At 39.5% G+C, this 144179-nt stretch overlaps 3 protein-coding genes across 6 annotated transcripts in view; 1 reads left to right on the top strand and 2 right to left on the bottom strand.

Moving 5' to 3' along the window:
- The window catches only part of LOC133241755 (tripartite motif-containing protein 77-like), a 9160-nt gene extending 38 nt beyond the window's left edge, over window positions 1-9122 (bottom strand). Inside the window, exons 1-5 of the mRNA XM_061407686.1 lie at window positions 8712-9122; window positions 7367-7462; window positions 2894-2916; window positions 2087-2184; window positions 1-798 (exon numbers count right to left, since the gene is read on the bottom strand). The exon at window positions 1-798 is cut by the window's left edge and continues 38 nt beyond it. Coding sequence (XP_061263670.1) covers window positions 305-798; window positions 2087-2184; window positions 2894-2916; window positions 7367-7462; window positions 8712-9122 — 1122 coding nt within the window. The 3' untranslated portion in view covers window positions 1-304. The remainder of the gene's footprint in view (window positions 799-2086; window positions 2185-2893; window positions 2917-7366; window positions 7463-8711) is intronic.
- A 53595-nt stretch (window positions 9123-62717) lies between these two features.
- NAALAD2 (N-acetylated alpha-linked acidic dipeptidase 2) lies at window positions 62718-113942 on the top strand. Of its 4 annotated transcripts, XM_061405998.1 has the most exons (20): window positions 62718-62833; window positions 63894-64005; window positions 72541-72727; window positions 74503-74604; window positions 75579-75704; window positions 79331-79517; window positions 84192-84285; window positions 85421-85519; window positions 90169-90254; window positions 90679-90798; window positions 90903-90985; window positions 94412-94475; window positions 95884-95951; window positions 96557-96648; window positions 99510-99600; window positions 101888-102152; window positions 104567-104648; window positions 105847-105939; window positions 112557-112757; window positions 112864-113940. In XM_061405998.1, exons 1-19 carry the CDS (start codon window positions 62752-62754, stop codon window positions 112744-112746), a joined length of 2223 nt encoding a protein of 740 aa, XP_061261982.1. In that variant the 5' UTR covers window positions 62718-62751; the 3' UTR covers window positions 112747-112757; window positions 112864-113940. The 4 variants fall into 4 exon arrangements, with proteins under 4 accessions (XP_061261982.1, XP_061261981.1, XP_061261984.1 ...); XM_061405997.1 differs by having other exon boundaries at window positions 112557-113939; XM_061406001.1 differs by having other exon boundaries at window positions 62749-62829; window positions 112557-113942.
- A 21618-nt stretch (window positions 113943-135560) lies between these two features.
- The window catches only part of CHORDC1 (cysteine and histidine rich domain containing 1), a 24483-nt gene continuing 15864 nt past the window's right edge, over window positions 135561-144179 (bottom strand). The window contains exons 7-11 of the mRNA XM_061405996.1: window positions 144057-144127; window positions 142839-142944; window positions 140986-141105; window positions 140284-140346; window positions 135561-140001 (exon numbers count right to left, since the gene is read on the bottom strand). Of these exons, the coding sequence (XP_061261980.1) occupies window positions 139855-140001; window positions 140284-140346; window positions 140986-141105; window positions 142839-142944; window positions 144057-144127 (507 nt within the window). The 3' untranslated portion in view covers window positions 135561-139854. The remainder of the gene's footprint in view (window positions 140002-140283; window positions 140347-140985; window positions 141106-142838; window positions 142945-144056; window positions 144128-144179) is intronic.

Genomic DNA, 144179 nt, shown 5'->3' with positions numbered 1-144179 from the left:
TTCCACACCCGTGTGTTCTTTCATCTCTAGTAAGTTCAGATGGCAGATGAAAAGTGCCTATATCCTACCCCAAAAAATGAATGTGATTGCTTTTATTTAAATAAAATACAAAAGACAAATGGACATCATTAACACTACCACCACTTTAAGAAATAATGCAGCCATTGTAAGTCCTAAAGGTAAAATGAAGTTAAACACAGTGAAGTTATAATTGATTTTCCCCATTCTAGAAGTCACCAGGATAGGAGCCCCCTCAGCTACTAGAATTCCCAAAACCTTGGTTAGGTTTGTGACCTGTTCCTGATCATTTGGGTCCACACCAAATGAAAGGTCTGAGAGGGAAAGAGAAAGATCGTGAGAGGAAATTACAAATGAGGGAACCTCTGGCAACATTAATAAAGCTTATCATACCACATTCATAATCTAGAAACACCCCTATGTAGCCCTGGGGTCTTTGAATATAGTGGGGTAAGAATGGGAAGGTAGAAAAGAGACTGAAATGGCCATCCTTACTGACACAGAGAAGTAGAAAAATGTCCTCAGAGTTGAGCAGCATATCATTCCTGCTTGTCCAGGACTCCTTGCAGAGCCCTATAACCCAGTCACCGGAGTTTCCCACATCCACCTCCCAGTAGTGCTTGCCAGCGGTGAAGGTCTGAGCACCCCATGTAGGCGTGTTCTCTGGACATGCTGCGTCCCAAGGCACATCTCGATCGACAGGACCGCATTGCAGACGTCTCAGGGCTTCAATCAGAGGCACGCAACCGTTTCTTATTTTCCCATCCAACGTAATATACACTTCAGGAAAATGAAAGCAATGAAGTCAGAGAACAGCGTTTCAAGTTCTGAAGAACATATAACTGCAGTGGTGTTGTGACAAATGTGTAGCAACCAAATCTCTGAAATGAAGCCAAACTGATTTGTTTCATTTGCTGGGAATGTTTCAACCCACCATGACTGGTTTCAAGGCGCCAGTCCTTTAATAATTGCTCCTAAAGTTCTGGAACTTGTAACAATTAGCTCCCACAAGTGTGGCAGTACTGGCTCGTTCCAGAATACCCTTTAATCACAGATGTTAGACACCCTGTGTTACCACACCCTTTTATACAGAGTGTGTCACTGGAAATACATAGAAAGAACAGGAAGGGCTTCTTATCTATCTAAAGAGCCAGGAAATCCCTAATTATACAACTGGAGGAAGGAAAACTTTGAGAATACATAAAGATATAGGATGTCCGACTCTGGCTTATTTTCACTACCTCACCAAAAATTTGGGAGTCCGTTCATAGATGTCAAGAAAATAGCAAAATGGCCCTTAAGTCATCTCATTAATCAATCATCACAAAATAAAAAAATAATCATAATAAATATATATTATATTTTATATGACATTGTTATTTTTAGTCCTAAACAGGGATCACATTGCCTAGGATATAAGGGTTTAACATTTAAAGAAGTAAAAATAAAATAAACCAAATATCTATATGTGCTCTTTTTTTGCAGTGATTTCTCTCAGAATTTCTAACGGAGTCACTGCTAAATCAGAATCCAACTCATCCCATCTCAGTCCAGCTTCTCCTTTGTCCGCTGGGCTCACCGTCAGTTGCATTTGTCTCAGGGAGTCCTCTACACAATGAATTATGGATTGTTTTCAAGCTTTTTGACAGTCTTGTGATTTTTCATATACAAGCATTACCTTTAATATTCAGGTAAACATTTAAATAACAGCATTAAGGTGATTCTAAGAGTCTCAATATCCAGATATAATCTAAATATCCACAGCTAACTACAAGATGAAATACACTGAATGGATATGCATTTTTATAAGTCAAAGTGTTCTTTTTATTATTAACTCACTGCAAGTAGCTAAATAAAAAACTATGTGTCATATTTGATTATTTTTGACAGCCTTCAGTTAACTTTTCTGACTGATAATTAGCAATAAAATAAGTTAAAAGGGTTTGCATATGTTCTCTACAAAGAACAGACAGAGCGGTGAAGAGATATCATCAATGTGTTATCTATTCATGTAGTTTCCTATGTGATTTCCAATGTGATTGCCTTCACGCAGAGTGCTGCCTCTCACCTCGGAAGCTGTTAAGCCTTTCCAGCATCCCAGTGATGGTCCATGTACTGAGCTGTGGGTCCAAAGGCTGGGGAATATACAGCTGCATTAACTGACTCCTGTAAAGAGAAAGGCCCACTTACTAATAGGCCCAAAGGTATCATTAGCAACCCACTGATGATGCTTCAACAGAATCCTCATAATTACCTTTAAAGGGTATGAATTTAACTGCTCAGATGGATGAACACTGCAGTTGCTATGATATTTTACAATCTACTTCCTTGCTCTTGGCATATCAAACCTAGTAGAATGTGCCGCCGCAATCAAAACTGTGTTTCCTTCCTTCTAGCTTCCCTAGAGGATCCACACAGCAATTCACATCTAATTCCTGAAATCTAATAGGCGGAAAATTGTTGGAACTTATCATTTAATACATATGAAAGCTCAGCACTATTGTATGTTCTTTCTTTATGAATTCTACCTCACTCCTTTTCTCAGCATCCTTCTACCTACTGTTTCTCTGAGCTTATCTGCCTTTCCCATGGATGACCAGGAATAATCCTTGGATAACTAGGATTTGGAAATTAGGGGCAGGAAAAATCGTCATCTCTTTGCAACTTCTACAGAAAGCCTTGCAATAGAAACTGCGCTCCTCTCCACCATACGGTCACCAAAGGGTAGACTATATAAAACCTGGCAGACTATTAGAGAAGGAAGGAATAAATACAGAGAGAAAGATACTTCGTATTGAAAGGGAGGGTTCATCTTAGCAGAAATAGCCTGATCACTGTCACAATTATCATGATTTGAATAGAGGAGCAAACTTACCTTTTCATTGCGTCTTCCACACCCTGTAAAGAAAAAGAGAGGAAGGCTTAGTTTTCAGCACAAACTCTCCTCTTAAGTCTAGTTTCAGGATATGAGATTATACTGAAAAATTCATTATTTCCAGTTTTCTTCCTTAGATTAAAATCATTTGTCATTTCCCTTCTCCTTATAAATATGAAATCCAATCTCACATTTACATTAACTGACAAGATCATAATCTTAATAAAATTGAAAGTCAAACGTTCTTAGGGTGCATGAATGACTGTTCTTTGTCCTGATATACAAAAGTATTCACAGGGGTTTCCCCAAAGTTCTTTGGTGTGTGGACTCCAAATCTGCTGCTGCTGCTGCTGCTGCTAAGTTGCTTCAGACGTGTCCGACTCTGTGCGACCCCATAGATGGCAGCCCACTAGGCTCCTCTGTCCCTGGGATTCTCCAGGCAAGAATACTGGAGTGGGTTGCCATTTCCTTCTCCAAAGCATGAAAGTGAAAAGTGAAAGCGAAGTCACTCAGTCATGCCCGACTCTTAGCAACACCATGGACTGCAGCCTACCAGGCTCCTCCATCCATGGGATTTTCCAGGCAAGAGTACTGGAGTGGGGTGCCATTGCCTTCTCTGAATCTAGAACTTCAAAATAGAAAGGATGAATGCATCCTATGGTTACACATGTTACACATATTATCAAGTGCAAATATAAAGTTAACTTATCTGTTCAACACAGTCATCCCTCATTATATGAAGGGAATTCATTCTAAGAACCCCCTTGGATACTAAAATCCATCGGGTGTTCAAATTTTTATATACAATGGCACAGTATATCTGTATAATATACACACATTTTCCTGTATACTTTAAGCATCTCTAGATTACTTAAAGGCTTCCCAGGTGGCTCAGTGGTAAAAAGTGCACCTGCCCAGCTGGAGACAAGGGTTAGATCTCTGAGTTGAAGATCCCCTGGGGAAAGAAATAGCAACCCACTCCAGGATTCTCCAGGAGATAGTGAAAGACAGGGAAGCCTGGCGTGCTGCCATCCACAGGGTTGCAAAGAGTCAGATACAACTTAACAACTGAACAATGAACAACCAGTATTCTTGCCTGAAAAGTCGCATGTACGGAGAAGCCAGGCAGGCTATATATGGGGTCGCAAAGAGTTGGACACGACTTAGTGACTAAATAACAAGATTACTTATAAGATCTAATATAATGTAAATTCTATGTAAATCATTGTCAGCATTGGCAAATTGAAGTTTTTCTTTTTTGAAATTTCTGAATTTTCTTAAAAAATATTTTCCATTGGTGGTTTGTTGAGTCCCTAGATGCAAAACCTGTAGAGAGTTGGAAGGGCAACTGTATGGTAGAAGGATATAAGAAGGTTTGGGAGATTTTTTTTTTTCTGGCTCTGTTACTTGAATCTTGCCACATAGCCCTCCTTCTTCCATAGAAGGCAAAACTGATGTTTTGTCTCCAGGTTATACTGGAGGAACAAAACCTACCATCACAGAGGTAGAAGAGTCAGAATCTGGACTTTGGAGTCAGAAAAATAACGGAAGTCAAAGAAGATATAATGTCAAATGATACAAGTGTTTTCCAAGCAGGTTGGTGTTCTGCAGCCAACATCCGTCCTTAGTCCTTACCTGGAGCATGTCCACATCTGCTTTAAGGCACATTTCCTTCAGTTCCTCATATATTTTTCTCAGGAGTTTCCCCATATGAATCATTCTGGCTACATTTCTATTGAGTCGCTGAAAAATAACTGCGCCTTCAATTGCCAACATCTCTAAATGTTTTTGCTTTTCTTCCTGGAGATACTGACACACTTTAGGGTATTCAGCTCGTATCATCACCAGTCGTAGATTTATAAAACCCTGCAGTGACATTGGATGAATTAGATCATGTATTTAGATGGGATTTTATTCTTCCCTTATTATCTGTTGTCTATGTGTTGTATATAGAATGCTTGTCTTCGTTCATTTGGACTACTAACAAAAGTACTAAAGACTGAGTGCTTATTAATAACCGAAATACTTCTCACTGTTCAGTAAGGTAAGAAATACAAAATTAGTGCCAGCAGGTTTGGTGTACAGTGAGAGCCCACCTCTTAAATAGGCATCTTTTTTTTTTTTTTTTTTTTTGCTTAATAATAATTAAAATATACTCCACTTTACAAAGCACATTCACATACTTGGTTTTCATTTTTTACCATATGCATGTATTTTTTTGTTGAAGTATTATTGATTTTCAATATTGTGTTAGTTTCAGATATACTGTAAAGTGATTCAGTTATCCATATACATGTGTATAGCTAATTCTTTTTTCCAAATCTTTTTCACTATAGGTTATTACAAGATACTGATTATAGTTCCCTGCTGAGTGCTGAAGAGTTGATGCTTTTGAATTGTGGTGTTGGAGAAGACTCTTGAGAGTCCCTTGGACAGCAAGGAGATCCAACCAGGCAATCCTGAAGGAAATCATCTCTGAATATTCATTGGAAGGGCTGATGCTGAAGCTCCAATAATTTGATCATCTAATACAAAGAGCCAACTCATTAGAAAAGACCCTGATGCTGGGAAAGATTGAAGGTGGAAGGAGAAAGGGACGGTGGGATGAGATGGATGTGAGTTTGAGCAAGTTCTGGGAGTTGGTGATGGACAGGGAAGCCTGGTGTGCTGCAGTCTGTGGGGTCGCAAAGAGTTGGACACAACTGAGCAACTGAACTGAACTGATAGCTCCCTGTGCTATAAAGTAGGTCCTTGTTGTTTATCTATTTTTATGTAGAATAGTGTATATATGTTAATCCTAAATTCCTAATTTATCCCTCCCCTCACCTTCCCCTTTGATAACCATAGGCTTGTTTTCTGTGACTATTGGCCTATTTCTGATCTGTAAATAAGTGTAATTGTATCATTCTTTTAGATTCCACACATGATATCATATGATATTTGCCTTTCTCTGATTACTTCCCTTGGTATGATAATCTCTAGGTCCATTCATGCTACTGCAAAGGGCATTATTTCATTCTTTTTATGGCTGAGCAGTACTTCATTGTATAAATATACTACATTTTCTTCATCAACTCATCTGTCAACGAACATTTAGGTTTCTTCTATGCCTTGGCTAAATAGCCATCCTCTGGTTTTGTCCTCACATGGCAGAAGGGGCAAGTCTCTACTAAGCTTCTTTTTTTTTAGGGCTTCTTTTATAAGAATCCCATTAATAAGGATTCTTTCCTAATGACCTAATCACTTTCCAAAGGCCAAACCTCCTAACACTATCATTTTGGGGGTTAGAATTTCAACATTTGAACTGTGGGGGACCCAGACTTTCAGACCATAGCTTCTGTCTTCTGTGCTCCAGAAGGATGTGTTCTCAGAGACCTTCTGGCTCACTCCCTTTGATCCTTTTAGATCTCTACCCAGATGTAACCTTCATGATGGGTATTCTCTGGCCAGCATACATCCCCCAAACCTGTACTATTTATATATATCCCTGCTTTAATTTTCTTCCAAGAACTTTACAAATGTGATGTATTATAAATGTTATTCTTCTTTATTTGTTGTATGACTTCTTTTACAAGATTATATCCTACTGAAGTCATTGATTTGTTTCTTTTTGTCCATTTCCATATCTCTCTGTGGACCTATAACAGTGAGCAACATATCACATGCCCTCCTATGAAAGAATGGTTCATTAGGAAAACCATCTTAAATGATCAGGGTAATTTTGTTATTGTCCTGCAGTATTTTTACAGCACTATGTACAGATTTCTCTTTAATGAAATATTCTGTAATATAGCCTGCTGATGTATCTTCTTTAGAAGTCATTGAGTTCTTTGAAAATGAAAATGTAGTTCAACTTCTTTAGTTTCAGGCTCTCCATTCATAAATGTGAACCAATGAATAATAAAACCCCAAATCCTTAGCTAGGCATCTTGCCATGGCTATAATTACATTGCCAGCCATATCTCTCACTGCCTGCCTCGTACCATATGTACTAATTAATAGGAGCTATCTACATGCCCCAAATAATTCTATGATTTTTTCTCATATTTAGCTTTCTTGTCCCTTAGATCTCTGTGTTATGAATTTACAGGTTCTACTAAAACATTAGCTTCAGGGTGATTTTTATTTTTTTGAGAAGCTTTACATTCAAAGTTTATTAAACTCCTACAGAACTGTTTTTTTACCTTCATCCGAGTGACCCTTGCATTTTGTTTTGTGATACTGCATTTTCTTGTCTCTACTGAAGTATTAGTGGTAGATATTGCTTTATCAAGATAATCAGGAAAAATCTTTTATTTACCTATTGGGGTCATTCAACATGAAATCCTACATTGAAGGTCATGTTTTTCCATATGCAGCTCTCTTTGATCACCCTCTCAGGGGACATTATGATTTAATTCAAGTTCTTCCACTGTAAGTTACCAGGTTATTTGTTCCAAACTGGCTCTAAGGGATTCAGGGTCTGCGGCTTACCTCCCATGCTCTGAGTGTGTTGGTCACTTTTTTTATATTTCGTTGATTTTCCTGTTTCTTTTTCCAAATAGACTTCATTTGCATCAGAAGGTGCTCCTGCAAAATAACTATTATTTGTAGCACTAGAATAGCAAAGTTAGTACATTTCAGATATTTTAAAGAAGATATAAGGGGATGAACATGGGACAAACAGTAAAAAGAGCAGATATGTCAGTAATTTTCCTTTGGAATACTATCTCCTAAATCTGGGGAGATCAAACAAAGATGGAATGTCTAAATTTGAAAAAATGTAATCCATTATCTGAGGAATCTAGCATTGAATTTATAATAACCTGGTCAGTTTTCAGAAGTGAATCTTGCTTTTGTTTCTGGGTTTGGTTTTTTTTTTTTTTTTTTTTTCATGTTACACATTTTTTTAAGTCAACATGAACAAATTCCTAGAAAGACACAAATTACCAAAATTAACTCAAGAAGAAATGGAAAATGTGAACAGGCCTGTATGTAGTAGAGAGAGTGAATCGATAATGAAAAATTTTCCAACAATGAGAAGCCAAGAACCAGATGGTTTCACTGATGAAATGCACCAATCATTTAAAGAAGAATCAATACTAATCTTTCTCCAACTCTTCTAAAATAATGGAAGAGGAAGGAATACCTTTTAATTCATTCTGTGAGGTCTCTTGCTTTATATTTAATTGTGAAATATTAGCCCTCAGTTTTCCTGTGGCACTGTTAGAAAATGTTGGCCAGTGTTTCTAAATCTGCTATAATTAGAACAGGACCATTATAATCATGTTTGTGGTAGCCAATGACTTTTACTGAAACTAGATATTTATCTTCCACACTGTGTGCACGCTTAGTGGCTCAGTTGTATCTGACTCTCTGCGACGCCATGGACTGTAGCCCACCAGGTTCCTCTGTCCATGGGATTCTCCGGGCAAGAATATTAGATTGGGTAGCTATTCCCTTCTCCAGGGGATCTTCCTGACCCAGGGATCAACCCCACGTCTCCTGTATTGCAGGCAGATTCTTAACTGTCTGAGCCACCAGGGAAGCCCATCTACCACATTACTTCTGAAGTACCAGCATCCTAATCCTCATCAATTTCATCATCATTCCTCTCTTTCAGCTCAACAGAATTTAAACATCAGGAAAGCAAGGATGATATCTAGTTTCTTCACTGCTTTATCTCTAGATTTCAGAATAGTGCCTGGCACATGGTGTTCAAAAATTGTATTTGTTAATAGCATAAAGTGATAATGGTTGTTAACCAATGTATTTTCCTCAGTGCCTATCAGATACAGGGTCTTCCACATTTTAAAGTTCAGTCAGAGATATTACTTACCCTGTAGTGCTCTGCAACCTGCATTACTGAATAGTGTTCATGAGTGGCATGCCCTGTGGAACGAGAGCAGAACAAGCACAGCAGGCTCTTGTCAGCTTCACAGAAGTAGAGCTTTATCACTTGGTGTGTCCTACACATCTGCTTGGCAGAGCCAGGTAACTGGCAGATAACTGAGTTTCCGGTGGAACGAATATGTTTCTTAGCAAGAATAGTGCTTTTGAGGTCCATTTTTGGAGATGCCGCCTTGCACACAGGACAGCAAGTAACTGTTGGGGCATCTTCCCACAAGAGACAGAGGCAGGGAGTACAGAATCGGTGCCCACACCTAATGGTGGCAGGGTCTGTGAACGTGTCCTTGCAGATGGAGCAGATGATCTCAGTGGGGAGACACTGTGCGGAAGCAGATGCCATGTTTCTAAGAAAACAAAAGGAAAGGACTTTCTTGACTTTCAGCATGTGAGCTGAGCTTAAGCTTTCTCTCGCCAATACACATATGTCCTATAGGAGGACAGCCCATGTTTTGAGGATGGTGAAGAAAAGAGAGTCCTATAGACCAGTAAAATGTGTTATTATTTTCCACCATTGGCCTCCAGCACTACTTCTCAGTTCCCTATTAGAAATCCAGTATTTTCCACATATATTATCTCTTTTTCAAAGACAAAGAATCAGAGGTTCTGGGATCATTCATAGGCAGCTAATCACATTGTGTCCGAAACTATCACAATTTTCCCCTTTTTTACTCGCTCTGATTGGTTAACACAAGGTATTTGTTCAAATCCTGGCCAATGAAATAAGACGCTAAAATTCCTAGGACAATTCTAGAAAAAATTTTCTTGTTCCAGAAGAGATGCACAGAATTAACGGATGGCTTTTTCTGTTTCTGGTCATTTTCCAGATATAATGCCCACTTGCATAGCCATTTTGTGATCACAGAATGAGTTGGCCTGAGGAGAAAAGCCAATAGTCTAAGGATAACAAAAACAGAAAGAAATGGTTTTTAACAATGGCATTGAACAATAGTTAACTAATTCTGAAGAAGCCAATTCCCAACTAAATTAACACAAATCTCTAGACTTAAAATCCTAGCAGAAGAAAGTTTGTGTTTACCACCACATACAAAAAGAACTTTGCACAGGATCTACTGCCATATACATGTCGGGGGTTCAACAAAAATCATGCAGCATATCATAAGGCAAGAAAAATTTAGTCTAAACAGACAAAGCAGTCATCAAAACCAGACTTAGATATAAAACAGATATTAGAACTATTAAGATAACTAAGATAGTAACGATGACCCTATATGCAAGACAGCAAAAGAGACGCAGATGTAAAGACCAGACTTTTGGACTCTGTGGGAGAAAGCGAGGGTGGGATGATTTGAGAGAATAGCATTGAAACATGCATATTATCATATGTGAAACAGATCACCAGTCCAGGTTCTATGCATGAGACAGGGTGCTCAGGGCTGGTGCACTGGGATGACCCTGAGGGGTGGGATGAGGAGGGAGGTGGGAGGGGGTTCAGGATGGGGAACACATGTACACCCATGGCTGACTCATGTCAATGTATGGCAAAAACCCTACAATACTGTAAAGTAATTAGCTTTCAGTTAAAATAAATTAATTAATTTAAATAATAATAACTATGATTAGTATGTTAAAGACTTTTATTAAAAAGATGTTGACAACATGCAAGATAGGTAATTTCAGGAAACAGATGAAAAGTATAAGATAAGCAGATAGGCTAGATATAACATATGCAGAGAATTTTATGTTTGGGTTCAGAAGTAGGTACAAGTAAGAAAATTACCAGTGAGCATGGGAGTATGTCAGTGTAAAATACAAAAACTAAACACAAAAAGGAAAAACAAAGAGTAAAAAATTACAACAGAACAGAGCATCAAAGAGCAGTAAGACAACATTAAATGTTGTTTAACATCGTTTAACATCTGTGTGATTAGATTTCCAGAAAGAAAATGAAGATATAATAGGGCAAAGTGAAGTGAAAGTCACTTAGTCATGTCCAACTCTTTGCAGGCCCATGGACTATACAGTCCATGGAATTCTCCAGGCCAGAATACTGGAGTGGGTAGCCTTTCCCTTTCTCCAGGGAATCTTCCCAACTCAGGGATCGAACCCAAGTCTCCCACACTGCAGGCAGATTCTTTACCAGCTGAGCCACCAGGGAAACCCAACAGGGCAAAAGAAGCATTTAAAGAAATAATTTTAGAGGCTCTTCCAAAATTAGTGACAGACAGCATAAAAGAGATCTGTGATATTCAGAGAATATCAGACAGAAAAATACGAAACGAATAAGCAAACAAAAACACAACTAGGCAAGTTATATTAAAACTAAATAAAAACAAATAACAAAGAGAAATTCTTTCTTTCCTTCTTTCTTTTTACAAAGATAAATTCATTAAGGGAGTCACAGAAATAGGAAAAATAAAGATTATGCACAGAAAAATAAAGATAAAAATTAGAGCAGAAACCATGCAGACAAGAAAACAATTAAGTGACATCTTTAGATTGCTGAAAGAAAACAACTGTTCACCCAAAATTCTCATATCTAGTGAAAATATACTTCAAAAGTAAAATATTAGAATTTTTCAAAAAGAAGAAAGAAAACTTGAGGGAATTCAGTTTCATCAGGTCTAATCTATAAGAAAGAGATAAAGAAGCTCTTCATTTAGAAGCATATGGTGTGCTAAGAAGAAAATTGATCTACTCACAAAAAATAAGTGATACTGGAAATTGAATAAAGGCAAAACATAAGCTCTTATATTTTTCTTTAACTCACTATTTTTTTTAATTTTTTTTTTAAACTTTACAATATTGTATTGGTTTTGCCATATATCAACTATTTAAAGCAATAGCTTAACAATGAACCATGTGTTTATGAAACTTATGACAAAAATGACACAAGAAATAGAAAAGAGGAATTGGAAATATTCTAAGGATTTTACATTAAATGAAAAGCAATATAGTATTACTGAAAGTGGACAAAGATTATTTAAAGAGGTATATTTTGAACGGGGCTTCCCTGGTGGCTGAGTGGTAAAGAAACCGTCTGCAATGCAGGAGATGCAGGTTTGATCCTTGGGTCAGGAAAATTCCCTGAAGAAAGAAATGGCAACCCGTTCCATATTCTTGCCTGGGAAATTGCATGGACAGAGGAGCCCGGCAGGCTACAGTCCTTGGGGTCGCAAAAGAGTCGGACGCGAGCTAGTGACTAAACAACAAGAACATTTTAAGCTAACTATGTATATTCATAGATGATAAAGCTATGAGTGTAGAAAATCCCAAAGAATCTTGTCGGGAGCTGCGGTAGGCATTACTGACAAAATGGAGGCATGGCCCCAGACCCCTCTCCTCATTCCGCAGGCACGGATCCCGGGATGAAGGAGTTAGGCCTTGTAATTCTGACTTGTCTTTTCTTCTCCTCAGCTGAGTTGACTGAAAAGGAATATTAAGGTGCTTATTGTTCTTGAGAGGAGCGTAAGAAGGCACAAAAGCCTTCTGTAGCTGTGCTCAGAAAATAATTCATAAAGTTAATCACTGACATTTGTTCAAGGACTTTTACAAAAGAGTGTTCCAGGATGAGCACAGAGGCCATAGCTTGAGGCCATGGGAGGGATTGCTATCTGAAGCTTATTTGTGAGGAGAATGTTTATGACAAAGGAGTTTACTGAATTTAGGGCTTAGAAATAATTAAAACAGAAGTTAAAGATTTAAGGAATGTTGTAAAGTTAGCATATTTTACTATAGCTTATAGAAGTTAGGAATTTTTAGAGACGCTATAGCTAGAAGCCTTTTTAAGAGACAGTGAGCTCAGGATGTTAGGGGCAAACAGGATTTAGGAAGATAAGTAGTAAACTGAGGAATGTAGCATGAGTTACAATGTAATCACAAGTTAACTACAGGACACATTAGAAGAGGTAGATAATAGATGATAAGGCTGATTCCCAGAGAATCACTAAAGCAGGAACTCTGTTTGAAGAGCAACAATGATTTATGGAGATAATAAATCTGGGAGAGGAGGAACTGAAAATGTCAAACCTCTGGCCCAGTGTTTTTGTAAAAATATAAAAGAGAATCTTAAACTTGGAATAAACAGGCAGTCCACAGAAAAATGAGAGGCTGTCTCATTGCAGACACTGTCCATCTCTTCAGGTTGAATCCCTGGCTGCTGGAGTTGGACTCTGGCAGAATCTAATATAAAACATCCTGGAAGTAATAAGCAAATTTAGCAAGGTCAGAAAACAAAGGGCCAATATATAAAAATTGATTTTAATGCCACACACCTGTATGAAAATTTTGTATTTGAATTTCTTTAAACTTCACATTTATAATAACTTCAAATAATGAGTTAGTCAAATGCAATAAGTTCTAGAGATTTGATAAAAAAAAAAATTGTACCTATAGTTAGTGATATTGTATTGTATCATTAAAAATGTGTTAAATGGGTAGATCTCATGTTAAGTGTTCTTATACTACAACTTAAAAAAAAGGGCAAAGGAAACTTTTGCAGGTAATATATTGATATGTTCATTATCTTGGTTTTGATGGAGGATTTGTAAGTGTATACATGTATCAAAAGATTGTCAAATTGTACATTTTAAGTATGCAGAATTTATTTTTTGTCAATTATGTCTGAACACAATTATTAAATTTTAAGAAAATGAAGGTGGCGCAAGTGGTAAAGAACGTGCCTGCCAATGCGGGAGACATAAAAGATGCAGGTTCAATCCCTGGGTCAGGAAGATCCCCTAGAGGAGCGCATGGCAACCTATTTTAGTATTTTTGCCTGGAGAATCCCATAGTCAGAGAAGCCTGGGGGGCTACATCTGTAGGGTCACAAAGAGTTGGACACAAGTAAAGTGACTTGGCATATGTGCATGCCAAAAAAATGAAATAACTAGTTATAATTTTAATAAAATATCAATGGAAGAAAAGAAGATCTAGATAAATGGAGAATTATGTTTATACACTGGACAATTTAATACTGTTAAAATGGCAATCTTCTTCTATATGATATATAAATTTAACATAATCTCTGATAAAACTCTAGAAAAATTTTATAGGTATATACAAACTGGTTTTGAAATGTATTATGGCATACCAAACAAGTAGAATAGCCAAAACAATCCTAAGAAATAAAATCAGAATACTCACATTACTTGATTTTAAAAGTTAGTAGAATTCTATAGTACTAAAAACACACAGTATTGGGAAAAGGAAAGACATACTGATTATTAGAATGAAACTGAAAGTAGAGACCTGCAAAGATATAGTCAGCTGATTTTTTTTTTTTTTTTTAACAAGTTTTTAACTGTAGCCAGTATTCTTGGGCTTCCGTTTTGGCTCAGCTGGTAAAGAATCTGCCTACAATATGGGAGACCTGGGTTCGATCCCTGGGTTGCGAAGATCCCCTGGAGAAGGGAAAGGCTAACCACTCCAGTATTCTGGCCTGGAGAACTCCATGGTATAGTCCATGGGGTCGCAAAGAGTTGGACACGACTGAGAGACTTTCACTTTAACTTTCATCAGCACTTCACTGGAGAAAGAATAGCCTTTATCCAGATAAAACACCAAAAGCACAATCCATGAAAGAAATTAACACACTAGGCTCCTCTGTCCAGGGAATTCTCCAGGCAAGCATACTGGAGAGTGGGTTGCTATTCCCTTCTCCTGGGGATCTTCCTGATCCAGGGATCAAACCTGGGTCTCCTGTATTGCAGGCAGATTCTATTTCACTCCAAAGTATTTATCCAAATGAACTGAAAAGACTGACAAGACAAGATAAGACTTCTCTGGATCCACAAAGATTACAGAGATATCTCACTCTTCCTATTAAACCTGGAGCTGCTATGTAAACACAGTAGAAGTTTCTCCCCTAAGAGTCAATAGGGAGCCCTTCAGATTCTCTCCTGGCTTCCTTAATCCTCAGCAAAACCTAACCATGAAGACATTGGGTCTAACTGAGAATTAAGGGACTGTATCCCAAAGAAGCTGGCAGAATTATCCAGTGTGCACTGGCAGAGATTGTGAGAGTTCCCTTAGGACTAGATTTTGAAATACTTGATCAAAGGGCTGGGACATAAAACAGGATAAGAGAGAGTTTACTGGATGGGGACACTTCCTCAGGATACAGAATATAATAGTTTGACAAGGACATTAGAAGATGGGGCACATTTGATGCTTGCAGGCTCCTACAACCCTAGGAAAATGATGGCCCATGCTTAACAATGAAATGCAAGAACTGCTGTGTAAGATGGGACTGGACAGGATTCAAAAGCCAAAGGGCATTTTCATGTTAAAGTGAATATGTTATGAAATCAGAAGATCAATCACAGCATTGTGTTTATCAATAAAGCCAAGAGGATACACTATCCACCAAGATTATCACAAATGTGCTGCCGAGAGAGAGATAGCATCAGAATGCAGTTCAATGGTAGCTGTCCTCTCCAGGATTAGGACAGTGATAAAGAGTGTTTAGATAGCTTGGCTACTGATCTCAATCAGATGATAGGATGTTTAACTACCAGGTGCCAGCAGACTGAATCTGTGTAATGACTAGCAAGGGTTGAGCAGGAACCAAGATGACTTGACCCACATGGAATTGCAGAGATAGTTAATAAAATGAATAGCACCCCCAGGGGCAGAATAGATACAAGAGAAGCCAATAATACTGCTGTAAGATATGAACAGAAGAAGGCAAGAAAGTATTATCAAGAGGCAGAGGGGTTTTTTCTCTAGTTAATGATCCTTCTTGCCAGACTTTCCTTATTTTCAGACGTAGAGCTCCTTGATTGATAAGGTGACCACATCCCTTGGAATAAGTTCTCTGTGACATCATGAAAAGTATCTACTGTAGAGATTACCCAATCCTTATCCAAAGGGACCTATGGTCAATAACCAAAATGACTTAGGAAAATGACTTAGGAAAATGCATTCAGTTTGACTTCAAACAAGGTAGGAGTTTTAATTGACACTTGAAGACCTGAAGCATAATCCTCATCTCATGTTAGACTAAAAACAAATGAGAATCACTTAACAAAAGCAGCTCTGGAAGACTCCTGAGCATCCTGAGTCTCTTGGGTCTATAGACTCACCTAATAGCATTCTCTTGGAAGCTGAATATGTACTGGACACAAAAGACCTCACTCACAAGTCTGGCAGATGACACTGTCTGGGTTACCTCTGCTGGGGCTGCTGCCCAGAATATCTTCACCTAATCACTCATGTAGCTTCATGGGCTTCCTCACAGCCTGGTAATTAGTTTCCTAGTTATTTCCATCCCAATATTGTCAGGAGGAATTGTGCAACACAGCGTATCTCACCTGTTATGGTCATAACCCTACCCAGATTCAAAGGGATGGAACACTTTGAATTGTGAGCAGTTTTGAAGTTACACTGTAGGAAAAGAATGGGAAATGGGATATTGTTCAATCTCTTTGGGGATGAGGAGGAGAGGAATAAATCTTGCTATATCTGCTCTTCCTGATAAGTTGACCTCAGGGATCTGGATCCAGAGAGTGAAGGCCCTGGATTCAATGAGTCTTTTATAGATCTACCTTTCAAGCTCCAGATGTCTATTAAATGGTTCTCTAGCTCTCTGGAAATTTGGTACAATAAATATTTTTTATGTGAAAGGGCCCTTTAAGGGTTTGGTGTCAACTGGACAATCACTCTGAATACAACATAATAAAAGGCATATTGATACAGATATGCACAATTCTGAATGGGAGAGATGTTCGTTTCCTCACAGGGCACCAGGAACAGACTTGATAATTCCAGGCCAATGGAGTGAAGAAGGTCAGAACCTCTCTTCAGCAGGAAGCCCCTTCTGATGTCTCCATATTTCACTGAAAAGTCTCATCAATATAGGTCTTGGGGCTTCCCTGGGAGCTTAGTGGTAAAAGAACCTGCCTGTCAATGTGGAAGACACATGTTCAATCTCTGGCCCAAGAAGATCCCACACGCCGAGGAGCAACTAAGGCCAGGTGCCACAACTGTGGAAGCTGGGCTCTGGACCTGGGGAACAGCAACTCCTGAGCCCACGCGCTGAAACTACTGGAGCTCATGCTCAGCAGCAAAGGAAGCCACCACTCTAAGAAGCCATGCACTATAATGAAGACACAGCACAGACAGAAATAAGTAAATAAAATGATAAAAAATAAAAAGGCAGGCCTTGTGGACTTGTGTCCATGTGCGTCTTCCTGAGGAGAGGGTAGCATATCCAGCCTGTAGTAGACAGATGTTCAAAATCCGTAGCTAAGCCATCCCCTAGACCTTACCACTAAGTGTGGCCTGCAGAGCTTGAAACGTGGCCCCATCTTTAGAAACTGCTCTGTTTGCACAGTCTCTGTGCCTCCAATACTCTGAAGGACAGTCAGGCGAGTTCTTCTGACCTCCCACTCTTCTGGACTCTGGAAATTTCTGATGCGGTCTCTGAGACATGGCATCTCTTTGCTAACATCTAGTGTCTGTACTGTCATTCTGCTGTGAAGGAATAGGCCCCGTCCTTGCCACACAGTTTTGAGTGTTCCTGTGTGTATCTCTACTCTGGGCCTACTGAATCAGGATGTCTGACAAAGCCACCCTGAAATCCTTTCCCTTCTCCTTCATTCTCTGTCTGGCCCAGATCTCAGCACAAAGCCATATTCTAGGACTCTGCTCTTTCTGTTTGCTTTCGTAACATAAGGTGTGTTGATCATCAAAATATCCCAGAATGAAGAGTCAGGGCTGCCAGTTCTTACCTAAGAACCAGCAATAAATATATAGGATCCTAAAGAGGAGGTGTGGAGAAGGCAATGGCACCCTACTCCAGTACTTATGCCTAGAAAATCCCATGGAAGGAGGAGCCTGGTAGGCTGCAGTCCATGGGGTCGCTAGAGTCATACATGACTGAGCGACTTCATTTTCACTTTTCACTTTCATGCATTGGAGAAGGAAATGGCAACCTGCTCCAGTGTTCTTGCCTGGAGTATCCCAGGGACAGGGGAGCCTGGTGGGCTGCCGTCTATGGGGTCGCATAGAGTCAGACACGACTGAAGCGACTTAGCAGCAGCAGCAGCAAAGAGGAGGTGGCAAAAGGTGAAGCTTTCCAGAATGTTCAGTCTTTTTCCTATGATGTGACTTCAAGAAACTGGAGTGAAGTTTCTCTTGTTTTGACTGATTCCACAAACGTGAGGAGGTCGTGACTTACAGGACAAGGATTTGGCGTATTATATCATAGGAAGAGAGGAAGAAGAAAGTAACGTCCAAAGGATCAGAGATGAGAGGGAAACAAGAGATACCAGGAGTAGAGAGGCACTTAGAGAAAGCAGTATGAAAAAAGAAAAGAAATGTAATTGTAGAGAAAATTGGATAACAGGGCTACGTGACCTTGTGGGCAGTTATAGAGAAAAAGAAGTTCAAACAGTGCCTGGTCCAAAGTAAACTACCCTTGCTTTAATTGATGAACCCAAGAGAAAGATAACTCTTGGGCAATATCAGCAAAATTGTAGAGAATATGAGATACTGATAAAGGAGGCAACAGGCAAAATTTTCTGCACATTTCAAAACTATTCTTGGTGGTTAATGTTTAGTTGCTGAGTTGCGTCCAACTCTTTTGTGACGCCATGGGCTATAGCCCACCAGACTCCTCTGTCCACGGGATTTCGCAGGCAAGAATACTGGAGTGGGTAGCCATTTCCTTCTCCAATTCTTGGTGGTAGAAAACTCCCATTTCAAGAAGTTGGCATGAAGCTTCTGCAGTTTAACACCCAAAGTGAAAAAGACATTGGAGACCACTATGGTCTGTGGATAAGAGTACAGATCCTGAAGCTAAATTGCTGAGTTAGACCCGTTGTTCTCTAGACCCTGCCATCTTGAGACGATTCTGTATCTCCACTTGCAAAACAAACCAGGTACCTATTTGAAAGAGGGATAATTGGATCAGCATCTTGTAGAAGAGTTAATTTCTACTAATTATCAAGTAAAAATGACAACAAAAGAGAAAGGGAGCTCAGTCACGAGAAAGACAACAATGTAAGAATTGGAAGAAAAGTAGAGAGTCTTAAGGAAAAGCTAATAAAAATAAAGCAAAGAGAGAAAAGAAAAAACAAATTTGAGATGGTAGTTGATGAAAGGAAAACACCCTCGTCAAAAGGTAGCTGAGTTCAGGAAAAGCATTTAAAAGATTTTTGAAACTTTTAAAATTTATTATAGAAGAATGATGTAGGAAAACATATATCTATGTTTATAATCCAGGTTGGGGATTTCATTTGTTTTCCAAACTCAGGGTTCTAAGTTCCCTGTATTCAGGGACAATTGATGGACCATGGGTCTTATCAAACAAAAGGAAAGTTGAATTCTGATTGTGGGCTGAGTTGGGTCTTTGGGGAAAAAGAGGATCTTGTGCTATACTTGGTCACTCAATCGTGTCCAACTCTGTGAGCCCATGGACTATAGCCCACCAGGCTATTATTCTCCAGAGACAAGATTCCCCTCAAAGATGACAAAATCTTTTGGAAAAGTGGGAATATCAGACTTTCTTTTCTACCCTTCTCATGTGAATTTGTGCCTGCCACCAAACACTAACATTCAAGAGTTTTTCAAAAATGCAGAGATTGCTGTGATTTGTGAAATACATTTTAAAACATTATTTAATCCCTAGAATATGTGCTTGGGTGTTCATTGGAAGGACTGATGTTGAAGCTGAAACTCCAATACTTTGGCCACCTGATGCAAAGAGCTGACTCATTTGAAAAGACCCTTATGCTGGGAAAGATTGAAGGCAGGAAGAGAAAGGGATGACAGAAGATGAGATGGTTGGATGGCATCACCGACTCAATGGACATGAGTTTGGGTGGACTCTGGGAGTTGATGATGGACAGGGAGGCCTGACATGCTGCGGTTCATGGGGTGGCAAAGAGTGGGACACGACTGAGTGACTGAACTGAAATGATATGTGCTCAGAATTTTTCCCAAAAAGGATATCAACCCTATAACTGATTTCACACCATGAGGATCTTTTCTATTTATCTTCCCCTCAATCCTTATTTCAATATTTATGAAAGCAACCTTACCAGTCCATCTCAATAAATTTTGCTGGCTAATTTTTTTTAATAAAACTTTCTCCAGTGAAACACAAAATTAAAATAAAGAAAATACTCATACCAAAAATATTAACAAATATTAACAAAATCACTAATAGATGCTAATTATGTATTATGAGTTAAAGTAGTTTATTTTTGTTATTTGGTACTTTACAAATTTGCAAGTAGCAAAAATATTAGTGCAAGACTGTGTTAGGAAAGAGGATGTAGATGGCTGTCTCTGCAGTATCCACAGACCTTGGAATGAACTGTAATAAAGCTTCCTTTAATGGAAGCAAACTCAGAACCACCAAGGCATCCAGAAGGGAGTCTCCAGGTGCAGAGAGCAGCTCTCACCACAACTCCACTTCTTTGAAGATTTTCTGGATAACCCTCGAGGGGACCACAGGTGGGGTTTTTCCACATAATATGGTCCTGGTTTCATTTTTATTCAAACAAGGGTCAGAAAGGAGGCTGGAACTTTGATTACAGGCTTTCTTAAAGGCTCAATTAAAACTACAAGGAAAGACAAACACTAACCAAAAGCAAGGCAATCTTGTTTTATACAACTCACATTTCTCACCTTTCAGTTGGTGCTTCTTCTCAAGGAACCTCTGTGGCCTGATTTTGTTTGTCCCCAACACCAGAGACTGATTCTCTGTCTTTGCCCGCTGTCCACATTCAGGAAGGTGAGGAGATGAGAGAGAGCAAAAGAAGCTCCCCTTCCCAGCTGTGCTGTTTCCCTTCTTAAAAGGGATGCTAGGCCCATTTGATGTTAATTGTCAAGGCTGACGTAGCCTAGTAGGTACATCAGAATCACCTGCAGGGCTTGGTAGACCACAGGCTGCTAGGCTTCAGCCACAACGATTCTTGATTCAGTAGGTCTGGGGTCACAGAGTTTGCACGTCTAGTGAGAGGCGAGTTTGCATATCTAATGAGAGGCGAGTTTGCATAGCTCACAAGGTGCTGTTTCCTGGACCATAATTTGAGAATCTCCGACTGAGACTATGTCTATTACAGGTGATACTTTTAGGTTGTACAGGAAGGATAGTTTAAAAAGAATCTTATTGCCAAGCACAGGCTGGAAGCACACTGTGACCTTGCTGCTGCTGCTGACCTTGCTACTATCGCCTTTTATAGTCTGTGGTGGAAAGCATAAAGTGGCCGAAAATGCTGGCTCTTTCTCCCATATAGCTACAGGGCCTTGAGAGGAATGCAGGAGTACCACCATGCATCCTTAGCTTGCAGGGCCCAGAAAATCTAGCAACAAGGTACAGGCCTCTCGTCCAGGGGCCCAGGCAGCCCCACCTCTGGATCATTCCTTTCCCTATCCCAACTTCACAGGAAATATGTCCTTATTACATCAGTTCTCAAAGTGTGTTTTTGAGAATTGTGGGAGTCTGTGAGGTCAAAATTATATTTAAAATAATATTTAGAGAATATTTGTCCTGTGGCCTAGATGGCTTTATAAATGTTATTTTATAAATTATTTTATAAAATTATTTAGTAAATAAATATTTAATTATTTTTAGGTTTAATTTCTAATATGGTGTGTGTGTGTGTGTGTGTGTGTGTGTGTGTTAGTCTCTGTTGTGTCTGACTCTTTGCAACCCCATGGACTGTAGCCCACCAGGCTCCTCTGTTCATGGAATTTTCCAGGCGAGAATACTGGAGTGGGTTGCTATTCCCTTCTCCAGGGGATATGGCATATTCTGATGTTAAAAAAAAAAAAAAAAAAAAAAAGCCCAGTTAACAAAAAGCTTGTGGGACTGTACAATAATTTATTAGTTTAACTGAGGTGCAATGTATATACCATAAAATCCACCCACCTAATATGTACAGTTTAATGACTTCTAATAAATGTTTGTTAAGTTTATTTTATTCAACCATCATCACGTCCACTTCTAGTATACATCTGTCTTTCCAAAAGATCCCTCCTGATCTATCACAGTCAGTCCCTACTCCTATCCTCAGCTCCATGCAACCAGATACCTTTCTGTCTCTCTAGTTTTATTTTTTTAGAATCATCACATGTATGAAATCATATTACACATAGTTGCCGGGGCCCGGCCCCAGCTGATCCAGGGTATTCGAAGGAGAGACGGCGTAGGCGACCTATTTATTTGTTTATTTATCAAAGATGGAAAGAATAATAGAATGAGGATAGCTCAGTAGGAAAATTCAGTGGAGAAAAGAAGCTGAGTAGCTTGGTTTACGCGGAAAATCAATATAACCCGTGACACCGGGTTAGCTCTGACCACGGAGGCCGCAGGTGCCCTCTCAAATAGCGGAAGGTGCCCCACCTTAGACATCTTCTAGAGTGGGTCTTAGAAGCCCAGGCAAATAAATGGTCACAGAGGATATCCACGCTCCAGATGGAGACTCAGCTGGAAATTGAGGGGAAGAATGACATGGGGAGACCAAGCTTTGGTGAGCAAGGCCCGTAGCTTTATTTTCAACAGGGGTTTTTATATCCTAAGTTATACATAGAGGATAATAGGGGATGCAAAGTCAGCAGTCTTTGATCCTTATCAAAAACCAGGGTTTCTATCCTGCAAATTTATCGTATACAAATGGTTTAGGTGATTTACATCATCTTCTGGCCAGAAGGCCTATTAACATTTTATGACTCTTGACAAAGACTTATCAACAAAGACTTATTTTCTCTAAGAGTAATTATTTTAAGGTTTGGCGCCATCTTCCGAAGATAAAATTACATTCCTATAGGGCGGGTGTGTAATGGGTTTACAACAAAGGAAAAAATTTATTACCTTAAGGGTCTAAAGTTACTAACACCAAAGCCACTACTTATTTTTTCTACATACCAACTATATTAATTAATACACATTCAAGGATACAATACAGGGGATGTGGAAACTTGGCAGCAAGCATTGGCTCATCAATGAAATCTTTTACTAGTTTTATTCCGACGGTTTCTAACTCTCTGAGAGGTTCTAAGCTATTTGAATATCTTCAGCTTCCTGTGCCCCTCGAGGCTGGGAGACTGTAAACAATTGTATGCATAGCTGTAGGAGTCCGGGTAAACTTGTCAGGCGAGTTAGAGAGCCATCTGAGGGGTTTGGATTTAAACACTCCTAGTTGCCCAGGAACTATATTAATTGGAGCTGTAAGTTAACTCTTTGACAGAGAGAGCGAGATGGTGGTGGGCAACAGCCCCCAGTGAAGTCAGAGGTGAGAGCACAAAGCAATAAAGTAGGCAGACTCTGGTTTGTTGGGGGTAGATGCTCGAGAATATCCGGGGGACTCCCGAGGCTCGATCCCGCCTTTGCATATGCCGAGCCTCCTTCCTCATGACCTTTGTCACGAGTGAAATGTCTCTCGCTGGCTCCCGGCACATAGTCCTTTGTGTCTGGCCCCCTTCACTTAACAAAATATTTTGAGTTTATTATGCCTTTTTCGTCAATGTAGTTTATTCCATTTTAGCTGAATAGCATTGCATTTTATGAATATATTGTAATTTACATAATTATCCATTAAATAATGGGCATTTGGATTATTGTGAGTTTTTATTTAATATGAATAACACTGCTATGAAATTTCATGTGTCTTTCATTTATTGTGGGTAGATATTGATGTGTGGAAGTGCTGAGTTACTTGTTTTATATATTTAATCATTTAAGAGTCTGTAAAACTGTTGTTCAGGATAGCTGGACCATTTTGTTTATTTTTGGACCATTTTATTTTGTTACCAGCTATTTACAAGAGTTCTAATTCCTCCACATTCTCACCAGCATTTAGTATTGTTTGCCTTCATTATTTAAGCCATTTCACTTTTTACCGTATAGTGGTATCTCATCGTAGTTTTAATATGCACATGTATTACTAATAACTAAGGATGTTGAGCATCATTTTATGTATGCTAGACTAGATGTCTGTTTCCCTCAAAACTCATATGTTAAAGCCTAATCAGGTTTACATGGTGGCACAGACAGTAAAGAATCTGCCTGCAATGAAGGAGACCTGGATTCAATCCCTGGGCTGGGAAGATCCCCTGGAGAAGGGAATGGCTATCCACTCCAGTATCTTGCCTGGAGAATTCCCAGGACAGAGGAGGCTAACAGGCTAATCAACATTGTAATAATGTTTGGAGGTAGGACTTCTGGAGATGACTAGGTTATAAGGGTGAAGCCATCATGAATAGAATTAGAGTCCTATTAGAGAGAGCACCCTTACTCACTCTAACCTGTGAGGGCACCAGGAGACACGGAACCAGGAGGCAGGCCTTCAGCAGACGGCACATCTGCCAGCATATTGACCTTTGACTTTTCAGCCTCTAGAACTATGAGATATAAGTTTCTGGGGCTTAAAAGCCATCCAGTCTATGGTATTTTTGTCCTAGAAGCTAGAACAGACAAAGGCAAGGTCCTTATTTGCCATGGAGATATTAATACTTTCTTTGGTGAAGTGTCTACTCAAGTCTTCTAGTTCGTACCATGGTTTTCTTTGGATTATTGGTCTTATTGAATTGTAAGTGCTCTTTTGGATGCAAAACCCTTAGCTGATACATGTTTCACAAAATTTTTTCTTTCAATCTATAGCTTATCTTTTAATTTTGTTAAATATCTCATTTGAAGAATGAAAATTTTAATGTTGATGAATACAATCTAGCAGCTTTTTATTTTGTTTCATTTTGGTGCCATGTGCAAGAAATCTTTGTTAACACGAGGTCACTAATTTTTCTTTTTTATAAATACAATTAGATCAATGATCCACTTTTAGTTAAATTTTTATATGGTATAATGTGAGGATGAGGTTCATTTTGCATATAGTCTCAGTGTTTAAGCTCTATTTGTGGAAAATATTTGTCCTTTCCATTTTTTTATTTATCTTGGTATCTTTGTTGAAAATTAATTGACCATGGTGTTATCTATTTCTGGATTCTAACTCTGCTTCATTGTTGTACATATTTATATATTTCACTTTATGCTAACACCACATTCTGTGTTCATTATAGTCTTCATTACAGTAAATGTACTATACATTTTTAAGCTGGGTAATGTAAATCTTCTAACTTTGTTATTTTTGAAAAATATTTTGAGTACATTAGGACTTTTGTATTCCACAATGATTTTAATAATTTATTAACATATCATTTTTACAGAGTCCAGAGAACCCAGAATCCCTGACCTAATTGAATTTTCCTACAAATGATGAGACCAATTATAGGAATTTAACAAGTGAGCACACACTTGCAATTAAATGATTTTTTACTTCTTTCCTTTAAAAATTAAAAAAGGAATTTAGTTTAACTGTCAGCAGGCTTAAGACTTTCCTAAGCAGATTTATATGCTTAGTTAGTAAAGTGAAAGTGAAGTCGCTCAGTCGTGTCCGACTCTTCGAGACCCCATGGACTGCAGCATACCAGGCTCCTCCGTCCATGGGATTTTCCAGGCAAGAGTTCTGAAGTGGGTTGCCATTTCCTTCTCCTAAATCAAATGCTACATAACCTAGCCAGGCCTAATACCATGGCCCCAGCCCTTGCCCCCGGCAATGGTTCACACCCTGAAGAGTTGGCTTCTCTCTGGATCCTAAACAAATCTACCTCTTATCCCTTTGTCTCTCAATGAATTTTTGCAATGAGACATCAGAGTCTGAGTTTCATTAGTTTTGGCCGGGCTTGAGTCCCAGGAGAGAGCTGAAGGACAGGAGGAAAAAGCAGTGGGAAAAACGTGCCAAGGAATCCCCTTCATAGCCCACTGGAAAATTTGCTAAATATCTGACCAGTGCTTGCAGTTTCATTGGTCTGATCCTTGGCACAGAGAAAGGACAGAAGAACCCCCGCCGGCTTGTGTAACAGCTACTGGGGCTCAGCAGATAGCACCCTTGGGACATGCTGAGGAGTAGCCTCTCCAGAGTCCCTCAATTGTGCCCCTGCTGCCCGCCTGTTCGCGGGAGGTTCGAGGAAACAAGAAACGAGAGATTGTAAAGGTCCCTCCAGCCATAGGAGCGAGGACCTCTTACCTTAACCGGAGGTCTTCTGGAATCTGAGACTGGGCCGCGTGAGCTTTCTGCTGAGTTCATTTTTTGCTGTCCCGGTTTCCAGCACGATGGGCCTTCCCTTGCACTGGGTTTCTTCACATTCTGCTTCTAGTGCGGGAGCTTCGCTGAGCTGGGCTCCTGCTGTGATTGGCCTCTTCCATGCGGAGGTTGTTTCGGCCAGGTTAAACCTGAGTCACAGCACCATAGATGTCACGCGAGTGTATGTTCCTCGGTTCTTTGTCTCGTCACAACAAAGATTTGGAACGACGGACGTTAAAGCCCTCAGCACATCACAGCTCTCGGGTCTTGGACAAATCGTGTTATAGCTCCTAGGCAAATCAGTGTTACAGCTCTATTTTATTTAGAAGATAACAGGAGAGAGAGAGTTAAAACTTATGTAATTACTTTCACTTAACTCTGAACTATAGATTTTTACATTATTGTTTTGACATTTACAAATTTATATGTTTTCTTTAATTTTGATATCTAGAGAAAAGTTCTAGGTTTTGTGTGGTTTTGTATTTAGCACTGAAACCTAAAAGTTAATTGTTAAATGAGGAACAGTTAAACCAAATAAAATTATAAATGTTCTATAATTCTCATTTGGGCCTTGACATTTGAAGGGAGAAGTACAGTTCAATAGAAAGCATTCATTCTCCTGCACAAGATCCTATATATATCAGTATGTATATATATGTGTGTGTATATATATATATATATATACACTGAATAATCTATATATCAGTCATAAGAAGACTACGGTGGGATGCATCTGTGGAGGAGCTCCTTGGCTTGTCACATTTTATTTCTAACTCACACCATCAGCCATGGACACCTAGGCAGCACTTAGAAAGTGGCCATACTCAAAGTACTAGAGAACAAAGGTCTTTTCCCTTTTAGCTCTTTCTCTTTTCATTGTATATTCTTATACTTCTTCCCCAAGTCTTTTTGTGCAGCAGAGACATTACTTTGCCAACAAAGGTCCATCTAGTCAAAGCTATGGTTTTTCCAGTAGTCACGTATGGATATGAGAGTTGGACTATAAAGAAAAGTAAGCACCGAAGAATTGATGCTTTTGAACTGTGGTGTTGGAGAAGACTCTTGAGAGTCCCTTGGACTGCAAGGAAATCAAACCAGTCCATCCTAAAAGAGATCAGTCCTGGGTGTTCATTGGAAGAACTGATGCTGGAGCTGAAACTCCAGTACTTTGGCCACCTCATGCGAAGAGTTGACTCATTGGAAAAGACCCTGATGCTAGAAAAGATTGAAGGCAGCAGGAGAAGGGGACGACAGAGGATGAGGTGGTTGATGGCATCACTGATTCAATGGAAGTGAGTTTGAGCAAACTTCAGGAGTTGGTGATGGACAGGGAGGCCTGATGTGTTGCCATCCATGGGATCACAGAGTCGGACACGACTGAGTGGCTGAATTGACCTGAACTGAGCTTCTTAAGAGAGTAGCCAGTTTTTGGTCTACTTCTTTGTATTTAAGACAGAACTTGGTGAGGTTTGGCAGAAGATAGGCTGGAGTGGAGGGTGACACTTTTGGAAAAGTGCAAATGTGGCATATGAAACTGAACATCAATTTCAATTCAGAATAGGCAATATTCCACTTATATTGTTAAGGAGATTTAATTATACAAGGGACATATCCCAAGTGGGTTTGTGATCTTCTCATGAATTTCCTCTCTTTCTCCTCAGAAATATGTAATAACACATACACACTTCCAAAAATAATTCACCTGCTGGTCTTGAGAATGAAGAAGTTTGAGCTCTTACTGAAATGTCTGCATAACTGGGATCTTACAAGTGGCCCAAAGACCTAAAGATAAAGTCTAATGGCCAAGACCAGTGCTCTGAAGAAGACATTATAAAGTCATTAGTATACGAGGAGAATAATCTTCCACCCAATGACAACCACTTGTTCAAGTCTACCCAGTCATTGAGGGAATGGGGGGAAAATAGCTTTAAATTTTTTTTCTGAACAACTGTGCAAACTTAAATACTTACTTATAACTTGAGAAAGTTTTGCTCTTTGACAGAATTAGTCCTGGAAGCTTAAAAATATGTTAAAAATCACTCCAGAACCAAAACACACAAGAAACATTAGACTTGAATAGAGAGCAAGTAGGGAAAGGGATGGTGGAAGTGACGTCCAGATGGAGGAAGCAGCATGTTCAAAATTCAAAGTGCAACCCTCAGAATAGGAGAAAATATTTGCAAGTGAAGCAACTGACAAAGGATTAATCTCTGAAATATACAAGCAGCTCATGCAGCTCAATATCAAAGAAATGAACAATCCAGTCAAATAATGGGCAGATACAAAAATGGCCGAGGAGTAGGTGGACATGGAGTATGTCTGTCTCCACGGATACATCAGGAATACAGCTTAGACACAAAAGGGCACGCAGAACACCAGCTGAGAGCAGACAGGAGGACCTGACCAGTGGAAAAGAATATATAGAACACACAAAACTTAGTAGGATGAAGGAACTAGGGGGAAAACAGGAGTGTTAGTAGGACTAGACCTGCCCTCAGCAGGTGGGGGCATTTCAATGCAGGGGTCCAAATCCCCACATCGGGGCAATTGTCTGAGTCAGAGGAGAAACATTTAAGTATGAGAGTGAAACAGGTGATCTGTGGCAGCCTAAATGGAATGAGAATCAGACATATGGCTGCTTGCCACAGCCATACAGTCAGTTCAGTTCAGTCACTGTCGTGTCCGACTCTTTGCGACCCCATAGACTGCAGCATGCCAGGCCTCCCTGTCCATCACCAACTCCTGGAGTTTACTCAAACTCATGTCCATTGAGTCACTGATGCCATCCAACCATCTCATCCTCTGTCGTCCCCTTCTGCTGCCTTCAATCTTTCCCAGAATCAGGGTCTTTTCAAATGTGTCCATTCTTCTCACCAGGTGGCCAAAGTATTGGAGTTTCAGCTTTGATATAAGTCCTTCCAATGAATATTCAGGACTGATTTCCTTCAGGATAGACTGGGTGGATCTCCTTGCAGTACAAGGGACTCTCAAGAGTCTTCTCCAACACTACAGTTCAAAAGCATCAATTCTTCAGTGCTCAGTTTTCTTTATAATCCAACTTTCATATCCATACATGACTACTGGAAAAACCATAGCCTTGACTAGATGGACCTGTGTGGGCAAAGTAATGTCTCTGCTTTTTAATATGCTGTCATATTATATGTTGGTCATAACTTTTCTTCCAAGGAGCAAGTGTCTTTTAATTTCATGGCTGCAGTCACCATCTGCAGTGATTTTGGAGCCCCAAACAGTGTCACTATTTCCACTGTTTCCCCATCTATTTGCCATGAAGTGATGAGACCAGATGTCATGATCTTAGTTTTCTGAATGTTAAGTTTTAAGCTAATTTTTTCACTCTCCTCTTTCACTTTCATCAAGAGTCTCTTTAGTTCTTCTTCACTTTCTGCCATAAGGGTGGTGTCATCTGTATATCTGACATTATTGATATTTCTCCCAGCAATCTCGATTCCAGTTTGTGCTCCATCAAGCCTAGAATTTCTCATGATATACTCTGCATATAAGTTAAATAAGCAGGGTGACAATATACAGCCTTAACATACTCCTTTTCCTATTTGGAACCAGTCTGTTGTTCCATGTCCAGTTCTAACTGTTGCTTCCTGACCTGCATACAGATTCCTCAAGAGGCAGGTCAGGTGGTCTGGTATTCCTATCTCTTTCAGAATTTTCCACAGTTTATTGTGATCCACACAGTCAAAGGCTTTGGCATAGTCAGTAAAGCAGAAATAGATATTTTTCTAGAACTGTCTTGTGTGTGGGTTTTTGTTTTTTTGTTGTTTTTTTTTTTTTATGATCCTACAGATGTTGACAATTTGATCTGTGGTTCCTCTGCCTTTTCTAAAACCAGCTTGAACATCTGGAAGTTCACGGTTCACGTACTGTTGAAGACTGACTTGGATAATTTTGAGCATTACTTTACTAGCGTGTGCTCCTGCTGCTGCTGCTAAGTCACTTCAGTCGTGCTTGACTCTTCGTGACCCCATGGACTGCAGCCTACCAGGTTCCTCCGTCCATGGGATTTTCCAGGAAAGAGTACTAGAGTAGGGTTCCATCGCCTTCTCCGACTAGCATGTGAGATGAGTGCAATTATGCAGTCATTTGAGCATTCTTTGGCACTGCCTTTCTGACTGGAATGAAAACTAACCTTTTCCAGTCCTGTAGCCACTGCTGAGTTTTCCAAATTTGCTGGTGTATTGAGTGTAGCACTTTCACAGCATCATCTTTTAGGATTTGAAATAGCTCAACTGGAATTTCATCACCTCCACTAGTTTTGTTCTTTGTGATGCTTCCTAAGGCCCACTTGACTTCGCATTCCAGGATGTCTGGCTCTAGGTGAATGATCATACCATTGTGATTATCTGGGTCCTGAAGATTTTTTTTTTTTTTTTGTATAGTTCTTCTGTGTATTCTTGCCACCTCTTCTTGCCATACATAGAGCAGGCAGGAACTCTGGTCCTCTGGAAGGCGCAGTGACTGGGAGCTGAAGTTTGGGGTTATGGAAAAATCCCAGGGCATGGGCTGCTGTTGACTGTGGAGACATGGGTTGAGGGGATGTGAGGGAGGAGATCGTGGTGGGAAATGCCTGTGGAGGAAAGCCAGGAACCATGGAAGCAAGGTGATAATGTGAGTCATGCATGGGGGCGGGGGAGGGGGCGCAGGGGTGGAGCCATCACCATAGCCTCTCTCTCTTCACATGCCAGCATAGGCAGCAGAACAATAGACAGGCTGGCCCATCAAATGCCTGATGCACCAATCTACAGAATAGGACCCCAGCCAGGGGAGCCCCTCTATGTGCCTGACACAGCAAACAACAGAGAAGGACCCCAAGCAAGGGGCCCTCTAAGTGACTGAATGGGCGGAGCTATGGAGAAAGACTGGCCAAAGAGGCCTTCTAATCACCAGCTACAAGAGGCTGGAAAAAAGACTCTGATCAGGCCACAACTCCTGTGGTGGAGGCAGTCCATGTCCCTGCACACTTGGTGTCACCAGGGTCCCTGCAAGCCAAGCAGCTGTGCCAACTTCATGCTCAACCCTCAGTGGAGCAGAGCTACCACAGGCAAAAAAAAAAAAAAAAAAAACTCTTGTGTCTATGCGCTCAGGGTTGTTTCTCTCATGTCCAACTCTTTGCAACCCTGTAGACTGTGGCTTGGCAGCCTTCTTTGTCGGGGGGGTTCTCCAGGCAAGAATACTGGAGTGTATTGGCCAATACTGGTTGCCACACTCTTATAGAGCACTGTATTTCCTGCTGCCCTAGCCTCCAATTCCCCTGAGTACCTGGTGCTGCCAGAACCCCTGGGACCCAAGCAGCTGCACTACCTCCACACCTGGCCCTCACAGGAACAAACCCAAGTCCTCCAGGGCAGCCTCAGGAGCAAACCCCAGTGGAAGACCCATATGCAGAGGTGAAAATAAAACCACAATTGAAGCCCAGGGGCAGTGTGGCTAAGGAAGAAGACCCAAAACCCTCCCACCAGCTGTACAAGCTGCAGATTAAATACACATGATCAACTAGGCAGACTCTGTGTCTATGGAATATATAAAAGGCCTTTGAGAGTTCCCACAAAAGAAAATGAACTACTTCAGATAGCTTTGGACATTGGAGGCAAGAACACACAGGGGTAGGACCAGATTAGACTCTGACCTGCCCCCACAGCAGGTCCAGAGATCAGCACAGTGTTGGAAGGCATCCTAGGGAGGTGAGGTGGGCTGTGACTCCCAGCGAGGGAAAGGGTGCTTACAGCAGCGACTCAAGAAAAACATTTATTATTCTTATTTTTTTACTTATTCTGTAGATTCTTTTGTATTTTTTTTTTCCTTTCTCTTCCCCTCACCCCCACTCTGTTGTAGTTGTCTATATTTTTGACACTAAGAAATCCAGTTAAGATTTTTTGCTTTTTTTTTTTTAGTCATATTTTTTTATTGTTGTTATAAACCTCTGCCTCTATGTTGGGCTTTTGCAGTTCTGTTGAGTTTTCCCCCATATTTTTTTTTTTAATTTTTCTCATTTTTAATTTTTAAAACCTATTATTATTTTTTCTACATTTATTCCTTTGTTTTCTTTTCCTACTGTTCTTTTCTCCTTGGAGTTAATCTTTATATATATAAATCTTCTTCATCTATCTCTATTTAACTTTGCATATCTATTCTTTCTTTCTTTTCTTTCTCCCCTTTACTCTCAACATATTTGTTAGTTTTATTTTCATTGCCTTATTCCCCAATTGGCACGTGCTTTAGTTTTGTTTTCCAGTTTGTGTTTTAGTTAATTTTGTTCTGGTGGGTATAATTTTTGGTTTCCTTTGTTCACTAGGTCAATCTATTGTACTTTATTTTTGTTGAACTGGTTTGATTTTGATTATGGGTATATATGTATATGTCTATATTCAGTCACATTTTTTATTGTTGTTATACACCTCTGCCTTTATGTTGGGCTTTTGCAGTACTGTGGAGTTTTCCTTTTATTTCCTTTTTTTTTTTCTTCTGTTTTGTTTTCTTTCTTATAATTTTAATTTTTTAAACCTATTATATTTTTCTACATTTATTCCTTTGTTTGCCTTTCCTACTGTTCTTTTCCCTTTGCAGTTAAACTTTAACATATATAAATCTTCTTTATCTACATCCATTTGTTACATATCTATTCTTTCCTTCTTTTCTTTCTTTCCTTTCCTCTCAACATATCTGTTAGTCTTGTTTTCATTGCTTTATTCCCCACTTGCTTTAGTTCTGTTTTCCAGTTTGTGCTTAGGTTAGTTTTGTTCTTAACTGGTAAGTATAATTTTTGGTTTCCTTTGTTTGCTGGGTCAATCTACTGTACTTTATTTTAGTTGGACTATTTTGACTTTGCTTATGGGTGTATATGTGTATAATCCATTATTTTAATTATTATTTTGTAACTGCCATTTGCTTGGGGTTCATCTTTGGTTTCTTGTTCTTGGGTATTTGTTTTAATCTCACTTAATGCCATAACAAACCACTTGTGAAACCTTCGTTCCTGACCAGAGATCAAGCCCTGAGCCTTTGGAGTGGGAGCACTGACTCCAAGACCCTAGACTACCAGAGAACTAACCCTCAGATCAGATCAGATCAGATCAGTCACTCAGTCGTGTCTGACTCTTTGCAACCCCATGAATCTCAGCACATCAGGCCTCCCTGTCCATCACCAACTCCCAGAGTTCACTCAGACTCACGTCCATCGAGTCAGTGATGCCATCCAGCCATCTCATCCTCTGTCTTCCCCTTCTCCTCCTGCCCCCAATCCCTCCCAGCATCAGAGTCTTTTCCAGTGAGTCAACTCTTCAGGCTGAGCGCTGAAGAATTGATGCTTTTGAACTGTGGTGTTGGAGAAGACTCTTGAGAATGCCTTGGACTGCAAGGAGATCCAACCAGTCCATTCTGAAGGAGATCAGCCCTGGGATTTCTTTGGAAGGAATGATGCTAAAGCTGAAACTCCAGTACTTTGGCCACCTCATGTGAAGAACTAACCCTAGGGAGTACCCAATAGTGAGAACCCACACAAAGGAAACCACTTGAATACAGAACCCAGCATCACCCAACCACAAGTACCACCCTGTGCAGGATGCCTAATCTAAACAACAAACAAAACAAAAATGCAAACCCAATCATCAGCAGGCAGAATTACAAACCCCACTCAGCCTTGCCCATCAGAGGAAAAACAAACAAGCAAACAAAAACTCAGCACAAATCTCACCCTATATGAAGCTCACACCAACCACTGGACCAATCTTAGGAGGGCAGAAACCAAAAGGAAGCATTCAATTTTCTTCAAAGAAATATTTCAACTTTCCTTGAAGCCTGGGAAAAGGAGACCTCAAACACAATAACTTATAAAAAAATAATGAAAAGGCAGAGAAATACTACACAAATGAAGGAACAAACTAGAAACACAGAACTCCAAATAAATGAAGAGGAAATAGGCAAACTACCTGAAAAAGAATTCAGAATAATGATAGTAAAGATAATCAAAAACCCCGAAAACAAAATGGAGAAAATGTGAGAATCAATTAACAAAGACCTAGAAGAATTAAAGAATAAACATACAAAACAAACAACACAATTACAAGAAATAAAAATCCTCTAGAAGGAATCAATAGCAGAATATATGAAGCAGAAGAACAAATCAGTGAGCTGGAAGATAAATGGTGGAACTAACTCTGGAGAGCAGAATAAAGTAAAAAGAATGAAAAAAACTGAGGACAGTCTCACAGACCTCTGGGACAATATCAAATGCACCAACATTTGAATCATAGGGGTCCCAGAAGAAGAAGAGAAAATTAAAGGGTCTGAAAAAAATTTTGAAGAGATTATAGTTGAAAATTTCCCCAACATGGAAAAGGAAATAGTCAGTCAAGTCAAAGAGGCACAGAGAGTCCCATACAGGATAAACCCAAGGAGAAACACATCAAGACACATACTAATCAAACTAACAAAGATTAAACACAAAGAAAGAATATTAAAAGCAGCAAGGGAGCAGCAACAAGTAACATGCAAGTGAAACCCCATATGCTTAACAGCTGATCTTTAAGCAGAAACTCTGCAGGACAGAAGGGAATGGCAGGATATATTTAAAGTACTGAAAGGGAAAAATCTATAACCAAGATTACTGTACACAGCAAGGATCACATTCAAAATTGATGGAGAACTAAGATGCTTTTCAGACAAGCAAAAATTAAGAGAATTCAGTACCACCATATGAGCTTTACAACAAATGTTAAAGGGACTTATATAGTCAAGAAATACAAGAGAAGAAAAAAGATCTACAAAATCAACCCAAAATAATTAAGAAAATGGCAATAGGAACATATATATCAATAATTACTTTAAATGTAAATAAATGACATGCTCCAACCTAAAGACACAGACTGGCTGAATGGATACAAAAACAAGACCCATATACATGCTGTCTACAAGAAATCCACTTCAGACCTAAAGACACATATAGTTTGAAAGTGAGAGGATGGAAAAACATATTCCATGCAAACAGGAAGCAAAAGAAAGCTGGACCAGCAATCCTCATATCAGATGAAATAGACCCTAAAATACGGAAGATTATAAGAGATAAGGAAAGACACTACATAATGATCAAGGGATCAATCCAAGAGGAAGAGATAGCAATGGTACATATCTATGCCCCAACATAGGAGCACCCCATTATATAAGACAAAAACTAACAGACATAAAAGGAGAAATTAATAGTAACACAATAATAGGAGGAGACTTTAACACCCACTCACACTAATGGACAGATCATCAAAATGGAAATTAATAAGGAAACACAAGTCTTCAATAATACATTAGATGAAATGGGTCTCATTCATATCTTCAGGACATTCCCTCCAAATGCAGAAGAATACACCTTCTTCTCAAGTCACATGGAACATTCTCCAGCATAGACCACATCTTGGGTCACAAATCAAACTTCAGTAAATTAAAAAAAAAAATGGAAATCGTATCAAGCATCTTCTCTGACCACAATGCTATGGACTAGATATCAATTACAAGAAAAAAAAACCATAAGAAACACAAATACATGGAGATTAAACAACACGTTTCTAAATAACCAACAGGTTCCTGAAGAAATAAAAAGGGAAATCAAACAATTTCTAGAAACAAATGACAATGAAAACATGACAACTCAAACCTATGGGATGCAGCAAAAAGTTTACAGCAATACAATCCTACCTCAAGAAACAAGAAAAACATCGAATAGACAATGTAACTTTACATCTAAAGCAACTGGAAAGAGAAGAACAAAAAAACCCCAAAATTAGTAGAAGAAAAGAAATCATAAAGATCTGAGCAGAAAAAAATTAAAAAAAATGAAAGAAACAGTAGTAAAGATTAATAAAACTAACAGCTGGTTCTTTGAGAAGATAAACAAAATTGACAAACCCTTAGCCAGACTCATCAAGAACAAAACAGAGAAGAATCAAATCAACAAAATTAGAAATGAAAAAGAAGAGGTTACAACAGACAATGCAGAAATACAAAGGGTTATAAGAGACTATTATGAACAACTATATGGCAATAAAATGGATAACCTGGAAGAAATGGACAGATTCTTAGAAAAGTTCTATCTTCTAAGACTGAGCCAGGAAGAAATAGAAATTATGAACAACCCAATTGCAAGCACTGAAATTGAAGCTGTGATCAAAAATCTCCCCCCAAAAAAAGCCCAGGACTAGATGGCTTCACAGGAGAATTCTATCAAACATTTAAAGAAGAGCTAATGCCTATCATTCTAAAACTCTTTCAAAAAACTGCAGAGGAAGGAACACTTCAAAATTCATTCTACGAGGCCGCCATCACCCTGATACCAAAACCAGACAAAGACAACACACAGAAAAGAAAACTACAGGCCAATATCACTGATGAACAAAGATGCAAAAATCCTCAACAAAATTTTAGCAAAAAGAATTCAGCAACACATCAAAAAGCTCATACACTATGATCAAGTTTGGTTTATTCCAGGGATGCAAGGATTCTTCAATATATGCAAATCAATCAATGTGATACACCATATTAACAAACTGAAAGATAAAAACCATATGGTCATCTCAACAGATAAAGAAAAAACCTTTGACAAAATTCAGCACCCATTAATGATTAAAACTCTTCAAAAAATGGGCATAGAGGGAACCTACCTCAACATAGTAAAGGCCATATATGTTAAGCCTACAGCAAACATTATTCTCAATGGTGAAAACCTGAATGCATTCCCTCTAAGACCAGGAGCAAAAAAAGGTGTCCACTTTTGCCACCATTATTCAACATAGTTCTGGATGTCCTAGCTACAGCAGCCAGAGCAGAAAAAGAAATAAAATCAATCCAGATACGGAAAAAAGAAGTAAAGCTCTCACTGTTTGCAGATGACATGATACTGTACATAGAAAACCCTAAAGATAGTATCAGAAAATTACAAGAGCTAATCAGTGAATTTAGCAAAGTGGCAGGATACAAAATCAATACACAGAAATAGCTTGCATTTCTATATACTCACAATGAAAAATCGGAAAGAGAAATTAAGAAATAAATCCCATTCACCATTGCAACAAAAAGAATTAAATATCTAGGAATAAACTTACCTAAGGAGACAAAAGAACTGTACACAGAAAATTTATAAGACACTGATGAAATAAATCAAAGATGACATGAACAGATGAACAGATATTCCATGTTCCTAGGTAGGAAGAATCAATATTGTGAAAATGACTATGCCACCAAATGCAATCTACAGATTCAATGTGACCCCTAACAAATTACCAGTGGCATTTTTCACAGAACTAGAACAAAACATTTCACAATTCATATGGAAGCACAAAAGACCTCGAATACCCAAAGCAGTCTCAAGAAAGAAGACTGGAGCTGGAGGAATCAACCTTCCTGACTTCAGGTTATACTACTAAGCTACAGTCATCTGGACAGTATGGTGCTGGCACAAAAACAGAAATATAGACCAATGGAACAAGATAGAAAGCCCAGAAATATACCCATGCCCCTATGGGTACCTTATTTTTGACAAAGGAGGCAAGAATATACAATGCGGCAAAGACAGCCTCTTCAATAAATGGTGCTGGGGAAACTGGACAGCTCCATGTAAAAGATTGAAATTAGAACACTTCTTAACACCATAAACAAAGATAAACTCAACATGAATTAAAGACCTAAATGGAAGCTCAGAAACAATAAAACTCTTAGAGGAAAACATAGGCAGAACACTTGATGACACAAATCAAAGCAAGATCCTCTATGACCCACCTCCTAGAGTAACAGAAATAAAAAGTAAACAGGTGGGACCTGATTAAACTTAAAAGCTTTTGCACAGCAAAGGAAACTAGAAGCAAGGTGAAAAGACAACCCTCAGAATGGGAGAAAATAATAGCAAATGAAACAACTGACAACAGATTAATTTCCAAAATATACAAGCAGCTCATACAACTCCATGCCAGAAAAACAAACAACCCAATCAAAAAGTGAGAAAAGACCTTAACAGACATTTCTCCAAAGAAAACCTACAGATGGCTAACAAACACATGAAAAGATGCTCAACACTACTCGTTATTAGAGAAATGCAGATCAAAACTACAATGAGATATCATCTCACACCAGTCAGAATGGCCAACATCAAAAAGTCAACAAACAATAAATGCTGGAGAGGGTGTGGGGAAAAGGGAACCCTCTTGCACTATTGGTGGGAATGTAAATTGATACAGCCACTATGGAAGACAGTGTGGAGATTCCTTTAAAAACTAGGAATAAAACCACCATATGACCCAGCAATCCCACTCCTAGGCATATACCCTGAGGAAACCAAAATTGAAAGAGACACAAGTATCCCATTGTTCATCACAGCTCTATTTACAATAGCTAGAGCATGGAAGCAACCTAGATGTCCATTGACAGATGAATGGATAATGAAGTTGTGGTACATATACACAATGGAATATTACTCAGCCATAAAAAAGAAGGCATTTGAGTCAGTTCTGATGAGGTGGATGAACCTAGAACCTATTATACAGAGTGAATTAAGGCAGAAAGAGAAAGATAAATATTATATTCTAACACATATATATACGGAATCCAGAAAACTGGTACTGAAGAATTTATTTACAGGGCAACAGTGGAGAAACACACAGAGAGAATAGACTTATGGACCTGGGGAGAGGGGAAGAGAGGGTAAGATGTATGGAAAGAGTAACATGGAAACTTACATTACCATATGTAAAATAGATAGCCAACGGGAATTTGCTGTATGGCTCAGGAAACTCAAACAGGGGCTCTGTATCAACCTAGAGTGGTGGGGTGGGGAGGGAGATGGGAGGGAGGTTCAAAAGGGAGGGGATATATGTATACCTATGGCTGATTCATGTTGAAGTTTGACAGAAAACCGCAAAATTCTGTAAAGCAATATCCTTCAATAAAAAATAAATGCCCAAAAGACCTGAATAGACATTTCTCCAAAGAAGACATACAGATGTCCAACAAACACATAAAAGGATGCTCAACATCACTAATTATTAGAGAAATGCAAATCAAAACTACAATGAGGTATCACCTCACACTGATCAAAATGGCCATCATCACAAAATCTATGCGCAATAAATGCTGGAGCGGGTGTGGAGAAAAGGGAACTCTCTTACACTGTTAGCAGGAATGTAAATTATTACAGCCACTATGGAGAACAGTATGAAAGCTCCTTAAAAAACTAAAAATAGAACCAACATATCACCCAGCAATGCCACACCTATACTTAGAGAAAACCAGCTGTTGCTCAGTCACTCAGTCATGTCTTTCTTGACTCTTTGCAACCCCACGGACTACAGCACGCCAGGCTTCCCTGTCCTTTACTATCTCTCAGAGTTTGTTCAAACTCATGTCCGTAGAGTTGGTGATGCCATCCAACCATCTCATCCTCTGTTGTCCCCTTTTCCTCCTGCCTTCAATCTTTCTCTTCATAAGGGTCTTTTCCAATGAGTCAGTTCTTCACATCAGGTGGCCAAAGTATTGGAGCTTCAGCTTTAGCCTCAGTCCTTCCAATGAATATTCAGGACTGATTTCCTTTTAGGTTGACTGGTTTGATCTCCTTGCTGTCCAAGGGACCCTCAAAGGTCTTCTCCAGCACCACAGCTGGAAAATATCAATTTTTAGGGCCCAGCTTTCTTTAAGGTCAAAGTCGCTTCAGCTGTGTCCGACTCTGTGCCACCCCATAGAGGGCAGCCCATTAGGCTCCTCTGTCCCTGGGATTCTCCAGGCAAGAATACTGGAGTGGGTTGCCATTTCCTTCTCCAACGCATGAAAGTGAAAAGTCAAAGTGAAATCCCTCAGTCGTGCCCAACTCTTAGCAACTCCATGGACTGCAGCCTACCAGGCTCCTCCATCCATGGGATTTTCCAGGCAAGAGTACTGGAGTGGGTTGCCGTTGCCTTCTCCCATCGCTTTGACTAGACAGCCCCAATTCGCCCTGCAACAGAAGGCCATTTGCACAAGAACTCTCTGACTTTCAAAAATCTGTAGAGAGAGGAGGAGTGGTATATTTGCTGGCCAACTTCACAGGCTGAGTAAAATTTAAAAACAACAACAACAAAAGAAGAGCCAGGAGAGGACCTTGGAGCTCATCTCTCACCAAGGCAGAAAATGAGGGACCGATAGAGAGCCAGGGAGAGGAATGGGCAGGCAGACAGGTGGCCATAGCTTTGAGCTTCGGGTGACCCTACCTGGCTCGGTGGATCTTCATTGGGGGAAGGAAGGGTCTTCCCAGCCCAGCCGTCCAGGGACCCTTCCTGGACGTTGAATGTTGAAGTTAGTGATGGCATAGAAAAAAATGAGTGTGCTGATACTGATTGCCGTCTGGTATCCAAAAGCAAGGGCTTCCCGGGTGGCACTGGTGGTAGAGAACCCACTTGCCAATGCAGAAGACGTAAGAGATGTGGGTTCGATCCCTGGGTTGGGAAGATCCCCTGGAGGAGGGCATGGCAACCCACTCCAATGTATTCTTGCCTGGAGAATCCCATGGACAAAGGAGCCTGGTGGGCTACAGAGTTGAGTCGGACACAATGAAGACTCAGCACAGCACACACATCTGAAAACCAACCTGGGATCTATCTAAGGACCTAACTCAAACACAACTCAGGGTGGGTGTATGTTAAAAACAAAACCAAAATTCACAGCTCAAAGGCCTAACTAGGGTCAACACCTCGCCAACCTTTCCTCAGGATTTCTCAGGCTTGGTAAAATGGACGGCCAAGAAGCACCAGCTCCCTCAGATCCTCATCCATTCCAGGTAATTATGAATTTCTCTTAATGGTAATGACAACACATCCGATTTTATATGAAAATGCATTCCAAAGGATTTCTCGTCAGTCTGGGACCTTTGGGCATTTAATTCTGGGTACTGGGAGGAGGCGGAGAAGGCAATGACACCCCACTCCAGTATTCTTGCCTGGAAAATCTCATGGATGGAGGAGCCTGGAAGGCTGCAGTCCATGGGGTCGCTAAGAGTCAGACATGACTGAGCGACTTCACTTTCACTTTTCACTTTCATGCATTGGAGAAGGAAATGGCAACCCCCTCCAGTGTTCTTGTCTGGAGAATCCCAGGGATGTGGGACCCTAGTGGGCTGCCGTCTATGGGGTCGCACAGAGTCGGACACGACTGAAGTGACTTAGCAGCAGTAGCAGTAACTGGGAAGAGGATAGACGAATGAACAGACAAAGAGAAGTAGACAGACAATTTTCCCTCAAGAAACATTTTTCATGCAAGTTTTCATACAAGGGAGAAAAGTACTGATTCAGTTGTGTCCTACTGTTTAAGACCCCATGGACTATATCCCGCCAGGATCCTCTGTCCATGGGATTCTCCGGGCAAGAATACTGGAATGGGTCGCCATTTCCTCCTCCAGGGGATCTTCCTAACCCTGGAACCGAACCTGGATCTCTTATGTCTACCTACATGGGCAGGTGAGTTCTCTGCTACTAGTACCACCTGGGAAGCCACCTCTCAGTCACAGAGAAAATAATAAATTGACCAAACAGGAAAAGGAAAACAGACTGCTTGTCCAAGATATGGGGTTCAGGAGCCAGGGCAATGTGGCTTCTGACATTACTGGCATCTTCCCGGGAGCTGCTCAACTATGTTAAAATACATCTCGAGGGCTGGAATTTTCACCTCCTTGGCAAAGTGCTGCAGCTCTCACAAAGACAGGGTGGGAGAGAGAATGGAACGAGAAGAAAACATAATAGGAAAGGAGAAAAGAAACAAAAACTATGGAGACACAACAAAAATATCCACCCTTTCTCACAAGTCTTCACAGATTCTGCAGCAGTTAGCGGGAAACCTTTCTCCCACTTACCTGTTAGACGAGGTTCAAAATTTCTCTTCTCTTTACTTCTATTAATTTATTCCTCTATAGTTAATATCCTCATTTTAACTTTTTTTTAATAAAAAAAAACTTTTTTAACTTTTTCAAAAATTTTATATTATACACTCTAAATCTGTGCAGTTTTACTGTATGTTAATTATCTGTATGTTAATTAATTTTATCAATAAAATTGTTTTCAAAAGCCACAAACAGAAGTCCGGGTCTGCATGGGCAGCTGGGGACTCATCCAGGAGCCCCCTGCCACATCACGGGGAATTTGGCGCCCCTGCTGATCAGGGTGTGGTCCCTGGTCCGGCTTCTAATGACAGGAAGAAATCAAGCCAGGAACCCTGGCAGGACAGTGAGAAGCCTGAGGTTCACATCCTGTCTGCTCCGGCATCAGCACCAGACCCTCAGCTCTGTCTCCTCAGCTTGGACAAGTGGTGTTGCTGTTGTTCAGTTGCTAAGTCATGTCCACCTCTGCAACCCTAAGGACTGCAGCATGCCAGGCTCCCCTGTCCTTCACCATCTCCCGGAGTTTGCCTAAACTCATCTCCATCCAGTCGGTGACGCCATCCAGCCATCTCATCCTCTGTTGCCCCCTTCTCCTCCTGCCATCAATCTTTCCCAGCCTCAGGATCTTTTCTAATGAGTTGGCTCTTCATATCAGATGGCCAAAATATTGGAGCTTCAGCATCAGTCCTTCCAATGAATATGCAGGATTGGTTTTCTTTAGGATGGACTGGTTTGATCTCCTTGCTGCCCAAGGGACTCTCAAGAGTCTTCTCCAGAGCCATAGTTTGAAAGCATCAGTTCTTCGGCACTGAGCCTTCTTTACAGTCCAACTCTCCATTCATATGCGACTACTGGAAAAATCATAGCTTTGACTAGATGGACCTTTTTCAGCAAAGTAATGTGTCTGCTTGTTAATACGCTGTCTAGGTTGGTCATAGCTTTCCTTTCAAGGAGCAAGCATCTTTTAATTCGTGGTTGCAGTCACCATCTGCAGTGATTTTGGAGCCCAAGAATAGTATACAGCTAGAAAACATGAGTAAAATACAAACAACAACAGAAGAATTACAAGAGAATGATTTTATTCAAAAAAGGAAACTATTTAGAAAGTACAATTCTATTTGATTAACTTTTAAAAAACCTGCAAACTGAGGAAACATCGTATTAAAATAATTTAGAAAACAAAAATAGTCAAACAATACTAAAACATACAGCCTACAATGGGCATTGTTGAGAGTGTGAAAGAAGAGATATAAATAGCAAAACTCACACACAGGTGCCTTCAAAAGTACTTTAAAGGTCTAGTTCTTGGATTTCCCTTGTAGCCCGGTGGATGGGTATCCACTTTGCCTCGCGGGGGACCAGGGCGGGGGACCAGGGTGGGGGACACCGGTTCAGTCTTCCACCTGCTGAGGAGCAACTAAGCCTGTGCACAACTGCTGACCCTGCTCTGTAGGGCCCTACAGTCACAGAACTGAGCCCGCAGGCTGCACCACCCGCTACCAGCAGGCCTGGAGCCTGTCCTTAACAGGAGGGGCTCCAAAACAAGAAGCCCACACACAGAAGCCACACCTGGAGAAAGTCCAGGCACAACAGCGATGAAGCCTACTTTTATAGAGAAGAAATTTGGAAATGAAAAAAATAAAAAGGCAAATCAACTTTTTAAAAATATTTGTTCATTTTTGCACTAAAGAATCCACCTGCAATGCAGGAGACCCCGGTTCCATTCCTGGATCGGGAAGATCCGCTGGAGAAGGGAAAGGGTACTCACTCCAGAATTCTTGGGCTTCCCTTGTGACTCAGCTGGTAAAGAATCTGCCTGTAATGTGGGAGACCTGGGTTCGGTCCCTCACCCCAGTATTCTGGCGTAGAGAATTCCATGGGCTGTATATCCATGGGATTGCAAAGAGTGGAACACGACCGACCGACTTTCGCTTCCCTTCCCTTCCCTTCACTGATGCACTGGGTCTTGGTTGCTGCGCACAGGCTTTCTCTCCTTGTGACAGGCGGGGGTTGCTCTCCTTGCAGCGCCTGCGGCTCATTGCGCGGGCGTTTCTCCGTGCGGAGCACAGGCTCTAGAGGTCTCAGGCATCAGTAAGTGCAGCAGGCGGGCTCGGACTCTGCAGTCTGGATCACGGGCTTAGGTCCCGCGTAGCACGCGGGATCTTCCGGTACCGGGGATGGAACGTGTGTCCCCCACATTAGCAGGCGGATTCTTAACCACTGGATCACCGGGAAGTCTTGGGAAATCAACTTTTAAAAGACTTTTAATGGTTCAAAAATGCAGAATAGAGAAAAATCAACTTCTAAGACATCTGAAGTTTTCCACATTAGAAATAAAATTATATAAAATTATTATTACTTTAAGTTTGTAAATATTTGCAAATTTGATATGGAGGAATTTGCAAAATTGTCAGGTAACATTTTTTGACTTAAATTGGACAGATTTGAGTAACTCAGAAATCTCTCGCCTGTACTTTTCTTCTGTATATTATTGGATATGTATGAGTGTGTGTTTTGTGCAATTTCCTCTGATTAAAAATAGACTGAGTTGGAAGTGAATTGCTTTATCTCTTCAATATGAATAAAGTTGCACTTCTCTTAAACTCCTGTTTAGAGTTTGTCACACAGGCTTTGTGAATAAGGCAGATTGGGATTCCATCAAATTCAAGGCTTGAGCCCTTGACAATAATTTTCCTTATCCAGAGGTCATTCCATAGAAGCATGCTATCTGTTGCTCACTAGAAGAGCAAAAACCACTGAATTCCTGTAAGTTGATATCTTCTTCTAAACACAGGATTTCAAAAATTCAACAAAAAACTTTACTGGCAGTTCAGTGGTTAAGGCCCTGTGCTTCCACTCCAGGGGACACACGTTCATCCCAAGCCAAGGGAACTAAGATCCCCTCATGCTGTCATGGGGGCAACAACAACAAAATCAACAAAAAGAATACATTGAGAAGAATGAACCCTCACATTACATGAATTTTGAACAGTTTACTAAACTATATTCTTACAGGACAAATGCTAGTAAGTACAAATCCCTATCTACTAGGGTGTTAGTAGAAAAAAACCTTAGTTCAGAGTGTCTCTAGTACTGTCTTGTCTTCGGAGAGTCTTGTTTAGGCCCTCTTTCTTTCTTTTTTAACAAAGGCTTTATTAAAAAGCTGTATTTATTTGGCTGCACCGGGTCTTAGTTGCTGCGTGCAGGATCTTTAGTTGCAGCATGCGATCTTAGTTGCAGCATGTCTTGTCTTACATGTGGGATCTAGTTCCCTGACCAAGGGAACAAGTAGTCTTAGCTACGGGACCATCAGGGAAGCCCTTCTCTTCCTTTGCTTATCCTCAGATTCTGATCTGCTTCTGTGTCCTATGACATGTGCATCCTAAACTGGAGATAACGAAGTATCAGAGCTGATACACTAACTGCAGAGATGACTATAACAGAAACTTCACTTAAAACTATTTGATTGGATTTGAAAGACTTACAAACATACAAAAAGTTGCAATCTAATGCAACAATTATTTCTTTTTTCCAGAATCATTGAAGAGTAAGCTGTGGACCCCATTACCTTTGAATACTATAGCATATATATCCTACAAATAAGGATGTTCTCCTACATAACAATACAATACAACCATCAAAATCAGACGCAGTGATGCATTACTGTCATTTTAGTTGAGCTCCATCAAGAGTTGCCCATTATCCCAATAATGTCCTTTATAACAAAAGCATTCGATTCAGAATCTCAAGCTGCATTTATTTGCCATGTGTCTTTTGTTCCTTTATTTTGTAACAGCTCCTCAGTCTTAGCTTTCATGCCCTTGATACTTTTGATGATGAAAGACTGGACTTTTTTTTTCTTTTTTTGGCCACACCATTGGGCATGAGGGATCTTAGTTCCTTGGCCAGATATCAAAACCGTGCCCCCTGCATTAAGAGCTCAGAGTTTTAACCACTGAACCACCAGGCAAACACCATGGTTGGATATTCTGTAGAATATCTCTTAAAGTAATTTAGTCTGTTTCCTCAGGATTAGAAATAAGTTATGCATCTTTGACCAGAAAAATCACAAAAGTGATACTGTTTTTATTGCGTTCTACCTAATGTTGCGTGATTTTGATGGTGGACCCTCTGTTGATAATGATCAGGGATTCCCAGCTTTTTGGCACCAGGGACCAGTCTCAGAGAAGACAATTTTTCCATGGACCCTGGGGGAAGAGGGGCTGGAGACGGTTCAGGTGACGATGGGAGTGATGGGGAGCAGTGGTGAGCCACAGATAAAACTTCACTCCCTCTCTGGCTGCTCACCTTTTGCTGTATGGCCCAGTCCCTAACAGTTATATCACTTATTTAAGGTGGTGTCTGCCAGCTTGTCTCACATGAAAGTTGCTTTTTCCCACCTAGGGAGTTCCCTGGTGGCCTAGTGTTTAGATTTCAGGTTTTCACTGACAGGGCTCAATCCCTGGTAGGGTAACAGAGATCCTAAAAGCCTTTTGGCAGAACCAAAAAAATAAAAAGTTACTTTTCCCCTTTTAAATATATTTATGCCTAGGTTCTTGGAACGTATGCAAAAAGCATATTCCTCATCAAACATTAAATCTATGCATTTATATCATTTCAATTTATTAATTCACTTATAACTGTTTGGACTCATGATTTCCAGTTCTATTCAGTAAGTTATAATTAGCTACAAGTATTATTTTTTCTTGTTAGTCTGTCCCAGGTTTGATCAATAGCATCCCTTCAAGATGTCCTCCTCCCTGTCCTTTTGATGTGTGTCCATTATCATTCTTTTTTTTCAAAATATTTATCTATTTGCTTGGCTGCATCAGGTCTTAGTTGCAGCATGTGGGATCTCTGCTGAGAGAGGAATCTTTCGCTGTGAGGCAGGGATTCTCCAGTTGTGGCTCTATGGCTCACCGATTTAGCTGACCCATGGCATGTGGGATCCTCCTGGACCAAGGATCAAACCTGTGTCCCCTTCATTGGCAGGCAGATTCTTATCCACTGTATCACCAGGGAAGTCCACAAAGCAAATTTTAAAGTAGAAGGTAAACAGGAATCACCTCACTCTAAACTCTGTATTTTTATATCAGTTTTAAATTTGATTTCCTCAAAACTAATAACATAAGGAAAGGTATAACATTTAGGAGAGTTGATTGGCCATGAAGGTTGAGTTTTTCTCCTTGATTATATTTTGCTCATCTCTCATCTGGACTTCTGCAATAGCCCCCATATAACTGTTGTTCCTGCACCAACACTCATCTCTCATCTGGACTTCTGCAATAGCCTATGGGGTCTATTACCTGAGGCCCTAAAACTACTTTATGGGGGCTGCTATATGGGGGCTATTACCTAAGGCCCTAAAACTACTTTATTTAGTTTTAGGGCCTTTGCAAGTAGGTTTAATTGCCACTCTAAGGAGTCTGAATTTTGTTTTTAAGTTTCATGAGAAAGCTTTGAAAGATTTTAATGATAACCTGATCTGACTGACTCTGTAGAGTCTTCTTCGTAAAGTAGCAAAAGAGTGTTGGTGCAGGAACAACAGTTATATGGGGGCTATTGCAGAAGTCCAGATGAGAATAAGCAGCAAACGATACAATCATAGGGCAGCAATGTCCAAAGAGAGCTTGTGCTGAATAATGATGTCAGAGCAAAGGCCCATCCTTCTTCTCTGATGAGTACCTATGAGGCCATTCCTACTTCTCATGAAGTAGGGGTGGAGTGGTGTCTCTTCAGGCCAATAAATTGCAAGGTCAAAATCTTTCTTTCCTAAGCAATACCAAAAACGCAACATACTGATGTTAGGATACTGGTTTTACAGTATTCTTGCTTACCACACAAAAAAGACAACAGCAATTTCAGAATTATGGCCCTGGGATCTAGCTATCTTCTAAGTTGATGTTTTTTAATACTTTTGAAGAAAAACTTGTAACAATGTACAGTTGGCTATAATCATCCTTCAATATTTTTTTAACACATTCAAAGTCCATCTTTACTTTGTTATTTAGTTTTAGGGCCTTTTATCGTATTTTCAATATGGAAGCTACACTAAAATATTTTGATCCAGCTTAAAGGAATTTTTTTAATTTTCAGTGTTAGTTGGATATTTATTTTTGCTGTGGAAGGACAACCTGTGTTTTAAGAAATGGGATAGATGGACTGTTAAAATTTTGGTCTTTCTGAAAGCCAGAAAGTATTCACTGAACATTATTTCATGTCCCCTTGGACCTGTGGCTCTTCCCTTGATCTTACTACTATGAGCTTTCATGTAGAATGCCTTTTTTTCTCATAGTAAGGCTATTCATGAATAAGTTAAAGAGGTTTTCAGATGATTGAGTGGTGAAGTTATTGGAGACTCTGGTTCAAACATAGAAAGAGGGTGAAAGAGATCAAGGCTTATTCAGGTCCGACTCTTTGTGACCCCATGGACTGTAGTCCGCCAGGCTCCTCTGTCCATGGGATTCTCCAGGCAAGAATACTGGAGTAGGTTGCCATGCCCTTCTCCAGGGGAGCTTCCTAACCTAGGGATTGAACCTGTATCCTGTGTCTCCTGCACTGCAGGCAGATTCTTTACCCACTGAGCCATTGGGGAAGTATTAATAGTAGTATTATTAAAAGTAATAATAATAGTGCCTGACAGCCTTTCTCAGGGTGGTCTGAGATTTAGAGAGCAGAGAATAAGCACTATATCATCAATACTGTCAATGCTGTTTAGAAAAATATCGAGTTGATCTTTATTAAGGATAGGGCTTGCAGAATATGAATTATACTGCAATTATTATAAATTGTCCTTGGTCACTCTAGCTGGTCAAGAAGTATCAGTTCACTGGAGGAAAAACATGAAATAATTTTAGCTTTTCCAATTATAAAATTGTTGACTACCCCCTTTTCTGCTGTTTTGTCTGGTTAGCAAACCTTGGGCAGTACTGTGGAAGAAGGCAAGGGATGCTCTTAGCCTCCGGCCATTGACCAACGCCTTCATCCGTAGGCCTAGGCCATGCTACACTAGCACTGGGAGAGCACAGTACCACAGGCCCCGCTTTGGGATTGCCTGGACCTTTGTGATGCTGCAGTCTCTGTTGATGTGGTTGTTTCCTGGTCTCTCTGCATGTGGTCCATGTATGTTTCCTTAGTGTTTTCTTCCCTTAAAGGGAGGCAAGATCCAAAAGCTAGATCAAGTAGGTTTAATTGCCACTCTAAGGGGTCTGAATTTTGTTTTTAAGTTTCATGAGAAAGCTTTGAAGGATTTTAATGATAACCCGATCTGATTGACTCTGTAGAGTCTTCTTCATAAAGTAGCAAAAAGTGTTGGTACAGGAACAACAGTTATATGGGAGCTATTGCAGAAGTCCAGATGAGAGATGACTATGGCTGGGATTAGACAAATACTAGTGAAGCAGCTGATTCATGATATATTTTGATTGCAGAACCCATAGAACCTAGTGGTGGATTTGGAAAAAGGTGTGAAAGAAGAGTATGCCAGAGGTATGCCATGATTTGGGGCCAGAGGTATGCCAAAAATCTATAAGACAGCCATTAAAACAACTGCAGAAAGCTGGGAGAGAACTGTGGTGTTCACTTGGGGACAAGGATGTGAATAATCAGCAAACGATACAATCACAGGGCAGCAACGTCCAAAGAGAGCTTGTGCTGAATAATGATGTCAGAGCAAAGGCCCATCCTTCTTCTCTGATGAGTACCTACGAGGCCATTCCTACTTCCCATGAAGTGAATTTTTTTATGGTTTTATGACAACGGGTGTCATCAAGTAAAAACAGATATCTGGTAAAATGGAATAGAGAAAGTGCTGTTAGAAGGAAGATCAAACGTCTAGAGAGCTTTGTTCATGATGTAAAGATACTGAAGCCACACAGGGACTGAGGATGTAAGTGAGGACAGAGGATGAGCATGTTGGAAGAAAAATCATGAGGGGTCCTCTGATCCTAGCACTGTTATGTGAATGCTTCCATAGAAAATAGGCTAAGGTGCATGTTAATGATAAGGAATGAGAAAAGGAAAGCATGGCTTAAAGGCCAAATAATATAACTTACCAGTGTGAGGATTCCACCTGGAATGTTAGCATTGTGGTACACACACTCTCTACTGACAGGATGGCGTGGGTGGTGGTCCGCTCTGTTTTACACTTTAACTTGGGTCTTTTCTGGTTTCTGCATTTACTGCTAAGTACAGTAATTGTGACATCAGGAGGAAATCATCCAATCGTGGTTTTCTGCTTTTCTTTTTAAATTTCTTCTCACTTATTTATATGAATCTTTTATACTTTTCATACTATATTCTTGTCTCACTTCTTACCCATTCTACAGGTTATGGTATACTGTACAAAATATTAGCATTCTCAAATTTTACTTTAAGTTTTAATCTACTTTAGGGCAGTTTTTTGACCCAGAATTTTAGAAATTATCAATAGGAATACATCTCTTATCAAGAATCTCAGCCATTGTGACATCAACTTACCACATTTTTAGAAAGGGAATGTTGCTATCTGGATGACCAGATTAACATATCACCCTGTGATGTCATCATATGGGCTCAATAAAGGACAGAAATAGTATGGACCTAACAGAAGCAGAAGATATTAAGAAAAGGTGGCAAGAACACACAGAAAAACTCTACAAAAAAAAAAAAGATATTCACAGCCCAGATAATCACCATGGTGCAATCACTCACCTAGAGCCAGACAACCTGGAATGTGAAGTCAAGTGGGCCTTAGGAAGCATCACTATGAACAAAGCTAGTGGAGGTGATGGAATTCTAGAGAGCTCTTTCAAATCCTGGAAGATGATGCTGTGAAAGTGCTGCACTAAGTATGCCAGCAAATTTGGAAAACTCAGCAGTGGCCACAGGACTGGAAAAGGTCAGTTTTCATTCGAATCCCAAAGAAAGGCAATGCCAAATAATGTTCAAACTACTGCACAATTGCACTCATCTCACATGCTAGCAAAGTAATGCTCAAAATTCTCCAAGCCAGGCTTCAACAATACATGAACCATGAACTTCGAGATGTTGAAGTTGGATTAGAAAAGGCAAAGGAACCAGAGATGAAATTGTCAACATCTGCTGGATCATCGAAAAAGCAAGAGAGTTCCAGAATAACATCTATTTCTGCTTTATTGATTATGCCAAAGCCTTTGACTGTGTGGATTACAACAAACTGTGGAAAATTCTGAAAGAGATGGGAATACCAGACCACCTGACTTGCCTCTTGAGAAATCTGTATGCAGGTCAGGAAGCAACAGTTAGAACTGGACAAGGAACAGACTGGTTCCAAATAAGAAAAGAACAGACTGGTTCGTCAAGGCTGTATATTGTCACCCTGCTTATTTAACTTCTATGCAGAGTACATGATGAGAAACGCTGGGCTGGAAGAAGCACAAGCTGGAATCAAGATTGCCAGGAGAAATATCAATCATCTCAGATATGCAGATGACACCACCCTTATGGCAGAAAGTGAAGAAGAACTAAAGAACTTCTTGATGAAAGTGAAAGATGAGAGTGAAAAAGTTGGCTTAAATCTCAATATTCAGAAAACTAAGATCATGGCATCCAGTCCCATCACTTCATGGCCAATAGATGGAGAAACAGTGACAGACTTTATTTTTCTGGGCTCCAAAATCACGGCAGATGGTGACTGCAGCTGTGAAATTAAAAGATGCTTACTCTTTGGAAGGAAAGTTATGACCAACCTAGACAGCATATTAAAAAGCCGAGACATTACTTTGCGAAGAAAGGTCTGTCTAGTTAAGGCTATGGTCTTTCCAGTAGTCATGTATGAATGTATAAAATATATATGTATATGAATATAAAGAAAGCTGAGCACTGAAGATTTGATGCTTTTGAACTGTGGTGTTGGAGAAGACTCTTGAGAGTCCCTTGGAATGCAAGGAGATCCAACCAGTCCATCCTAAAGGAAATCAGTCCTGAATATTCATTAAAGGACTGATGCTGAAGCTGAAGCTCCAATACTTTGGCCACCTGATGAGAAGAACTGACTCATTGGAAAAAACCCTGATGCTGAGAAAGATTGAAGGTGGGAGGAGAAGGGGACAATGCAGGGTGAGATGGTTGGATAGCATCACTGACTCAACGGACATGAGTTTGAGTAAACTTCGGAAGTTGGTGATGGACAGGGAGGCCTGGTGTGCTACAGTCCATGGGGTTGTAAAGAGTCAGAGACACGATTCATCGAACTGAACGGATATTTGTACAGTGAGCATCTTGGTGATCCCTCTTTTATGAAAGATAAAGCAACATCTTCAGATAAAACATATAATTTGATGCTAAAAATTATTTATTTTCTATAGAATCCTAATTATTGGCATGTTTCTTAAGAAATTTACGTATAGTGTTTTATTAATACACAAGTCACACTTTTTCAAACCTTGCTGTGACCCATTTGATGGGATTTGGACTTTGAAGTTACAAGATTACCTCTTCTAGGTTGATAGAAGAGGAGGAAAAATATTATATAGGAACAATTTACAGGTAGCTCAAGTGGTAAAAAATCCACCTGCCGAAGTAAGAGACACAGGCAGGAGACACAGGTTCAATCCCTGGGTTGAGAAGATACCCTTAAGAAGGAAATGGCGACCCACTCCAGTATTCTTGCCTGGGAAATCCCATGGACAGAGGAGGCTGGCCAGCCATAGTCCATGGGGTTACAAACAGCTGGACATGACTGAGAACACAGGAGTAATTAAACTTTATGAATGAAAAAGATACTGAGTTCTGCCTTGTTAGAGCCCCTGAATACTGAGCAGAACAAATGTGATAATGGTTTTACTGAGAGATTGATTTTTCAATATTTAAAATTTTCTATATTTTTTTCTCCATTTTTTAGCTGCAGGAAAGACCAAAAGGGGTTAGCATACACCAACAGTGTTGCTTTGTTAAGTGTGCTTTGTAAGAAGCAAATATCATCTAAGTTGCTAATAATTAGAAACGGTGATAGAAACATTCTTTTATATGCTTAATTAAGAAGATGGAATAATGAATCTCTATCTATATTTTAGAAAAGGCCAAAGCCCTGCTGAACTAGATAACTGGACTTTATACAATGAATTGCCAAGATAAAGCAGGCAGATGCCACCACTTAAGGCATCGACAACCTTCATATTTAAGGTAACACTGCTCCTTCTTAGAACTTTTTATGTTTAATTACGTATTCAATATTTGCCTTCTCACTGTTGTAGGCTTTCTAAAGGCAAGGACCATATTTAGAATTTTCACAATATCTGAAATGCTGTAGGCTCATCAAATGAGTGAATAATCTAATTTTAATTTGGGAAGATTAATTAAATTGGGAAACTGTTAATTAACACACTGATCTCTTTTATTAGTCAACATTTAATTAGCTATAAAAATTGGGATATGAGTAGGAAAAAACAATTTTCACAAATAACCTAGTAATTTTTTTTCTTAAAAATGAGAAAACCAAACAAAATTTAATAACATGTATATATGGGAGAGGGCTTCCCAGGGGGCTCAGTGGTAAAGAATCTGCCTGCTAATGCAGGAGATGCAGGAGACGCATGATATTTTCGTGCAAATATTTCGTGCAACCCAGGGGTTGCAAAGATCCCCTGGAAGACGAAATGGCAACTCACTCCAGTATTCTTGCCTGTAGAATCCCATGGACAGAGGAGCCTGGTGGTCTAGTCCATGGGGTTGCAAAGAGTCAGACACACCTAAGCAGCCTAGCTAACATGCATAGATAAGAGAGACCCAGAGGAATTCAGTAACTCCCCAAAATGGTCAAAACCCTCACCTTGAATACCATCCTTAGCTAAAGCCATTGGGGGCAGTGGTTTGGGGATCTCAGAGTTGGGGAGGGGGGAAGGCCACTCACATGGAGATAGAAAGCAAAAGATTAGTAAAAAAAAAAAAAAAAATGTAGGGCAGAGACAATGGGATATAGAGAGGAATTTTAACAGCCTCTCCCTGTCTACCATACCAAGGAGTTCATCCTATGGTTATCTATGGTGATGGCTGCATTCCTGGGTCAGCTCCTCTGTTTACATTCTTTTAGGAAGTTAGGGGAAGATCAAAGCTTATTCCTGAGCCTTTGGGGGCCTTGATATTCATCTAGAAATAGTGTAGGGGTCAATGTGAAAGTCAAAGTGAAGTTGCTCAGTCGTGTCCGACTCTTAGCGACCCCATGGACTGCAGCCTACCAAGGTCCTCCATCCATGGGATTTTCCAGGCAAGAGTACTGGAATGTGTTGCCATTTCCTTCTTCATAAGTGGCAAATTTTGCTCTCCTACAGTCCTACCTTCGAAGTATTTTTAAAGACATTTCATAGTCCAGAAGTCGATAGATTGCTTTATCTCACTGAGTCAGTTTCTTAGTTTTGACAATAAAGTCATGTCAGTTACTCATTTCAGGAAGCACTGACAATAAAGTCATGTCAGTTACTCATTTCAGGAAGCACTGATGCAAGCAGGCTCTTAAAGTTAGGCCTATAGGATATAGGCAATCAAGTATTTAATAAGATGCATTTCTATGGAGACAAAAGTAAAACAAGGTTTAGTGATTAGCGGGAGGTGGTTTAGTGATTAGTGGGAGGTGGTTTAGTCACTCAGTCATGTTCAACTCTTACAACCCCATGGACTGTACCCCGCCAGGTTCCTCTGCCCATGGGATTCTCCAGGCAAAAATACTGGAGTCGGTTGCCATTTTCTTCTCCAGGGTATCTTCCCTACCCAGGAATCAAACCCGGGTCTCCTGCATTGTAGGCAGATTCTTTACCGACTGCACTGTGAGGGAATGATTGGAGCAAATTATAAACTCAATATGAGTCTTGAGAGTTTCTACTTGAGAAGATTTGGACAGGGAAGCCTGGCATGCTGCAGTCCATACAGTCGCAAAAAGCTGGACATGACTGAGTAACTGAACAACAACAAAAGCAAGGCGAATAGGCAGCTCACGCTCAGAAACACCAAATTCCCCATTTATCTGGGGAAGAAGTTTGTATGGATAACATTTGCGGTGAGGGCTACAGGTGTGTGGCTTTGTGCTGATGGGTTGGTGGTGAGGTAACAGGGTGGGCTGCAGAAATCTGGCCCTCGGCCAGAAGTTGCCAACCTCCACCAGGGTGGGGGTCTCAGAGGAATGTAAAGGTATTGTTATGTATATAACATAGGTTCCAGGAGTTACCATCCTCCACCTGGGTGGGGGTCTCAGAAGAATGTAAAGGTATTGTTATGTGTATAACATAGGTTCCAGGAGTTACCATCCTCCACCTGGGTGAGGGTCTCAGAAGAATGTAAAGGTATTGTTATGTGTATAACATAGGTTCCAGGAGTTTCCATCCTCCACCTGGGTGAGGGTCTCAGAAGAATGTAAATGTATTGTTATGTATATAACATGGGTTCCAGGAGTTACCCTCCTCCACCCAGGTGGGGGTCTCATAAGAATGTAAAGGTATTGTTATGTGTATAACATAGGTTCCAGGAGTTACCATCCTCCACCTGGGTGAGGGTCTCAGAAGAATGTAAAGGTATTGTTATGTGTATAACATAGGTTCCAGGAGTTTCCATCCTCCACCTGGGTGAGGGTCTCAGAAGAATGTAAAGGTATTGTTATGTGTATAACATAGTTTCCAGGAGTTTCCATCCTCCACCTGGGTGAGGGTCTCAGAAGAATGTAAAGGTATTGTTATGTGTATAACATAGGTTCCAGGAGTTTCCATCCTCCACCTGGGTGAGGGTCTCAGAAGAATGTAAAGGTATTGTTATGTGTATAACATAGGTTCCAGGAGTTTCCATCCTCCACCTGGGTGAGGGTCTCAGAAGAATGTAAATGTATTGTTATGTATATAACATAGGTTCCAGGAGTTACCCTCCTCCACCCAGGTGGGGGTCTCAGAAGAATGTAAAGGTATTGTTATGTACATAACATAGGTTCCAGAGGAACCAGGAACCTACCCCAAGGCAGCACTGTTGTTTCTAGACTGTCCTCCCTTGTTTCTGTATTCCCTCCCTTCCTTAGATTGCTGTTGTTCAGTCCTTGAGTTTTAGACTCTTTGCAACCCCCTGGACTGCAGCACGCCAGGCTTCCCTGTTCTCCACTATCTCCCAGAGCTTGTTCAAACTCATGTCCATCAAGTCGGTGATGCCATCCAACCATCTCATCCTCTGTCGTCCCCTTCTCCTCCTGCCCTCAATCTTTCCCAGCATGATGGTCTTTCCCAATGAGTCTGCTTTTTGCATCAGATGGCCAAAGTATTGGAGCCAACAGTTTGAACCTGCCCTTTGGAACTCAGGGAAGGTCACAGAGGCTGAATGAAACCGACTTCCTACAAATAAGAAATGGGGGCTACAGAAAGGGTTTGTACCCCGAAGCCCCACAGCATCCTGCTCTGTTTCATAACAGGAGATATACTATCCTTTTAATGTTCTACTCAGTGGACACCTTTGCTCTGACAGCAAAACTGCTTTGGATAGGAGGAATCCAGTCATGAATTGCTAAAGATTGCCTCAAGAATAAAAAAGGGTGGATTCAGGCATCCTGATTACAAGGAAGGCTGTTTTGCAAACCTTGATATCATTTTTTTATGCTATGCTAAGTCACTTCAGTCATGTCCGACTCTGTGAGACCCCATAGACGGCAGCCCACCAGGCTCCCCCGTCCCTGGGATTCTCCAGGCAAGAACACTGGAGTGGGTTGCCATTTCCTTCTCCAATGCATGAAAGTGAAAAGTGAAAGTGAAGTCGCTCAGTCGTGTCCAACTCCTAGCGACCCCAAGGACTGCAGCCTACCCGGCTCCTCCGTCCATGGGATTTTCCAGGGAAGAGTACTGGAGTGGGGTGCCATTGCCTTCTCCGTTTAAAGAGATAAGCTAGGGTAAACAGGACTGGAGGGAGAGGTTAGGGAGGATGACAAAAAACTAGCATCAGTTAGGGTGCAAGGCACTTTCAGTGGTTAATCTTATTAATTTGAACCTATAACATTCTTGACAACCCACTCTGGCATTCTTGCCTGGGAAATCCCTTGGACAGAGGAGCCTAACAGGCTACAGCCCATGGGGTCATGAAAGAGCCAGACAGGATTTAGCAACTAAACAGCAACATTCTAGTGAGATGGGGGACACCCGCAGTTGCAGAAGAAGAAACTGACAGTTACAAACATTTGGAGACTTGTTCTGGTAAAGGAAAAGAAAAGAAAATCCCACCAGTTTCCATGTCGTATGTGGTTAAGAAACTGATGTGTTAAAATTACTTGAAAATTGCTAGTTTGTGCAGAATGTGAATATCAACTAAGGCCTCAATATAGATGAAAGTAAAAGTGAAAGTCGCTCAGTCATGTTCGACTCTTTGAGCCCCTAAGAACTGTAGTCCATGGAATTCTCCAGGCCAGAATACTGGAGTGGGTAGCCTTTTCCTGCTCCAGGGGATCTTCCCAACCCTGGGATCGAAACCAGGCCTCCCACATTACAGGTGGATCTTTACCAGTTGAACCGCAGATCAGATCAGTCGCTCAGTCATGTCCGACTCTTTGCGACCCCATGAATCGCAGCACGCCAGGCCTCCCTATCCATCACCAACTCCCGGAGTTCACTCAGACTCACGTCCATTGAGTCAGTGATGCCATCCAGCCATCTTATCCTCTGTCGTCCCCTTCTCCTCTTGCCCTGTGAAAAGAAGAGAAGCAAAAAGCAAAGGAGAAAAGGAAAGATATAAACATCTGAATGCAGAGTTCCAAAGAATAGCAAGAAGAGATAAGAAAGGCTTCTTAAGCGATCAATGCAAAGAAATAGAGGAAAACAACAGAATGGGAAAGACTAGAGATCTCTTCAAGAAAATCAGAGCTACCAAGGGAACATTTCATGCAAAGATGAGCTCGATAAAGGACAGAAATGGTATGGACCTAACAGAAGCAGAAGATATTAAGAAGAGATGGCAAGAATACACAGAAGAACTGTACAAAAAATATCTTCACGACCCAGATAATCACGATGGTGTGATCATTGACCTAGAGCCAGACATCCTGGAAAGCATCACTACGAACAAAGCTAGTGGAGGTGATGGAATTCCAGCTGAGCTATTTCAAATCCTGAAAGATGATACTGTGAAAGTGCTGCACTCAATATGCCAGCAAATTTGGAAAACTGAGCAGTGGCCACAGGACTGGAAAAGTTGAACTGCAAGGGAAGCCCAAAAAGGCATTCTGCATGAAAGCCTATAGGAGTGAGAGTGCCTAGTTGTGTGTGACTCTTTGTCACTCTTTGGACTGTAGCCTGCCAGGTTCCTCTGTCCATGGGATTTTTCAGGGAAGTATACTGGTTGTTACTCCTGCTAAGTCGCTTCAGTCGTGTCTGACTCTGTGCGACCCCATAGATGGCAGCCCACCAGGCTCCCCCATCCCTGGGATTCTCCAGGCAAGAACACTGGAGTGGATTGCCATTGCCTTCTCCAATGCATGAAAGTGAAAAGTGAAAGTGAAGTCGCTCAGTTGTGTCCGACTCTTTGTGACCCCATGGACTGCAGCCCACCAGGCTCCTCCATCCATGGGATTTTCCAGGCAAGAGTACTGGAGTGGGGTGCCATCACCTACTCTGAAGTATACTGGAGTGGGTTGCAATTCCCTTCTCCAGGGGAGCTTCCTGACCCAGGGACTGAACCTGTATATCCTGTGTCTCCAACATTGCAGGCAGATTCTTTATCCACTGAGCCATCGGGAAGATAACAGATAAATGTTATCAAAATGGAAAATACGAATACCAAACAAAGCACATCATAGTCAATTAGCCTATAAGGAAAAAAATAGTAGGAATTTTATTTTTGTTTAAATTTACCTCATCCTTGGACTGTAGCCTACCAGGCTTCTCCATCCATGGGATTCTCCAGGCAAGAACACTGGAGTGGGTTACCATTTCCTTCTCCAGGGGATTTTCCAAACCCAGGGATCGAAACTGTGTCTCCTACATTGGAGGCAGACGCTTTAATCTCTGAGCCACCAGGGAAACCCAAATTAAAATTTTAAAAAATGTTTATTTTTCTGAATGTGTTACCATATACACGTTAGTACATTTCAGTTCAGTCACTCAGTCGTGTCCGACTCTTTGCGACCCCATGAATCACAGCACGTCAGGCCTCCTTGTCCATCACCAACTCCCAGAGTTCACTCAAACTCACATCCATCAAGTCAGTGATGCCATCCAGCCATCTCATCCTCTGTCGTCCCCTTCTCCTCCTGTCCCCAATCACTCCCAGCATCAGAGTCTTTTCCAATGAGTCAACTCTTCACATGAGGTGGTCAAAGTACTGGAGTTTCAGCTAGAGCATCATTCCTTCCAAAGAAATCCCAGGGCTGATCTCCTTCAGAATGGACTGGTTGGATCTCCTTGCAGTCCAAGGGACTCTCAAGAGTCTTCTCCAACACCACAGTTCAAAAGTATCAATTCTTCGGCGCTCAGCCTTCTCCACAGTCCAACTCTCACATCCATACATGACCACAGGAAAAACCATAGCCTTGACTAGATGGATCTTTGTTGGCAAAGTGATGTCTCTGCTTTTGAATATGCTATCTAGGTTGGACATAACTTTCTTTCCAAGGAGTAAGCGTCTTTTAATTTCATGGCTGCAGTCACCATCTGCAGTGATTTTGCAGCCCAGAAAAATAAAGTCTGACACTGTTTCCACTGTTTCCCCATCTATTTGCCATGAAGTGAGGGGACCGGATGCCATGATCTTCGTTTTCTGAATGTTGAGCTTTCAGCCAACTTTTTCACTCTCCTCTTTCGCTTTCATCAAGAAGTTCTTTAGTTCTTCTTCACTTTCTGCCGTAAGGGTGGTGTCATCTGCATATCTGAGATGATTGATATTTCTCCTGGCAATCTTGATTCCAGCTTGTGTTTCTTCCAGTCCAGCATTTCTCATGATGTATTCTGCATATAAGTTAAATAAGCAGGGTGATAATATACAGCCTTGACGTACTCCTTTTCCTATTTGGAACCAGTCTGTTGTTCCATGTCCAGTTCTAACTGTTGCTTCCTGACCTGCATACAAAATTCTCAAGAGGCAGATCAGGTGGTCTGGTATTCCCATCTCTTTCAGAATTTTCCACAGTTTATTGTGATCCGCACAGTCAAAGGCTTTGGCATAGTCAATAAAGCAGAAATAGATGTTATTCTGGAACTCTCTTGCTTTTTCCATGATCCAGCAGATGTTGGCAATTTGATCTCTGGTTCCTCTGCCTTTTCTAAAACCAGCTTGAACATCAGGAAGTTCACGGTTCACATATTGCTGAAGCCTGGCTTGGAGAATTTTGAGCATTACTTTACTAGCATGCGAGATGAGTGCAATTGTGCGGTAGTTTGAGCATTCTTTGGCATTGCCTTTCTTTGGGATTGGAATGAAAAGTGACCTTTTCCAGTCCTGTAGCCACTGCTGAGTTTTCCAGATTTGCTGGCATATTGAGTGCAGCACTTTCACAGCATCATCTTCCAGGATTTGAAAGAGCTCTCTAGAATTCCATCACCTCCACTAGCTTTGTTCATAGTGATGCTTCCTAAGGCCCACTTGACTTCACATTCCAGGATGTCTGGCTCTAGATGAGTGATCACAACATTGTGATTGTCTGGGTCATGAAGATCTTTTTTGTACAGTTCTTCTGTGTATTCTTGTAAGATGTGATTGGTGTTGCACATAAGATGGTAGGTGTTGCAAGTAAGATTGTAGGTGTTGCACGAGGGCATCAGAGGGGAGACACACTCAAACCATACTCACAGAAAACTAGTCAATCTAATCACACTAGGACCACAGCCTTGTCTAAGTCAATGAAACTAAGCCATGCCTGTGGGGCAACCCAAGACGGGCGAGTCATGGTGGAGAGATCTGACAGAATCTGGTCCACTGGAGAAGGGAATGGCAAACCATTTCAGTATTCTTGCCTTGAGAACCCCATGAACAGTATGAAAAGGTAAAATGATAGGATACTGAAAGAGGAACTCCCCAGGTCATTAGGGGCCCAATATGCTACTGGAGATTAGTGGAGAAATAACTGCAGAAAGAATGAAGGGCTGGAGCCAAAGCAAAAACAATACCCAGCTGTGGATGTGACTGGTGATAGAAGCAAGGTCTGATGCTGTAAAGAGCAATATTGCATAGGAACCTGGAATGTCAGGTCCATGAATCAAGGCAAATTGGAAGTGGTCAAACAAGAGATGGCACGAGTCAATGTTAACATTCTAGGAATCAGTGAACTAAAATGGACTGGAATGGGTGAATTTAACTCAGATGACCATTATATCTACTACTGTGGGCAGGAATCCCTCGGAAGAAATGGAGTAGCCATCATGGTCAACAAAAGAGTCCAAAATGCAGTACTTGGATGCAATCTCAAAAACGACAGAATGATCTCTGTTCGTTTCCAAAGCAAACCATTCAATATCACAGTAATCCAAGTCTATGCCCCATCCAGTAATGCTGAAGAAGCTGAAGTTGAATGGTTCTATGAAGACGTACAAGACCTTTTAGAACTAACACCCAAAAAAGATGTCCTTTTCATTACAGGGGACTGGAATGCAAAAGTAGGAAGTCAAGAAACACCTGGAGTAACAGGCAAATTTGGCCTTGGAATACCGAATGAAGCAGGGCAAAGACTAATAGAGTTTTGCCAAGAAAATGCACTGGTCATAGCAAACACCCTCTTCCAACAACACAAGAGAAGACTCTACCCATGGACATCACCAGATGGTCAACACCGAAATCAGATTAATTATATTCTTTGCAGCCAAAGATGGAGAAGCTCTATAGAGTCAACAAAAACAAGACCAGGAGCTGACTGTGGCTCAGATCATGAACTCCTTATTGCCAAATTCAGACTGAAATTGAAGAAAGTAGGGAAAACCACTAGACCATTCAGGTATGATCTAAATCAAATCCCTTATGATTATACAGTGGAAGTGAGAAATAGATTTAAGGGCCTAGATCTGATAGATAGAGTGCCTGATGAACTATGGAATGAGGTTCGTGACATTATTCAGGAGACAGGGATCAAGACCATCCCCATGGAAAAGAAATGCAAAAAAGCAAAATGGCTGCCTGGGGAGGCCTTACAAATAGCTGTGAAAAGAAGAGAAGTGAAAAGCAAGGGAGAAAAGGAAAGATATAAGCATCTGACTGCAGAGTTCCAAAGAATAGCAAGAAGAGATAAGAAAGCCTTCTTCAGCAATCAATGCAAAGAAATAGAGGAAAACAACAGAATGGGAAAGACTAGAGATCTCTTCAAGAAAATTAGAGATACCAAGGGGACATTTCATGCAAAGATGAGCTTGATAAAGGACAGAAATGGTATGGACCTAACAGAAGCAGAAGATATTAAGAAGAGATGGCAAGAATACACAGAAGAACTGTACAAAAAAGATCTTCACGACCCAGACAATCACGATGGTGTGATCACTCATGTTAGTACAGTGGTGCCTATATACAATATTCGAATGAATAAATATAAAATATAAACATTAAAAAAAAAAAAGAAATTGTTGCGTTATCACGGAGCAGGCAGAACCAGAGATGCTTCCCAAGCGTGAGCAGTTAGAAATTAGATTTCGGCAGGGGGTAATCAACAGGGAAGACAGAGCTGTGGTTAAATATTATTGACTGCGGAAATTTGGCAGTTCCTGGAAAGATGTTGGTAAGTAGAGTTTATTAGGGGCATTTTTCAGGGGCCTGCCCGCGAACGCAGACTTTGCCCGGGGTGGACAAGGTGGACGGAGCCTGCCACCAAGAAGCATGTCTCCTCCCCCGGCAGGGTCGTCTCTGCCTCGTCGAGGCCTCCGGGCGACCGCAGGGACCGGCAGCTCGGGGCCGGCGTCCCTCCGCCTTCGGAGCCGCGCAGAGGCTGGCGGGGCCCTGAGGACCCGCCCAGGGGACCGCGCTGGGCGGCCGCCTCGGGGGCCCGCGCGCGCCCGGCCGCGCGCCGCCGGCTCGCCCGCGCTCCCGCGGCGCGCCCCGGCGTCCGGCCCCTCCCGCTGCAGTCCGAGGAAGCCATGGCCACCAGCGGGCGCCGACCGTACCTGTGGATATTCCTGGCCGCAGCGCTGGCGTCCTTCCTGGCTGGATTTACGGTGGGTAAGTGTGCTGACCGCTGCCCCGGGCTCCAGGCGCCCCTCCACTCTGCGGCCTGCGTGGAGAGAAGAACGACAGCCTGCGGGAACGGCCGCGGCGCCGCGTCCCAGCCCGACTGGAAGCCGAACGCGATGCATTCCGGCATGCCGAGCTCGGGGCTTCCCTGGTGGCTCAGCGGATAAAGAATCCGCCTGCAATTCAGGAGATCCCATTTGATTCCTGGGTCGGGAAGATCCTCTGGAGAAGGGATAAGCTACCCACTCCAGTAATCTTGGGCTTCCCTGGTGGCTCAGCTGGTAAGGAATCCGCCTGCAATGCAGGAGACCGGTTCCATCCCTGGGTTGGGAAGATCTGCTGGAGAAGGGATAGGCTACCCACTCCAGGATTCTTGGGCTTCCCTGGTGGCTCAGACGGTAAGGAATCCACCTGCATGTGGGAGACCTGGGTTCGATCCCTGGGTTGGGAAGATCCCCTTTAGCAGGGAACGGCTACCCACTCCAGGTTACTGGCCTGGAGAACTCCATGGACTGGACAGTCTATGGGGTCTCAAAGAGTCGGACACGACTGAGAGCCTTTCGCTTACTCAGGTTACTGTTAAGAGCCGTTGTAAAGAAAATTTAGAGTTGCCATTATTCGCAGGGGTCAAAGAGATTGTTTCGTTTCCAAGAGTCGAAACTTGTAACTGCCCTTCTGTGATCATTTATTGCAAAAATCTCTGGGGAATCCTCCCCGTGTGTCAGCCGCTGCGCTGTGAAGCAGACCTCCTTGGGAGAACAAGAAAGATAGAGGCGTGCTCTAATACATAACACGAGGAAAATGACAAGATTCTCTCTTATCTAAAACTCCTTTAACCAACTCAGAATTACACAGCGGAATTTGAAGGTTTTCTGCATTTAGTTTGAATTCTTTGCACCGCCGCCGGTGATCTGTTTCTCTGCTGAGGGCTCTTTGTGTTGTTGCTGTTTTTTGACTTTTGGGGTGGGGGGACTTTTAGTTTTTATAAAAGTCAAAAGCACTTATTGTGTATGTAATATGCATATGTCCCCACCCCCACCCCCCACAGGTTGGCTTAGTAAGCCCCTCAAAGATACGGCCACTTCAGCAGACAGTCACCAGAATTTAAGGTGGAAACTGATATCTGAGATGAAAGCTGATAATATAAAATCATTTCTTCGGTAAGTTTGTTTTGAATAAGTGATCTTAAAAATAAGAATTTTGACACAATGCAGAGTGAAAACTGTTTGAAAACTGATTATATTGATGTGGGTAACCTTTGTGTGAAATGATATAATATCATATTAATTCCTGGTAGTTTAAATGTCCCTTTATACCACTCTTAGAGTAAAATCTATTTGAATGATGCCGAAGTCTTTCTTCCCTGACTTCATGTGCAAAAAAAGTCTTTGGTTTCTTTATTAAGAGATGTTCCAACTTCATGCACTTTGAAGGGCAGCTGAACGTTACTCTCTGTTCCCCAGGCCTGGGTCTAATCAGGGAATTTATTTAAATGTCACATTCTATCAGGAAGACTCAGATGGTGGTAAACTTTGATTTAGAGAGAAAGAGATTAAAGTTTCAGATTCCGTTCACCAAAGATTAAACCTTTGTCCCATCTACAAACTTAAGGAACATAAAGAGCACAGAAAGAAAGCAGAAGGATCAGTGCAAAACCCCCAGTGTCTTAGCAAGAGAAAGAATGACATTCAGGGGAGTGATTATGAAGTTCTTGAAGACAGCTATTGTGACATTTATTTCACTAAAGAAAAAAAAAAAAAAACAGTTTTATTGAGGTATAAGAAAATTAGAGACACCAAGGGAACATTTCAAGCAAAGATGGGCTCGATAAAGGACAGAAATGGTATGGACCTGACAGAAGCAGAAGATATTAAGAAGAGATGGCAAGAATACACAGAAGAACTATACAAAAAATATCTTCACGACCCAGATAATCACGATGGTGTGATCACTCATCTGGAGCCAGACATCCTGGAATATGAAGTCAAGTGGGCGTTAGGAAGCATCACTACAAAGCTAGTGGAGGTGATGGAATTTCAGTTGAGCTATTTCAGATACTAAAAGATGATGCTGTGAAAGTGCTGTACGCAATATGCCAGCAAATTTAGAAGACTCAGCAGTGGCCACAGGACTGGAAAAGATCAGTTTTCATTCCAATCCCAAGGAAAGGCAATGCCAAAGAATGCTCAAACTACCGCACAATTGTACTCATCTCACACGCTAGTAAAGTAATGCTCAAAATTCTCCAAGCCAGGCTTCAGTAATATGTGAACTGTGAACTTCCAGATGTTCAAGCTAACTTTAGAAAAGGTAGAGGAACCAGAGATCAAATTGCCAACATCTGCTGGATCATGGAAAAAGCAAGAGAGTTCCAGAATAACATCTATTTCTGCTTTATTGACTATGCCAAAGCCTTTGACTGTGTGGATCACAATAAACTGTGGAGAATTCTGAAAGAGATGGGAATATCAGACCACCTGACCTGCCTCTTGAGAAATCTGTATGCAGGTCAGGAAGTAACAGTTAGAACTGGACATGGAACAATAGACTGATTCCTAATAGGAAAAGGAGTACGTCAAGGCTGTATATTATCACCCTGCTTATTTAACTTATATGCAGAGTACATCATGAGAAACGCTGGACTGGATGAAGCACAAGCTGGAATCAAGATTGCCAGGAGAAATATCAATCATCTCAGATATGCAGATGACACCACCCTTATGGCAGAAAGTGAAGAAGAACTGAAGAGCCTCTTGATGAAAGTGAAAGAAGAGAGTGAAAAAGTTGGCTTAAAACTGAACATTCAAAAAACTAAGATCATGGCATCCAGTCCCCTCACTTCATGGCAAGTAGATGGGGAAACAGTGGAAACAGTGGCTGACTTTATTTTGGGGGCTCCAAAATCATTGCAGGTGGTGACTGCAGCCATGAAACTAAAAGATGCTTACTCCTTGAAAGGAAAGTTATGACCAACCTAGACAGCATATTAAAAAGCAGAGACATTACTTTGCCAACAAAGATCCATCTAGTCAAGGCTATGGTTTTTCCAGTAGTCATGTATGGATATGAGAGTTGGACTATAAAGAAAGCTGAGTGCTGAAGAATTGATACTTATGAACTGTGGTGTTGGAGAAGACTCTTGAGAGTCCCTTGGACTGCAAGGAGAGCCAACCAGTCCATTCTAAAGGAAATCAGTCCGGAATATTCATTGGAAGGGCTGATGCTGAAGCTGAAACTCCAATACTTTGGCTACCTGATGCAAAGAGCTGACTCATTTGAAAAGACTCTTATGCTGGGAAAGGGTGAGAGCAGGAGAAGAAGGGGATGACAGAGGATGAGATGGTTGGATGATATCACCAACTCAATGGACATGAGTTTAGGTAAACTCCAGGAGTTGGTGATGGACAGGGAGGCCTGGCATGCTGTTGTCCATGGGGTCTCAAAGAGTTGGACACAACTGAGCGACTGAACTGAACTGAGCTGAATTTCCATAGAATATACGGCATCCATATAAAGCTTATAATTTGAGATTGTTGACATATGAATAATACTCAGCCAACCTCCTCCTCAATCAAAAGACAGAAAAATTATATCATGGCTTTGCAGTTTATTCCTCCTTCACTCTCTATGGATTCCTTTTTATTGTCTAATATTTTATTTAAATAGAATCATACAATATGTGCTCTTTTATGTCTTTCACTCAGCATTATGAATGATTTTGGAATTCAGCCAGGTTGTTGATTGTATCTGTGGAGTACATTGCTTTTTATTGTTGAGTATTATTCTGTTGTATCAGAGAAGGCAATGGCACCCCACTCCAGTACACTTGCCTGGAAAATCCCAGGGGCAGAGGAGCCTGATAGGCTGCAGTCCATGGGGTCTCGAAGAGTCGGACGTGACTGAGCAACTTCACTCTCGCTCTTCCCTTTCATGCACTGGAGAAGGCAATGGCAACCCACTCCAGTGTTCTTGCCTGGAGAATCCCAGGGACGGGGGAGCCTGGTGGGCTGCCGTCTATGGGGTCTCACAGAGTCGGACATGACTGAAGCGACTTAGCAGCAGCAGCATTCTGTTGTATGGATGGATCAATTCAGTTCAGTCGCTCACTTGTGTCCAACACTGTGACCCTATGGACTGCTGCACGCCAGGCCTCCCTGTCCATCAACAACTCCTGGAGTCTACTCAAACTCATGTCCATCGAGTCAGTGATACCATCCAGCCATCTCATCCTCCGTCGTCCCCTTCTCCTCCTGCCCCCAATCCCTCCCAGCATCAGAGTCTTTTCCAATGAGTCAACTTTTCAAATCAGGTGGCCAAAGTATTGGAGTTTCAGCTTCAACATCAGTCCTTCCAATGAACACACAGGACTGATCTCCTTTAGAATGGACTGGTTGGATCTCCTTGCAGTCCAAGGGACTCTCAAGAGTCTTCTCCAACACCACAGTTCAAAAGCATCAATTCTTCGGTGCTCAGCTTCCTTCACAGTCCAACTCTCACATCCATACATGACTACTGGAAAAATCATAGCCTTGACTAGACGGACCTTTGTTGGCAAAGTAATGTCTCTGCTTTTGAATATACTATCTAGGTTGGTCATAACTTTTCTTCCAAGGAGTAAGCGTCTTTTAATTTCATAGCTGCAATCACCATCTTCAGTGATTTTGGAGCCCAAAAAAATAAAGTCAGCCACTGTTTCCACTGTTTCCCCATCTATTTGCCATGAAGTGAGGGGACCGGATGCCATGATCTTCGTTTTCTGAATGTTGAGCTTTAAGCCAATTTTTTTACTCTCCTTTTTCACTTGCAACAAGAGGCTTTTTAGTTCCTCTTCACTTTCTGCCACAAGGGTGGTGTCATCTGCATATCTGAGGTGATTGATATTTCTCCAGGCAATCTTGATTCCAGCTTGTGCTTCTTCCAGTCCAGCGTTTCTCATGATGTACTCTGCATATACGTTAAATAAGCAGGGTGACAATATACAGCCTTGACTTACTCCTTTTCCTATTTGGAACAAGTCTGTTGTTTCATGTCCAGTTCTAACTGTTGCTTCCTGACTTGCATATAGGTTTCTCAAGATGCAGGTGAAGTTGTCTGGTATTCTCATCTCTTTCAGAATTTTCCACAGTTTTTTGTGATCCACACAGTTAAAGGCTTTGGCATAGTCAATAAAGCAGAAATGGGCTTTATATAGGGCAGGAATTTAAAATTTTGATAAAGTCCAGTTTTTGTCTTTTGTTTCATACTTTTGTGTTCTATCTAATTTAGCCTATGAGAAGTTGTGAAGATTATTTTTGAAGTTTTATGATTGTAGCTTGTGTATTTAGGTCAGTGGTCCACTTCAAGGTAATTTTTATGTTTAGTTTGATATGAGTTGATGATTTTCTAAATACAAATATGTAATTATTCTTACAAGATTTTTTAAAAAACTTTCCTTTCCCTTTTGAATAGCTTTGATAGATTTGACTAAAATCACTTGACCATAATGGCTTGTTTTTGGATATTATATTTTCTTCTGTCATTGTGTCACTCAGTCATGTCTGACTCTTTCCAACCCACGTACTACAGCACACCATGCTTCCCTGTCCTTCACTATCTCCTGGAGTTTGCTCAGACTTGTGTCCATTGAGTCGATTATGCCATCCAACCATTTTATCCTCTGTCACCCACTTCTCCTCCTGCCTTCAATCTTTTCCAGCATCACGGTCTTTTCCAATGAGTCGGCTCTTTGCATTAGGTGGCCAAAATATTGTAGCTTCAGCTTCAGCATCAGTCCTTCCAGTGGATATTCAGGGTTGATTTCCTTTAAGATTTCCTTTTAGTCTTGCTGTCCAAGGGGCTCTCAAGAGTCTTCTCCAGCACCACAGTCTGAAAGCATCAATTCTTCATTGTCAGCCTTCTTTATGGTCCAACTCTCATGTTGGTACATGACTGCAAAAACCACAGCTTGGGCTACATGGACCTTTGTCAGCAAAATATTTTCTTCTGTTGATCTATTAATCTCAGTACCATGTTGTCTTGTTTGGTATAGCTTAATAGTAAGTTGAGTAAAATGAGATAGAGTTAATCCTACATATTTTGCTTTTTAAAAATTGCTTTGACTATTTTATTTGCATTTTCAAATAAATTTTTTTTTAATTTTATTTTTAAACTTTACATAATTGTATTAGTTTTGCCAAATATCAAAATGAATCCATCACAGGTATACATGTGCTCCCCATCCTGAACCCTCCTCCCTCCTCCCTCCCCATACCATCCCTCTGGGTCGTCCCAGTGCACTAGCCCCAAGCATCCAGTATTGTGCATTGAACCTGGACTGGCATCAAATAAATTTTAAAATCAACTTCTCAATTCCTACCAAAGAAAAAAATACCTGCTGGAACTTTGATTAAAATTGCATTGAATTTGTGAACCAATTAGAAAGAGTAATTTAATCTCTTCATTCATTGTAGGGATGTACTGTGTGTTAGTCGCTCAGTCGTGTCCAGCTCTTTGTGACCTTGTGGACTGTGGTCCAGTCCCTGCTAGGCTCCTTTGTCTATGAAATCCTCCAAGCAAGAATACTGGAGTGGGTTGCCAATTCCTTCCCCTGGCGAGCTTCCCAATCCAGGGATCAAACCCAGGTCTCCTGCTTTGCAGGTGGATTCTTTACTATCTGAGCAAACAGGAAAGCCTTAGGGATGCACTACAGTTTACTCAGTAGATCCACCTGCCAATGCAGGAGACATAAGGGAAGCGGGTTCATTCTCTGGGTCAGGAAGATCCTCTGGAGGACGAAATAGCAACCCATTCCAGTATTCTTGCCTGGAAAATTCCATGGTCAGAGGAACCTGGTGGGCTGCAGTCCACCGGCTTGCAAAGAGTTGGACACAACGGAGCAAGCACACACACACGTGCATATGACCGTATTATGACTGATAAAACAGGAGAAAAATTTAGTTGAGATCCACTACAAAGTTTTCCCCTGTTAAAAGAAACACAAAAGAGGAAATAACTTCTCCTGAACATTGTAGCCTGAATATGTGATGTGTGGAGCTGCAATGCCTATCTTGGGACCATAAGGAGAAATTCAGTAAAGTTGTTCCCTGATGCTTTTTTTTTTTTTTTTTTGCACTTCTTTCATTTTGGTGGGTTGATGAAAAGGTGGGAGGCAAACCTTAATGATTAATCCTTCACCTTAAATGAAGGGAATATACTTACCTTACCCTCCCCCCCATTATAAGAATATTATTTACTCACTAAAGGAAATAAAACAATAATGAATTATGTGAAGTAAAATTTTAAATATCCCCAAGCCCTGGTGGTTTTCTTGTGCACGCAAAAACTTCTGTCTACAAACACATTAATACTTCTTTAAAAAAGTTAGTTTATTTTGTTTGATTGCATCGGGTCTCAGTTGCAGCCCACAGGCTCTTTTTGTGGCATGGGGGCTTCTCTAGTTGGGGTGTGTGGGCTTAGTTGCCCCGTGGCATGTGGGATCTTAGTTCCCTGACCAGGAATCAAACCGGCATTACTGCATTGCAAAGTGGATTCTTTTTAGTTTTCTTGGCTTTCCCTTCATGGGTCTCTCTATTTAAGACCTTTGTTTTGGATTGTCAGCATCTGGCTTGGCCCTTTGAGGCTTCCTATCAGGAATGCTTTAAGTCAAAATGCACGTGTGGGAAGGTGGATTATTAATCACTGGACTAAAAGGGAAGTCCTGATACTTCCCTCCGCCCCCAAATATTGTATGGTATTAAATGTCAGTAACTTGCAGCTTTGATTTAATGATAATAGATGTGGAAAGCTTCACAGAAAAGAAAATGATTGAAGTATCGTAATGAATAGTTAATAGCTTACAGCTGGGGAATGTAAATAACTAGGAGTGGTGTACAGGGATATTTACGTAAGTAGGATGATACTTTTGTCTAAGAGAAGATCTTGTGCAGAGGCTAAAAAGGGTGGTGATTTTAGGAGACCAATTAGCATATTAAATGATAAGAGTGAAGAAGTTTATAAGGTGAGTGGTAAGAAATGAACCTGGAAAGTGGATCAGATTAAAAAAAGGGTCCAAATGCTATGTCCAATGTGAACTTTATCATGCAGAATATAAGGAGCCATAGAAGGATTTTAAGCAGTTGATTAGTATGATCAGATGAATGATTTAATTCCACAATGGATCTTCTGGACCCAGGAATCAAACCCAGGTCTCCTGCATTGCAGGCAGATTCTTTACCAACTGAGCTATGAGTGAAGCCCTACTAAATTATAAGCAACTTATTTAACTGCTCTCTGTTAATGTATTTGCAAAATGCAGATAATGGAAAAAGGGTGGTTAGGATTAAATCAGAAAGCCCATGTGAAATACCTCATCGGGTTACTGGCATATAGTAAGTTTTCAGTAAGTACTGATTTTGCTTTACTCTCTGTCTTTTTTGGTTGTTCTATGATTGACTAAAACACCAGTGTATAGAAGTATAATTGGGCTACTTACGGAGGGAGGGGGTTTGGGAAACTTTTAAAATATTTACCTCAAGCAAAGTGAATTTCATTTGAAACTATGTTTCTGAAGTTACTTAACTGTTGCAAATCATTTAGACTCAGAACCAAGAGATCATTGCCCAAACTCAGTTCAGCAAATCTGAATTATGTAATTCCTGGATAACAGGCAAGTACTGAGCATTTGGAAATATAAACATAAAGATGCATGAACTTGAACTTCAATGGGATAAATAAACAACTGTATACAGTAGGGTGAAAACAGTGCCAAAAGTGCAGGCTAGCACAGCTGCCCGGCTGGTGTCTGGCAAACATGATGATCTTAGTTTGAGAATATCTTTACTTCCTGATAAGCAGCAAGAAGTTAGCACCGGTGGCGTAGGGATGTGCCATCCTTCCCTCATGTTTGCTCATCCCCGAATCCCTGCTGACTGTGTTCAGCACCAGATGTGTTCTTTTCTGAGGAAGCACTGTCCGGACCAGCTCAACAACAAACTGACCCGAGGGAGCAGAGCCACAGAAGAATAAGGAAAAAGAAGACTCAGAAATGAAGTGGGGATCAGGAGGCTGATGCCATTCGCAGGCAAAAGCCCAGATCCTAACCCTTGCAGGCCTTTTATTGTTAACTTCTCCTTCCTTGCTTGTGCTCTAGAGATATCTGTTCTTTAGTCTCAGATGTCAAACCTTCAGGCCTTTCATGCTTCTGTTTAGCCCTTCGGCTAGTGACTCCCTTTCTCAGCAACCCCCTCAAGGCTCTGGTGACTGGTTTTCCATCAGTCACATCAGTACTTCAGCATCTTGTTTTCAAGATATCTTTCCATGTTGTACATTTTACTGCTCCCAGCCCTTCACCTGGGGGTGATATAAGAATATATATAAGATATAAGAAAATATATATATTATATATATATATATATATATATAAGAATATATATAAGATATAAGAAAATAAGAAAGTCATTCTTATTTTTCAAAGAACACCTGTTAATTATAGTACAGGCCTGTGCATAGCATATTCCCTACAAGCACATGTGAAAACTGCAGTTACACACAAATATTTAAAAACTGGCATATCTAGAAATCCCTAGCTGTGTTTTTTATATCTTGGTTATAGAAATGATACTTAACATCTAAAATATGAGTTATGCATCTAGAAGAGTTCTTAGAACATTTTCTGAATATAGTCTTTGAATCCCACTTTAATTTTATTTTCATTTCAGTTCGTTTACAAAGCTACCTCATCTGGCAGGAACGGAACAAAATTTATTGCTTGCCAAGAAAATCCAAAACCAGTGGAAGAAGTTTGGACTGGATTCAGCTGAGTTGGTGCACTATGATGTTCTCCTGTCTTACCCTAATGAGACAAATGCCAACTACATATCAGTCACGGATGAACATGGAATTGAGGTGACTGATTTACAATATTGTATTAGTTTCAGGTGTACAGCAAAGTGATTCTGTTTTATGTAAATTTTTTTCAGATTATTTCCCATTATAGATTATTATAAGTTATTGAATATTGTTCCCTGTGTTACATAGTAAAACTTCGTTACTTCCCTACTTAATGTATCTGTTAATATCTGTTAATGTATCTGTTAGTGTATCTGTTAATCCTATAGTGCATGCTAAGTTGGTTCAGCTGTGTCTGACTCTTTTTGACCCCATGGATCATACCCTGGGAGGATACTCTGGCCATGGGATTCTCCAGGCAAGAACACTGGAGTGGGTTGCCATTTCCTCCTTCAGGGGATCTTCCCGACCCAGGGATTGAACCCAAGTCTCTTATGTCTCCTGCCTTGGCAGGAGGTTCTTCACCACTACCACCACTTGGGAAGCCCCAGAATACTGGAGGAGGTCTCCATTTCATTCTTAAGGGGATCCTCCCAACCCAGGGATCGAACCTGTGTCTCCTGCCTAAGTCTCTTGCGTTGTCAGGTAGATTCTTTACCACTTGAGCCACCTGGGAATTGTTAATCCTATACTCCTATTTTATTCCTTCCCCCATTACTTCCCTGGTGGCTCAGATGGTAAAGAATCTGCTTGCAACACGGGAGACCTGGGTTCGATCCCTGGGTTAGGAAGATTCCCTGGAGGAGGGCGTGGCAACCCACTCCAGTGTTCTTATCTGAAGAATCCCATGGACAGAGGAGCTTGGCGGGTTACAGTCCATGGGGTCACAAATAGTTGGACACGACTGAGCACAGCACATCCCTTTCTTCTTTAGTAATGATAAGCTATTTTCTATGTCTGTAAACCTTTCTCTTTTGTATATAGATGGATCCATGTTATTTTTTAGATTCCAAATAAAAGTGATGTATTTGTGTCTCTGACTTACTTCACTTAGTATGATATTCTCTAGGTCTACCCCTCTTGCTTGCAAATGGCAATATTTAATATGCTTTTATGGCTGAGTAACATTGCATTGTATATGTAAACCAAATCTTATTAAACCAGTTGTCTGTTAATGGGCACGTGGCTTGTTTCCATGTCTTAGCTATTGCAAATAGTGCTGTTTCAAATATTTGGGTGCATGTACCTTTTCAAATCAGAGCTTTTGTCATTTCTGTATATATGCCCACAAGTAGAATTGCTAGATCATACAGTAGCTCTATTTTTAGTTTTTTAAGGCGCCTCCATACTGTTAGGTCGGAGAAGGCAATGGCACTCCACTCCAGTATGCTTGCCTGGAAAATCCCCTGGATGGAGGAGCCTGGTGGGCTGTAGTCCATGGGGTTGCTAAGAGTCGGACACGACTGAGCGACTTCCCTTTCACTTTTCACTTTCATGCATTGGAGAAGGAAATGGCAACCCACTCCAGTGTTCTTGCCTGGAGAATCCCAGGGACGGGGAGCCTGGTGGGCTTCCGTCTACGAGGTCGCAGAGTCGGACACGACTGAAGTGACGTAGCAGCAGCAGTAGCAGCACACTGTTAGGATAGTGGCTGTACCAATTTACACTCCCACTAATGGCACAGGAGGGTTCCTTTTTCTCTACGCCTTTTCTGGCATTTGTTTTACATTTCTCTGATGCTTAGCGATGTTGAGCATCTTTTCATGTGCCTGTTCACCATCTGTATGTCTTCTTTAAAGAAATATCCATTTAGGCCTTTTGCCCACAAAATGTATTATTCTTTAATAGCAATCTGAAATGTTTCTAACTTTATGTGTTTCAATTCTTGCTAGATTTTCAATACATCATACATTGAGCCACCACCAGTTGGATATGAGAATGTTAAGAATATTGTACCACCCTATAATGCCTTTTCACCTGCGGGCGTGCCAGAGGTAAAATAAAAGACATTCAGTTCTTTAAGCCTTTATTTAAAAATATCTATGTAAAGGAATAAAACCAAGAAAACTAGGTGGATCATACATGTTAATTCATACTTTAAGACTCCATCCTCTACATAACCTCCCTAAAAACAATTTTTAGAAAAGAAATACTTGAGAACCAGACCCTGATAAGCACATGCCATTCTTTGAAATAACTCAGAAACTGCTGCACATGTCTTAATTCAGTAAGGGCAGTAGATAGTTTTCAAACTTTTTTCCTTTGTCCATTGTCTGACTTTGTTATAGATTTGTAGATCTGAATTGATAAATCATACCACAGAAATTCTAATAATAACTCCACCCATAAATACCATGGTTGGAAATAATGTAGCTACTTTTATTTATAGTATTCCCCATACTCAGTGTACACTAGTAATTTCTTCAAACATTTAAACACTGTTTAAATATTTTACATATTATCTCTCTTTTTTTTTTAACTTTCAGGATACTGAAATATTTTAAAAGACTTCTCCAGAATTAGCATGGGTGTGTTTATTAAGCCCAAGACAAGAAAGATAACTTTTTATTATGATGCAGTATTATGGAGCAAGGAGAAGGCAATGGCACCCCACTCCAGTACTTTTGCCTGGAAAATCCCATGGATGGAGGAGCCTGGTGGGCTGCAGTCCATGGGGTCGCTAGAGTCGGACATGACTGAGCAACTTGACTTTCACTTTTCACTTTCATGCATTGGAGAAGGAAATGGCAGCCCACTCCAGTGTTCTTGCCTGGAGAATCCCAGGGATGGGGAAGCCTGGTGGGCTGCCGTCTATGGGGTCGCACAGAGTCGGACACGACTGAAGCGACTTAGCAGCAGCAGCAGCAGCAGCAGCAGCATTATGGAGCAAACTTCTATTTTGGTTTTCTCTTTAGCAGTGTTTTGTATTTTTGCTGTTGTTGTTTGTTTTTATTTTTATTTCCAACAGGGGGAGCTTATATATGTGAACTACGCTCGTACTGAAGACTTTTTCAGACTAGAAAGAGAGATGAACATCAACTGCACTGGAAAGATTGTTATTGCCAGATACGGGAGAATCTTCAGAGGAAACAAAGTACTTTGTTATTTGCTTTTCTAAAGGGAAAAATAATATATAACCAGTAAATATAAATGATTTACATCATTTGCATTATGGTTTCCAAAAATTGCCATTGGTTGGTTTAGTCACTGAGCAGTGTCCGACTCTGTGTAACCCCTATGGACTGCAGCCTTCCAGGCTCCTCTGTCCATGGGATTCTCCAGGCAGGAATACTGGAGCGGGTTGCCATTTCCTTCTCCAAAATTGCCATATATATATATTTATAAATTTGTTATTTTCATGGTTGCACAGAAAAATCCTGGGGTTTTATGTGTTTGCTTGTCTTTTGTCATTGTTGTTTTTGCTACCTCGTCTATCTGGAAAGGGAAATTATTCTTCTTAGTTTTACTACCAAAGCTATGTTGTTTTTTTATTAAAATGATGAAATTTTATATAAACTAAAAAATGAAAATTCATATATTACTCAATTCATTCATTGCCCAGATGTAATCAATTCTTAATAGGTCTTTTCAGGCCTAATTTTGTGAAATATGAATGTCTTCATATACTCATTTTACGTAATTTCTTCTTTTTTCTTAACAAAGAGGGCATCAGATACTACATATTGTATAAATTTATTTTTTCACTCAATAATAACTCAGAGGTCAGCACATTGAGAGTTATATAATAAGATGGTTAAGAGTATAGGGTGCTAGATCTGTGTAACCTGGCTTCTTGTCTGGTGCGGGTTCCCTATGCTCTAGATCTTTTCCTGTGAGCAAGTTACTTAACCTCTCTGTGCCAGTATCTCTTCTTACGTGAAATAGAAATGCTAATAATAACATTAATCTCCTAGAATCCACAGTAGGATTTATCAACCTTACATTTGAAAGCATTTAGGATAGTTACAAGTACTGAGTAATTTCTTGTAACTGCTTATTAAGTAAAACTTCATTTTGTAAAACTCTTTGTTTGGCTGTACTGAGTTTTAGTTGCAGCACACAGGATCTCTAGTCATGGTGCTTGAGCTCATAACCAGCATGTGGGATCTAGTTCCCTGACCAGGGATCACGCCTGGGCTCCCTGCATTGGGAGCTCCAAGTCTTGGCCACTGGACCATTAGGGAAGTTCCTCCCTCATCATTGTAGATGGCTATGTAATATTTTACAGAATTATTAAGCAATTTATTTAACTATTCCACTTGTCTTAAATTTGTTACTGTTACAAATATTTATATTGTGAGCATCATTGTCCATATGTACTTGAACATTTGTATGAGGATTTTGGTAATATAGATTCACTCCTAGAAGCTGAATGGCTAAATCATAGTGTACAGTTGAATCAAATCTATGGCAACATAGATTTGAACTGTGTGAGTCCACTTGTTCAGGGGTATTTTCAATGGTTAATAATAGTATTATACAGTTACTACATGGGCTTCCCAGGTGGCACAGCGGCCTGCTAATGCAGGAGACACACAGGAGGTATGGGTTCAGTCTCTGGGTCAAAATCTCCTGGAGTAGAAAAGGGCAACCAACTCCAGTATTCTTGCCTAAAAAGTCCCATGGACAAAGGAGCTTGGCAGGCTGCGGTCCATAGGGTTGCAAAGAGTTGAACAGGAATGGGGAACTATGCACATATTCAGTTTCTACAAGGTCAGAGGTTGGTTGAAACCACAGATGCAGACAAACGGAGAATACAGAGGGCCAAGCCTAAGTTATTCTTGGATTAACCCTGCATTGTTCAAGGATCAGTTGTACATTATTTCAAAAGTTTGATGGGCATCATAGATTTGTACTTCAAAAAAGTTGTATCAGATTTTACTTTTTCTAATCTTTGTCTGAATACTGGGAAGTGTTTTAGCTGATTGATGGTTATCTATCTTTCATTATACTACTTCTGGTAATCAAGAATTCAGTATCTTACAGGATACATTTTCCTATTTGTGGTCAGTTTGAATTGTTAGAAAAATATTTAAAAAAACACTGGGCGATGTTTCAGACACTAAGTTCTGGGTAGCTTTTCTTCTTTTCTTTCTCTTCTCTCCTGCCCTGGCTCTCTGCAGTGAGATGATGGAGTGTTAACCATTGGACCACCAGGGACTTCACCTGTGTAAAATTTTAAATTAGCTTTCTTAGCTCCACAGACATTTACATCATCTTAAGTGTGTGGTCTGGAGGAAGCACAAGATGGAGTCAAGATTGCCGGGAGAAATATCAATAACCTCAGATATGCAGATGACACCACCTTTATGGCAGAAAGTGAAGAAGAACTAAAGAGCCTCTTGAGGAAAATGAAAGAGGAGAGTGAAAAAGTTGGCTTAAAGCTCAACATTCAGAAAACGAAGATCATGGCATCCAGTCCCATCACTTCATGGCAAATAGATGGGGAAACAGTGGCTGACTTTATTTTTCTGGGCTCCAAAATCACTGCAGATGGTGATTGCAGCCATGAAATTAAAAGACGCTTACTCCTTGGAAGGAAAGTTATGACCAAGCTAGATAGCATATTGAAAAGCAGAGACATTACTTTTCCAACCAAGGTCCGTCTAGTCAAGGCTGTGGTTTTTCCAGTGGTCATGTATGGATGTGAGAGTTGGACTATAAAGAAAGCTGAGCACAGAAGAATTGATGCTTTTGAACTGTGGTGTTGAATAAGGCTCTTGAGAGTCCCTTGGACTGCAAGGAGATCCAACCAGTCCATCTTAAAGGAGATCAATCCTGGGTGTTCATTGGTAGAACTGATGTTGAAGCTGAAACTCCAATACTTTGGCCACCTGATGTGAAGAGCTGACTCATTTGAAAAGACCCTGATGCTGGGAAAGATTGAGGGCAGGAGAAGAAGGGGACAACAGAGGATGAGATGGTTGGGTGGCATCACCAACTCGATGGACATGGGTTTGGGCGGACTCCGGGAGTTGGTGATGGACAGGGAGGCCTGGCGTGCTGCAGTTTATGGGGTCGCAAAGAGTCAGACACGACTGAGCGACTGAACTGAACTGAAGTCTGTTTTTCTAAATGTTGGAGAGTATGCATGCTCATTCGCCTTGGTCATGTCCAACTCTTTGTGATCCAATGGACTGTAGCCCAGCAAGCTTCTCTGTCCATGGGAGTTTCCAGGTAAGAATACTGGAGTGGGTTGCCATGCTCTCCTCCAGGGGATCTTCCCAACCCAGAAATAGAACCCACATCTGTGTTGCCTCCATTGCAGGCAGATTCTTTATCATTGAGCCACCTGGGAAGCCCCAAACACTGCGGGATAGATAGTTAAAGTGAGTTAGACAAGGTCCTTGTTCTCAAAAAATAGTAGTAGAGAAGAAAGATGTTTAACAGTTATTTTACAATGCTTTGATCCATCTTGTAATATAGTCATATATAAAACATGGAAGATGTGTAGAAAAGAGAGACATTAATTTTGCAGTTTTAGGTATACTAGGAATGCTTCACAGAAAAGGTAATAACTTGTTTGGAGTTATGTTGAATAAATGTGAGTTGTTAAGTCTACCTGGGCAGAAATCGTATTGAAGCCTAAAAGAACTGATTGTTACCAGTGTGATAATAAAAGTGCGTAAGTTTCCTTATGTTATTAAATTGGTTTTATCTTACAAGGATAAGTCAGTCTTTTGCCATTTCTACATTATGGATTGCTTATTGCCCCTGCAGGTTAAAAATGCCATGTTGGCAGGAGCCAAGGGAATCATCTTGTACTCAGATCCAGCTGACTACTCTGCTCCTGGGGTGCAGCCATATCCCAAAGGGTGGAACCTTCCTGGAACTGTAGCCCAGAGAGGGAATGTGTTAAACCTGGACGGTGCTGGTGACCCCCTCACTCCAGGCTATCCAGCTAAAGGTAATAGATGAGCCTGTTATGGCCCACTCATTTTTGCAAAAATATTACTTGTCCTTACAGAAGGTGTAAAAGTAAGCATCTATAGAATACCATTAAAATTGTGCACAATTGTATTTTGGATTGCTACTGCTAGGAATTTAAAAGAATTTCCCTTTTATTATTTCAGCTTTAAGTTTCCATGAGGTGTGGACGTGGAGGGGGTAGTAGACAGTTCAGTTCCCTTCTGCCTTTAGTAGAGGTTGAAGAACACATGTCCAGAGTAATACTATTCTTACCAAACTAGAACTTAGGGTTTCTGAACTGTGTAATGATTTTATATTTCTACAGATCACATATTTTTATTTTTGAAAATATCAATGAGTTTTTTTTGTGTTATTTAATATGTAAAATGTGAAAGGTTTTCACATTTGTGTAACCATATCCACAATCAAGATAATGAACGTGTCCATTACCCTGAAAAGTTTCATCTCATCTTTTTGTGATGCCTTCCTCTCAACCCCACTCCCTCCCTGCCAATCCCTAGGAACCATTGATTTGCCTTCTGTCTAGTGTAATAATTTTGAGCTTCAGCTATGTTGATGTCTGTGTCAATATTTCAGTTCTTTTTGTCGTGGTTGTTGAATGGTATTCCATTGAGTGGATACTCTACAATTTGTTTGTTTACTTTTTCTTGGGAATTTAGATTGCTTTAAGTTTTGGAGATATTACGCATAAAACTTCTACGAACAGTTGTATGCAAGTCTTTATATGTATATATACTTTTGTCTCTCTTGAGTAAATGAATAGAAATGGCTTGGCTGGATAACATGATAGATGATTTTCAGATTGTTTCCAAAGTGCTTGTACCATTTTGCATTCTAGCAGCAGTGTGTGAGTGTTCCATTTGCTGCATCCTTGCCAGCACTTAGTATGGTTGATCTTTTTAACTTTACATTCTAATCGATACGAAAGTCTCCAGGTTACAATTCTTTTTTAAAGTTTTGGTAGCTATTCTGGTTCCTTCCCATGTGAATTTTAGAACTGGCTTATCAATTTCTACCAAAAAGTCTCCTGGGAGGTTGATTGAGGTTGAATTAAACCTATAAGTCAGTTTTGGGAAAATTGATATTTTAAAATATGGGATCTTCTGAGCCATAAACATGGTACAGCTCTCAATTTACTTAGGTATCTGTAACTTTCTCTCAGCCCATTTGTTGTTTCACTGTACAGACCATGTGTATCTTTTTTCACATTTATCCATAATAATTTCATAGTGTTATTCTTTTTTTAATTACATTTTAAATTTCGATTTCCAGTTGACCGTTGTTAGTAAACGGAAATGTTGTTTCTAGAGGAAACATACTGATCTTGTGTATTGATCTTGTATTCTGTAAACTTATCAATAATTAGTTCTGCTAGGTTTTTTTGGATTCCATCAGCTTTTGTATAGGTGATCATGTCATATGCACATAAAGAGAGTTTTCTTTCTTTGTTTCTGTTCTGGATGCCTTTTCTTTTTCTTTCCTTATTGTAGTGTCTGGTACTTCTAGAACATTGCTGTAAAAAGTTGTTAGAGCAGATATCCTTGCCATGTTCCTGCCCCCAAAAACTGTCCCTGTCTTTCTCTGTTAAGTAGGATCTTAGCCATAGGGTTTTGTTTTTTTTTCTTTCAGATTTTATAGATTCTTTTAAATCTGATAAAGATTGAGGAAGTTCACTTCTATCTTAAAGTGCTATGAATTTTTATCTTAGCACATTTTTCTCATTTGACTAGCAATGTGTAGTGAATGTTGTCAGATTCTTTTACTGTACCTAATAAAATGATCTTAAATTGTTCTTATCTATGTTTTTCTTCAATTATACATATTGATTTGGGGGGGGGGGTGCACCCCGTGAAGCTTACTGGGTGTTCTCGAATAAGGTATTAAAGGCAGGCCATGCTTGTAAAGACAGAATCCTAATCACTAGGCTACCAGGAAATTCCCCAGATTGATTTTTGAGTGTTAAACCAAAACAACCTGGGATAAACTCTAATGGAACATTCTTTTTTTTTTTTTTTAAATTATTTATGACTACAGTCTTCATGGCTGTGTGCAGGCTTTCTCTAGTTGCAGTGAGCGGGGGGTTCTCTCAAGTTGCAGTGCACAAGCTTCATACTGCAGCGCCTTCTCGTTGCAGAGCACAGACTCTAGGTGCACAAGATTTAGCAATCACGGCACTCAGGCTCAGTAGTGGTGACACAGGGGTGTAGCTGCAGCATTTGCGAACTTCCTGGACCAGGCACCGAACCCTTGCTGCTGCACTGGCAGGTGGATTCTTAACCACTGGACCGCCAGGGAAGTCCTCATTGTATTATTCTTCTATGTAATACTGGTATATTACTGGAATTGTGCTAACAATTTTGCTAAGAATCTGTCTTTAATAATAACGGATATTCTCCTATCAATTTACTTTCTTGTAATATCTCTGTCTCATTTTGGTAGTAGTAACATTGACTTCATGGAATGAATTAAAAATTACTTCATCTTCTTCATTTTTCTGCAAGTGTTTATGTAGAATGAGTTTGATTTTATCTGTAAACGTGGCTCAGTGGTAAAGAATCCACCTACTAATGTAAGAGATGCCAGAGATGCAGGTTTGATTCCTGGGTCAGGAAGATCCCCTGGAGGAGGAGATGGCAACCCACTCCAGTATTCTTGCCTGGAGAATCCCATGGAGAGAGAAGCCTGGTGGGCTTAGTCCATGGGGTTGCAAAGAGTCAGATGTGACTGAGCAACTGAGTGTGACATGGCATGATGTAGAATCCTTCAGTGAATTGATATGGGCCTGGTATTTTGTTGGTAGGAATGTTTTTAATTGCAAATTAAATTTCTTCAGTAGGTATATGGCTGTTTACGTTATGTATTTAATCTTGACTGAGATTTGCTAGTTTAAGATTTTGTCCATTTCATCCAAGTTGTTAAATTTATGGGCATATAGTTCTTTGTAATATTCTTCCTTTCTTCTCTCTCTTTCTTTTCTCCAGGTACTGGAGTGCTATTCTCTTCTTTATTTCTGATATTGATGGTTTATATCTCTTTTCTTTTCTTGATTTGTCTTGCAAGGGATTTATCAATTTTGTTAATCCACTCAGAGAACCAGCTTTGGATTTCGTTGATAATTTCTATCATTTGTCTGTTTTCTATTTCTAACATTTCTGCTCTGGACTTTAGTAGGATATATCCTTTCTTCTGCTCATTTTTGCTTCATTTGCTCTTATTTTTTCAGTTTCTTAAAGTAGAATTTGATGTAACTTGTTTGAAACCTCTCTTTTTTCTAAGATAATTGTTTTCATGCTCTAGAAAATTCTATTTTGGCTGAAACCACAAGTCTCAATTAGAATTTAAGCCTGACAATACTTTTCATCTTCCTTTAAGGAGAATATTGTTATTATTTGAGTAAGAAATTTTCACTTATTCGCAATACCACTTAGTTCAGTCACTCAGTTGTGTCTGACTCTTTGCAACTCCATGGACTGTAGCACACCAGGTTTCCCTGTCCATCATCAATCCGGAGTTTACTCAAATTCATGTCCGTCAAGTCAGTGATGCCATCCAACCATCTCATCCTCTGTCCTCCCCTTCTCCCTCTGCCTTCAGTCTTTCCCAGCATCAGGGTCTTTCTCAATGAGTCAGTTCTTTGCATCAGGTGGCCAAAGTATTGGTGCTCCAGCTTCAGCATCAGTCCTTCCAATGAATATTCAGGACTGATTTCCTTTAGGATGGACTGGTTGGATCTCCTTGCAGATCAAGGGATTCTCAAGAGTCTTCTCCAAAACTACAATTCAAGAGCATCAATTCTTCGGTGCTCAGCTTTCTTTATAATCCAACTCTCACATCCATATTTGTCCACCAGAAAAACCATAGCCTTGACTAGATGGACCTTTGTTGGCAAAGAAATGTCTCTGCTTTTCAATATGCTGTCTAGGTTGGTCATAACTTTCCTTCCAAGGAGTAAGCGTCTTTTAATTTCACGGCTGCAGTCACCATCTGCAGTGATTTTGGAGCCCCCCAAAATAAAAGCCACTGTTTCCACTATTTCCCCATCTATTTGCCAAGAAGTGATGGGACAGAATGCCATGATCTTAGTTTTCTGAATGTTGAGCTTTAAGCCAAATTTTTGACTCTCCTCTTTCACTTTCATCAAGAGGCTCTTTAGTTCCTCTTCATTTCTGCCATAAGGGTGGTGTCATCTACATATCTGAGGTTATTGATATTTCTCCCAGCAATCTTGATTCCAGCTTGTGCTTCATCCAGCCCAGCATTTTGCATTTCCTTCAGTTCTTATTTTACAGTTCTTTCTAGTTTCAGAATCTGGGACACATTTTCCAGGTATTTAGTTGACTGAAGCTTCTCTAAAAAGGATTCAAGATATCCTTAAGGAAATAAAATATTCATTACATGAAATGTCAAAGCAAATATAGGAATCTGTAATCCCTGTAATTGATTTTATATTAAAATGCAAATGATTTAATTTCTTACTGTCAAATTTAAATAGACCATATTAGATAAAACAGTCAGTCACTTTGGGGGAACTTTAAAAGTTTGGATGTAATATCAAACATATAGCAAATCTGCATTAGTAATAACAGGAATTCTTTTATACCCTTTGCTCGATTCTTCAGTTGTTTTCCTCTTATGCAATTGATTTCTGCAGAGTACACCTTCAGACTTGATGTTGAAGATGGAGTGGGAATTCCCCAAATCCCTGTACATCCCATTGGATATAATGATGCAGAAATATTTTTACGGTATAGTTTTCCAGTTGTATTTGAGAATAAGATCTATTACACTAAACATCTATTTTCTGTTCTAAAACCTACCTATGTTAAAAGTGAAGTCTTGTATCAGAATTGACTCCTAAAGTAGGGAATATAGAACACATCTTTTTTTCTGTAAGGAAAGAGCAGTTTATTAACTAAGAAATAATAAGAAAACAGTCCTGTATTTGCTACAAATGAAAGTCTCAAAAGGAAAAACTATGTCTAAAGATAAAAATATTGACTTGAGATTTTTGAAGTAGTTAGGTTATCTTAGGTATTTGTATTTGACCTGCATTTCAAAAATGTGCTGATACCCACAACTCACTGGATTTGTAAACTTATACCAGTTACCCAATCTTTCTCCAATTCAGGTTCCTTCTCTGAAATGAAGACAGAACTAGTTTCTGCCTGATAGAGTGATTATGAGTAGGTGAAATCATTATATAAATATCATAGGAAAAACATTCAGTCAGTGTTTGCTATTACCGTATTGTGTAACTGTTGGTTCTTTTTCAGATTTCCTAATGTCTATTTTTTGTTTAATGTATGTGCAAATGCCATTCAGTAATGTTTTTTGAGTGGCTACTATGTAACCAGCAGCTTTTCTAGAAATTAATTTCTTCTCCTTAATTTCATATGTTTAGGATTTCTTGAACCTAATGCTTTCCTATGTAAATAATTAAAGTCAGAAGCAGAGAGGCTGATGCACTGATGTTTCCCATTTCCCCTCACTATTTTGGTTGTTTTTTCCTTAGCTCTTTTTTTGGTGGGAGGCTGTGCTGTGAAGCACATGGGATCTTAGTTCCTCAACCAGGGCTTGAACGCAGGCCCAGGCAGTGAAAGGCCAACTCATAACCTCTGGACCGCCACGGAATTCCTCTCCTTAGCTCTTACCACTAGCATAGCAACATTTTACTTATGTTTCTCTTGCTAGTTATGGTTCTCTTGCTAGGATGTAAGCTCTGCAAGGGAAGGAAATTTTACAGTTCCCAGCACTTAGTAAATCCTCAATATATATTTGTTAAATGTTTGAATAAAACCTCATCAACTTATTTTGTGATTTCTTTTAGAAATTGTGATGCTCAGCCTTTTTTTTTCTGTCATTTTCATTTTCTCTTGACAGCTATTTGGGAGGAATTGCTTCACCAGATGAGAGCTGGAAGGGAGGTCTTAACGTGAGTTACAACATTGGGCCTGGCTTTGTAGGACACGATTCTTTCAGGTAGTTTTATGTTACTTTAGTATTCTACTAAAAGTTTACATATTTAGTGGAAAAATGTCAAGATAAGTGTTCTGCCAGTTTTGCTTTGCTTATATTTTTTTTCTCATTTTTCATAGTGAATAATTATCGTTTAGAAATACTTAGAGCTTCCCTGATGGCTCAGATGGCAATGCAGAACACCTGGGTTCAATCCCTGGGCTGGGAAGATCCCCTGGAGAAGGAAATGGCAACCCACTCCAGCGTTCTTGTCTGGAAAACCCCATGGACACAGGAGGCTGGCAGCCTCCAGTCTAAGAGGTCTGCAAAGAGTTGGACACAACTGTGTGACTAAGCAAAAGAATTACTTATGGAATGATGTATTAAATTCTTCTTCCAACAGGGATATCACAACATTTGTTTTTTACATCTCAAAAATTGCTACATCTGAGTTACAGGTTTAACATTTTAAGTCTCCTCTCTTTTTTCTAAAGTATTTATTTGGCTGTGGCAGGTCTTGGTTGTAGCACGTGGTATCATCCCTGACGAGGGGCTGAGCTGGGCTCCTTCCACTGGGAGCATGGAGTCTCAGCCACTGGAACACCAGGGGAGCCCCTTAACTTCCCTCTGTACCTAACGTTTTTAAAGAGCTCTTCAGATAGCTGTCAAAATGCTACACATGTGAAGCACTAGCTTAACCTAAGGGAAGGAGTAAAAGAGAAGACAGACAGGTTCCAGCCTTTTTACTGATCACTTCCTGTGTGTGGGGGTTAAATAAGTTAAAATGGGTATGCACATAACTGTTATAAGGCTCAATACACTTATTTTAGTTATTATTGTTATCAACCCATGATAGCACTTTTGAGGAGGCATGATCACAGAATATGTTTCATTGAGCTTAATTTTACAGAAAGAATAAGTTTTCCAGTGGATCAAGTTAGGCAGGAAATGTCAGTGGCAGAGAACAGCTTGTCCAAAGTTGTACAACATCATGGCATGATCAGAACTTTAAGTACTTTGATTTGCTTGAAAGGTAGAGAGGAAGGGAAACTTAAAAATTGATGAAGTGCAGAAAATATAGCTGTTTTTATTGAGACAAAATTATTAAGTCAGTCTTGTTTGCTAGAAATTTACTTAACAATATGAAATTATATTTTGAGAATGTCTTTTAATTTCTATTAAAAGTTTTATTTCAGAACTTTTAAATTATTGCTGCTGACAAGTGTTCAGCCAAGTCTGACTTTTTGCAACCCCATGGACTGTACCCTGCCAACCTCCTCTGTCCATGGGATTTTTCCAGGCAAGAATACCGGAGTTGCCATTTCCTTCTCCAGGGGATCTTCCCAACACAAGGATAGAACCTGTGTCTCTTGCATCTGCTACATTGGCAGACAGATTCTTTACCATTAGCACCACCTGGGAAGCCCTTTAAAGTATTAGGAGTTCTGTTTTATTTTATAGGAATTTTAGAAATATTTTTATGTAAGTGTTTATCTCTCTCAATTAGAATGGACTTCTTTTAATATAAGAGACTTCATTATCTAATTATTAATACTTTCGAGGTACACAATGAAAGATATATGCCTTTCTGATTTATAAACAGAAACATACAAACACGGAGAAATCAATAAACCCATGGCTACAGTCACAGTTCAAGAGTAAGCTCAGAAACAGACCATCTCCCTGGTGAAGACATCAAAAAGCTGTCCATCTTCACCATGAGCAAAAATCCCTATTTGATTTGAACTCAAAGTGGGCAAATACACTATTTTAAAAAAAATAATTGCTAAAAACAAGACTCGGTATCATTTCTTATCTAAGAGATCTTCATAATAATGCATTGATCAACTTATAGAGATTACCAAATGGTAAGACCTGAAACCAAATTCTTTACCATTGCCACCACAAATGGGATGTAACTTATCTGCTATAAGCAAACTAGAAACATAAACAAAACACAGAATCAGTAGGAAAAAATAAGTTGGAGATACAGAGATTCAGGCAAGTTAAAATTTTATTGCTGCTTGGAATGTACATCTGAAAGTCAAAGAAGACGTGTCTGGGTTTAAGCTACCCATTCTTGGCTCTCCAAGAAGAATCCATTGTACATCTTGGTGGGACTTCCAGAAATGATAAAGGATTATTTTTTTTAAGTAAAACCATAATTCTCGTATGAATATAAAATGAGTTTGTGTAAAAATTTTATTTAATGCAACAAGGGAACCTGAAAGGAGTTAAAAGCTGGTTCAAAGGAGAATTCAAAGATGATAACAAAAAATGAGCTCCTTAGGAATGCTGCAATGAGTATGCTTAATAGCTGAAAAACTGATTTCTTCCACATTAGGAAAGGAAAGTTTATGAGAGAAATTGTGCATTTCAGTGGACATGAGTTATTTGTATTACCAGATTTCCACAAGTTAAATTCTGTCTCTGTAGAGTTTTTAAATAGTCTTATCAAAGACTTTGATAGGCAGAAGTAACTCTGATATGTGAGCTGAGTTTGTTCTCAGATTTCTCCAGTATTTCCCTATATAGGAGGATATTCATTCCTTTCACAAATATTTATTGAGCATTTACTGTACCCTGGCACCATTCTGGGCACTGGGGATTCAGCAGTGTACAAAACAGGCAAAAACCCCTGCCATCTGGAGTCTATATTCTTGAATTCAGTTTATTTGGAACGTAATGAATTTGAAGTGATAGCAGGACATTATGGGCCATTATGTGTAATTTAATCTTATAGGCAACATCCCTTTAGGAATTAACTTGTAATAAAATGCAACATGTTCTTCCCTGTTGCAAGGCGGGGAAGGTAAAGGCCCATCTGAGTCAAATTGCCCCCAGGGCAGGTCTTGTGATGGTGTCAGATTGGAGGCTCAGGTTTTGGAAGGCTCAGATAGAGCACAGGGGTTCCTTGTGTCTGTATGGCTACATCCCTGGCTGATGTCATTGTCATTCAGGTTCCTGGCAAGTCAAATTCCCTCAGCATAGAATCCCAAATTGAAGATCAAATTCCTCTGGAAATCATTTCTGTCGATGGTAAAGCAGGAGATGCCCCAAAGTCAATCTCCCAAGTTGTCCAGAATTTCAGGAACTTCATTTGCAGAGCCCACAACGTTCTTGCTGACCCACTGGAAACCATAGCAGTATTTCTCTAGGTAATTCTTTTAGGTACTTCTGGAGTCAGTGATACTAAAAACTAGAAAAATATAAAGATTAAAGATGTAGATGAGTTTCTTTGAGAATCTGAGCAGATAGCTAGTTTATTTTCCGTTTAAAATAGATTGTCTTCTCTCATTCCTCATTGTTGCAGCATTCTTTTATTTTCTTCATTTAATTACATATGTCAGTGAAGTTGGGTTTCTTACTAATAGATCTTAGGCTCATATATTTAGAAACATGCTAAAGAATACTTTTGCTTTTTGCTATTAATTTCTATCATTCAGAAGCAAAAATAAAATCTTTTACTAAATATCTTAAAATGCAGAACAACACCCACTGATTAGTTTTCCCCTAAAGGCACTTTTTAGTTGAATACTATTCATGAATTATATATCCATTCAGAATCACAATGTACTTTTAGGGTGAGAAACACCAGAATCTACACTTAACAATATACAGGATTTGATGTATTAGTTCTTGCATTCAAAAATGAACTAAAAAGTAGAAAGTTCTGGGGTTCCCTGTGCACTTCCTATGAGCCTGCCATAGGTTAAAAATTTTTGTTCCCCTCTGATAAAGAGGCTCAACATTTTCCCATGTCAGTTTGGCTTTATAAAATGTAAATAGCATTTTTTTTTTATCATTTTCTGATCTTGATTGTACTTTCCTGTGAATTCTGATTTGGTTAATTACAATTGATGAATGAATATTTAAAAGGAAGGCCCAGATCAGAATCAACAGTGATGGCCTGGAACAGTTTCATCATATAGCTATCTTATACACTTTAGCAGGTGTTTCTCAAACTGCCATTTAACAATAAAGTTTATCATGTTTCTTGTAGGCAGTACTCAATCAGCTCTTTAACAGTATACTGATGGACCATTTTGATAATCTTGGAAAATGTTAACTGAATATCAGGAATTAATATTACTATAAAACAAATTAAAAATAAGCTTCTCCAGAGACTTCCCTGGGGGTCAGTGGCTAAGACTCTGAGCTTACAATGCAGGGGGCCTGGGTCCTGATCAGATCTCACATGCCACCACTAAGATCTGGTGCAGCCAAATGAATAAATACATATTTAAAAAATTAGGCTTCTTTGACCTTTAGTAGATAATAGGTTCTCTCCCTTATTTTTGTAATTGTGTAGCATGTATTTAAAAATTTTAGAATGAATATACAAGCTGTGTTTAATAATAGAATATTTTGAACTTTAAATATCAACAATAGAGCTATGAGGGAGGAAAAATATATTGATGTTTGATTTTTAAAATTTGAATTTAATGTGCATGCTTCAGTACACAGGAGTAAGATGTCATGATATCTGCAACTTACTTGCAAATGGCTCAACAATATTACAGTTATTTCAGTTTGCATGGTGGGTATTTGGGAAGTTATTGCCCTGTTATCCAATTTTCTGTACTTTTGATATTTCTTATAATAAAACAGTGGAAGAAAGCTGCTAGACATAATGCTCCATGTGAAGTAATTTGTCCCCTTTGAAATTCTAGGAAGGTTAGAATGCATGTTTATAATATCAATAAAATTACACGGATTTACAATGTAATCGGAACTATCAGAGGATCTGTGGAACCTGGTAAGTTGATGGATTATTGTAGTTGTTTGGCTTTATAAGATTGCAAGAAGGTGTTAGTCCATGGCTAATTTTTTCCTGGCTGATGTGAAATGACTAACTTTGGAAGAAAAAAGTATAATTCTAAAAGAAGACTCTACTTTATGGTGTTCATTTCTATGGGGAAACTCAAGAGGAAGTTTTTTTTTTCTGATTAGAACATAACATTTTTAATATGCTTTATTTTTAGTGTGATTTTAGTTTCAGAATAAAATTGAGTACTAGGTACAGAGAGTTCACATGTAACCCTTGCTCCCCTCAAACCCCATGTGTAACATCTTGTACTGTGGTGGTACATTTATTAGAGGAAGTTTAATTTAAAATCATAAGTTGTACTCTTTATAAATGTATTCAAAGTTGAAGTTCTTTTGAACACATTTTTTCCCAGACAGGTATGTTATTCTGGGAGGTCATCGGGACTCCTGGGTATTTGGAGGCATTGACCCAACCAGTGGGGCTGCTACTTTGCAAGAAGTTGCCCAGAGTTTTGGGAAACTGCTCAGAAGTGGTAAGTAGTGTTTCTGTGGTAGGTGGTGACAAAAAGTGAAAAACTGAAATTTCCTTTGCTTTTAGGCGGATATACCTAGTTATGTGTGTTAACAATGATTACAGGCTGGAGACCAAGAAGAACTATCATTTTTGCCAGCTGGGATGCAGAAGAATTTGGACTTCTGGGTTCTACAGAATGGGCTGAGGTAAATAAGACAGAAGAGTTCTTGTTTTCTTGGTCAACAGGCAACAAATATTTATATCTCATGACTGAAGTGACTTAGCCTGCATGCATGCATCAGAGAAGGAAATGGCAACCCACTCCAGTGTTCTTGCCTGGAGAATCCCAGGGACGGGGGAGCCTGGTGGGCTGCCGGCTATGGGGTCGCACCGAGTCAGACACGACTGAAGCGACTTAGCAGCAGCAGCAGGATAGTCACAAATAGGTTCCATTACCTAATATGGTTTTAATTTTGATAAATAGTCAAGAGAATTTAGGAATTAGAGTTTGTTTTTACTTTTGTAGCAGATTGGCAAAACAGAATATCCTCTTAATTACTGGACTGTGAACAAATTTATTATTGTCAAAATATTTTAGTTTGTATTATTTGTTTTGTAAAAAATATGTATGTTCAGAAAGTAGTTAAAACTAGCAGGCTGTTTCTGACAAATGACTTAACTTGTCTAAAAACTGATACAGATCCTTGGAGTTACTTTTCAAGTTTTTGAAGTTTCTTTGGATTTCTTCTATCTAAGAAAACATCAGATGTTCTATTATGGTGACTATACTCTATTATAATTTCACATTTATAGATTTGATACATAATTGTAAACATGGGTTTATTTTACCATTCATGAAAGTGCCTGATTGTGGAGTATAAGATGATAATTTTGTAAATTGACTTAATTTTTGCTTCAGCTATGATTAATTCTGTCGCTGACTCTTGATGCTTTAAGTGTCTCTCCTAGGCTCCCCTCTGTCATCTTCTTCCCTTAGCCTCTCTGTCCAGTATCTCTAAGTTCTTAAATGTGCAAGGTAAGCTCAGAAGGCAAGTGTGCCGAAAACAATTTCCCTCACCATCCTCTACTTTATAAGTCCAGATTTTGTAGAATTGCTTTAAAGCATGTCATGTATTTCTTGCCATCTATTGTTTCCTTCTGACTCCTTTCCTCTTACTTTACTTAAAAAAAAAATGAATTAAATAAATACGGAAGTAAAATCACACACAGTTTTACTTGTATCACTTATGCTTTGTTCCATTTATATTGCCAAGTTTTATTATTACGCTGATATTGTGAATATGCATTTTGGAATAGACTTAACTGTAGATGAATAATTTCTTAGGAATACATGCATGTATAAATATATATTTCAGTTCCTATAATTTCAGCAGCTTAAAATGAAGATAAAACAAATCCAAGATATAATATGCCTTGCATTAATTTAAATACATGTGGGTTAAAAGACAGTTTCGATACTGTTTCTAGTTTTCTGCCAGATTCTTGATCACATTCCACAGCATCCTTACCTTCTTAAATATAGCTTAGGAATCTTCTTTATTTCTACTGTAAGTATGTTATAATGGGGACTCTGACTCTATTTATCTATAGCAAAGTCAGCTGTCACCTGACCTGTGGGGGCAGCTGCAGAGATAAGAATCCTCATTTGTGTAATAACCACTCACAGCTTTAAATGTTTTTATTGTGACGTATTCTTATATGGTAGCAAGCTAGAGAGAGTAGAGAGGTCTCAGCATATTCACATACGTGTGTGACACTAGCCTTCCTCTGCTTTATCTTATAGGGTGAGTGTGTCAGACAGAGAGAAAGAATGTCTTCTCAGTCCTGTTGTCCATCCTCTCTCCCTCTAGTGTTTTTCTCTATTCTCTGCTTTTTTTTTTGTTCTTTTTCTTCATCATACCTTAAAAAAGTTTTAGATAAACGCAAATTTTCAACTATTCACTTTAAATGATAAATTTACATGGGTATATCCAGTTTCAGTGGATCTCACACTTCTATGTATATGTAATGATTGCTAGAGATTCAGTTCAGTTCAGTCTGACTCATTGCGACCCTATGGACTGCAGCACGCCAGGCCTCCCTGCCATCACCAACTCCCAGAGTCCACCCAAAGCCATGTCCATCGAGTCGGTGATGCCATCCAACCATATCATCCTCTGTTGTCCCTTTCTCCTCCTGCCTTCAATCTTTCCCAGCATCAGGGTCTTTTCAAATGAGTCAGTTCTTCACATCATTTGACCAAAGTATTGGAGCTTCAACTTCAGCATCAGTCTTTCCAGTGAATAATTCAAGACTGATTTCCTTTAGGATGGACTGGTTGGATCTCCTTGCAGTCCAAGGGACTCTCAAGAGTCTTCTCCAACACCACAGTTCAAAACCATCACTATTTCAGCACTCAGCCTTCTTTATAGTCCAACTCTCACATCCATACATGACTACTGGAAAAACCATAGCCTTGACTAGATGGACCATTGTTAGCAAAATTATATCTCTGCTTTGTAATATGCTGCCTAGCTTGGTGATAGCTTTACTTCCAAGGAGTAAGCGTCTTTTAATTTCATGGCTGCAGTCACCATCTGCAGTGATTTTGGAGCCCAGAAAAATAAAGTCTGACACTGTTTCCTCTGTTTCCCTATCTATCTGCCATGAAGTGATGGGACCAGGTGCCATGATCTTAGTTTTCTGAATGTTGAGCTTTAAGCCAACTTTTTCACTCTCCTCTTTCACTTTCATCAAGAGGCTCTTTAGTTCTTCTTCACTTTCTGCCATAAGGGTAATGTCATCTGCATATCTGAGATGCAGGTTATTGATATTTCTCCCAGCAATCTTGATTCCAGCTTGTGCTTCTTCCAGCCCAGCGTTTCTCATGATATACTCTGCATACAAGTTAAATAAGTAGGGTGACAATGTATAGCCTTGATGTACTCCTTTTCCTATTTGGAACCAGTCTGTTGTTCCATGTCCAGTTCTAACTGTTGCTTCCTGACCTGCATACAGGTTTCTCAAGAGGCAAATGAGGTGGTTTGGTATTCCCATCTCTTTCAGAATTTTCCACAGTTTATTGTGATCCACACAGTCAAAGGCTTTGGCATAGTCAATAAAGTAGAAATAGATATTTTTCTGGAACTCTCTTGCTTTTTTGATGATCCAGCGGATGTTGGCAATTTGATCTCTGGTTCTTCTGCCTTTTCTAAAACTAGCTTGAACATCTGGAAGTTCATGGTTCATGTATTGTTGAAGCCTGGCTTGGAGAATTTTAAGCATTATGTACTAGCATGTGAGATGAGTGCAATTGTGAAGTAGATTGAGCATTCTTTGGCATTGCCCTTCTTTTATTCACTCACAGGGCATGGGAACTGCACTCTGATAATACTTTTGCCTCAGGGCTCACTGCTATTGCTATAAACAGTAACTAAGCATCATAATGTTTTTCTTGTTTAAATGTATCAATGTTGTCAACCAAGCAGTTAACAGCATTTTCTCAGAAATTATTGTCAAAGGTATGGGTTTTATAGAGGTATTTGTAGACCCCTCTTATACCCAATTAATCTATTTTGTTTATATTCCCACAAAATGCTGTGAGTGAAGTAACAACTTTGCTTCAACTATAGGAGAATGTAAAAACACTCCAGGAGCGAAGTGTTGCTTATATCAACTCAGATTCATCTATAGAAGGTAAATTTTATTTTTGATTGTTATTAAATAGTATACCATCATTTAAGTCTGTACATTCAGTTTGTAAACCAAGGTTTTCCTCTTCCTATGCGATACCTCAATACCTTCATTTTCCATTTTACTAGAGAGAAAATCATTATAATTCAAATGAATCAATGTGATTCGTAACTAAATGATTGATCCTAATTTCTTTATATTTGCCTATTTTGAATTACTAGTCTTTAGCAGCCTTGATGGGAGGGGAGTTTGGGGGAGAATGGATAAATGTATATGTATGGCTGACTGCATTTGCTGTCCACCTGAAACTGTCACAACATTGTTACTTGGCTTTAAAATAAGTTTTTTTTTTTTTTAAAAGAATATTTTTATTAAACACACTATGTGTTTTGAAGATTCGAGATATTTTAGAGGGTGGTTAAACTTTGTATTGAATAACATTGAACTACCTGAGGTGCCAAAAAAAGGAAAAGAAAATCTCTAGTATGTCATTACATTCTTCATGTGGAGATAGTAAAAGGATTGGACTAAAATATTTCAGAAGAAATATTTTACAGAATATTTTATACAGAAATACCTCCTGAATGTAATGAAACAGATTTGAAGGGAGCAAAATCTACACACTTCCTTTGACTCTAATATGTGACATTTGTATCTCCAGGCTTTGTATTATTATTTCTAGATACATGTCAGAGCACACTTACTAGCCACTGACATGCTCTGGTCTAATGTCTGCTGTATACTATTGTATTAAATGAGTGAGGGAATTCCCTGGGGTTGTCCAGTGGTTAGCATGCCACGCTTACACTGCTGTGGGCCTGGGTTTGATCCCTGGTTGGGAAACTATGAATGAAGAGAATGAATACTGTGGCCTTACCCCTTCCTTTGCCGAAGTCCCCCTGAGTGATACTGCCTTGGTGAAGAATGACTCACTGGTACTGTGGGAGCTGCCGCCTTAGCAAACTCCAGTGTCCTAAGTGTGTCCTGCAGCCTCTCTCGCCACTGAAGAATTATTTCCATCCTATTTTTGTTGTTGTTGTCTTAAATAATAGTCTTTATTTTTACACAAAGTGCTGCAAAACGAGGCAGTTCCCCAAGGGTGACTTGGAGCTAGAAATTCCATCCTGAGTGTGTAAGTGTTAGTCGCTCAGTTGTGTCCAACTCTTTGCAACCCCATAGACTGTAGCCCACCAGTCTCCTCTCCATGGAATTCTCCAGACAAGAACACTGGTGTGGGTTGCCGTTTCCTCCTCCATGTTTCCACCCTATTTTTAATTCTCTGGGAATGATGCATTCAATTTGAAGTTTATAGTATCTTGTTTGTACTTGGAAAATAAAGTTAGAATTAAATATAGATTGGAGTTTCATTTGGAAGTATTAAAATACTTTATGTGTCTTGTGTATTTTTCAGGCAATTACACTCTCAGAGTTGACTGTACACCCCTTCTTCATCAATTGGTGTATAAACTAACAAAAGAGGTATGTAGTAGATGTGTCTTAATTTTTTCTGATGGACAGTAAATAACTCTTGTTTTCTAAGTTGGTGATACTTAGAGTGGAGAAAGGAACGGAGAGTATATGTTTGTAAGTATATGTTTAATGAGGGTAATAAAAAATGTTTGTGTGTGTATCCCTACATAAGTTCTTATAGTTCCCAACTAGAAACCTGAGGTCATGTAGCTTATTAAAACCCATTAAATTCCAACATTGTTTAAACACAGACTTTCTGAAATTAACTGCTCCTTTTCACCCCACCTGCCCTGCAAAACCAGGACTCATTGACAGTTTCAAGGTCAGCTCTTTAATGTCTGTCTGCTGTTCTAAGGCCTCATTGTAGATCATCTTGGACAATCTCCTAAGTACATGGCCAGGTTACTACCAAGTACAAATTATAAATGAATAGGAGTTTGGGCTGGGATTTTTTTCCCCTGCCATTTGTAAAAGCATATTTTTCTATAAAGAGTATAAAACACAAATGTTCATGTAGATAAAAAGAGACGTTGATGTGAAATAACATGTGCTTTAATATTGGCAAAAATGTAATTGTTCTGTCTCTTTTCTTAATATTTGACTTATCTTTTCAGATCTCCAGCCCTGATGATGGTTTTGAGAGTAAATCTCTTTATGAAAGCTGGTTAGCAAAGGACCCTTCGTCAGAAAGTAAAACTTTGCCTAGGTAAATCATTTGTATGCACGTTTTCTACCACAGGATCAGTTGAGTTCCCAGACATGCAATTGTTTCTCCAGACATGCAATTCTCAGATGTCTCAATGGTTTGAGAATATTTTTGCAAATATTTAGTAAAAGATTATTAGGTATTACTTTGCATTCTTGTATAAAATTACATTCAGATATGTATTAAATAAGGGCTTCCCAGGTAGACACCCTGCCAATGTAGGAGACACAAGAGATGCAAGTTTGATCTCTGAGTTGGGAAGATCCCCTAGAGGAGGAAACAACAGCCCACTCCAGTATTCTTGATTGGAAAATTCCATGAACAGAGGAGTCTGGCGAGCTACAGTCCATAGGGTCACAAAGAGTCAGGTATGGCTCAACACATGAATTATATGTATTAAATATATTAATAAATATAACTTCAAATGGTAATGATGAAGTAAAAAAAAATGATGGGTTATTTCTTTCTAAATTTATTAAGGTGCATTATCAGCATCCACCAAGTTATGTCTTTACCTGTAGTTAGTTTAGAATTTGTGCAAGAATTAATTTTTACTTCTCATTTGTACAACAGCTGTCTTGCACTTATTTTGTATTTATATTTGTTTTCAACTGCTATGCTATTTCTAAAACCAGCTGTTGGTAACAATTCATAGCAAATAAGGCTTGTGAGAGTTTAAATGTATCTTCATTATGTTTTATTTACTTATCCAGAAATAAGAAAAACACTAGAGTAAAAGATTAAAAAACATCCCAAGGTCTCAATCTCAAAAACACATCTAATAGTTTGGAAGTATATAGTTAGGTTCTTAATGTCTACATAATTTTATATTCTGTTTTACTGACATCATTTTGAGTGAAAATCTTCTATGTCATTACATTATATATAAATATATATGTATGTATACACTGGCTTCTTAATTATATGCAAAGAAATATAATTAGATTTATTTCTGAAATATACCAGGGCACATTTAGAGTCTTCGTGATCTTAAATGTAGACTTTCTCATGACAGTTCTCATACTAGACCACAGTTCTCTGAGGGGAGAGATCATATCTTATTATTTGTTTTTCCCTCAAAAAATACCATAAATGCTGAGGCCATAGTTACCCGTGAACTTCCTGATGTTCCAGCTGGTTTTAGAAAAGGCAGAGGAACCAGAGATCAAATTGCCAACATCCGCTGGATCATGGAAAAAGCAAGAGAGTTCCAGAAAAACATCCATTTCTGCTTTATTGACCATGCCAAAGCCTTTGACTGTGTGGATCACAATAAACTGTGGAAAATTCTGAAAGAGATGGGAATACCAGACCACCTGATCTGCCTCTTGAGAAATTTGTATTTGAGAATTTGCAGGTCAGGAAGCAACTGTTAGAACTGGACATGGAACAACAGACTAGTTCCAAATAGGAAAAGGAATACGTCAAGGCTGTATATTGTCACCCTGCTTATTTAACTTCTATGCAGAGTACATCATGAGAAATGCTGGGCTGGAAGAAGCACACGCTGGAATCAAGATTGCCGGGAGAAATATCAATAACCTCAGATATGCAGATGACACCACCCTTATGGCAGAAAGTGAAGAGGAACTAAAAAGCCTCTTGATGAAAGTGAAAGAGGAGAGTGAAAAAGTTGGCTGAAAGCTCAACATTCAGAAAACGAAGATCATGGCATCCGGTCCCACCACTTCATGGGAAATAGATGGGGAAACAGTGGAAACAGTGTCAGACTATTTTTCTGGGCTCCAAAATCACTACAGATGGTGACTGCAGCCATGAAATTAAAAGACACTTACTCCTTGGAAGCAAAGTTATGACCAACCTAGATAGCATATTCAAAAGCAGAGACGTTACTTTGCCAACAAAGGTTCGTCTAGTCAAGGCTATGGTTTTTCCTGTGGTCATGTATGGATGTGAGAGTTGGACTGTGAAGAAGGCTGAGCACCAAAGAATTGATGCTTTTGAACTGTGGTGTTGGAGAAGACTCTTGAGAGTCCCTTGGACTGCAAGGAGATCCAACCAGTCCATTCTAAAGGAGATCAGCCCTGGGATTTCTTTGGAAGGAATGATACTAAAGCTGAAACTCCAGTACTTTGGCCACCTCATGTGAAGAGTTGACTCATTGGAAAAGACTCTGATGCTGGGAGGGATTGGGGGCAAGAGGAGAAGGGGATGACAGAGGATGAGATGGCTGGATGGCATCACCAACTCAATGGACGTGAGTCTGAGTGAACTCCGGGAGTTTGTGATGGACAGGGAGGCCTGGCGTGCTGCGATTCATGGGGTCGTAAAGAGTCGGACACGACTGAGCGACTGATCTGATCTGATTTGATAGTTACCAGGTTGCCAAATTTGGTGTCACTGCCCAACTCTGGTTGTAGTCAGTACAGATTTATAGTTTTATCATAGGTATAAACAGATGTAATAGGGAAGTTCCTTTTTTTCCACATTTTAATCAACTTTATTTTCTAAAGTTTAAAAATAAATTTTAAAATAAATTAAAGTTTGTTATTTTAAGTAATAAAAAAAGTTTTCATTGTTTAAAATCAGCATATCGTCAGGGTGTTGTTGTTTAGTTGCTAAGTCTGGTCCAACTCTTTGCAACCCCGTGAACTGTAGCCTGCCAGGCGCCTCTGTCCATGAGATTTTCCATGCAAGAGTACTGGTTGTGGGTTGCCATTTCCTACTGCAGGGGATCTTCATAGGAAAGTTTTCTTGAGGTTGGTATACCTTTTTTAATTTTTGCAAAGGTACCATACAGTTCCTTGCAGTTGTTGGGACAGGATTCATTGTCCCATCTATTTATATTATCTATTTTTGCATTTATTTATTCATGTGTGTGTGTTATATTTTACATTTAGAATTAACAAGCTGGGATCTGGAAGTGATTTTGAAGCTTATTTTCAGAGACTTGGGATTGCTTCAGGAAGAGTCCGTTACACTAAGAATAGGGTAAGCCATCTTCTTTATTTTGGATACATAGCACTTAATCCACTTTCTTTTTGTTAGGAATTCTGTCATTTAGTGGTTGGGCACTGGGCACTGTGCCCTGGGAAGAATGCCAGGGATAGAGCTAAGACTGTAGGTCCTACTGTAGATAGACTGAGAAATAATTTGTGTTATTTTGTGAATGTTCACTGCCAGGGTTATTCAGTGAAGTGGTAATTGACAGAGTAATGCCAGGTGCTTAGCTGGTTATCACTGCCAAGAGGTTTGCATCCTTCTTCTGATGCAGGTGTTGTTGGAAAATTTAGTTCTTTTCTGGTCTGCCCCATTGCATCTCAAGCACATTGATGGTATGTAAGTATATGGGTTAGGCAAACCTATACCATTTTTGTCTATGTTATAAGTTATGTCATAAGTCATATTGAAGATTACATCAGTACACTTAGGTTTGTCAAAAATTTTACTAATTTTCTGATAAGTGCAATATGCCAACAACATGCTTGTCTAGAATACATCTCCCTTGCAAATTTGACTATCCAGAATACAACTAAGAACAGGGAAGTAAGCAAAAACAGCTGCAGAATAACCCAAAATAAGTGCATAAATCAGTATACTGCTACTCATTACACTTCATTCGTAAGAGATGTACTTTTGGGAATTCCCATCAATCAGACTCCATGCTTCCCCTGCAGGGGGCACAGGTTAGATCCTTGGTTGGGGAATAAAGGTCCCACATGCCATGTGGCACAGCCAAAAATTTTCTTTTAAATATCAAAAGACATATACACAATGGAGTATTACTCAGCCATTAAAAAGAATACATTTGAATCAGTTCAACTGAGGTGGATGAAACTGGAGCCTATTATACAGAGTGAAATAATCCAGAAAGAAAAACACCAATACAGTATACTAACGCATATATATGGAATTTAGAAAGATGGTAACGATAACCCTGTATGCAAGACAGCAAAAGAAACTCAGATGTATAGAACAGTCTTTTGGACTCTGTGGGAGAGGGATAGGGTGGGATGATTTAGGAGAATGGCATTGAAACATGTATAATATCATATAAGAAACAAATCGCCAGTCCAGGTTCGATGCAGGATACAGGAAGCTTGAGGCTGGTGCACTGGGATGACCCAGAGGGATGGTATGGGGAGGGAGGAGGGAGGAGGGTTCAGGATGGGGAACACGTGTACACCCGTGGCAGACTCATGTTGATGTATGGCAAAACCAATACAATATTGTAAAGTAATTCGCCTCCAATTAAAATAAATATTTAAATTAAAAAAAATAAAAAATAAAAAGACAAAAACTCACCACACTGTACACTTAATGCTGATGAATGTTATTAAATTATACCTCATTAAAGCTGCCTTTAAAAAAAGAAAAGAGAGGCACTTTACTCTCTTTCAAAGCCTGTTCACTTTTGTATTCTGTCATCATTCTGAACAAAGTGATCTAGTTTCTAAGACAATGCAGATTAAAAGCAGAATGTTAGATAAATGGAAGGAGATAGATACAAAGATTCCTTTCAGTGATATTAAAAGCAATAAAAATGATAGGTTTATATCAAAGAAACAGGTAAACTAATGTTAAGAAAAGCAGATCTAAGTAATCAAAAATATTTACATGGGGTACCACCCTGTAACAATTTGTTTATAATGATAATCCTTAATTTTGTAACAAAGATTAGGTGGCATGTGGATATACATTACTTGGGAATGCAGGCGAAGGGCTTAAAGGTACAGCTGACCTTTAAACAACTCAGGAGACAGAGGTGTTAACCCCTGGAGAAGTTGAAAATCATGTGTAACTTTACATTTGGGATCCTATAGTATGTATTTATTATAAAAAAAAAATCTGTGTATAAGTGAACCCCTGCAGTTCAAACTCATGTTGTTAAAGCGTCACCTGAATAACCCTCCAGTTATTATCAATTACTGAGCTGCACAGAACCTTTCATTCTCAATCAATTGATTTCTAACTGTGCTGATATTCGAATATGTACTCCTTAATTGTCAGCAAAGCAATGAGGAAAATTTTCAAGAAGCAGTATTTTAAATGAAGATTATATGAATTACTAAGTGAATAATGGTAAAATTTTAAGTTGGTGAACATTTCATGGTGAACTCTTAGTGAATTAGCCTTAAGTTTCTCCTTTATTGTGATGAAACTCAGCGTACCATATGGTTATGTTTTTTAATGGAAGCATTTTATAATTCCATAAAATATAATTTGAATATTTAATATTTTTCTATACTTGATCCCTCTCCACCTTTTTTTTCTCCAGAAAACAGATACTTACAGCAGCTATCCAATATACCATACAATTTATGAGACATTTGAGTTGGTAGAGAAGTTTTATGACCCCACGTTTAAAAAGCAGCTTGCTGTGGCTCAGCTACGAGGAGCATTGGTTTATGAGCTTGCAGACGCTAAAATCATTCCTTTCAATATTCAAGACTATGCAAAAACTTTGGAAAACTATGCAAGGAGTATCTATAATTCATCCAGGAAACATGAGCAAGCATGTAGAGGCCATGGAGTATCATTCGGTAAGAAATGGTTGGGCAGGTATTTTACAGTCGTCAAGTTAGAGCTTTAAAATATCCTCTCCTGTCATCAGTGCATACAGTTTCATCCTAGAATTTATCCCCACTTCATTTCACCATTCTGCCTTCTAGACAAAGAACTTTAAACACCTATTACACAGTGCCGTTTAGTTTGATATGTGTAGGATGAATCCATTGTGCTAAGTTTGTGCTGCAAACATTGGGCTGATAAATATTTTCCCTATATTGCTGCCTTTAAAAATGCTTTTATTGTTATAAGTACAATACTATTATAGTGTAACAATATTACAGAAAGATGGGGAAGTAGAGAAAGCCACAAATTCCGCTACATATATGTATTATAATTACTACCATTATTATTACAGCATTTACCTATTAGTGTTTTCCTACATGGAAGATTTTTACATAGTTTTCAGCATTCCTTCCTTTTCTATCTTGCCTTTTTGTGGTTGCTGTTTCACACCAAGTCTCTCTTGGGAAGCAGTGATGAAATTTATTATAGCACAGAGTAGTGTAGGAGCATTAAGCATTGTATCTTAAAGTAGTTTCCTGGCTCAGATCCTGGCTCTAATATTTAGTCACTGTCAGATCTTGGGAAAGTTACTTAACACCTTTACTGTCCATTTTATTGTGAATAAAATAGGAAAATATGTTTCCAAGATCGTTGTGGAGATTCAGTTGGTTGGTACATAGAAATAATGGTGACTGACAGTGCTCATAATGTTAGCTATTATTACTGTTTTATTGTAACCATTCTCTTTTACTATTCTGGGAGTACATCTTCTTTGTATATATAAAGTTAACAAACATTTACTGAGTGTCTGCTGTGTACCAAGTGCTCTGTTATTTCCTGGAAAATAGAAAGAAGTTTAAGAAATAGTCATTGTCCTCACAGAGCTTATATTCTCATGGAGAAGGAGAAGACCAGACACAGGAGATAAGCTGTTAGAGGGATACATGGAGAGTACTCTAAGGGCCCTGAAAATGAGTACTGGATGGTCAGTAATGGCTTCTGAATATAGTCACATAGCAATTAGTAATCTTCAGAAAGAGGATTAGCAGCAATACTAAGATCTAGAAACTGAAGCAAAGAAAAATTTAGAAAATGGTGCTTACATCATTATGACTCTACAGTCACTGCAGTGATGGGAAAATGAAGAGAGATGAAACGAAGAAGCAAGCAGAGCCTGAAGCAGGATGGGTGTGCGGAGTCCTGTGGCTGTCCAGCATCTGTTTCTCTTCATAAATGCCCCAATTTCTTTCTGGTGAATTAGCCTTTACTAATTTTTATTATGGAGGGTCCAACTGAGAGACAGATTAAACAGTTGCAGCAGAAGGACTGTGTACAAAGTTGATGGATAGATGGATATACAGTTCTCTACATCCTGCTTATCAACTCATTGCATTGTCTTATATTCCTAAGACTCTACTAAAACTGCTGTTTCCAAAGGTTTCATTTACTTATGCCACTGAATCCTAGGGACACGTTTCGATTTTTCTCTATTAATATTTTGACTTTTGTGTTTCATTTGAAATTTAAAGTTTCTTCAACACTCTTTTCCCTTAGCTTTCATAATAGCTACTGTTAGATTGTTTGATTTGTACATAATATTAAAAGCAGCAACAATAATTGAAGGCCAAAAGAGGACCTTATTTCTTCTATTGAATGTACTTATACTGAATGCATTACTTACTAGCTTTGTAGTCTCACAGAGATCCCATGTTTGGAGCTGTAATACTTTATCTATAAAATGAATATTGAATCCCCTGCATTATAGGATTAATGCAAGAAGCAAATCAATAATGTATGGTAGTATCCAGTTTTGAAAAGATGGAAAATGATGAACAGGTTGTTATAAAAATGATACACTTTCCTAATCTCTTTTCTTAGAAATTTTGTGAACTAAAGATTGATCAGACCAAACTGGATCCCAGTTCTCAGAGTTTGAATGTATCAGCTTGTCTGTCACAGGTTGCCTTAAATAAGATCTTAAATGTACTACTTAAAAACTAAAAATGACATTATTTTATTCTGTAATAATTATAGGAATGAAGCTCATTTATAGTGTCTGGCATACAGTTGTCCCAATAAAAAAAGTACTGAAAGAATAAATAAATGAATGCTGAGTTTCTGATAAATTGAGTTTTTATGTCCTAGACTCTTGAAATTTGTTATTTCCTTCAGAACCAATTTTGCCATTTTAAATTTTATACATTATTTCTTTGTTACAAGATATCCTAATACATTCCAAGGATCTACAAGAAGACTCAGTAGAAAAATAGTTTCAATACCTATTGAGTCATAGCAAGCTAGCATGGGGACGGCGGGAAAGTGAAACTGAAATGTGAAGCACTTGTGGGTAATAATTTCACCTCTATTCTTCTATTTTTTAAAGAGTTCTTATTTTCTGCTGTGAAAAACTTCTCAGAAGCCGCTTCAGATTTCCACAGAAGACTTTCACAAGTTGATCTGAATAAGTAAGTTTCAAATGTAAAGCTATCTACTGTTTTTAAAAGCAATGTGGTTAGTGGAATGAACTGTGTGCCCTCAAAGAAGCATTCAATTCAGAATCACTGCTAATAATTCATAATTCAGATTATGGTCTTCCAACCAGCAGCATCAGCCTCACCCAGGAACTTGTTAGAAAGACAGAATATCAGAGCTCGTGCCAGACCCGCTGAGTTGGAATTCTGCAGTAGACTCTCCAAGTAGTTTGTATTCACATTAAAGTTTGAGGCACGTTGCTACTGAAAGATAAAAAACTCATCCCATGGCGGGGGCTAAGGACACATGTCTTTGGAAGTTTGCATAGTAAGAATTCTGACTGCTGCTGGTAATTCATAATTCTGAGGGTTTAAGTGCATTCATAACCCATTTTACTACAGTCCCAAATAGTCCTGTGAACAGTGTAGAAATTCTTTCTTATACTTTTTTTTTGCATGTCCTTTAACCTCTTACCACTTGAAAGTTGAAAAATAATTTGAATTATACTCAAAGCATTATTTAACAAGCATAAACTGCACCACCTCACACTTCATATCATTTTTCTTAATATTTTTAAAATTCATTCAAACAAGGTTTCCCACCTCCCATGCAGGCAGAAAGCTGTGTCAATCATTGTGAGGGGCCTTTCTCTCCCCCTGGGGTTGTAGGACAACCTAGGGAACTTGTGCAGCACCCCAAAAGATTAAGTTGGCAGATTCCAAGTATGGAGGGGCTCCCTGCCCACGAGGTACAGCTGTCTGTCTCCCTGCTTGGAGACTCCTGCAAACTCCCTTCATTCTGTGTTGTTCAGCCTTTACTCTGCTACTTTCCTCCATGGTGGAACTGAATGACTTATCAAGAATAGCTTGGCAGTCCACGCTGTCTATCTTTGCAGGGGTCCTGGCTCTCCTGCAAAGAATTAAAAATGTCTTTCACTTCTTTAGGGAAAGTCTGTGGTCTTGAAAAAGAAATCAAACCATTTCCTAATCAGTCTCTCTGTCTATTATAAATAATAGAAAGATGTGCCTGCTGTTATATGCAGCTTACCATATGAGCCTGGGTATTTAATATTCATTTTCTTAGAAGTCTGTGATTTAGAAGTTTATTTTCCCCATGCCTTATCCTTATTTAATAGTTTGAAATGTGGCTTCATGGTAAGGATTTTAATTATCTATTTTTGTATTCTCAAAGCCCCATGGTAGTGAGAATCATGAATGACCAGCTGATGTTTCTTGAAAGAGCATTCATTGATCCTCTTGGTTTACCAGGAAGGCCGTTCTATAGGTAAGGAGGTAACAGGTATTGCACTAAAGGACACCAAGCGTGTCACTCCGACCCAAACCAGCGTTCCTGGAGGTCTGCTTTAAACTACTGTGAGATGAGTGGAAAGTGGATATGTGTACTGAAGGAAACACGGGTGAGATTATGCAGGTGGCCTTAGTGGTGAGGAACCCGCCTGCTGGTGCAGGTAGACGTAGGAGACGGGGGTTCGATCCCTGGGTCGGGAAGATCCCCTGGACGAGGGCACAGCAGCCCCCTCCAGTGTTCTTGCCTGGAGAATCCCATGGACAGAGGAGCCTGGCAGGCTACAGTCTATAGCATTGCAAAGAGTTGGACACATCGGAAGTGACTTAGTGTGCATGCAAGACAGTATACTTTTTTTTAAATTTATTCGGCTGGGCTGGGTCTCAGTTCCATCATGCGGGCCCTTTGTCTGTGCACACGGGCTTTCCAGTTGTGCCACACAGGCTCAGAAGCACATGGGCGCTGTAGTTGGGGTGTGTAGGCTTCGTTGCTCCACAACACGTGGGATCTTAGTTCCCCCACCAGGAATTGAACTCCTGTCCCCTTCATTGCAAGGCTAATTCTTAACCACTGGGCTACCAGGGAAGTCCCTTAATAGGGTAATCTGTAATATCAGAAAAATTAATTTCATATCCTGTATTGCTTTGCTACAGATATAAATGGCAAATGATAGTTGAAAAAGACTCTTTGTGACAAAATCTAAAAGACAGAATCTTAAAGGGGATCTTATAGCTCATGTGGTTCAACTTTCTACATGAATCTTTTCTGTAGGATTTCAGGAAAGTGGTTATCCAGACACTGTTTGAATCTTCCAATGATGGGAGACTTGCTACCACATGAGAAAGTTCATTCAATTATAAGAAAGATCTACTTAATAGAAAGTTTTCATCATGAAGATATATTTCCCCATAATTTTCTCCCTCTGACCTTGTACTGCTCTCCAAGTCAAGTAGAATAGTCTCGATCTATTTCCATATAGCGTTTAGGGTTTCAGAAGATGGGTGCCATAGTTTCTCGTAACGAATTGTATTTTTTCCCAGTGTCTTGGCTGCTTTTGGATAGTCTCCAGTTTGTCAAAGTGCCTTTTAAGCTGTGGTTCCTTGGTAAAAATTAGAAAGGGCCTAGAGTCAGAAATCTATGTTCTAGTTCACTTGGCACATGTGTGATTTACAGCAAGTCATATCTAGGGCTTGCTCATCTGAATTAAGAGGGTGATAACAAGCTATTCTACAAGGCTGTTTATAGTCAAGTGACACAAACAAAAGATAGCTCTACATATTGCATTTCTTATAAATATTAGTAATTAGTGTTAACATTTAATTGATTATAATCCTAGGCATTTAGAACCCATCTCTGCCAAATACCAAGTGTCAGCTGGGCAAATTACTTCTCCAAGACTCAGATTCCTCAGCCGTAGATGGAGATTACTGTGCTTATACCCCATAGGTTTATAGATTTAAGGCTTGCAGAGGATTTAGCTCAGAGAGGGATACACTGGGTACATACTTGCTGTTTTTAGTATGTGTGTTGCGGAAGCAAGCACAATAGTTGCTGTTTTTATAAAACCTAACATATTGTAAAGATAAATGTTTATTGATACAAATAAAACAGCAGCCATCAGTTAAGTATTTACATAAAACAAAGATTGAAAGCCAATTTATAGATTAATCTTTTTTTGCCTATGAGTCCATCTTTATATATATATTTTCAGTTTATATGATTTATAAGCAGAATATCTCATTTTCAAATTCAGGCTCTATGGAGTTCCACAGAATAAAAAGGGGCAGTTCTAACACCTAGATGTGTCTGTTATTTCCTCAGAGAAAATCAGAGATGAGAGTTTGGTGTTAAATTTTGAATGCAATTATGTACACATTTGGTTGTTTATTTATTCATTTATATTTACATAAATGGAATCATATATCACCTTGCAACTGCCTTTTTGGGTAACAATTTATCTTAGAGGTTTTTCTGTGTCAGTATATATACTTTTAGCTATTCTCATCTGTTTCATTGTTTTCCATTATATGGCTTGCATGTGTAAATTTTTAGTCCTTATTGAGTTTTTATTTTTTATTTATTTTTCCTTATTGAGTTTTTAATTAATTTGTTTTTTCCCTCAATTACTTACTATTAGAAAAGTACTGCTATAAAATGTCCCCAAGACCTACTTGAACATTTAATATCTCTATAATCGGTACCTGGGATTTCAGGGTCAAAAGGCTAAACACATTTTAAATTTGATTAAGTAGCTGACAAACTGTCCTCCAACTTAAAATATGTATTGGGAACTGTTCATTGAACACGAAGGCTATATTCTAAAGTGAGGGAGAGGCAGTTCAAGACGAGGAGATGCAGACCTCACTGCTCCCAGACACAGAATCGACAGCCACAGATGGAATGGTTTCCTCTGGGAAAAAAGAAAACAAAACCCTGAAAACTAAGTGAGCAAGTCCTCCATATCAGGTGAAGGAGAAGGTGTGTGGGTGTGAAAGGGGTAGAGGAGGCTCCTGACCAGTCTCACCGCAAATCCCACTCCACTGTGTGGTTGTAGCAACCAGCCGTCAGGAGGGAGCTCACAGACCCAGAGCTTCCCTCTGGGGAGCAAAGGGTTTGTCCCCAAATGAGCCACCTCACCTGTGCCTGAGGGTGAGCCTCCCCGATATCTGGCTTTGAGAACCAACGAGGCTGCATCTGTGAGACCAAAGGGATGCACAGAAGCTAGAAATAGCTTGGGCCAAAAGAACTCTGCTAGATCACCTGCCACCGGCCCCAGCACAGAAGCAGCCCTTGAGTATCCCCCAGATTCTATGTGAAAGAGGTTCATTTGTTGATCTTAAAGCACTGGCTCGAGGGACAGGGACCAGTTAGAACCCTCTCTGGGGTGGAGGCTGGTGGGTACTCTGCTTTCCTCTGCCTTGCTGAGGCTGTGGGCACCATCTTTCCCCTCTTCTTTCCTGAAGGCGATGGTCTTCATGCAGTCCCTCTGCTGAGCTCCAGAGCACCAGTATCTCCAGAGGGAAGCTTTTATCTGCATGTGGTGGTACTCTGGCTTCTGTACCTGGTGTCCTGGTTTTTCCAGCTGTCGCCAGCAGACACTCCTTGATTGCTTGGCTCGAGGTTGGGAGGGTGAGGGGGGCTTGCATTCCTGAATCCCATGGGGCTGTAACAATTGGAGAGCCAGTTCTTGCCAGACAGCAGACTGAAACACACCCCAGGTCTTTCTGAGGAAGAGGCTCCTTTGCCTGGCCAAGAGCTTTGGCCTGAAGGGCAGGGTTTCACTCCAACATGCTTCTAGAAGTCTGCAGGGCTGCCCTCGGGTAGTGAAGGCTGGTGGAAGTGCTCTCTGATCCTCCTCTGCCTCACTCCAGCTTGACCCTGTCTCAGAAGGGAGCTTATACCCTTTTCTGGTCCTCCGATTTTTGAAGCTGCTACTGGGGACGCCTCTACATTTTCTGACTCTGGTGACCAGAGGGAAGGATGCTTGCAGCTCTCAAGGGGACAGATAGGAAAAGAGAGGCAACAGACCCAGGGGCTGTCTTCTGGGGAAGGAGGCCCATAATCCTGTAAGCACAGCTCCAGGTTGAGGGGCAGGACTCTGATTCCACCCATGTAAGTGCTGGCTGTAAAGCAGAGAGAGACCCAGGAGGGCGGTGTTGTCTTCACACTCTCTCTCTGCCATGGTCCGGGAAGCCAGCATCTCTTGGGGGAGCTCTTAGAGATGTCTGGTGCCTCAGCTTCTGTGGCTGCTGCCTGAGGGGTGCCCTGATCCCGTGGCTCTGGTGGCCAGACAGGATTGCTTTCCTTGGTCCCACAGGGTTACGATGATCTCAGAGTCAGTGCGCGGGAGGCTACCGCCTGCAGTCACTGCACAGATGGCAGACTGAAACACAGCCCGTCTTTCTGTAAAAGAGGCCTGTTGGCTTGTCTTAGAGCTTCATCCCAAAGCACAGGGTTTTAGGCTTCCCAGTGGCGCTAGTGGTAAAGAACCTGCCTGCCAGGGCAGGAGATGCAAGAGATGTGGGTTCAGTCTCTGGGTCAGGAAGATCCCTTGGAGGAGGGCACAGTAACAGTCCATGATTCTTGCCTGGAGAATTCCACGGACAGAGGTGCCTGGCAGGCTACAGTCCATAGTGTCGCGGAGAGCTTGACACGACTGAAGTAACTTGGCACACAGGCACCAAATAGAAGGCAGGGAGTTAAAAGAAAGAATACCTTAATGCAACTGAGAAATGCACTGGACGGGTTCACTAGCAGACTAGACAAAGCAGAAGAATCAGTGACTTGGAACACAGGCAGTGGAACTCACAGAGCAACAAAAAGTAAGAAGGGTTTTTTAAAAGTGATGACCGTTGAAGGGACCTCTGGGACAACATCAGGTGAAGCAATGTGTGTCTTATAGAGGTTCCAGAAGGAACTGAAAACATCCCTAACCTGGGGAAGGAAACAGACATCCAGATCAGGAAACTCAGAGAGTGCGAATAAGATGAACTCAAAAGATACCCACCCTAAGACAAGCTATCATTAACATGTCAGGAAAGGTGTTAACAGGAACCATGGAACTCCCCTGGTGGCCCAGTGGTGAAAACTTCATGCTCCCTCTACAGGGGGCATGTGTTCGATCTCTCATCAGGGAACTTAGATTCTGCGTGCCATGGCAAGGCTGATTAAAAAAAAAAAAAGTCTCAACAAACTGGATACAGAGGTAATATGTGTCAATATAACATAGTCCATATATGACAAAACCACAGCTGCCTTTATGCTCAATGGTGAGAACCCCAAAGCATTTCCTTTAAGATCAGGAACAAGGCAAGTATGCCCACTCTCACCATTTTTATTCAACGCGGTATTGGAAGTCCTGGCTGTAGCAGTTTGGAAAAATAAACAAAGACATCCAAATCAGGAAGAAGTAACTGTCACTATTGCAGAAGAAAATCCTAATGATTCCACAAATAAACTGTTGGGTTGGCCAAAAAGTTCATTCAGGTTTTTCTGAAAGGTCTATGGAAAAACTCAAATGTACTTTTTGGCCAACCCAATGTTAGAATAAATGAAATCTGTAAAGTTATAGGACACAAAAATCCATGTACAGGAACCTATGGTGTTTCTATATACTGATGATAAGAATAAAAATTAAGGAAACACCTCATTTACAATTTTATCAGGTTTTCTTGATTCCTGAATCAATAATATTGTACAATACTCTCCCTCTACAGTTCTCCAGAAGATGGCATATGTACTAAGTAATATCTGTGACCTGTATCTCTAGTATCTCAGCTTACATATAGGTCAGACTATTAATATTTATAAACAGTTCAGCATGTATACTTGTTTCATTAAGGACGATCCACTTAAGGCCATACTAAAATTCAAGAGCCAAAGCAATAAATCCTGATATACTCTGGGAAATCTAAATGATGACATTATAAATGTCTTCGATCATTAATACTTACAGAGACTTCTATATTTTGTCATATAGTAGCTTTACATTCTGAAGTAGCTCTAGGGTTTGACTGTTAGGCCTAATTCCATTTTTTTTTTTTTTTCTAAAAAAAAGAAGGGATCTGAAGCACTGCCCTCGGCTGCCCACAGCTGCCTTTAATTTACTTTGTCTGCGCTGGGTCATCATTGCTGCGAGCAGTCTTTCTCTGCTTGTGGTGAGGGGGGCCACTCTGGTTGCAGTGCCTGGGCTTGCTGCGGCGGCCTCTCTCGTTGTGGAGCGTGGCCTCTGGGCTGTGCAAGCTCAGGAGTGAGTGTGGGCTCAGTAGGTGTGGCACACGGGCTGGGTTGTCCCGCAGCATGTGGTGTCTTCCTGGACCAGGGCTTGAACCCTTGTCCCCTGGATTTCCTTAATTACCGGACCACCAGGGAAGTCCAGGCCTAATTCCTGATAAGAGTGATTAATCCAATATGTCCCTTTCTGCAAGGTAGAATTACATGCAGTGGGGAGAGAAGTGGCTTGATCTCCTGAGTTACTTATGAGATGAAGCAGGAAATCAGGTGCAGACTTTCCTTCTAGATCAGAAATAAGTGTGTCTTTGTTGGCAACCCATATATAGCTGCTTTGCCTTTGTGGAATGGGCTTCGTTATCCTTACTAATTATGATATTTTTGAAATACACGCTACTTTGCTTGTTTCTTTTTAATTCTGAAGAGTATTGGGAATAACTGTCCTTCTTGTGGAATCTTTAAAAAAGGCAACACAAATGTAATTATTTCTTTAATCTCTTATTAAAAAATATCCATAAATTATCCATGCTTTGTGGATGTGTAGGCAGTTAGACAACTAATGCCTGTAATTTACAGGAAAATATCTGCTTATTTCCAGCTGCTTGGGTTGATAACGTGATATGATTCACTAGACGGATCTTATCAACTCCTTTCTTTGCTTAAAATTGTCCCATTGCCTAAGTGTCTCAAACAACAACATAAGGTTTTACTTTGGAGTAACAAAAGTAGATACCAGGAGGAGACACAATATTTCATTATGAATGAGATCTAACAAAGACACCACAAAAAGAGAAAGGAAAAGCATGTGAAATGTAATGTATGAGTACTCTTTAGCTCAGCCTGTTCTCTGTGTTTTTTTCTGCTAGGCACATCATCTTTGCTCCAAGCAGCCGCAACAAATATGCTGGTGAATCATTTCCTGGCATCTTTGATGCTATGTTTGATATTGAAAATAAAGCAGATCCTCATTCAGCCTGGAAAGAAGTGAAGAAACACATTTCTATTGCAGCCTTTACAATCCAAGCAGCGGCAGGGACTCTGAAAGAATTCTTATAGTAAAGTCTCAGGTAACTGGCTGCCGTTAAAAGTCTGAGGATAAAATCCATCTTTCTGTTAACACATGAAGCCAGAGCATGCTAAAATTTTGCTTTTCATGTCATGTTTTGACTTTAGACTTCCAGCTTGTTCATCTGTAAAGAGATTTTTGGCTCTGAAAATTTTAAACTTCATCATCAAAATGCTAATCCAATAAAACAAACCAAAGAACTTCATCATTTGTAGTAGAATGGAGTAAGAAATGGCAACCCACTCCAGTATCCCTGCCTGGAAAGTACCATGGACAGGGAAGGCTGGCTGACTACAATCCAAGGACATGACTGAGCATGGACATGCATGCATATGGAAAAAGAGACAAAGTAAATGAAAATTCCCTAAAATAAAATATGGCAAGGAACTTAAACTCTTCAGACATTGTTGGCTAGAATGTAAAACAGTTCAGCCACTTCAGAAAACAGTCTGGCACTTTTTTATAAAGTTAAATATATACTTATAGCTCAAATTCTACTTCTAGATATTTACTAAGGAAAAGTAAAAACATGATCACCAAGACTCTTAGCATGTTGGTTGCAGCTTAATGTGCAAATAACTGTAAGGAAAGATTGAACGCATGAAGAGAAGGGGACGACAGAGGATGAGACGGATGGATGGCATCACCGACTCAGCAATAAAATGAAAGAACTGCCAGTCCAAGTAACATTATTGGCAGACATTGTCGAGGGCAAGAAGCCAGACGCAAAAGAATGCTTAGCATGAGATTCTTCTTAATACACGAAGAAGCAAAACTAATCTATGGTATTAGAAATTAGATCATTGACTGCATGGGTCAAATAAGGGTCAGGGAGGTTTGTGGCACAGAGGGAAGTTTCTGGCATTATGGGAGTTTTCTCTATCATGATCTGGGTGATGTTTACACAGGTATACACATTTGTCAAACCTCATCAAATTGTACACTTAAAATGTATAACAATGATAAATGTTATTACCAATAAACAAAATCTGGCAAGCAAATTGGAATAGCTTCATTTTCCATCTTTTCTCATAATTTTTAGTAAGTCAGTTATTGAAAAAAAAAAATTGGGATTCTACCTTTCTCTCTGCATTACCAGATCTAACAAATACCTTAAAATTTAGCAGAATACATCAATTTTTTTCCTAAAAGCAAAGTGATTGAATTGTCTCCTAGCTTGCTTTCTCTTTAACATTTAAAAATAAAATTATATAATATGCATGTAATACTGATATATATGTATATACACATATATAAATATATACATTTTTAAGCTTTAAAAATCCTTCTGTGAATGGAGAGTTTGTGGCTAAATTTACACCCTCCCTGCTTTTCTCCTGCTGCCTCACCTTCTGTGAAATCATTATGGAGTACAAATGGTAAAGAAAAGTGTAATAGCCATGCTTTTGATAGCTTCAACCCTACTGAATAATATGTCTGACAGGTGAAAATAGTTGACCCTTGAAGAACATGAGGGTTAGGGGTGCTGACTCTGTGCAATTGGAAATCCATGTGTAACTTGCCAGTTTGGTCACTCCATATCCTTGTTTCTGCATGCATGCATTCAACCAACTTCATGCATTCGTGAAGGACTGTTGCATGTATTTAGTGAAATCAGGTAAACAGACCTGTGCAGTTGAAACCTATGTTGTCCACAGGTCTGCTGTAGTTGCCACAAATCTTCATACTCAGTCCTGTTGAACAGAATCATACTAGCTTGTACAAACTTTCATGAAGGGCCTAATGATTCAGAATTGTGGGTAATCTAAGATGAAAGCTTCCTAAAGCTTAGTTATTCAATTATTTTGCCAAAAAGAGAATCAAAATCAGATGAACCCTCATAGGCAGGCAGGCACACTGACTACAATCAGAAGCTTTAAAGGGCAATAAAAGGTATTACTTATGAAATAAAAATTTATAAATCATATTGCTGCTGCTGCTAAGTCACTTCCGTCGTGTCTGACTCTGTGTGACTCCATAGACGGCGGCCCACCAGGCTCCCCCGTCCCTGGGATTCTCCAGGCAAGAACACTGGATTGGGTTGCCATTACCTTCTCCAATGCATGAAAGGGAAAAGTGAAAGTGAAGTCGCTCAGTCGTGTCTGACTCTTAGTGACCCCATGGACTGCAGCCTACCAGGCTCCTCCATCCATGGGATTTTCCAGGCAAGAGTACTGGAGTGGGTTGCCACTGCCTTCTCCGAAGGAGTACTTACATAGCAATAATCACTCTACTTATAATAAATTCAGTTCTTTAGTCAAGGCATGGAGTGGCTGGATGTATTACAAAGACCTAACTTTTTCAGCTCTAAAGATACACATAGGCTCAGGGTAAAGATTTGAGTGTAAGAGGATATTCCGTGCAATTGGAAAGCAAAAGAAAGCAGGTACACCAGACAAAACAGACCTGATGCCAAAAATAATAAAAGACTAAAGGTCACTGTATAATGATAAAAAGGTCAAAATATCCAGAAGATACAGCAGTCATAAATACAAACCCCACATTGGTACAATGAAACTTGTTAAGCAAATTCTAACAGAGCAAAAGGGAGAGATAGATAATGCAATAGTACTAGAGGCTTTCAATATCACACTGATAAGTGACCACTGATAATCCACATAAAATCAATAACAAATACTGAAATTTAACCATACCTGTAACAAATGACCTTAATAGACATGTAAGATTTGAAATGAGCAGCAGAATATACATCTCAAGTGCACACAGAACATTATCTAGGATAGATCATATGATATGAAAAGAAATGAAAGCAAAAACACATCTCAATAAATACTGAAATCATGACACCTGTCTTTTTGGATAGCAATGGTGTGAAACTAGAAATCCACAAGAGGAAAGCTGGAAAATCTACACATACATGGAAAACAAACAAGACACTCCTACTAAACAACCAGTGAGCCAGAGGGGGAAAAAAATTATCTCACAACAAATGAAAATGGAAATATAACCTATCATGGGATGCAGGTAAAGCAGTTCTAAGAGGACAGACTATAGCAAATAAGTTCATATATTAATTAAATCTCAAAAAAAAAAAAAAAAAAAAAACAAAAAAACCCTAACTTTATACCTCAAAGATCTAGAAAAAGTTATCAGGAGGAAGGAAGGAAATAGTCAAGATCAAAGTGGAAATACATGAAATAGAGACCAGAGGGGGGAAAAATAGAATTAACAAAATTAGAGCTGACTCTTTGATAGGTAAACAAAACCAACAAAACCTTTTACCAGACTAGAAAAAAAAAAAAAAACTCAGAAATGAAAAGGAAGACACTACAGAAACATTAAAGACCATATGAGACTATTATGAACAACTATATGCCCACAAGAGAGCCTTGAAGAAATGGATAAACTATAAACACAAACTACCAAGACTGCATCAGGACGAAGTGGAAAATGTGAACAGACCAGTAACAAGCAAAGAGGTTAAATCAGTGATCAAAAGCCTCCCAACACACTCCCGGGACTGGATGGCTCCATTAGCAAATTCTACCAAACATTCAAAAGAAAATTAATATCAGTCCTTCTCAAAGTCTTTCAAAAAGTGAAGAGAAGGAAACACTTCCAAATTCATTTTTTGAGGCCTCTAATTACCCTGATTCTAAAGCTAGAAAAGAACACTTAAAGAAAACAATAGAGCAATATCCCTAAGAAGTTTAGCTACAAAAACATTCAACAAAATCTTAAGACACAAAGGGGTTACACATCATGATCAGATGGGATTTATTCCTTGTATCCAAAGATGGTTCAACATGCAAATCAATAAATGTAATACATAACATTAATAAAAGATAAAAACTGCATTATTATTTCAGTAGATGCAGAAAAGCATGTGATAAAATACAACATCCTTTAATGATTAAAACTCCCTAGGCAGACTGGGTATAGAGGTACATACCTCAACATAATAAAGGCAATAGATAACAAACCCACAGTTAACAGATACTCAGTGAAGAAAAGCTGAAAGCCATTCCTCTAAGATCAGGGAAACAAGGCAAGGAGGCCCACTTTCACCATCCTGTTTCTATAACCCAGGGTTTCCTGCTCTGGCTAGAACAGATCATTTGAAAGTTTGTATGGACACATAAGAACCTGAATAGTCAAAACAATCTGAGAAAGAAGAACAGAGCAGGAACAATCACATCCCCTGACTTCAGGCTATATTACAAAGCTACAGTAACCAAAATAGTATGGTAGTATCAAAAAAACAGACAAAACACATAGGTCAGTGGAACAGCATAGAAACCCCAGAAATAAACCCATGTTCTTATGGTCAATTAATCTATGACAAGGGAGGCAAGCATATACAATGGAGAAAAGATAGTCTCTTCAATAAATGGTGCTGGGAAAATTGGACAGCTACATGTAAAAGAATGCAATTAGAACACTCTAATGTCATACATCAGAGAAGGCAATGGCACCCCACTCCAGTACTCTTGCCTGGAAAATCCCATGGATGGAGGAACCTAGTAGGCTACAGTCCATGAGGTCGCTAAGAGTCAGACACAACTGAGCGACTTGACTTTCATTTTTCCCCTTCATGCATTGGAGAAGGAAATGGCAACCCACTCCAGTATTCTTGCCTGGAGAATCCCAGGGATGGGGGGGCCTGGTGGGCTGCCGTCTATGGGGTCGCACAGAGTCAGACACGACTGAAGCGACTTAGCAGGAGCAGCAATGTCATACATAAAAATAAACTCAAATTTACTCAAGAATAAATTCAAACTCTTTGCATTAAAGACCCAAATGTAAGGCTGGATACCATAAGATTCTTAGGAAAATACAGGCAGAACACTGACATAAATCACAGCAAGATCTTTATCAGTCCACGACCTACAGTAATGAAAATAAAAACTAAAATAAAGACATGGATTAAACTTAAAAGCTGCTGCACAGCAATGGAAACCATAAAATGAAAAGATGATAAGAATGAGCCATTATCTTATACCACTTGTAACTTGAAATATGTCAAAGATCTAAACATAAGTTCTGATAATTTAAAATTCTTAGAAGAAAACACAGGAAGGAAACTCCTCAACACTGGTGTTAGCAATGATTTTTTTGGATGTGACAACAATAAACAAATAGGACTCCATCAAATTTAAAAGATTTTACACAAAAAAGAATAATAAAAACAACCAAATGAAAAGGCAACCTACAGAATGAGGGAAAGTTTTTGCAAATCAATTTATGATAAGGGGTTAATATCCAAAATATAGAGAGACCTCACATAACTAAGGAACAAAAATGCAAATAATCTGACTTAAAAATGGGCAGGATCCCATGAAAAGGCACATATATACATTATTATGTATATAGTAGGAAGTTGCTAAATAACACAGAAGCCCAGCCTAGTACTCTGTGATGACCTACAGGGGTGGGATGAGGGGAGGGAAGGGAGGTTCAGGAAGGAAGGGATATATGTGTGTATTTATGTGTGTATTTATATATATATATATTTATATAATTATGACTGACTTGTGTTATTGTAGAGCAGAAACCAACAGAAATTTGTAAAGCAACTATCCACCAATTAAAAAATTAATAAACTAAAAAAAATAAATAAAAGTAGGCTGAAGACCTACATAAGACATTTTCCCAAAAACATACAGATGGCCAACAGGTACATGAAAAGACGCTCAATATCAATAATCATCAGGGAAATGCAAATTAAACTACAATGAGGTATCATCTCATATCTGTTAAAATGGCTATTATTAAAAAAACAAGAGATAACAAGTGCTGGTGAGAATGTGGAGAAAAGGGAATCCTTGGCATACAGTATGGAAAAGTGAAAGTGAAGTCGCTCAGTCGTGTCCGACTCTTTGCGACCCTGTGGACTGTTGCCTAGCAGGCTCCTCCATCCATGGGATTCTCCAGGCAAGATTATTATCCTTCTCCAGGGGATCTTCCCAACCCAGGGATTGAACCTGGGTCTCTGCATTGCAGGCAGACGCTTTAACCTCTGAGCCACCAAGGAAGCCCCTATACAGTATGGAGCTTCCCCCCCAAAATTAAAGGAAGGACTAACATGACTCAGCAGTTCCACTTCTGGGAAGAAAGTGAAACCAATAACTTGAAAAGATATGTGTACTCCAAAGGTTATGGCCAGATTATAACAGCCAAGATATGGAAAAAACTTAGTGTCCATCAATGGATGAATAAAGAAAACATGCTATTTAATACACATATAATGGAATATTATTCAGCCACAAAAGAGGAGGGCATACTGCTATTTGTGAAAACACGGATGGCCTAGGCACATTATGCTACCTGAGACGTCAGACAGAAAAAGATGAGTACTATATGTTATCACTCACGTTTGTAAGTTTAAAAGTCAAACTTGCAGAAACACAATAAAATGGTGATTAACTCAACAAGTTAAAGCAATGGTACAAATTTACAATAAATAGTCAAAAATCTCGAGATATAATGCATGCTACAGTATATTACAATACAATCATCAAAATTGTGATTACAATAAATTGTGAAACATTCTGAAAGAGATGGGAATACCAGACCACCTCACCTGCCTCTTGAGAAACCTATATGCAGGTCAGGAAGCAACAGTTAGAACTGGACATGGAACAACAGACTGATTCCAAATAGAAAAAGGAGTATGTCAAGGCTGTATATTGTCACCCTGCTTATTTAACTTATATGCAGAGTACATCATGAGAAATGCTGGGCTGGAGGAAACACAAGCTAGAATAAAGATTGCCGGGAGAGATATCAATAACCTCAGATATGTAGATGACACGACTTTTATGGCAGAAAGTGAGGAAGAACTAAAAGAGCCTCTTGATGAAAGTGAAAGAGGAGAGTGAAAAAGTTGGCTTAAAGCTCAACATTCAGAAAACTAATATCATGGCATCTGGTCCCATCATTTCATGGCAAATAGATGGAGAAACAGTGACAGACTTTATTTTTGGGGCTCCAAAATCACTGCAGATGGTGATTTCAGCCATAAAATTAAAAGACACTTACTCTTTAGAAGGAAAGTTATGACCAACTTAGACAGCATATTCAAAAGCAGAGACATTACTTTGCCAACAAAGCTCTATCTAATCAAGGCTATGGTTTTTCCAGTAGTCATGTATGGATGTGAGAGTTGGACTATAAGGAAAGCTGAGTGTCAAAGAATTGATGCTTTTGAACTGTGGTGTTGGAGAAGACACTTGAGAGTCTGTTGGGCTGCAAGGAGATCCAACCAGTCCATCCTAAAGGAAATCAGTCCTGAATATTCATTGGAAGGACTGATGCTGCAGTGGAAACTCCAATACTTTGGCCACCTGATGCGAAGAACTGACTCATTTGAAAAGACGCTGATGCTGGGAAAGATTGAAGGTGGGAGGAGAAGGGGATGACAGAGGATGAGAGGTTGGATGGTATCATCGACTCCATGGACATGACTTTGAGTAAACTCCGCAAGTTAGTGATGGACAAGGAAGCCTGGCATGGTGCAGTCCATGGGTCATAAAGAGTCAGACATGACTGAGCAATTCAACTGAACTGACAGTATAATACAATCATCAAAATTGTTAGAGAATTTATTCCAACTTCCAAAAAAAAGGATACTAAGGTGATAGAGGTGTTAACTATCACTACAATGGCAATCGTGTTAGAATGTCAATATGTATCAAATTAACATTTTACACTTTAAATTTACATGTTACATTTCAGATATGTTTTAAAAAAACAAAAGCAAAACAACAACAAAACACTCTAGAAGAGGATGGTGCCTGATTTGAGTACTTTACACCCAGAACAGCACTTCCTTGTCAGACTTACACTGTCATAAAGAACATACAATAAACTCCCATTTATCTATCTCCCAGCTCAAAGAATCATCCCCCTGCAAAAAGAAAAAAAAAAAAAGTTTTTTCCCTAAGCATATCCTATTCAGTGGTCCACATGCTAAGAGATTCTCATAAGAATACTTTTGAAATAGCAAGGAAATATTTTGCTAGTTACAAATGTTTTGCCTGTTTTATTCAGTTCAGTTCAGTCACTCAGTTGTGTCCGACTCTTTGCGACCCCATGGACTGCAGCACACCAGGCCTCCCTGTCCATCACCAACTCCTGGAGTTTACTCAAACTCATGTCCATTGACTCGGTGATGCCATCCAACCATCTCATCCTCTGTCGTCCCCTTCTCCTCCTGCCTTCAATCTTTCCCAGCATCAAAGTCTTTTCCAATGAGTCAGCTCTTCACATCAGGTGGCTGAAGTATTGGAGTTTCAGCTTCAGCATCAGTCCTTCCAATGAAAAAAAAGGACTGATCTCCTTTAGAATGGACTGGTTGGATCTCCTTGCAGTCCAAGGGACTCTCAAGAGTCTTCTCCAACACCACAGTTCAAAAGCATCAATTCTTCGGCGCTCAACTTTCTTTGTAGTCCAACTCTCACATCCATACCTGACTCCTGGAAAAACCATAGGTTTGACTAGATGGACCTGTGTTGGCAAAGTAATGTCTCTGCTTTTTAATATTCTGTCTGTCTAGGTTGGTCATAAATTTTCTTCCAAGGAGTAAGCATCTTTTACTTTCATGACTGCCGTCACCATCTGCAGGGATTCTGCCTGTTTTATTATTATATATATTTTTAAGGCCTTGCTGTGGGGGTAGTGGAATCTAAGTTCCCCCAACCAGGACCAGGGATCAAGACTGAGCCCTGACAGTGAAAGTGCTGAATTCAAACCATTGAACTGCCAGGGAATCTATTACTGACTTAAAAAATTTTGGTTTTTATTATTTTTTTCCAACACCAAAAACATCTTGCATTGGGATGTAGCCAATTAGCAATATTGTGATAGTTTCAGGTGTGCAGTGAAGTGACTCAGCCACACGTACACATGCATCCATTCTCCCCCCAACCCCCTCCCATCCAGGCTGGCACATGACCCTGAGCAGAGTTCCATGCGCTATCCAATATGTTTTTCTTGGTTATCCATTTTAAATATAGCAGTGTGTACATGACCTTCCCAGAGCCCTTAACTGTCCCTCTCCCCCCCAGCATCGGCCAAATCCGTTTTCTAAGTCTGTGAGTCTCTGTTTTGTAAGTTCATTTGTATTTCTTTTTCGATTCCACAGTTAAGGGATGTCATAGGCTATTTCTCTTCTGTCTGACTTCACTCAGTTTGACCCCCTCTAGGTCCATCCATATTGTTGCAAATGGCCTTATTTCATTCTTTTTAACGGCTGTGTGATATTTCAGGGTGTGTGCCTATGTGTGTATACACCACATCTTCTTAAATCATTCCTCTATTGATGAACATTTAGGTTGTTTCCATGTGTTGGCTATTGTAAACAGTGCTGCAATGAACATTGGGGTGTAGTATCTTTCAGGGCCATGTTTTTCTCTGGATACATGCCCAGGAGTGGGATTACACGGCCATAGGGTAGCTCTATTTTTAGTTTTTTAAGGAACCCCCATGCTGCTCTCCCACAGTGGCTGCACCAATCTATATTCCCACGAACAGTGAAGGAGGGTTCCCTTGTCTCCACACCCTCTCCAGCATTTGTCGTTTGTGAATTTTTTGGTGATAGCCATTCTGAGTGGTATGAGGTCACTATCTCATTTGATTTCCATTTCTCTAATAACTAGCAATTTTGATCATTTTTTTATGTGCCTTTTCATGTCTCTTCTTTAGAGAAATGTCTATTCAAGTCTTCTGCCCATTTTTTGAGAGTGTTGTTTGTTTTGATGCTAATAAGTGACATAGCTGCTCATAAATTGTGCAGACTAATCCCTTATGAGTCACATCATTTGCAAACCCTATTATTGACTTTTAAATTCAAACTTAGAAAAGCCATGAATTTCTATTACAATAATTTCATCATTTAAACATGTTTTTATGTTGAATGACATAGAAGTAAACCAATAAAAAGCATGTGAAAGGTAGGGATATGGTTTAATTTAGAAATTCTAAAAATTTATTCTAGGGAAAATTGTAAAGAATGCCAATATATGTGACCAGGATACGTACTACAACATTTCATCATATTAAAACTGTAAACTAAATATTCATCAATGGGAAACTGGTTAACTTCCAGTATAATAACCGTAAGACTGAAACAGTTTTCCTTTTTACTGTAAGTTGTCCATGAGTTATTTTTGAGTTAGGAAATGAAATCTTGAGAAAAGTAAAGGCTAAGATGCCACACTGAATACCCACAGAGCTCACACTGGGGTTCTGGGCTTTTACTCTTTGCACCTTTCTGTATTGCTTTAAGAATTTCTTATAATAAGAACTACAGTAATGCTGTTCTCATTTTGAAGAAAAGTCCGTAACGTTCAGGATGCAATGAAGTTCAAAGATAGAAACTTTTTTTGTATCTTAGGAATTTACTACTTTTTCTATTCTGAGGACATAAATAACACTAATTTACAGAAGCATACATGGGCTATTTTGGTGTTTATTAGCTCAGAATTTTAAAACTATCAATTGACTTTCAAACTTTCAAGTTTATACATGGAAATGAGATACAAGAAAACAATTATTTCTCCTCTAGTCAACTTTCAAAGTATAGAAATGGGTTTAGTGAAACAATAACGCCAGAAATAATTACTGTACTATAATAGATTTTAATCATTGTGCTGTCGTTGCTTTTTAATGTGAGTGCGTCATCTGCTCTGTTTCCTCTCATTTCAGTAACTCCTATATTCATCCACTTCTGTCAATACCAAGGGCAGTTATTCTGAACTCAGGCCAACAATATCTTTCACTTAAATGATGTAACAACTTCCTTTCAAATCACCCACTTCCTTTCCTCTATTGTACTACAATTATAGTAACTTCAGCCCAAGTGAACTTCCTAAATGTGATCATGCTGCACTCTGCAAACCTTTCAATATGGACTTCCACACTCCCAGGAATGATATAGGTAGTAGGTATTGGTAGGCAATCACTGCAGTTCGAACAACTAGAAAAAAATTCATTGAATGCACGTTTTTAGAAATATCAAAAAGCTGTGGAAGCAGTGAAGACTAAATGTATTCAATACTAAAACTCTCCAAGTACTGCTGACAACTACTGATTACTTCCCTGGGGGCATTTGCCAATTCTAGTTATGAGCTAATGATCAGATTTGGCCTAGATTAAAGCACTTTACAAGGGAACATCAGCAGAGCTTCTAATGATCGTATTCTAGTACCACCACAATGTACTAGAATCTAGAGTAACCTAAAACCAAAGGCTGGGATGTTTGCTCAGGGGCGAGGACAAGACAGAAAACTTGAGGGCTCAGCAGACTAACAAGAGTTTTCTTGAGACCATCGTTATCCCTCAATTCCAGGTCTTTTCATCTCTTTCTCTTCCCTCTTCTATTTGGTTAAATCCTGCCCATTTTTTCAGGACGCTGGTGTCTGCCCCCCCCAAAATCTATGTATAAAATCTACCAAATATGCTCTCACAAGCACTCTTTACAGTATTATCTTTAGCATAGTTTTTATTTGATGACCTTTTGCTTTCCTTGATGGAAATTTCTCTGGAAGCAGAGGCCCACGTGTTTAGTCAATTATCCCCAGCACATAAGAAGTGGCTAAAAAAATGCCTCCTTAAATGAAATAAAATAAGCAAAGGAATGGCTACAATACTTAAAGGTGGTCACAAACTTTTGTATCTTATCAAAAATTTTAATAAAATCTACAAATTTCATTAACTACCAACACAGAACAATTCCTTGGGAGAAAGAACTATTAAGACACCTAGCCTTAAGATGACCTGACAAAGCATAGTAATATACAAAAGATCACGCATGCATGGCAACAGATCTCTGTTTGGAAGAATTGACCTATAATTTATAACACAGTAATTTTACATGTGGTCCTTGATTCATTAAAACACTAAAGCTCAGGTTTAAGTGTTTCTCCCTGTATTTGATGAGACAGGCACTCTTTTCACAAAGAATCTTAGCTTTACATGACTGAAATGAGTGAATTTATTTGCCTAATGCACTAATAATTATTTTTAACTTATGGTTTCTTTCATCCCATTACAGTTTAGTCACTCAGTCAGGTCTGACTCTTTGCGACCCCATGGACTGCAGCACGCCAGGCCTCTCTGTCCATCACTAACTTCTGGAGCTTTCTCAAACTCATGTCCATCGAGTTGGTGATGCCATCCAACCATCTGATCCTCTGTCGCCCCCTTCTCCTCCCACCTTCAATCTTTCCCAGCATCAGGGTCTTTTCCAATGAGTCACTTCTTCGCATCAGGTGGCCAAAGTATTTTCAAAGAAGTTTCAAAGTATTTTCCAAAGAAGTTTCAGCTTCAGCATCAGTCCTTCCAATGAACAAAAAGGACTAATCTCCTTTAGGATGGACTGGTTAGATCTCCTTGCAGTCCAAGAGACTCTCAGGAGTCTTCTCTAACACCACAGTTCAAAAGAATCAATTCTTCAGCTTTCTTTATAGTCCAACTCTCACATCCATACGTGACTACTGGAAAAACCATAGTTTTGACTAGACGGACCTTTCTTGGCAAAATAATGTCTCTGCTTTGTAGTATGCTCTCTAGTTTGGTCATAACTTTTCTTCCAAGAAGCAAGCGTCTTTTAAATATTTCATGGCTAGTCACCATCTGCAGTGATTTTGGAGCCCCCCAAAATAATGTCTGTAACTGTTTCCACTGTTTCCCCATCCACTAGCCATGAAGTGATGGGACAAGATGCCATGATCTTAGTTTTCTAAATGTTGAGTTTTAAGCCAACTTTTTCACTTTTCTTTTTCACTTTCGTTAAGAGTCTCTTTAGTTCTTCACTTTCTGCCATAAAGGTGGTATTATCTGCATATATAAGGTTATTGATATTGCTACTGGCAATCTTTATTCCAGTTTGTGTTTCATCCAGCCTGGCATCTCGCATGATGTATTCTGCATTTAAGTTAAATAAGCAGGGTGACAATATACAGCCTTGACATAGTACTTTCCCAATTTGGAACCAGTCTGTTCTTCCATGTCCAGTTCTAACTGTTGCTTCTTGACCTGCATACAGATTTCTCAAGAGAGAGGTAAGGTAGTCTGGTATTCTACCTCTTGAAGAATTTTCCACAGTTCATTGTGATCCACACAGTCAAAGGCTTTGGCATAGTCAATGAAGCAGAAACAGATGATTTTCTGGAACTCTCTTTGCTTTTTTCGATGATCCAACAGATGTTGGCAATTTGATCTCTGCTTCCTCTGCCTTTTCTAAATCCAGCTTGAACACCTGGAAGTTTACGGTTCATGTACTGTTGAAGCCTAGCTTGGAGGATTTTGAGCATTACTTTGGTAGCATGTGAGATGAGTGCAATTGTGTGGTAGTTTGAGCGTTCTTTGGCATTGCCTTTCTTGGGGACTGGAATGAAAACTGATCTTTTCCAGTCCTTTGGCCACTGCTGAGTTTTCCAAATTTGCTGGCATATTGAGTGCGGCACTTTCACAGCATCATCTTTCAGGATTTGGAATAGCTCAACTGGAATTCTAGCACCTCCACTAGCTTTGTTCATCATGATGCTTCCTAAGGCCCACTTGACTTCACATTCTGGGATGTCTGGCTCTAGGTGAGTGATCACACCATGGGTGTGATTTGGGTCATTAAGATCTTTTTCATATAGTTCTTCTGTGTATTCTTGCCACCTCTTCTTAATATCTTCTGTTTGTTAGGTCCATACCATTTGTCCTTTAATGAGCCCATCTTTGCATGAAATGTTCAGTTGGTATCCCTAATTTTCTTGAAGAGATCGCTAATCTTTCCCATTCTATTGTTTTCCTCTGTTTCTTTGCACTGATCTCTGAGGAATGCTTTCTTATCTCTCTTTGCTCTTCTTTGGAACTCTGCATTCAAATAGGTATATCTTTCCTCTTCTCCTTTGCCTTTAGCTTCTCTTCTTTTCTCAGCTATTTGTAAAGCCTCCTCAGACAACCATTTGGCCTTTTTGCATTTCTTTTCCTTGAGGATGGTCTTGATCCCTGCCTCCTATACAATGTCATGAACCTCCATCCATAGTTCTTCAGGCACTGTGTCAGATCCAATCCCTTGTATCTATTTGTTACTTCCACTGTATAATCATAAGGGATTTGATTTAGGTCATTACCCAGATGCTCTAGTGGTTTTCCCTGCTTTCTTCAACTTAAGCCTGAATTTGGCAATAAGGAGTTCGTGATCTGAGCCACAGTCAGCTCCTGGTCTTCTTTTTGCTGACTGTATAGAACTTCTCCATCTTTGGCTGCAAAGAATATAATCAGTCTGATTTTAGTCTTGACCATCTGGTGATGTCCATGGGTAGAGTCTTCTCTTGTGTTGTAGGAAGAGGCTGTTTGCTATGACCAGTGCATTTTCTGGGAAAAACTGTTAGCCTTTGCCCTGCTTCATTCTGTACTCCGAGGACAAATTTGCTTGCTACTCCATGTATCACTTGACTTTCGCCATTCCCTTCTCCAGTGGACCACATTTTGTCAGAACTCTCCACCATGACCTGTCCATCTTGGGTGGCCCTGCACGGGATGGCTCATAGTTTCACTGAGTTAGACAAGGCTGTGGTCCATGTGATCAGATTGGTTAGTTTTCTGTGATTGTGGTTTTCATTCTGTCTACTGTCTGATGGAGAAGGATAAGAGGCTTATGGAATCTTCCTGATGGGAGAGACTGAGTGAGGGGGAAAATGGGTCTTGTTCTCATGGGCAGGGCCATACTCAGTAAATCTTTAATCCAATTTTCTGTTGATGGGCAGGGCTGTGTTCCCTCCCTGTTGTTTGACCTGACACCAAACTATGGTGGAGGTAATGAAAATAATGGCAGTCTCCTTCCAAAGGTCCCATGCATGCACTGCTACACTCAGCGCCCCCAATGCTGGAGCAGGCCACCGCTGACCCATGCCTCCACCGGAAGCTCCTGGACACCCCGTTACAGTAATGTTATTTGCTGATGAACATTGTTTTCCAATGATTTATACCTAAGAATACAGATTTAGAAAACTCCCAAATGATAAGGCCAGATTCTAGATGCCAAATAAGGCCAACAAAGTACAAATTAATTGCCAAGGGGCTTTTACTTTCATTTAGCTCTGCAGATTCTTATTAATAGCCCATCAGCCCTACAGAGGTCCTTATCAAGAAAGTTCATAGCTCAATTAACTACATTTATCTTTTCACAATAATGAATACACTTGATACTAAGAAAGAAAACACTAAACACTAATAGAGAAATGGCAGTGCCAATTTTAGATTTTGTCAACTACAAATTGGCAGTTGCCATCTAGCACTACCACTGTCCAAGGGCAGAGAAGCCCCAGCAAGACTTTAGGCTCTAGAGCAGCGGCTGCGTGGTGCTAGAGCGGCTGTGAGGAGATACCCAATGTTCAAGGGCAAAGGAGAAGCCCCAGCAAGACGGTAGGAGGGGCTAATTCATGTTTAGAATCAAACCCCATTTCTGCCAGAGACGCTCAGAGGGCTCAAACAAACCTTGTGCAGACCAGGACCCAGGAACCCCATGGAGCCTGAGCCAGAACTGTGTTTGAGCATCTCCTGTGGAGGTACGGGTCAGTAGCTCTGGGTGCAGCAGACCCGGGTATGACATAAGCCCTCAGGAGGAGGTCGCCATTAACCCCATCATAGAGCTGTCAGAACATACACTGGACTGGGAAATAGATTCTTAGAGGGCATAACAGAACCCTGTGTGCACCAGGACCCAAGAGAAAGGAGCAGTGACCCCACAAGACTCTCCCGGATTTACCTGTGAGTGTCCAGGAGTCTCTGGCAGAGGTGTGGGTCGGAGGTGGCCTGCTGCAGGGTTGGGGGCACTGAGTGTAGCAGTACATGCATGGGATCTTTGGAAGGAGATTGCCATTATCTTCATTACCTCCACCATAGTTTGGCCTCAGGTTAAATAACAGAGAGGGAACACAGCCCTGTCCATAAACAGAAAATTGGATTAAGATTTATTGAGCTCGGCCCCACCCATGAGAACAAGACCCAGTTTCCCCCTCAGTCAGTCTCTCCCATCAGGAAGCTTCCATAAGCTTCTTATCCTTCTCCATCAGAGGGCAAGCAGAATGAAAACCACTATCACAGAAAACTAACCAATCTGATCACATGGTCAGAGCCTTGTCTAACTCAATAAAACTATGAGCCATGCTGTGTAGGCCACCCAAGACAGATGGGTCATGGTGGAGAGTTCTGACAAAACGTGGTCCACTGGAGAAGGAATGGCAAACCACTTCAGTATTCTTGCCTTGAGAACCCCATGAACAGTATGAAAAAGCAAAAAGACAGGACACTGAAAGATGAACTCCCCAGGCTGGTAGGTGCCCAATATGGTACTGGAGATCAGTGGAGAAATAACTCCAGAAAGAATGAAGATGGAGCCAAAGCAAAAACAACACCCAGCTGTGTATGTAACTGGTGATGGAAGTAAAGTCTGATGCTGGAAAGAGCAATATTGCATAGGAACCTGGAATGTTAGGTCCATGAATCAAGGCAAATTCGAAGTGGTCAACAGGAGATGGCAAGAGTGAACAGTGACATTTTAGGAATCAGTGAACTAAAATGGACTGGAATGGGTGAATTTAACTCAGATGACCATTATATCTACTGCTGTGGGCAAGAATCCCTTAGAAGAAATGGAGTAGCCCTCATAGTCAACAAGAGTCCAAAATGCAGTACTTGGGTACACTGTCAAAAATGACAGAATGATTTCTGTTCATTTCCAAAGCAAACCACTCATAATCATAATAATCCAAGTCTATGCCCCGACCAGTAATGCTGAAGAAGCTGAACGGTTCTATGAAGACATACAAGACCTTCTAGAACTAATACCCAAAAAAGATGTCCTTTTCAACATAGGGGACTGGAAGGCAAGAGTAGGAAGTCAATATCTGGAGTAACAGGCAAATTTGGCCTTGGAGTACAGAATGAAGTAGGGCAAAGGCTAACAGAGTTTTGCCAAGAGAACGCACTGGTCATGGCAAACACCCTCTTCCTACAACACAGGAGAAGACGCTACCCATGGACATCACCAGATGGTCAACACCGAAACTAGACTGATTATATTCTTTGCAGCCAAAGATGGAGATCTATACAGTCTGCATAAACAAGACCGGGAACTGACTGTGGCTCAGATCATGAACTCCTTATTGCCAAATTCAGACATAAATTGAAGAAAGTAGGGAAAACCACTAGACCATTCAAGTTATGACTTAAATCAAATACCTTACAATTATACAGTGGAAGTGAAAATATGTTCAAGGAATTAGATCTGCTAGACAGAGTGCCTGATGAACTATGGATGGAGGTTCATGACATGGTACAAGAGGCAGTGATCAAGACCACTCCCAAGAAAAAGAAATGCAACAAGGGAAAATGGTTGTCAGAGGAGGCCTTGCAATAGCTATGAAAAGAAGAGAAGCAAGAGGCAAAGGAGAAAAGTAGCAAGGAGAGATAAGAAAGCCTTCCTCAGTAATCAGTGCAAAGGAACAGAGGAAAACAATAGAATGGGAAAGACTACAGAAGTCTTCAAGAAAATTAGAGATACCAAGGAAACATTTCATGCAAAGATGGGCTCAATAAAGGACAGAAATGGTATGGAGCTAAGCAGAAGATATTAAGAAGAGATGGCAAGAATACACAGAACTATGTAAAAAAGATCTTCATGACCCAGATAATCACGATGGTGTGATCACTCACCTAGAGCCAGACATCCCGGAATGTGAAGTCAAGTGGGCCTTGGGAAGCATCACGACGAACAAAGCTAGTGGAGTTATGTAATTGCAGTTGAGCTATTTCAAATCCTAAAAGATGATGCTGTGAAAGTGCTACATTCAATATTCCAGCCAATTTGGAAAACTCAGCAGTGGCCAAAGGACTGGAAAAGATCAGTTTTCATTCCAATCCCCAAGAAAGGCAATGCCAAAGAATGCTCAAACTACCACACAATTGCATTCATCTCACATGCTAGCAAAGTAATGCTCAAAATTCTCTAAGCCAGGCTTCAAAAGTACATGAACCATGAACTTCCACATGTTCAAGCTGGATTTAGAAAAATGCAGAGGAACTAGAGATCAAACTGCCAACATCCATTGGATTATCGAAAAGCAAGAGAGTTCCAGGAAAACATCTTCTTCTTACTTATTGACTATGCCACTGATGCTTTTGAACTGTGGCACTGGAGGACTCTTCAGAGTCCCTTAGACTGCAAGGAGATCCAACCAGTCCATCCTAAAGGAAATCAGTCCTGGGTGTTCATTGGAAAGATTGATGCTGAAGCTGAACCTCCAATACTTTGGCCACCTGATGCGAAGAGTTGACTCACTGGAAAAGACTCTGATGCTGGGAAAGATTGAGGGCAGGAGGAGAAGGGGACGACAGAGGAAGAGATGGTTGGATCGCATCACCAACTCAGTAGACATGAGTTTGAGTAAACTCCGGGAGTTCATGATGGACAGGGAGGCCTGGAGTGCTGCAGTTCATGGGGTTGCAAAGAGTTGGACACGACTGAGTGACTGAACTCAACTTTGTGTGGATCACAATAAACTGTGGAAGATTCTTCAAAAGCTGAAAATATCAGGCCACCTGTCCTGCCTCCTGAGAAATTTGGGTGCAAGTCAAGAAGAAAGTTAGAACTGGACATGGAACAACAGACTGGTTCCAAATTGGGAAAGGAGTATGTCATGGCTGTATATTGTCACCCTGCTTATTTAACTTATATGCAGAGTACATCATGAGAAATGCTGGACTGGAGGAAGCACAAGCTGGAATCAAGATTGCTGGGAGAAATATCAATAACCTCAGATATGCAGATGACACCACCGTTATGGCAGAAAGCAAAGAACTACTAAAGAACCTTTTGATAAAGTAGAAGAGTGAAAAAGTTGGCTTAAAACTCAACATTCAGAAAACTAAGATCATGGCATCTGGTCCCATCAGTTCATGGCCAGTGGATGGGATAACAGTGGAAATAATGGCAGACTTTTTTTTTTGGGCTCCAAAATCACTTCAGATGGTGACTGCAGCCATTAAATTAAAAGACGCTTGTTACTTGGAAGAAAAATTATGACCAACCTAGACAGCATATTATGCAGAGACATTGCTTTGCCAACAAAGATCCATCTAGTCAAAGCTATTGTTTTTCTAGTAGTCACATATGGATGTGAGAGTTGGATAAAGAAAGCTGAGCGCTGACGAATTGATGCTTTTGAACTGTGGTCTGGAGAAGACCCTTTAGAGTCCCTTGGACAGCAAGGAGATCCAACCAGTCCATCCTAAAGGAAATCAGTCCTGGGTATTCATTGGAAGGACTGATGCTGAAGCTGAAACTCCAATACTTTGGCTACCTGATATGAAGAGCTGACTCATTGGAAAAGACTCCAATGCTGGGAAAGATTGAAGGTGGGAGGAAAAGGGGACAAGAGAGGATGAGATGGTTGGTTGGCATCACCGACTCAATGGACATGAGTTTGGGTAAACTTTGGGAGTTGGTGACGGACAGGGAGGCTTAGTGAGCTGCAGTCCATGGGGTTGCAAAGAGTTGGACATGACTGAGCGACTGAACTGATCTACCACTACAATTAAACTACATTCTGCCGCAGCTGCTGAGTTTCAACACACCCTGAAAGAGTTCAGGGTGGAGAGCAGGAATGAGGCATTCTGTGCTCTGGAAACTTGTACATGTATTCAGATAGTTCAGAAGCTGATTTCATGAGTCCAATTTTTGCATCTCCTTTGTCTAGAAAAGCACCAAATTCCTTCACCATGAACCTGCTCCTTGTGATCAGCAAAACTTTCTTCAAAAATACGTGTTTTGGACTCAAAGGGTCCTATGTGAAAAATCACTTCTTCCAAAAGCTTTTTTATATAATCCCTATCTTGTTTAGATGGACTAACCTGGTGGCTCGGTGGGAAAGAATGCGCCTGCCAAGGGAGATGTGGGTTCAATCCCTGGGTTGGGAAGATCCCCTGAAGGAAATAAACCTAGGAGTTATTGTTAAAAATCTCACCCTCTAATCTCTAATTCCTTTGTGTTGAAGTTAAATCTATTATTTTCTCTTCCTACTGATTCTGCTGTATTTCACACCTTCATCCTAAAGGGCCTTTCTCCTTAAACCACTTCTAATTGTACCTTTCATTACAATGATCTATTTAGATAATTTTTATATATATATACATTGGCCGTGTCACTAGACCTGGGGGATCAGAGTTCCCTGACCAGGGATTAAAACTGGGTCCCCTGCAGTTGGAAACTTGGGAGTCCTAACCACTGGACTGCCAGGGAATTCCTTAACAATGATCTTTCTAAAATAATATGTCTTATTACAAATTAATGAAAAAAAAATCTCAAATATATGGAAAAACCTCAAAGAAAGAAGTGAGGGGAAAAATTTGTCCAACTAACTCTGAGATTGCAGGAGTCTAAAAATGGATTAAGTCTACAGACAGAAAACCACCTAAGCACTGCTCCAAGGGATAGACCTGTTTTGCACGGTAGATTAGATTACAAATTCTGATACTGCTGTACATGTATGCTGAAACTGAACAAGTAAACAGACAGTGGATGATAGAAGCCAGGGCTGTTTACTGTAGGAGTGGGGAGACACACACCATTTCCTGTGGAGGTCCTTTAATGGACCGGAACCTGGTGGTCCAGAGTCGACAGATAAGAAAGTGAAGGAGAGAGAAAGAGGCTGATATTCCTTGGTTTATGCAGAAAGCCAATAAAGTCCCTGAAACAGAGCTTGCTCTGTTCACGGAGGCCTCAGGCGCCCTCTCGATGGGGTGAAGGCACACAGCGCCTTCTTGAGAGGGTCTTAGAAGCCCGTGCAGGAATGTGAACGCAGAGTGCCTCTGCACTCCAAAGAAATAGCCTGAGAGGGAGAGAGAGAGAGAAAGCAAGACACGGGGACCAAAGCTCTGATGGAGCAAAGGTGTTTTATTCAACATTGTGTAGGTATTTATACTGTCTTACAAGACAGCTATTTTCAGTAGAGATAAAATCAAAACTTACAAGGAAACATGAGGTCATCCATATGAAAGAGAGAGGGTTGTAAATAATCACTTTAACCATATGGTTCATAAAAAGGAAGAGGGTACTTAAATATCTGGATTCCTCAGCCCCCAGGAGAGGCTTGCCTCTTCTCTTAACTCCTGAATATTTAGGAATTAATAAGGAACAGAGAATTCCTGACAGATCCAAAACAGCACACAGGAAGCCTCCTGTTAAATGCTTCCTGACAATTTCCCAATAAGAAGAACCTAGAATCTTTGGAGAAATGACTGCCTTGAGCAGGCTCAAGTGCCAGAAAGAATGTGCTAACACAAAACCAAAACCAAGCCAAACCGAAAACAAACCCACAGTGACAGGCCAGGGGCGTGACAAAGGAACACAGAGGCAACTGAAAGGCTACAGGAACCAACGCTGGACAACTTGAGAAAGCAACGTGGAGTATAACTCAAAGTCTAAAAACGAGTCTATCTGGGTGTGTGTGTGTATATATATATATATATATATATATGATTAAATAAACCAGGAGGAAACAAATCTTCCAGTGCACAAAAATCCTAAATCATGTATGTAGATACTCTACCCTTCAGAGATGGAGCATAACTCCCTAGCCTTTTTTAAGTGTGGGCTGCACATGACTGAAAGAAGACCAGACACGGAGTAACTTCCCTCTTACAAGTCTCACGGACACCTCAGCCAGACTGCAATGGTGAGCCACCTTGACAGTACCTATTCCACACCACCAATGAGAATGGCACTTTACCCCTGGGGTTTTCTTTCTCAAAACACATATGTTTAATCCTAAGGAAAACATCAGACAATTCCCGATTATAAGACATTCTACAAAATACCTGACCAGTACTTCTCCAAACTGGTAAGGTTTTCAAGAAAGTTTGAGAAAACTGTCAAGAAGAAGAAAAGACCAAGGACAAATGATGACTAAATGAAATGTGGTGTCCTGGATGGGAGCCTGCAACAGAAAGAAAGACATTAGGTGAAACTAAGGAAATCAGAATGAAGTATGGACTTAGTTCATAATAATGGATCAATACTGGATCATTAACTGTAAAAATGTACCGTACTAATGCAAGATGTTAAAAATAGTGGAATATATGGGAATTCTGTACTATCTTCACAACTTTTAAATCCAAAATGGTTCTTAAACAAAAAGTTAATTGAAAACAAATGAAGCTGATAAAAAGAAAAAAACGCAAGCCTCATTAGACATCCACGCTGCTAGTGTTTTCCCATCATAGAATAAAATGGAAATTCTTCCACAAACTTTTGGACACCACTCCCAGAGGCTCTGATTTAGTAGGTCTGACATGTTGGGGACCAAGAATTTCCATTTGTAACAGATTCCCAGATGCTGACACTGCTGGCCTAGAAGTGGTATTTTGATGACCAATAACCTGGACTACAAGATCAAAGCCAACAATTCAGATTCAAAAGCCAGCAATTCTTTTGCTATTTATCCCTATATTTACAGTCTTATCTTTTTCTGCACATGTTATGCTCCAGACCTAAACTGTTTCAACCAATTCTCATACTAATGGAGAAAACTAAGGTAAGTTTAATATGGTTTCATAACATATTTTATCCAACACACAGGTATAAATTCCTGTCTACAAGCTATATGCAAAATACATGACAATCAAAATGACAATGGCAACTTTTTTGAACTGAGGAGGACTCTGAAATTTCTTTGGAAGCTGTTTAAAGAAACTAGAATCCTTAAGAGTTGTTAAATCATAAATGATACGTTTTTAACCCAGCTATTATTAGAACCAAAACCATACAGACAAAAGGACTACATACTTTATTTTATAAATTTATTTTCTAACAAAACATATGAAAAAGTAAGATTTTTCCTGGTAACTAAACACAATGGTACTAGTTTTCCATGCAGTATACGCCAATGTTTCATGGAACCCATTAATTCAACTGACAGACACAAGCAGCATAAAACAGTCAGGAGCACAGAACACAAAGCCAGGTGCCTGAGTTTGAAATCTCTATTCCACAACTCACTAGTTTTGCCATCGGGCAAGTTATTAAACTTGTGCCATAAATCAGTTTCCTTGCCGGTAACAAGAGAATATACCTCACAGGGTATCATGAGGATTAAGTCCATATTCATAAGTCCTTAGACTGGCCCGTAACAAGCGCTGCATGCCTTGATGTTTGTAAGAGACAGCCAACATGCCAAGTACTACACTAGAAAACAGGAGTATGATGGTTGGCCTAGACACAGTCAAGGCTATATGTGGTCTATAAGAGGATACAACCATTAACAAATCAATCACACAAATAAATAAATAATAAATATGGAACTCTAAACTGAAATAAGCAACATGAAGGATGACAATATTTTTAAAAAAACATTAATACACTCATCTAATCTCATTTTTGGAACAGAAAGTATTACAGGTTCAGGGAGTAATAAGCATTTTGACAGAATGATAATTCCCTCTCCCAGGCTTAATCTTTCTTAGCAGTCTTAAAAGCATAATTTAACAACACAATCATCTGGACACTGTTATCTGCTGAGTCAAAAAGGATTAGCAAATAAAATTATTTTGCCACATAATTTTTAAGCAACATAAAAATGTTTAAGGCTGGAAGTTTTCACTTAAGTATACATTAAAGGTGGCCTACTAAATTGGAAAAATAAGAAAAGGCATTAATTGGCATTTAATAAAACCATACCCTTTAAAAGTAACTTTTTTATGGAATTCTTCACACTAAGAGCTATACAAAAACTTAAAGAAGTAAAATCAAACTATGCAAAAAAAAAAAAAACAAGCAACCTTTGCAAGTCTAGTATTTTAGAGATAATGTCAAAGGTATAAAGTATAAAGCACCATGCATCTGTACTTAAAAAAAAACAAAACCAAGCCACGCAACAACTCCAGAGGAGTTTAACTTGTAAAAGATTTGGGCAGAAAGGAAGCAATCAAGTAAAACACCAACTTCCCAGCTACCCAAAAAACAAAAGAAATGAAACTTGGAAACTTAGTTAGAAACAAGGTAGGACTTAGTTTGCATTATAGAACTGAGGCTAAAGAATTATAACATAAGCAAAAGAATGAAAATAAGTATCAAAAGTGAATACCAGGTCAAAATAATTCGAATGAAACAAACCAGAAAATTCCTTAACTTTCTGATAATAAAAAGTACCTGGCCATTACAAAGAAAAAGAAAGGTTACGGACCTCATAAAGTGAGCTTTTAATCCTTTTTTTCTTTACTCCAACTTTTTTTCTTTACTCCAAACCCGTCCCCTGCAGTAGAAACACAGAGCCTAAACCACTGGACCACCAGAGAATTTTCACTTTCAAGATTTTCTGTTAATTTATTTATTACAGGTGTATGTATAACATAAATTTTCAATCTGGGTAATGATTTTTTTTTCCCAAAGCAAGGGACGGCAGAGCAATAACCCAGTCATCTTAAGATACTGGCAAGAGCTCTTTAAGGGTCTGTTCACCCTTAGATCGCTACAAAGAACTGTCTAAAGAAAACCAAACAAGTTTTACTTAGTAAGAATTAAAATCTCTGGCATAAAATATAAATTTTAATAAAATAGATCACTGCAGTACTCTGCTAATATTTGGTTACAATGTTTGTCTATGATAGGTTGATTTCAATTTATATTTTAATGGCTCATCAATTGCTGGTTTTAATTACTATCAAAATACTAGGTCTCAAGAGCTACTCGGAAAATCGTGTTCTACTAAAAACAAATAATCAAAACTAATGTTCAACGTTAGTTGATGGTATTGTACCAAGGCTAATTCTTAGTTTTGTAAATGTTCTAATGATATGTAAGATTTTAGCAGTTGGGGAAGATTAATACAGGACATAAAAAAAAACTGTACTTTTTTGCAACTTCTGTAAATCTAAACTTATATGAAAATAAGAGGTTAAAAATAAAAGTTCAAATTCTCAGCACTTTTCTTCCTTTATATTAGTGAACGTGCCAAGCAAGAAAAATGCTATTTTAAATTTCCCTAAAATGTTGACTTACCCATCAGATTAGTTATCAAGTGTACAATAAACCTAGCTTTATTTTGCTATAGTAATTACTATGAATACACTAAGATAGATGAAGCTTTTCTAGAGCAACAACTGAATAAAGTTACCCAGAATTTTGACCCAGATTGATAATTAAAACTCATTCTACTTAATTTTAACTGTATGTATGAGTCTAAGATAATTGTTTATATTTAGATTTTTATTTATGCAACAAATTCAGAGGTTCATAGGAATAACAAAGGAAATAGAATGGTCCCTAGTATAATCAGACTAAATACATAAATTGTGAGTATATAATGTATAGATAATACATTATATATAAAGGTGAGTGGTTTGTAACTAACTCTTACATGAATAATATTCTTGCTTTAAATAATAGTTCAAGGGTACATATCACGTATTGCTTAGGGGGAAAAACCTCAAGAAGGAATGATCAGTAAAGGGCCTAGTAACCTTATCTCAAATCAAATCAATTATCAATCCTTATTCTAGATTTCATGTCTCTAAATGAACTCAGGTTCCAGAATTATGAAAAGTTAAAAAAATTTAAATACAACCCCAAGTACTAGAAATATGCATTTCGTTTGGGTCCAATCTCCAGTGCAAAAATTTCTTGCCATGGTATTTTAGTGTCATAAAAGCTGGCTGCCAATTTTTCTGTCTTTATACGTAACACAGCTAAACCATTTAATAATTACACTAACTACATCTAATAGTTATTTATTTGTTAAGGGTAATAGACTTGAGAAATACTATTAACTAAAACTGTACTTCCACAAACTTTTCAAGTCCATTAATACCAAGAAAGAAAAACACTCAAGAAGCTTAAGAAATAATTATTTTAATCTACATAAACATAATATATACTCACATGAACTAAGTTTTGCCGTAGTTTCTGCCTTCATAACATGTCTTAATTTCAGTTTCCTTTGTGAACTCTGCACTGCCTCAAAAACTAATTATCCTTTAATGGGTTCAATTAGCATGAACTATCTAATTCTGTGATACCTATGTTTAATCAATACAATATATAATCAACACTGTATCACCTAGAATTGTCAAGCTGTTTGTGAAAACTTAAAAAAAAAAGAAAACCTTCAAAAGAATAAGCTATTTTGTTTATTTCACATGTAATAGCTGTCATAAAGCAAAGTTTAAGTATTTACTTTTCTGATACCCTTATGTATTTCCAAAAGTCTTTTAGCCTGCAATTTTACAGACAGTTTTCCACCAGGGAGGCCAGATAATATATACAATTTATCTTTATAACTTATAAAAGATTCTAAGAGGGCAGGCACAAACTGTAAGTTAGGTACAATTCAGTCATAACACCATACAAAGACCTTATGAATAATTAGGAAAGAGATGTTAACACTACTGTTTAGTCTTATAAAATGGTGAATTTTAATCAAATTGATACCTTTTAATTATTTATGTTTCCTATATTCTTAGATCACAGTGCTTGGCAAGTATACAGGTACTGATGTAATTTTTAATCCAATTAGTTGTAAATGAATTCTGATTTGTTAATCAATGTTTGTATTTCCTTGCTACTACTTAAGTATGACACTACCATGAGTTAATCCCCCTACAAAATGTTATTGTTGAGTGGAAAAGCAATGCAGAGCTTCATCTCTTCCTTAAAGATTTTCAAGTATCATAGGAACACAGATTCATGAAAAAGCTAATTAAAAATTTGACATTCCATCTTGTTTTAGTGATTAATTATAGGATAAAAGAAAGAGATGTAAAAACAAATGTTTCTTTACATTTCTCTGATTAATGTAATATTATGCTAAGAAATATTATAACTGTTATGAGCCATTTTCTAGCTTCTTCAAGTATAGGACACAACTACAGTTCTATTAGTGAAGAGAAATGAAGAATTAATTTAGGTAACTCAAAAGCGATATGGGAGGCACAAAAAGATAAACCAACTTTGGCTTTAACCTACTGCAGACCCTGAAATGCCAGATTCAACAACAACAAGAAAACAAGAGTACAGCGGCAAGCCACCACTTGACCACATAGCAAGAATTCTGAAACAGCCAGTAACATTTCCTTCCCTTCCCAACTCATTCCGTTGTCTCTTCCTTTTGTTTTTCCTCGGTTTTGGCTGCAGGCAGTTCAAGGCTTGCCCACTGCATAGGTTCAGCTTTTCTCATGGTGATCTCAATCTTTGTTGCAGTCATAGTTACGTAGCTTCGCTTTACATCAATCACCTATAACATATTAAAGAAAATGCCAGTATTCTGGATGGCTTTACTAATTTTAGAGGCAATAAGTTTAAATGATACACAAGATTTCATGTCTATGCCTACTGCTAACAGTCAAAACTCCAAGCTTCTAAGGTCATCTCTAGCCTTAGATGTAAACTCCTGGGTAAGAAATAATGCTAAGTTATTTATCTACTCTGCATCAATGCTTACCTAAAGTACTGTCTTTTATTATAAAATGGCATTTTAAATACTAAGAAAAAATTCTGCTGGATTTATAATACTTACACCCCATAATTTCACATTTTGATGAAATTCCTTCTCTCCTTCAAATACAATGTGTACATTTAACTGGGGAAAAAAAAAAAAGTAGATTAATGGATCAAAACCAAAGTAAGGATTTATGATATTAAAACAGTGATTATAAAAATAAGAAGACACGGATAAAAATCATTTAAGTTATTTTAAGGAACTGCCAATATTATACTTTGAGAAAACCGTTAACAGTGAAAAAAATATTAACATGGAATTTCATATTGAGAACTAAGTAACATTATTATCTATAAATCTTCTAAGCCACTACAGTACTTTCAGGATGCTTCAGAAATATCTCGCTGAGAACGTTCACTTAAAGTAGTTTCTAGGAAAGTAATTTCAAATTATTTTTTTGAATTGGAGAAACTTTTAAAAATCTTAAAACAGCTCAAGCAAGATCAATATTTTATAATACAGTAAGAATAATGTGTAGTGATTTCCCTGGTGTTTCAGGGAACACCACTGGAAGAATCCGCCTCCCAATGCAGGGATGAAGGTTCGAGCCCTGGCTGGGGAGCTAAGACACACACGCTGCAGCTGGAGAGGGCCCGCGCTACCAAGTGCCCGCACAGCAGCATGGAGGGCCCTGCACGCTGCAGCCGCAACCTGACACAGAGAAGACACACACACTTTCGATGGGACAACGCACAGGACAGAGCTGCCTAGTGTACTCACCAATGTGCTATTTGCTACCACTTGGCTGAGCTCTGGAAGTGAATTTTTCGCATATACTGAAATGGTGACTTCACCCCCAGTCTGATGCCAGTCATGTCTACACGGAACAACCTTTTTCCCCTGCAATATAAGAGAAACTTTGAATTTACAAAGTGTCTTAACCTCTTAAAAAGAGTAATCTGACCCACTAAAATTGAGAAAAACACCACATAAAATTGAGCCCTTAATATTTTTAAGCATAAACAAATTCTAAAGCCCCTATCAAGAAGTTTAACCAATAAAACAAAATACTAGCTTTATGACTTAAGACCATACTTTTGAGACTGAAGTAGAGATATTTGCTCAACAATATAAACCAGACAACATCTTAATCTCATGCATAATAACTTTCCAGTTATTTTCTACACACTGAAATTTGAGGAAAAATAATTGACTAGTTATAAGTGTCTGCTGTTCTTATTGAATATTTTCCTCTTACAATAACATGAATAAAAGGTAAGAATTTGTGGAAATAATCTTTTGATTACTATTATGGAAATAAATTATTACCTATGAATGATACACTGCTGTAACAATAACTACTTGAAAGATGAAGTGTGATGTGTCTTATAACTGAGGGTAATTTAATGCATGAGATTGTGAGACACTATTATTTGAAAAAGCAATATTTATATTTTTGTATAATTATGCCAACTGAATTTAAATTACTTACACCACTTAAATTTTTTTGCCCTTAAACACCTGGCTTAGTCACTCAATAGTTGACAACTATATGCATTAAAAAATAATAAAAAGGTGTTTTTCATCAAGAGTTATACTATGAAAACTTAAGCACACAAAACAACATTTTATTTTTTCAAAGCAAAACTTTCAACTTTTCGTACCTTGGAGAAAATACAGGGAGATTTCACTTTTTACTAATAAAACACTCATAGAAGTTTTGTGGTAGACAAATCATTATAACTTAACAGATAACATTTACAATATCTAACCCAAGTGTTATTAAAAAGCAGACATAATAATACATGCTAATATACACTGAATTCCTAAAGTAATCTAACATAAAGATACACACACTGAAAACATCATTGTCTTGGAGTTTTTAGTGCCAATACAGCACATAAAACTAATTTAATGCATTAAAAGACACGTTAATAATAACTAACAAATATGTATTTAGCAATGAGTTGCTTGCCTTCTTACAGTTTAATGGGATTTTCCGAGATTATTTGCATAGCTACAAGTCTTTTAAAATGCTGTTAGGTAAGTAGAAACTGATGCTTTCGCTTTTCTTTTGCTAAGTTTTCTGGTAGCAAGCAGAGGCTGATTCATGTCAATTTATGGCAAAAACCACCACAATATTGTAAAGCAATTAGCCTCCAATTAAAATAAATAAATTTAAAAAACACAAAAACATAAACAATTCCAAAGAAACAAGTCTACAATCCTACCGTTTGGCCACTAGATGGAGTGTCTGTCATGTATAAATGGCTGAATGACAGTAAGGGGCCAAAAGAGCATCAGAGGTCTCAATGGTAACTCAAATGACCAGAAAAGTGATTTTTAAACAGACAAAGTCAAAACAAAGTACGCGATTACAGAAAAATATGCTTCCATTTAGACTAGCTTACTATTTCCAAACAATCTACATATTTGTAATCAATATACACAATGGTTATTCTGATCAAAGAGCAGTGCGTTAAGAGCTTGACTCAGATTAATTTTAGATTTTAGTTAGGTTCATCAAACTGAGGAACTTTTTTTCTTGAATCTAAAGACAGAGTAATCTCAAATGTCTTCAAAATGACTCAGATAAATACACTCCAATAGGCTATTTTTTAAACATTACTTACAGCATCCTTTTTAGTCCACATGTGTTTCCCTGTTGTACAGCCTTCTTGGGCTAAGAATGTATTAAAATCAGAAGTTTTTCTTCTACAACAGCTCCAGTATTTCATCCTTTAAATTATCATAGAAAAATTTTAGAAATAAAATCTGACAGTCAATTAAATTTGGAAGTGTTATAGTAATAAGTAACTTAAAAAAGTAAGCATGTAACTTTAGTATTTTACAAGTGTCTAAGTTGCTAAAGGATGGCATCACAGACTCGATGGACGTGAGTCTGAGTGAACTCCAGGAGTTGGTGATGGACAGGGAGGCCTGGCATGCTGCAGTTGATGGGGTTGCAAAGAGTCAGACATGACTGAGTGACTGAAGTTGCTAAACAGTTAACACTACCAGAAGACCAATAACCAGAATGCCATTTAGTATAGCAATTCTGGCATTCCTGAGTGAAGATGCTTAAAACCATCACAAAATCCAAAATCAGCTTTTCACTGACAGTTTGCATCTCAGTTTCCTCATGAAGCTACTATGAAATGGTTGATCAAAGATTGAAGACCTTCATATTTGAATAAACCAGGAAAGTGAGAACATGCAAAAAATCTAAAAACGAATGTTTACATAACCTGTGATAGGCAATCCCAAAGTAAGTAAAAAATTAACTTGAGAAAAATCTAACACTATTTACTCAAGAAAGATCTAACACTGGAAGACAAAAATTACAGTAAAACTTTGGGTTTGTGTCCTGAACATACGGAAACAGAGTGGAAGATTTTCATAGTACTGTGTTTCTATAAACTACAGTGTAACATAATGAGAGAGGTGCTCAGCTGAGGGCTGTGGAAAAGAATTGGTTTTCTCAAGATGCCACAATGTTGGTGTGTTAGTGTCCCAGGGCCCCAAATTCCAAATGTCCTACCAATGGGCAGGGCAGCTCTTCAACAAAACACAAAACACCTATTCAGCTTAAAGAAAAAAAGTATCCTATTGTAATATAAAGGAATATTAAAACACATGAGGTTTGAATCACAGTGGTCACTTCAACCGTAACCTTGTATCAGTTTTCCCACCTGTAAAAAGAAGGCAAACTCACATTTCTATGTTATTTTAAAGTTTAAATGACAATATAAGTAAAATACCTAATATTGTCACATGGCAAATAATGTTTAAAGGCATATTAACATTTCTAACATCTACCATCAAGTTTTCATTAGTCTGGTTTAAGTTACCCTTCGTGGAAAACAGGTACTCCAGAATGATATACACAGACTTCTTCTAGACTCTGTGGACCCTGGTATGTCTACAAGAGAAAAAAAAGAGGGAAAAATTAGTTTCATATCTCAATGTTACAT

This window comes from Bos javanicus, chromosome 29 (assembly GCF_032452875.1).
Source record: "Bos javanicus breed banteng chromosome 29, ARS-OSU_banteng_1.0, whole genome shotgun sequence".
Lineage (NCBI taxonomy): Eukaryota > Metazoa > Chordata > Mammalia > Artiodactyla > Bovidae > Bos > Bos javanicus.
Note: the sequence above shows the minus strand (reverse complement) of the source record. Positions and strands in the feature narration are given on the sequence as shown.

Coding starts and splice junctions, on each gene's coding strand:
- NAALAD2 (XM_061405998.1), top strand. CDS start 62,752: ATGGCCACCAGCGGGCGCCGACCGTACCTGTGGATATTCCTGGCCGCA. Junction 95,952..96,556: donor TGTATAAACTAACAAAAGAG/GTATGTAGTAGA, acceptor TTATCTTTTCAG/ATCTCCAGCCCTGATGATGG. Junction 99,601..101,887: donor TCCGTTACACTAAGAATAGG/GTAAGCCATCTT, acceptor TTTTTTCTCCAG/AAAACAGATACTTACAGCAG.